Here is a 144,179-nt window from a genome sequence, read left to right as displayed (position 1 = left end):
AGACTACACATACATGACTTCCTCTATCATCTTACTCCTTCCCCACCAACCCCCAACAGGCTTACCATTGATAGAGCAGCCTTGTTTCTGTTCCTTGATATCATCAAGATCCTTCCAAACACAGTATTTTTGTTCTTGCCAGAACACTTAGCCTGGAATGTTCTGTTTCCAAATTTTCATGTAGCTAGCTTGTCCCCATTGTTCAAGTCTGCACTTTGATCTCCCCCTTTAAGAGGATCCTATCTGATCCACTCTTCTAAAATAACACCTACACACACATACACTCTCTCTAGCCTATTATCCTCTCTTACCTTCCCCATAGTACTTATAATTCTCTAATTTTATTCTGAGTACTTCTTTGTCCATTGCCTGTCTCTCTCTGATCACACTAGAAGGGAAACATCATTTGAACAGAGATATTGTCCAATTTGTTTACTGCCTTATCTTTAGGGTCTAGAATATTGTAAAATCTGTCTCACCATTGAGTTCTCATATTGCCTTGTGTTCAGTTGCTCAAAATACCTAGATCAAAAAATGTATTATTAGAAGCATTAGAAATGATCCATGCCCCTGGTTTGCTTATAGTTAAGTTGTGAACACTTGCATTAAATATACAGAAAACTTGATAGTAAAAGTTTTAATACGATTTCAAGAAAAACAAAAACAGAGACCCATCACAATGCCTAATGAGGGAGCAGAGTAACAAATAGGTATTTTTTTTATGCCCCCTAGGACAAAAGACCCCTAGAGAATTTTGTTCCTTTGATCTATTTTTATAGACAAATGGGAAATATATTCTTAAAGCTCTTTTTCTGAAAATGGATTTCTTCACATGTTTTAAAACTTTTCCTTCTGCTCCTGTGATGGCCCCTTAGCTTATTATTTCCATTAAAGTGAAAGCACTAATGGTTGACATTCTCAATGCCGTTTTAAAGATACTTGGAATTACAGGATTCAGATTTGTCTGCTTCCTTCCCCTTGCCACATGAAGCATTTATTTAGTTGAGCCTATTCTTCACTGGCCTGAGAAATCAACATTTGGCACCTTACATGAAGTAGCCCAGGGCTCATTCAGAAAATTGCCTTTTGTTAAGAAACTGGAAATAATCTTGGGGTAATATCATTTCCTCTGATATGGTTTCCAACCATACATTGGACATATTATGGATATATTGCACATATATACCCCCAGTTTCCATCTGAGAGAAACACTCAGCATGTCTACCACTGCAGAAGTGCTAGGAGATTTCTTATTCATGTTCTGTCACACAAGATAGTGCCCCCTTTCCCACAGCTGATTAGATGGTACCAGTGGCCCTAGGGTTCATAAAGTAGCTGACCTCATCTAAACTTTCTGATCCTCATAGTTGTATTCTCTAATGTAAAATTATGATCCTGGCCTTTTTTTCACCAGGCTGCCATGTCTCTGTGTCATATTCACATGTGAGTCTGAGAGATCAGAAGAGTTCTACTCCAAGATTTCAAAACTTTTGGTGGATCCAAAACAAGAAAAATGACTATTTTAAAATATAGCAATTTTGTCTAGTTCTGCTAACAAGAGAAACAGTTCACTTGTGGGGAGGGGTAATTATTCTCTTACTTGAGGATCCAGGTTATTTGGTTACCCAGAGGTAAGGTCTAGAGCCTGGACTAGAAGAGAGAGGCCTGATTAATGCTGCATAAAACATAACATGTTGCCTTTACTTGGGAGAGGGTAAGCCATTAATTACCTTTCTTCAGTGGGACCTAGAGAAAGGAGATTTTGTTTTTCCACTTTCTTTTTCCTTTTTTTTAAATTTATTTTTTTATCATTTTTTTTCTTTTCTCTCACTTTATATCCAAAGGTGAAAGAAGATATAAAAGCAGAGACTAAAGAGAAATTAGATAGATAATATGCTACAAGGGCCTTAGCAGAAAAACTAGTCCTTAGGAAGTCCCTGTGAGGATAGATTTTTTTTTTGTCTAATGAACTCTAGTAGCAATTCAGCCCAGTACTGTGGCTTGAGTTAATTTTTTTTCATTCTTTCTCCATTAGTAAATGCATCTGTTCTGCCAAGACTTCAGTAAAATTTATAAGACACTAGAAGTTTGTATCAGTAGTGCTACCTTAGTGGCAAATATTTATGGAGAGACTTCAGCAGCATGGAGAGGACTTGAGTCAGTAGGAGACTAGAACCTTGCAGGGTTTCCACCAGCATAGACGCGTGCACATTCGCTGAGTCTGGGAGGCTTATACCCAGAGAGGAAACTGAACATCCTGAATTCACAACATGGAGTTAAGGCAAAGGGTATTCTCAGGAGGTGGGGCAATTTAGAGAAACTCAGTTGACATATGTGAAAGTGCTTCAAAGTCTTCATTACAGGAGTGTTTTAAAGATTGTCAGTCCTTTAAGGGTAGATTTAAGGGCTCCAAGCAATGTATCCACATGGTCATACACTTGGGTAAAACTTGTATGAGATTTTAACTGGTTTGGCTAAGGCCCCTGTCCTCCCACTTTGATTTCACACCCCCATTCTACTCACTGTCTTGTACAGTAAAATGGGAGCAGAATGGAATCTTTAGGATATTGTTAAGAGAAACTTCGGAATATTACTGCATCATGAAAATGCATTATGAAAAACATTATGAAATGTTTTAACAAAACAATAAATTAGAAACATTTTAAAGATATTGTAGCAGATGCTGTGGGACCCCACCCATGTACCCCCGGATCTTCATATTGTAGTGCCTAAAGCTGATGTCCAACTGCCATTATTTGCTTTTTTTCCCCTGGAATCTTTTATTGGTAGCCAAAGAATATCAATATTAGTCTGGGGTAACTAATCTCAAAATGACTGAGGATGCTGACATATCAGTCCTTCAGCTCCCACACACTTAATCACTCAGATTGGATACATCTGAAGCACCTACTTATACTGGCTCCCCAGGTTTCCAAACTGGTTTAAGCTCAGTAACCCACAATGGTTACTTGCTTGATAGCATTACCTTTCATTCTCTTTCTTTTCTTCCCTATGGCTTTTCTCCACTTCTTACTGATACTTCCAGGAATCAGTGCCCAAATTAAACTACTTACACTGAAATCCTTATTTCAGATATGCTTCTAGGAGACACCAAACTAAGATGAGTACTCTCTTTTGTCATCTTTCCATCAATTTTTTTAACTGAGAAAAAATCAGGTAAAAATAATGGAATATGTATGAAACAGAAGTTGTAAATAAGATTGATAAAGTCAATATAAATCATTCTGACAAAAAATGAATTGTAACAAACATATTCTTCAGAGCATACTGGAGCAGTATTTCTTTAAGAGGTATTCTATTTTGAATAGAAATAATAATACGCTGTTGGATTTTTGTTTTCTAATTGATGAAGAATTTTTAATCATAGGAACACATTAGAAAAATATGAATTTTCTGCTGATTTGACACACTCACAGAACATGAGACTAAGAATAAACCACCATAATGAGGACATGGGTGACACATGGGTTAATGAGCATTATCAATTAAAGGAGTGTTTAAGATGAGCCATTGCACATGAAAATCTGAAATGCCCAGAAATTATGCAGTCTCTTGTGGGGAGAAGCAATCTTCCAGGAGCCCTGAGCATCTTTGCATGTTCACACTGGGTACAGTAAGAATGCAAACCTTGGCAACTCTTTATCTGGGCCATTTCTCAGGGTTGTGTTTAGAGTGAGGAAACTTGAAGGATGAGGTAATGTCTCCCCTTGGACAAATAGCGGGCTTACTTTCATGTACTATAAACGTGGTGAATCCCTCAAGCTTTCCTGCAACACAGCTCACGGCAGGTGCATGCATCCATAAGATCTTTGTGTGACCCCCATAGAAGGTATAGTGAAGCTGCCCAAACCTGTACAAACCTACATTAATCTCTAGCTACTGCTTTTGCTGTGACTAATAAAATCCTTTGTCCTTTGCCTCTGACCCACCATAAGGTCTCTGTTGCAACTCCTAATCTCTGCCACTGAAGCACAGAGACAGCTACATGCAATACACAAATGAATGGACGTGGCTGTGTTCCTATAAAACTAATCATGGACACTGAAATTTTAATTTCATGTAATTTGGTTGTGCCATAAAATATTTTTCTTTAGATTTTTTCCCCAACCATTTAAAAGGCAAAAATCATTCTAAGCTTGCAGGCTATTATTAGTAGGTTCCTGATTTAGACCTAAAAAAGAAGTAGATAAACTAGATTAAATATAGCCATTGAGTAGGCCAATCTGAAAAATTAAAATGATGCCAGGCATGAATGTGAATGCTATAAAGAAAGAGAACAAAAGGAAGGTGTTTTATTCTATAAATGCATATTTTCAAGACTGCATGCTTGAGTATGTCTATGTTCTGAGCATATCTATCATTTCTCCTATTCTCGGGGATACTGCAATGAAAATAAGTCAGATTCATATTGCCTCATCTTCTCCACCTTTGGGATTCACTACTGGACTGAGAGGCAGGGAGATGCACCCTTTTATAGTATTGTGCTCAACAGATGAGTATTGTAGTTGCTGGGGTGACATGTTGTCTCAACTGTTCCTAATTATTGCCAAAGTGATTTAGGTTGTCTTGAGTAAGGAGTCAAAAGAGGCTTCTCTACATTCTATCGAAGGTTCTCATGATACACCAAGAAATAATGTAATATAGAGGAAAACATGATGCTGGATCTGGGTGAACATTCCAGTTCTACAGATTATTGTATGATTGTGTACAAGGTAATTATCCTTTCTGACCTCCATTATCCAATCTGAAAGATGGAAATAGTAGTACTATCTACTTCACTAGACTTGTGGGGAGATTAATGATATGACCTATATAAACTACCTAGCTAACCTCTATCCCCTAAACAAGTAGTTAATGTGTTAAAATTATCTATCACTCCTTCCCGCCCTCCCCCACAACCCACATCAAGTCCTTGCCCCTAATGAAGAACTTTCACAGTTTGCTTCAGGTCTGGTCCTCATTCATGTTTTCATTTTTCTATTCGGGCAAGTGTAAATCATGCACTATGCCAGGTGCTGGAATTACACAGATGGAAAGCACCATCCCTACTCTCAAAATTTCACTGTTTGCCTGATGGCTGGGTGGCTCAGTGGGTTAAGCATCTGATTCTTGATTCGGCTCAGGTCATTCTCCAGACTCAGGAGATTGAGTCCCGTGTCAGGCTCTGTGCTGAGCATGGAGCCTGCTTGGGATTCTCTCTCTCCCTCTCTCTCTCTGTTCTTCCCCTACTCATGTTCTCTCTCTCTCTCTCTCTCTCTCTCAAAAATAAATAAATAAACATTAAAAAAAGTTCATTATTTGCAGTTGGGAGTAGGAGAGGATGGGGGAAGAAAGGCAAACAGATGCATCCACCATAACCTACTGTCAATGAAGCAATGATACAGTAAATATATCTGGGAACAAAGAGTATTGGGGGGGGGGAGTGGGGCATGAAAAGGGAAAGGAGGAAATAAAGAAACCAACATGTCCTAATGTCCTACTATGTGCCAAGTGCTCTATCAAGAGCTTTGTATCTGTTAGCTCACCTAAGTAGATTAGGCTCTGAAAGACCTTGATTTTTTTTTTTTTGTTGAAGAATATTGATTGAACTTTGAAAGAGTGCTGGAAATATGCCTCATGGAGAACAGGAGTGGTCAGACTTTAGGAAAACTCCAGAACATCACAGGGAGCCAGAATCATCATTGGGGGAAAGGGGAGAAGGCTTTATAAAATATGCAATATTTAAAACATGCAAAAATTCTTTAGGAATAATACAAGGAATATCTGTATCCACCATCCAATTTAAGAAATGAAAATTTGCCAACAAAGTGAAATCCCTGTCGGTTGCATAGCAGTTCTGAAGCTATCTCTGAACCCCTTATAGGCAAGCTATCAGCAAGTGCTGGCTTCAGTGGTAGGAGGGGGTTCTACACAATACGGGTCAAGATGCCTCACCTTAATTTCAGCTCTGGCTTTACAGACATGTTTTCAAATTCTGCAGCATTAAAACTTGGGGCTTTTAATGTATCATTTTAGCCAAATGCTGTGCAAAGCTATTTTAAAAAGGTGACAAAGTCTCCTTCTCTAGAGGTTATTAAAGATAATACAGAAATACTCATTTCCTGGGATGGTTTATATGTGGAGCTGCCTGCAGACAGGGCTTTGGTCTGAATGATCTTTGTATTCATTTCTCCTTATTTTAATCTTATTACTAAATCCCTAGGAGTTAATGCTCTTCTGTTTGCTATAAAAGCAGGCAAACTAAAGTGGCAGATAAAAATTGAAATTCCTAGTCTGATGCTTTTTATTAAAAGAGAAAAAAGTTAAATAGGATTCCATTTATTATGGTCAGTAAACTTATATAGTGGAATCATGTCTACATGAGAAAAGAGAAATGGAAAATTGAAGTTGTTAACTAGATCATTCAAGTACCTTTCAAATACTTTCTTGGCTCTCAATTATCTAGTTATTTTAAGTCAACATAATATTTGGCCATATTTAGCTGACTTCAATCCTTTGTTTTGATGAGAATAGACCTATTTTATTTATTTTTTTAATTTAGCTGCAAGACAAATGTACCTAACTTTGGTATTAAACCAGAGGGCATAGACATAATCATTGTAGAAATTATGTATCTTTACTATTTGCAATCAGCATTTCTGCTGTGTTATAAGTGATGGAATGCTTACTTGCAACAAGGTTCACCTGTTAGAAGCTCACACTCATCATGAGTCTCTTTTTTCCCAGGCCAGGAGTGTAGGAGTTCACAAGGGAGGAACTGTCTGTCGGCAGGAAATAGCTGTGAAATCTATTTTAAGTTATTAATTAGAAGTGACATTTGGCCTTCTAGCGAACTCTGCACCCCATTTCTACAAAACCAGCCCAGTGAAGAAATGCTTAGCAAACATGACCAAAATAGGTCCTGAATATGCCAACAGGATCCTCAGTTTTTCACAGGTTTATGTGAATTATTTCAGGTCATTTGTCCTGATTTTTATTCCAGAATATATGTTATCCGAGTACCTGTGTCCACAATAAGTCAATATTAAGGATGGCTGATGCATTTCCCAGCAGCTTTTTTGGGTCTGTTGAGATGTGGTTAAGTACTGGTTTTAGAGCCAGGACAAACAAGTCCTGACCTTATGCTAATTGGTGACATTAAGTGATTTACTTAATTGCACTCATCCATGGTACCTCATTTACAAAAGGGAGTTTAACATCCTTTTCTTAAGCCTGTTGTGATAATCAAATGAGATAAGATATGAACTAAGCCCAGCTCTGATTAAAACCTTGAGCAAGTTAGTTCTCTGTGACCAGTTTCTGCACTTATAAAATGAGGATAATATTAATGTTGAGCTGACAAAGTTATTGTAAAAACTAAACTAGTATACACTTACACATATATTTACATAAATTTTACTTCTATATTTATATATGTGCATATACTAATTTGATATATATATTCCCCATATATGTATAAAATATATGTATCATATACAGAAATAGCTCAAATGAATTGATCATACTGTAGAGAGTCAATATAAGTAGCTATTGTTTGGTGGTAATAATGTTGACATTCCAAAAAAAAGTAATTATTTTATTATTATTAATAGCCTCGGTCTAAGAAAAAGAAGACTACTTCTAGGTCAGCCACCAATTAGTTTTTTGATCTGCGACAATTCACTCCTTGGTAAATATTGCTTTGTACATAGGTAGGTGATAGTAAGCCCCGAGTTCCCTATTGCCCTTGATTTAGCATACAATATGGTTTTAACTGTGGTAGATACCAACAGTGTGAAGAAAAATACCCCCTTCTCTAGTGGAGAATATAATCTAGCAAACACCCAGACATGCCTATTTCACAAGCTGACATGGGCAGCCTTGTGTGCTTGTGTGTGTGTGTGTGTGTGTGTGTGTGTGTGTGTGTGTGTGTATGTGAGTGAAGTGCTCCTGAAGGACATCTGCAGAAGCAATTCATTCTGACAGCAGCAAGATACAGTTGTGACTATGTCAAAAGAACATTTAAAAAAATGTGAAAACTATATGCAAGGAGATAAACTCCCATAAAAATTTAATGCAGAAATGGATCAGTTCCTTTTCCAATGGAACATCCACTGTCAAAGATAAAGAAGTACTGTTACCACAATTTTACCACCACAGGCTCCAGTGAACCTCTTTAAAACTGGAAGTAATGAACAATTCAGAGGATTTAAATACTAATCTCCTAAAGAGAAATGAACCCTCTAAGTGTTTTGATGGTCATAAAATGTTAATCAAATTTAGTCTCTTTAGATCCACCATGTTTGACAGGAAAAATAAATGTATTCAAAGGCAAACAATGGTTTCCCTCAGTGAACCCTCAAGAAGTCCATAAACAAGTTCTTACGTAAATTTTGAAGCAGGTAAAAGCCTGCCAGCCTGCCATCTCTGCCTTCCAAATATTTTGCATCTCAGACCTTACTTCTGCTTTTCTATCTACTATGGTCAACTCTAGGGCCTTCTGATTACCTGGGAACCAGTCTCTACACATCACTTCCAATTACACCTGCCTTCCCCAACTTCTGGCCCTGCCTGGGTCCTTTCAGACTTAAATTCAGAACATTTTTCCAGTCTGCTTTACTTGAATGCAATTTCTCCTTGTCTCTATGATCTACTAATTAACCTGAACAGCTCTCCCACCTAGATGTCAAAGATAGATTTGATTTTCACACTACTTACACAGTGTCTACTGTCCATAAAGATCTGCTGTAAGCACTAGCAGGATGGACTGATACTGAGATTATGATAGGAAAAGATAGGATAAAATAGGAAGAGAGGGAAAGGTTAGGACCTGACTTACCTAGGTGGGGAAAAACAAGTATTTTGTTTTTGTTTTTGTTTTTGTTTTTGTTTTTTCCATTTCTGGGAATTTGTCCTTTAATTCTTTCAACCGATTATATATATAAACAATGTATACAAGGATATACATCAAACTTAACAACAAATCCCTCTGGGTAAAGGGTTGAGAGATGGGGTAGGAGGAGGAGCCTTTGACTTTTTACTTCAAAAATAAGTGTTTTGGAACAATGCTGGCAGTGTCTGACTGCAGCAAATACCCTCAGGCTTTGGGTTCCTCTTAGGAATGTAACGGATCCCACTTACTCCCCCTCAGGATTCCCTCAGGAATTTGTCAAGAGACCTGACTAAAAATAAGTAGACAGTAAAATGTATGACCCACAAGGAATGATATGGCCATAGACCACCCTTCATACAATGAAAACGAGCCAACCAGGAATGGACAACCCAGCACCTAGTTATCCATCTAATAAGGGTAGAACCTGAAAAGGAGCAAGGGGGAACGTAAGGGGAAGTGGCCAGAACTGTATAAAAACAAGGACCCTTGCCAATTATTGGGGGAATTCACTTCCAAATGCCCCCTCTCTATAAAGAGAGCTCTCATACTATTCTTCCTTTCTGATCTTATACTCTAATAAACTTTTGCCTGCTGCTCATTTTGTGCCCACCTCTTCATTCTTCAAAGCAGTGAGATGAGACAAGGAATCACAGGTATTGTGGTAAAAAATCCTACAACAGGATGACTTTCCAACCCTGTGTTTGAGGAGCTTAAAATTTAGCTGAGGAAGTAAGACACAAGTTAAACAATTTAGAGAATTAAATAGAATTGAAAAAGATGGAATTTTTTAAAAGAACAGAAACATGTTAAACTGTTGTGTCTCCAACATTCTTATGAGACATTTATTTGATGTCTAGGAGGCTTCTCCCAATAAAAACCAAACAATTTATGTTATTAATGACAATTATCAATTCAGTCCAAAAAATATTCAAATATGAAATGTCTATAATATAACACCTCTGTATTATTTTAACCACACCTAATTGTCATAAAGAAATTGTTGCTAAGGAAAATATATTAGGAATGTTAAATTGAAATTTCTCACAACTATAAGCTTTATTAAAGGTTTATAGTGTGTTAGCACTTCCCTGGAAAATAGGAGGAAAGAGGGCTTCTCCTCAGAGTAGGGAGAGTGTGTTATAAACTGCTGGAATCCAGGGACATATTCACTTCCTATCTGCATAAGAATAAGAGGAAGCTTTTTTCCATTTGCATAAAGAATGACACCTCTAAGGTCAATCACTCCCCTGGTGCTCAGAACTAGAGAAAAAAGAAAAAAAGGATTGTCCCTTTGAGGGAGCAGGGATTCAGTTCCTAAGAACAAGTCATTCATAAGTCAAGATCTCCCCAAATATGGAACTGCAGGTGAAAGTAATAAATAGCAGTGTCCTCCACTGTACAATGAGGGTTTTGAACTAGATCATTTCTAATTTTCCATTTAGCTCTACTACACTAGGCCTCCTTGCAAGGCATTATGAGCCTGAAATGGTTGATATGGATCCTCCATGCTGTATGAGTGGGGAAAAGGGAGCCATCCTATTTAAGTACAAGTATCCCTGGCTTTTAAAAAGTTCACATGATGCCACTTCATTTTTACAGAAGACTTGCGTTATTACCTGTTTTCTGTATAGAGGTAATGCACACCCTGAGCAGCAAGATTCGTACCACCAAGTCCCTTGGGCTGGTTCTACACTCAGCATCTTAGCATCAAACTGCCATAGCTTTGAACTGAGTCTGTGAGCATCTGTGCTTTATTTCAATTTATTTTGTGCATATGTTAGCAAGATGTGTCCTGGGGCACCTGGGTGGCTTAGTCAGTTGAGCCTCGACTCACTTTTGGGTCAAATCATGATCTCATGGTTCCTGAATTTGAACCCCATGTGGGGCTCTGCTCTGACAGTGCAGAACCTGCTTGAGATTCTTCTCTCACTCTCTCTCTCTGCCCCTCCCCAGCTCATGCTCTCTGTGTCTCAAAATAAATGAACAAACTTAAACAAGAAAAGAGTGTAAATTTTTCAAAAAAAAAAAAAAAGATGTGTCCTAAGTTACTATCAGAAAAGCCTAAGAGAGGTTATTTTGGGGGTCTGGAAATGCTGAAAAATTTTTCTATATAAATTAATGGTAATTGCTTCTTCACTTTATGCTATTTTGGCTTCCAAAAGCTTCCAAAAGCTCTACCTTTGGATAGTAGAGGAAATGTGTATTATGTCAAAAGTTTTCATGGGTGGGATGCTTGGGTGGCTCAGTCCACTGAGCATCTGACTTCAGCTCAGGTCATGATTTCGAGGTCCATGAGTTTGAGCCCTGCATCAGGCTCTGTGCTGACAGCTCAGAGCCTGGAGCCTGCTTTGGATTCTGTGTCTCCCTTTCTCTCTGCCTCTCCCCTGCTCATGCTTGTCTCTATCTCTCAAAAAATTTTTTTGTAAAAGTTTTCATGGGTAAGATGGAGCATGAGCTGAGATTTGAGGCAGTCAATAGCACTTGTCTTTGTGGAGAGGAAGTAGCCAGGAATTCATGAGGGGGCAAACATAGGAACCAAGACTTTGGGGTGCTCTCAAGGAAAATTAAAACTCATACAGAAGATCCAAGGGAAGTAACAAAGTCTAGGGAGGAGTCTGGAGAGGAAAGAAGCTGTGTTTATAGAAGGGCTGCTGACCCTACAATGCACTATTGAGTTTATATGACCATCATAGATAGCTTTACACCAAAGGAACTAGTAATGTGAGAATGTCAACTAGAGGCAATTCAGATACTTTTTATCCCTCCAATTATAAAAGATTTTATATAACTTATTGTTAATATTGCAAGATCTTGAAACCAGTTCAACAGACATATTTATATAAGATCCACAACATTAAAATGAGTACAAATGGAGGCAAACTGGCTTCTTCCACAGTGAAGGAAAGAAGTCAATTGACTGAATCTATATATCTGTAGACAGAATTATTTTGTATTGTTATCAGCTGCAATACACAGAGTCATAAAATAACTCAATGACAATGAAAGACTAAATTCAGAGAGCCTGGAAGGGTATGTTTTTACCAATGCATAGTTTCCTCTGAAGCATGATTTTTTCTCTATGCAGCTTTGATGATTTTTAATGGCAGCTATATTTATAAGCTGGGACCTTCTCTGAAAAGCTTTGATTTCAATTCTCCATCCATAGACCTAGGTCTCTTGTAGCATTTGTAATGTCAAGACAAGAATTGTTAACGGTTTGCAATTACTTAATAAGCCCTCTCTGTTTAGGTAAAAATAAATTCACAGTCTTTCAGGGAATTGTTCTGACAGTAAAAGAACAGAAAGAAGTATAGTGGATGATAGAGTCCATCAGAAATGGAGAAATAAGGCAACATATGGAGAGGCAGGAGATGAAGAGAAGGGCAACCATGATAAATTTATGAGGACGTGATTTTTAACCTGGGACTAGAAAGATGAGTAGATAGGTGGGAATTTAGGAAGGTGAGTAGGCTCTAGGGAGATGGAAGCAAGTATTTTTTTTAAATATTTTTTAAATGTTTGTTTATTTTTGATAGAGCGTGAAAGGAGGAAGGGCAGAGAGAGAGGGAGACAGAATCTGAAGCAGGTTCCAGGCTCTGAGCTGTCAGCACAGAGCTTGATGCCTGCTCTTCTCACAAACCTTCTCACAAATCATGGCTTGAGCCAAGATCAATTGCTTAACTGACTGAGCCACCCAGGCGCCCAGAAGCAAGGTTTTTAAAGCCCCAAAGTGACTGAGAGTATGGACTGATGGGGGAACTTGTATAATGTAACTAAGAAATGGAAAGATATAACAAGGAAATAACAGCCCCCCACCCCCAAGAAAAACACCCATATTCAGTACAGTCAATTCTAACTCAATTGGTATTCTCTCTAATATACAGGGCTGATTTTTTTCTTTTCATTTTTAGTTTTTAAGACTACTTTTTTTAGAGCACCTTTGGGTTTACAGCAAAACTGAGGAGGTACAGAAATTTCTCACATACTCCATACCCCTGCATTTGCATAGCCTCCCCCATTATCAATGTATCACTCACCAGAGTGGTACATTTTTTACCAAGGATGAATCTACATTGACATGTCAAAATTACCCAAACCCTGTATGATTCACTCTTGGTATTATAGATTCTGTGGGTTTGAAAAATACGTACAATGATATATATCCATCATTTTAATAACATACAGAGTATTTTCACCTCCTAAAAATCCTCTGTGCACTGCCTGTTTGTCTCTCCCTGCCCAACCCCAACAGCCATTGATCTTTTATTGTCTCCATACTTTTGCCTTTTCCAGAATGTTATATAGTTGTAATCATATATTATGTAGCATTTTAAGATTAGAATATTTTGTTTAAAATGCATTTAGGATTCCTCTATGTCTTCTCATGACTTGTTAGTTCATTTTGTTTTAGTGCTGCATAACATCCCATTATCTGGATATACTGCATTTTTTTTTATCCACTCACCATAAACATCCAAACAGGTTTTTGTGTGGACATAAGTTTTCAACTCCATTAGGTAAATGCCCAGGAGTATGATTGCTGGATCCTGCGATAAGAATATGTTTAATTTTGTAAGAAACTTCCCAATTGTCTTCCAAAATGGCTATACCAATTTTGCATTTCCAACAGCAATGTGTGAGAGTTCCTGTTTCTCCACATCCTTTCCAGCATTTGGTGTTCCAAATTTGGGCCATTCTAACAGGTGTAGTGGTATCTCATTATTGTTTTAATTTCCATTTTTCTGATGACCTATGATATAGAACATCTTCCCATATGCTATTTATCTTCTATATATCTTCTGTCTATGGTGATGTGTCTGCTAAAGTCTTTGGCTCATTGTTAAATTGGGTTATTTTCTTACTGTTGAATTTTAAGTCTCTCTCCCTCTCTCTTTTTTTTTTTTTTTTTGTTTTTTTGGATAGCAGTCTTGTATCAGCTATTTCTTTTGTGAATGTTTTCTCCAAGTCTGTGGCTTATCTTCTAATTCCCTTGACTTTGTCTTTCACAGAGCAGAAGATTTTCATTTTAATGGAGTCTAGCTTATAAATTATTTCTTTCATGGATTGTATCTTTGATGTTATTTCTACAAATGTATGTATCATCATACCCAAGGTCATCTAGATTAGAGTTGATATTAAGAGACTTCTTCCTGGGGAAAGAGTTATGGAAGAGCTGAAGGGAAACACTGTCATTGAGCATCTAAGTGATTCAAAAATAAGCAGTTAACGTTGCAATTCAATAACACCATTAGACAACTGAAAAGGAAAAAAAAATATTTAACACAACTTGGCTTGCTATGTTTGTTAATACAATGAAATCCTTAATCATTTCCCTGGAGTTTTTAAGTAAAGACTTTAAAAAATAATGTTTAGGTTTATATCGCCCAGACTTAATGTTTTTCTGAAGCCAAAAAATGCTAGAATATTTTATAAAAAAGAAAACTGAAGCCCCATGTGGAAATAATTTGTGCAGTCATATACCTGGATGGTAGGATAGTAGGTACTGGCTAGACTTATAGTCTCATACACCCATTCCAAGCCATCTCTGCTTCCTGAGAAAACAATGCACCAAAAAGTTTAATGTTTTTTTTTTTTTTTAGGGGATCTCAAAGTCTTTGTTATGTTCCTGTGGCTGTATATTTCTAAGTCAAGAAATACTATGAAACATTTCCTAAGTGCTCTATTGATGAATAGAGCATCCAACACTCTTGAATACACACGGGAAAATGTTTTGTGCTATGCTGTCTTCCTTATGCAATCATATTTGTCCTTAATTTCTTTCCTAGTGTACATTTAATACAAGTTTTCTTCTACAAAGATCATAATAAGTACTAATTAATAAAAAAGTAGTAGTAGCAGTAGACTAGTATTCCAACAAATCTAGAAAATAGTGTACAAAAGTAGCATGACTAATTTAATCAAGAGGTTTTTGTTTGTTTGTTTGTTTGTTTGTTTGTTTTTTCCTGAGTTACATCCAGACTAATCAAACAGCCCTGAGTCCTGACCAGTGGCTGATTAAAGATAATGAACAGAGGGGCGCCTAGGTGGCTCAGTTGAGCTTCTGACTTTGGCTCAGGTCATGATCTCACGGTCTGTGAGTTTGAGCACTGTGCTGACAGCTCAGAGCCTGGAGCCTGCTTCCCATTCTGTGTCTCCCTCTCTCTCTGCCCCTCCCCTGCTCATGTTCTGTCTCTCTCTGTCAAAAATAAAACATTAAAAAAATTTTTATAAAAAAAAAGATAAAGAACAGAGATTATGGCAAAGGAACATAAGACACCTGTCATCAATTTGTAAAATCAAAACATGCCCACCCACCCCATCCCAAAAATAAATAAACGTTTTTTTTCATCTAAAAAAAGTGGGGGGGGTGCCTGGGTGGCTTGGTCAGGTAAGTGTCCGACTCTTGATTTCAATTCAGATCTTGATCTCATGGTTCAAGGGTTCAAGCCCTGAATGGAGCTCTGCATCAACAGTGTGGAGCCTGCTTGAGATTATCTCTCTTTCTCTTTCTGCCCCTTCCTCACTCACTCTCTGAAAAATAAATACATAAACATTTTAAAAATCTAAAAAAGAGTCCAACACATCTCCATTCTGATTGCTTTTTGCTCTTTAACAATAAGAATATTGAACATAACTGAAATTATGAAGAATTTATTATATGCCAGGAAAATTTAAAGCACTTTCCATGCAAATAAGCATTTATTCCACAGAACAACTTTATGAATTAAATGTAAACATTGTTATCTCTATTATGTAGATGAGGAACCTGAGGTTGAAGTAAATTTCCAGCTGTGGGCCCAAGATTTAAAAACTAAGCCTTTTCCTTACGTCTAATATTCTTGTTCCCACACATGTTCCCATCTCCACATATGTTTTTCCTATCAAACCTCCAGAAAAGCAAGCTAAATCTCATTCACATTGAAGCTTATGGGATCAACAATGACATGAGATTGGAGGTCAGAACCTTAAACCCATGACAGGATGAGAAGGCAAAATCAATCCACGGAAACACAAGACGAAGGGTTTTCTTATTGTGGAGAGGTCTGGTGGTGGACACACAGTACAAAGATGTAAGGATGGAGAGAAGGGGTCAGAGAGGAACTTTGCCCTTTAAGTAAAATTTTAAAGAAGATAAAGGCCCCTTAACCCTTAAATAAAGTAATAAAAATTAAAAAAAAATAAAAAGCCCTGCTCTCTTTAACATCAATAAGAAAACTGAAGAACTCAATTTCCCTTTTTTTTTTTTTTTTTTTTAACGACAGGGAAGCCTAGGCACTGCCCTCCTCCCAAAGGCAGCAAGCAGGAAATAAGAGCTCAGCATTTCCACTTTCCACACCTAATCACAGTGCTGAAGCTGAGGGCATAAACGCCAGGTTCTGTCAGTTGTGATCATAGTCATCAGAACTGGAGGAGGGAGCTGAGACCCCTGACACTCCCCAAACTTGAGACAGCAGCTGCCTCACGTCTTTACCACGTGGACATGGTTGCCAAGCAGTGCCAGGGAATGAAAGGCAGTCATGCTCCTCTGGTTCATCTCCAGTCCTGTGTTGTCCAATTTGAACCCCTGTCCCTTCCCATTTATCACACCAGTCTTGACAAAGCTGAATGTTGTTTTCCTCTTGCTTTAACCTGTTTCAGAAATGCTGACCTTGTTAAAGCAAGTCCTTCTCACATCTTTTTTTGACATTTAATTTTTTTATTCCAGTTGACAGAGCAAAGTGTTAGGTACAGACTTAATAGATACGCAAATTAGTCATTCCTGAAATAATTTCTTGCTAATTGGGCAATTACTTTATTTTATATTGATGGAGGAGAAAGGATAAATGCACTTCAGTTACAGGGTGAAAGAAGGAAAAAGGTCAGGTCAATTAATACTTGACTTCACTACTCACTTATGAAATAGCCAGGGCTGAGTGTCCCTTCATCCCTCATCGATACCTACTGGGGAATGGAAATAGGTGAAAGGGGAGTTTGTGATCAAACTCTGTTAAGGATGCACAACTGGGGGCTAGAATGGGAAATCAATGGTCTTGGAAAGAGTGTATCTATGATGGATAGAATGGGCAAACTCTCATTTGGTTAATGTGTATCTTTCCCTTAGATTTCAAACATACTTTTTCTTTGCCTTTGATTTCTAAGATTTTTAAAATAACTTTTATATTATTACTAAAGGTACCGTTTTCCTATTGTTGCTACCACACAGTGTGTGGCTTTAAAACAACACAAATTCTTAAATGGGTCTTATGAGCTAAAACCAAGGTGTCAGCAGAGCTACATTCCTTCAAGAGATTCTAGGGAAAAATATGCTTCCTTGTTTTTTTCTAGTTTCTACATCCCTTTGACTGGCTCTTTCCTCGGTCTTTAAACCCTATCACTCCAATCTTTGCATCCTCAAATCTCCTCTCTGACTCAAATCTCCTGCCTTCCTCTTACAAGGGTACTTGTGATTCCATTGAGCCCACCTGAATGATCCAGGATAATCTCTCCATCTCAAGATCCTTAACTTAATCACATCTGCAAAGTATCTTTTGCCATTTAAGGTGACAAGTTTACAGGTTCTGGGGAAGAGGACATAGACATCTTTGGGGGACCATTATTTTGTTTTCCACAGTGGCCTTCTCTCAATTTCCACCAAGAAATTGCTCACTTATTTTATACATTGTGCCAATATGCTCTTCTTTTTATCCCTCCCTTCACCTGCTCAGGTCTGTGTTACAAGAAATTATATTTCCCGAGCCCCCTTACACTTCTAGTTTCTCGGTAGATTTAATTATGTAATGGAAGGCAATGATGTGAGATTAAAGGGCTTGGGAAAGGGAGAAGCCAGGGTATTTATCCTCACCCTCTGTTTTGTGTGATTTGTTTTGGTATTGACTACATCTCCATCTCCCCTGCCTATAGTCAGATTACCTTCAGACTTCGATTATCAGATAACCTTATTGTCTCTCGCTCTAGGGTAAGTGGCAACTTCTTGACAATTGATAATCTATAGTTTTATCCCATCCTCAGTATGGTTTATTAGGTCTGTTGTATTTATAGTAACCTTGAGTTAAATTCCCTCTCTCTAAAAGACCTAGACTGGTTTCTGTATTACTAACCAAACCCTGACTTATATGCCACCCCATGGAGAGGCTAAATTGGTGAATTTACTGAGGGAGTAATCAGCCCTGAGAATGGGGGATCATGGAGCCTCTGCAGTCCAAGCTGGGAAATAGCACCCTGCTGTGCATAGAAGCAGCATATGGCAAGACTCACACTCCATTGCATTTATATTTGATTCTTCCTTTCATATCTCTACAGTGATGCTTATGAACAGCCCATGAAATGAACATGCTATATTTTGATCTTTTATTCCACAGTCTCTGAATTCTGAAAGGTGGCCCTGAATAAGCTGGTTTGACAGTGTTTAAATGAGAGCATTGAGTCTGGTGGCCATATGGAAGGTACTGGTTTCCTTGTTCATATCCTTAAGATCTGAATGGGTCCATCTGCTTTCCCAGCTCTGCTTCAGTTGTAAAGGACACTGGGATTATTTTGTAGGGGAAAAGAAAGGCCCATTGAAATCTGAACCCAGCAAGGTGCTCTGAATGGGTCAAGGTTACCTAATATATACTGCAGAGTTTTGAGAGAGCTAGGACTCATGCTGCACTCAACTGAGTCCTCTTGCTGTAGCCCCTTCACTATACAAGGCTTCACACTACAATCCTATGTACAGATTTCAACTTTCATACACGAAGAGTAGAAAAATTTTGTTGTAGCAGTCCCAGGTAAAATAGACAACCTAGATGGGATTGAGAGGCACAAAAGAAAACCGAGTTACCTGTGAATTTGTGACAGATTAAACTTCATTTCTTCTAGTCACAGTAATGAGTCCTCCAACTTAACTTTACACTTGGGCAATTACCCACAAGCATCACAATATCGAACAGAATAGTGTTAAGGAAACTTGAGCAGAGAATATTACCCTTGTTGATTGATTTAACATGGAGCCATACAACTGGAGCTGAAAGGAATGAATGGTCCCTCTGCTGCCAGAACACTGTAAACCATTCTCAGCGGGTATTTTCAAAACCTTACTCAAGCATGTAGAAACTGGAGGAATATTGATCTTATATTTAAGAATAAGAAGCTAGAGAGTTAACTATGTGTCTAGAACATAGCAGACACTCAAAAATTATGTTGACTTAATTTACAAAACAGTTTATAATCTTATAATAATTTATTAGAACTTTTCATTGCTATAGAAATAATTTTATTTCATTGGTCTATTTTTTTTTAATTTTTATAGTTTGTACTAAATAAAATATTTTAATTGCAGAAATACTGCAAAAAAAAAAAACCTCAATAAAAGAAAAAGAAATGACTCATAAACCTACTATCCAGAAATAACCATTGTTACCATTTTGTTACATCTCCTTTCTAGGTTCTGTTCTCTTTTGGTACCAAACTATTTTTTTTAGTTGTAAATGTATATTATATCTGAAGGTCCCATGGGAAATCAATTAGAAAATCAAGGCAAATCCTTGCACATTGTTTCTATTCTTCAAAAATTCCTAATTATTCTTATTTGTTTAATTTTTCAGGCAAGTTTGTAATAATTTTTCCAAGTTACAAAATAACAATATTAGGATGTAGTTGAGAATTGTGCTTAATTTATAAATTAATTTGAAGAATAAATGAAGTTTTATAATATGGCACATTCCTTGAGGGAATGTTTTATGGAAACAAAAGATGTAGCTTTTTGTTTGTCCACATTCTAATGTTTTTCTTGGAAAAAAAGCAAAGATGTCATGTATTTTGGATGCCATTCATACACTGATTTATTCATACACTTGATTTATACTAATTCATATAGATATAAAACTCTATATACTCATAAATATTCATACATATTTTATACATATCTAAAACTGTGCTTCTAAGCAAACCTGTCATGTAATGACCAAGAACGCACCCTGGTTGGCATATTCTGACAGACAGACCAACAGAAAAATTGTCCATGTTGGACTTGCTGCCGCCCACATAACATGGGCCATGATAATATTCCACTTAATACTCAGCTCTTTTTTTTTTTTTTTTTGCCACCACATTGATTAAGAAGCACCAAGTCATTCATTAAAGATACATGCTAGCTTTAGGTGACCCAAAACTCCTATCACCACAAACGTGATGGGAGACTCCGTATCTTCTGGTTTCTCAGTCTATAGTGTTTACCAATGCATCTATTGGAAGGTAAACAATTAGAAGGTCAGTAGTAAAAGAAGGCAGAAGCAACATCAAAAGTTATCAATAAGATAATGAAAAACTGTGAACATGTGTGCTTTGGGACATGGGAATGTAAATCCTGTTTACTTTATAAATGAAACTTCCAGTTATTTTACCAGCAAAAATGGGTTTATTCAGGAGTAGCAAAGAATGGCAGTCTTGGACAAGCAAGCTGCACCAAAGCCATAGGCAACTCCACAGAACAAAGGAGAGGAATGCTCTTTTATAGAGGGAAGGGGGACATTGAGAAGGCAGTTAAAAATAAAAAGGTTATTGGAGTAAACTAGGAGTTTGAAGTATAGTGGATTTTCATTGGCCAAATTGTGACTGTCTTGGCTAGGCTGTTGCCAGGGTAGGAAGCTTCTTTCCTCCTGCTGGGGTATTATCCACATACAAGATCTCTCTTCCTCTTGGGAGTGCATTTGATAAGGAGTGGTAGGGGGTGAGAGCTCCCCCTGCTGGCCTCTCAACTCCATTCTAAAAGAGATTTCCTTTTATTGTCACAATCCCATATCCAGGCTTTCATCACAATAGCATGGTCAGTCTACATCTGTCCTTGTCAGAGCCTGACTGACTACTAGGGAAACAGTCCAAATTAAGTATTTTATCAATTCTTTTTCTTCAAATCCTATTTTTATTCTTGCTAGTATATGTTTTTGAAAGGAAAAATAATCCAAAGCCCACATACATAACTAAATAAGAATTGTATTATTCATAACCAAAAAAAGTTTGCTATTCCCAAAGTGTGACAGCTTTTGACTATCCACCCTTATAGCACCCTCTTCTTGCCACTTGCCCAATATTTGCAGATAAATCTTGCATCTGGCTGAGAATGTACTCAAGAGCGTGTTATTTCTTAACTCATGTTGTGATAAGGACAAAAAATACTTGAATCTATGGTCACCGACTCAGATGACTAACAGTGTCTTTGTCTAGGTCAGCAATAATTGAAACTAGTAGAATGCCACTTGAAAAGAAATCTGGCTAGGGGCGCCTGGGTGGTGCAGTCGGTTAAGCGTCCGACTTCAGCCAGGTCACGATCTCGCGGTCCGTGAGTTCGAGCCCCGCGTCAGGCTCTGGGCTGATGGCTCAGAGCCTGGAGCCTGCTTCCGATTCTGTGTCTCCCTCTCTCTCTGCCCCTCCCCCGTTCATGCTCTGTCTCTCTCTGTCCCAAAAATAAATAAACGTTGAAAAAAAAAAAAATTTAAAAAAAAAAAGAAAAGAAATCTGGCTAGATGTTTTTTGTTTGTTTGTTTTTTGGTTTTTGTTTTTCCAACTAAGTAGTGGAATTCCTCCTCTAATTACTTGAAAACAAGATGAGGTCAAGTCTATTGGTTGCATTTCAAGCTTCAGGAAAATTCTAGAATTGGCTGTTGGCTTTTCAACAATGATGGGCATCCAAAGTGAGCATCTCAGTCTACAAGTTAAGATCATCAAACAATGTGGAAATTTTAGGATAAAAATGGATCTAGTTTATTCTTGCTAAGCCATTTGACCTACATATCTTTAAACTAGAGACCAACCAAGACATTTTTCTAATTGCAAAAGCAGGGTGGAAGTAAGGAGAAAGCCTTTTTTTTTTTTGCCTTCCAGTTTCCATACGTGATCTTCCAAATATATCTCTGTTCACTAGCATTGCCACTGAAGAGGTGGAAAATATTTCTGATTGGTAAATTTGGTGAATATAATTAGACATTCTTGAGTCAGTTCAACCCTTCACATTGGGAGAAGTTATCCTCAGAAAGGGACTATTTTGGATGCTTCTCCAGGAGCAAGCTCTTCTGTAGGCTTTGGGTGCCTACGTCTCCTTTGATAAATCTGCCTACCCTGGGGTTCAGGCTCAAGTAAATGGCCCATTTGGCTTCCACACCAAGAGTTTTCTTTCTTAGCATTTATACAAGAATAAAACATTTAAAAATAAAAAAAAAATAATGTTTGTTTACTTTCAGGAGAGACAGAGACAGTGTGAGCAGGGGAGGGTCAGAGAGAGAGAGGGAGACACAGAATCCAAAGCAGGCTCCAGGCTCTGAGCTGTCTGCACAGAACCTGACACAGGGCTCAAACCCACGAACTGTGAGATCATGACCTGAGCTGAAGTCAGAGGTTTAACTGACTGAGCCACCGAGGCGCCCCAAAACCAATTTTAATCTCTTAACTGTTTTACTCCTCAACATGTTCAGACCCAGGAAAGAAAGAGGTAAAAGGAACTCCGGTTACTTAATTTTTTTTTTTTTAATGTTCATTTATTTTTGAGAGAGACAGACAGAGAACGAGCAGGGAAGGGGCACAGAAAGAGACACACACAGAATCTGAAGTGAGCTCCAGGCTCCAAGATGACAGCACAGAGCCTGACACAGGGCTCAAACTCGCAAACTGCAAGATCATGACCTGAGCTAAAGTCGGATGGTTAACCAAGTGAGCCACCCAGGCATCCCTAGGAACTCAGGTTATTTTTTAACTCAAGACTAGATGTGCTATACCAGTCATTTAAAAAGCTAATATCAAGGATTACTATGAAGAGGGCATTAAGTCTTGTGCCCCTGAGCAAGTGAGCATGCATATACTGAGCATATGGAATAAGTATTGCCAAGAGCTAAATCCACAAACACCATAATTTCCCCTGGTGGTTGTTTAGTCTCATTTCTCAACATCTCAGCAGTTAGGAATTTTCTTTGTCACCCTCCATGCAGCATTACATCAAGGGAGAACAAAGACTTTAGAGTAATTATTTTCTAACCAGTTTATTTATCAGCTAATGACCAGATCAGTGCTTGAGAATGTCAGGAAACTGTTTAGAACCATTGCCATATATTAGAATTTAGCTCTAATTTGAGATAAGCAGATTATATAAATCATCATTTTATTTAGAATTGTTTCTACTTTGTATGCCGTTCATGATCAACTAGTGTTAATGAAAGCTTAAAAAAACAACAGAAATCCTCAAACATGTTCTGTTTTTAAGGATTCACAGTTGTACAAGTCCAATGTCCATTATGATCAACCGTCTCTTGATTGTTTTCTTTTTAATGATCTTAATTTGACTTTATACATGAATTTTTCAGAAATGGCCTTTTTATTATACACGAATCTTTCTGTATAAGTGAGTTCCTACCCATAGAAAATAACCTATTGGTTAAGTGGCTGGCCAATAAGGTTAAAAAGGAAACCATGAAAACAAGATCTAGGTTAAAAATAAACTCCAAGTAATCTAAGAAATAGTGATAGAAACAATAACTCCTACTATGATAATTGTTAGTACAAATATTTACACAATCCTTTCACAGGCAGGCTTATAATTAATTTATAGTTGATAAAACATTTATGCAAAATCCAAATGACGCTTATATTATTAAAATTTTGCTGTTTAGTAGATCATATAAATTTCATTACTTGACATACTATGTTCTTGGATACAAAGACTCAACATTCCAAATATGTCCAACATCACTAAGTTCTAGAAATCTATGTAATCCAAATAAAAATACTAATACATTTTTTTTGTAACTGGGAAGTGATCCTGAAGTTCATATGAAAATATGCAAACATAACTTAGAAAATCAATATGTGAAAACATAACTCAGATATAAATAATTAAGAAAATGAAATAGTGGTGCAAAAATAGACCTGCTAATCAATTCAACTAGAAAATATAGAAATAGTGCCTCCAAATATCTTAGATTTTAGTGAAGAAGATGTGGATAATTTACTATTTCCTATTGAGATAATTTGATAACCATCTGGAAAAGATGACTTATTACGTCCCATCAAAAACCAAAATAAATTCTAGGTAAAATTTTGAGTTTAATGAATAAAAGCAACAATAACAAAACAACCCAGAACGCAATAGTAAAGGAAACAAAGAAGATGTATATGTAGTCTATGGCAAATAAGGTATAAATGAAAGATGTTCAATCTCTTAATAAAAGCAATAAGAAACTATCATGAGATTTTTTTATACCTATTACATTGACAAAATTCAAAATGATTATCATGGTGAAGGAGTAAAAACACTCATAAAATGAAGATGGAGATACGAGAATATAACCCGGTCCATGCTAGTCCATCATTTTAATGGAGAACAATTCAGCAATATATTGATATTTAAAATACACATCTTCTTTGGTCTATAATTATTCTATGCTACATCCTGCAGATAGGGAATATAATTAACAACATTTGAATCAGATCATTTATTATGATCTTGTTTGTAATATCAAAAGACAATATATGCTAAAGGTTGGGCTCTGTGGTACTTTTATCGTATGACTAAGTTCTATAAACCCGGTTTGCCTAAGAATAAATATGTTTTTGCGAATTAGCAAAGGAATAGTATGCTTTAATATTTTAAACTTTTACCTTGGTTCAGAAACATACTATTTCTTAATGTCTTGTTACTGTTAATATACTCAGAACTTCCTGACCCTTCTCAAACTAATATTTACCTTACAGACTGCTCTTTCACATGAGAAGTCATCAGTATCTAAAGTACAGTAACTTTCTAAAGAAAGTTAGCTTCTGTTTAATTATGTGTTTTTGAAAGTTGAATACACTGAGCTATTTACATGCTAGTAACCCTTTAGGTTACCATTGTTCAAAGTATATTCTATGGAGCTTTAGTACTATAGGATACTATGAGAAAAGAGGTTTCAGAGTAAAATAAAATGTGAATTCTACTGCATAAACCTCCTCTTGAAGTTTAATGGAACACATTTACACGTAAAAGTCTCAGTACTTCTATAATAAAGAGACTACTGCAATCCTGTTTTATTTAGTTCTGGCTAAAGTTACCTGGTGACAGAACCCTGTGTTCTTGGTAAAAACAAATTTAACAATCTGCATGACATACTCTTTGGAAAACCTGATTAATCTATCAGATTAGTTTTCTGGGTCCTAAGGGAATAATAAATGAAATAAATCTGTAGATGCAGAGGCATTTGTATTTGGACCATCCAAAAGCAGGAGAGGGAAGCATCTGAGGTAAAACATAGGAGTCAGTGACCTTGGAGAGAGGATAGGGTGGCAAAAGGAAGACCCACAGCATGAAAAGGATAGCAGACAAGCATGGGATATTCAGAAAGGAGAGAGAGAAAGTGCAAAGAAAAAGGAACAAAAATTATTTTTTCCTACCTTCACATTTTATCTACATAGCTAGTTTAATACCTGTAAACAGATGGGGACAAGAGCCACACAGGAACAGTAGGCAACATTCTTTAAGGTAGTCAAAGGGTCTCCAAACTGATCTTTAGGAAAACCTTGGACTGTCTCTTACCACTGTGGAGGTGCTAACCCACAGTGAGTTTGTGCTGAGTTTGTGCTGCACGCAGTGCTTACCTGGCCTTGACCCCAGTTGTGGTTGGAGCACTGCATTCCTTTTATCTGCTTAAGGATCACATAATTACAGACTTTCAGGGCTGGAAGGAGCAATACAAATCATCAAATTCACTGCCTCATTTTTATAAAAGCAGGGAAACCAAAAAGGGAAAATAAGGAAACATTTGTCCAAGGGTACCCAGTGAGTTAATATTGGAGCCAAACTGGTTAAGAATGCAAAGTTTGAAATCAGAAAACTATAGATTCAAATATAAGTTTTGCCTTTTATTAGCCATATAAGCTTAGGCAAGTTATTATTTACCCAGCTTCAGTTTTTTCCCTCAAAAATTTTTCAAAAACAACGAATGAGATAAAATGGGTAAAATGGATAGTACACTGTTTGCAGATAGTGAACAATAAATGACAGCATGTAGTAGTGGTAATTATTATAACAGTGGTGTCAAAGAAGAAAGGAAGCATACAAGTTGCAAATTCAACTTGAAAACCCAGGAGGTCCTTGCTTCATTTGAGTCACTGTATGTATGTATTAGAGTTCTGTAGAGAAACAGAGCTGATAGATATGTGTAAAGTAAAATGTGTACAGGTATATATATATATACACACACACATACATACACAGGCATATATATGGAGAGAGACAGAGAGAGACAGAGGCAGAGAAAGAGAGAGTGAGAGAGACATAGATTGTAAAGAATTGTCTTACGAGATTATGGAAGCTAATAAATCCCAAGGTCTGCAGAGTGAATTGGCAAGATGGAGACCCAGGAGAGTCAATGGTGTAGTTCCAGTCTGACTGTGAAAGCCTGAGAAACAGTCAACCAGTAGTGTAGTTACCATCTGAAGGCCAGCCGCCTTGACACACAGGAAAGCTAATATTTCAGTTCAAGTCCCAACGATGGAAAAAGCCAATGTCCCAGTTCAAAAGCAGTCAGGCAGAAGGAATTCTTTCTTACTTGGGGAAGTTTTGGCATTTTGTTCTATTCAGGTCTTCAACTGATTGGATGAGGCCCATCCGCATTAGGGAAGGCAATCTGCTTTACGCATTCTAGTGATTTAAATCTTAATCTCATCCAAAAACACCTTCACAGAAAGTATCAGAGTAATGTTTAATTAAATATCTGGGCACCCTATCTGTGGCCCAGTCGAGCTGATACATAAGATTAACTATTGCCTAATTTTTTCATTTATGAGTGAAAAACAGTTCTCATATATTTCACGAAGAATCATGAAAAATACTTTATACTTATTCATTCTTTCATCCCCTTCATCCTTCTATCCATCCACCCGTTCACGCATTCATTCGCACATCACTTAACAAAATTGACTGACCATCTTTCACTTTTAGATATTGTTCTGTCCTCTTGATTCAGAAACAAAACAAACAAACAAAATAATGAAATGTGTCTTTCAAGGATTTGATAATGACTTGAAGTAACCAGGGGAAGGAATTACTTGGGAGAATTTCTGGTATGCCATAGGTATAGAAAACAATTCCTGGGCTGGATGAAAGCCTAAAAAGTCACTTGATCTCTACTCCTCTGTCTAAGGCAGCTTATACTACAAAGGCAAAGAAATTCAATATAACACTATGTGTGAAAACAAATCTATGCAGAACGTCTTTGAAATGAACCCTGACTTCCGTATCACAGTCATTTTCAGGATGTTAATCCAACATACTCTCTATCAGGTATTTTACTCTGAACATTTATACGATGGAAAAAAATTAAGAAATGCAATTTTAGTGTTGCAGGAAGTACTATGAGCTATGCAAATTTTAATCTTTTGTGCATATGGATGGCTATTTCTTGAGTTCACATTGAATCTCAGGTTCTGTGAATAATATTTTATTTTGAAAAATGAATGTGATTATGGAAACCTGGTTGTAACAATCTAAAAACCTATGCCTTAATTAGAATCCTATCATTTTTATATCCTGCTATGCATTTGCATCAGGTATTGGTCAGTTGAACTGTGGGAAAGGAGGAAGATCTGGTATCAGTTCCCATCACAGCAATGATCTCAATTTCAGGGTTTTTTAAAACTTTTTTTCATTTATTTATATATTTTTTAATAAAACTAGTATATTCTTAACTTGTACAAAATGATGATTTGATACACAAATATAATCAAATACATAGTGAAATAATTACTATAGTGAAGCTTATTAACATATCATCACCTTATATAGATAATGCTTTTTGTGTGATAAGTGTACCTGAAATCTACTCTTTATATGTTACCGTTGTTCAGTATAAGTAGAGTCATCAAGCTGGTAAACCCTAAACAGTTGATGTACAAACAGGCTGCACTAATGTTTAGGGAGAGAAGGTGAGAGGATATGAATGGATTACTGCAAATCCTCTTCTACTACAAGAAATAAAAAGTCATATCACATAAGCCTCTTCAAAGCAGACCATACATCTTTTGCTACTTTATATACTGACTTCCTAAGTGCCTTCCTCATTCATAGAAGATAGCATTTATTCAATGATTGGTAGTAATGAACACTTACTGGCAATGGATTATCAGCATTATTCCCTCATTTCCCATTTTAAAAAGTCAGATTATTTTTAATACCACCTCTTGGAGCCTTCTGTTTGTGTTATTTACCTCTCACCTAAATAATTCTTATCCTTTAAGGATCAACTCAAATTCCACAACCTCAAGGAAGTATCTTGGTGAGAACTCAAACTTATTTAGTACTTTGGAAAATAAGGTTTATTATTTTTATTATTTTTATTTTTATTTTTAATAGTTCAATGTTTGTTTATTTTTGAGAGAGAGAGAGAGCATCTTCTCGGGAGAGAGCCAGAAAGAGGGAGACAGAGGATCGAAGCAGGCTCTGAGCAGTGAGTGCAGAGCCCAGCATGGGGCTTGAACTCACAAACCATGAGATGATGACCTGAGCCAAAATCAAGAGTCAGACACTTAAATGATTAAGCCACTCAGGCACCCCAAAATGCAATTTAAAAGCAATTTTAATTCAAGCTAGAAAATGAGAACATCCCCAGTGGTACAAATAAAATGGTAAACAGTGGATGGTGAGTTCAGATGAGAGAATCTGAGAAGGCTTGAAAAGTAATGTGTCTTTGAGGTGCTTTCCTAGAATGATAGGTAGAATAGATTTGTGGTAAACATTGGAATGTGAGGTACAATCACTCTATGAGAAGAAAACAGTAAGTACAAAACACAGAGGCAAGGAAAACTCAAAATGTTTTAGTCTAAAGGTGAGAAATAAAACCATTACTTTCATGAGTTTATGTGCCAAGCTCTACACATATAGAATTCGGTTATTTCTTAAAACAGACCTCAGTGGTAGGTATTAGTAACATATTTTATATATTCTTGTGATTAGAATACTAATGCTTACAAGGAACAAACAATGTATATATTATAAAAAGTAAGAACTTTTTAAAAATCTGGTCAACTAGGTATTTTATGCTTCTTGGTGCAATTGTGAATGGGATCATTTTCTTTATTTGTCTTTCTGTTGCTTCATTGTTAGTGTATAAGAATGCAACTGATTTCTGGACATTGATTTTGTATCCTGCAACTTTGCTGAATTCATGTATCAGTTCTAGCAGACTTTTGGTGGAGTCTATCGGATTTTCCATGTATAATATCATGTCATCTGCAAAAAGAGTGTAATGCTAAGTGAAATAAGCCATACAGAGAAAGACAGATACCATATGGTTTCACTCTTATGTGGATCCTGAGAAACTTAACAGGAACCCATGGGGGAGGGGAAGGAAAAAAAAAAAAAAAAGAGGTTAGAGTGGGAGAGAGCCAAAGCATAAGAGACTGTTAAAAACTGAGAACAAACTGAGGGTTGATGGGGGGTGGGAGGGAGGGGAGGGTGGGTGATGGGTATTGAGGAGGGCACCTTTTGGGATGAGCACTGGGTGTTGTATGGAAACCAATTTGTCAATAAATTTCATAAAAAAAAAAAAATAAAATAAAAAATAAAAATCTGGTCAACTAAAATTTTGATAAATGTCCATTTTACGCATTATTTTGTGTATCCTGAATCTTTAAAGCTTCTCATCATGGAATTGGGAGGATCTTTTCTGGCCTATGTACTCTGCTGGTTAACACTAGTCTCAATAACCCCAAACCATTCTACAAAGGTTTAATTTCCTTCTGGGCAAAAAGGATTGGAATGGAATACTGACCAACAACCTCTTAAAATGTTTGCAGTGATCATTACTAAAAAGATAGTTATCCACAAAAATTCATCCTCAATTTTTTCTTGGCTCACAGATGAACTTCATTTTTTTGCCCCCTTGACGTTTTCCCTGACTTTATGGGGATAAGTTCTAGCCCAAGTAATGATAATTGAAGTAATGTTTGCCTGTTTGGGGGCAAAATGTTTTTTTCTAAATCCATTTTGGACTAGCCAAGGAGCAATAAAGTGGCAAATTGTGATGCTTTCCTGTATAGTCATATCTACATTATTTCTAGGTTGAGTGTTGGGTAGATATAAATTATCCACCTATAGGTTTCAATTTCTTCCTACTTTAATCTGGGATATTGACATTTTCTTACCTACAAAGTGAGACCTTCAGTAAAGATAAAATGACATACAATAATTTTATAGAAACAGATTGAGAATATTCAAAGGGGCTTTAAAGTTGTTTTAATCTTATCATGCATTTAATTTGGCATCATCTCTTTAAGTAGTCCTGGATGAAAAAAATTTCAGCTACTGTTTACTGTCCCCTGGAGAGAATGAGATAGTTCTTCAGTGATCACCAAAGACTAATCATTAAAAATTATTTATATAACATGTGTTCCCTTGTCTCTTGGTGAATTGTCTTCTGGAAAGCTACATCACATGCTTTTAGAGACATCATTTTAAGAAATGTTCTTAGGTATATTTAAGGAGAAGTTTTTTTTTTTCCTTGAAATATACAATCATCACCCTCCCTCCCAGCAGGTGTAAGATTTTCATTAATGAATCTACTCTGAGAATCACCTCAGAAATAACTATTCTAATTTCCTACCATTTCAGCTTACATTACAATAAGTGATATCGCCTTTTCTTTATACCTTTCAAATTTGCTGAGGTGGAGTAGTCTCTTCTTTTTATTTTTAAATACTGTTTCACTTGAAAAAAATAGCTTGAATTTATTTTTTAGAAATCAAAATGTATCTCTAATTATTCTGATCTATTTTCCTGTCTCTTCTATCATTAGGGTTGATCCCTAATGGAACAGTGACAAAGTTGGTCAACAGAGCTCTGCCTCCTCTCTAGTTTTTTGTTATTCCCCTTTATAGCTTTCTGGAGTATTTTTGAACCTGACCCTTATAGTGGGGATGAAAGATGATTTGAGAATTTAAAGAATACCATATTTGAGTTATTCAGGATCAGTGATGCCTTTATGTCAGGTAAGATCTAGATCAGACAAAGATATATATTTAGAGGAAAGTTTTAAAAGGTACTCTTTAGAAAAGTATGGGCAAGATTTAAAATGACAATAAAATCAAGAAGACATAGCATAGTATTCCAACTGAGGCTTTTGGTAGAAACACACAGTCAAGTCATTATAACCTGTCAAGAAAGGAGCTGAGGAAAAATATCCTGACTTCATATTCATCCCAACCTTCAGTCTCCTACCAGAGACTCCCATTGGACAAACTCAACATATAGTGATAGGGAAAAATGACTCATTAATGAATACCCCAGGGCACACAAAGTAGATTGGAGATTTTAGCCATTGGTCTGGAGAAGCAAATGGAAGACAATTAGGAGAAGGCAAAAGAAGCCCACCAGCAGAAACACAAAGGTGGTATATGTAATATACAAAGAGATCCAAGACAAGAAACCAGAGAAGTAGCACCTAGAGGGGCTACTCTGTGTCAGCAGATGGCATCTTTATTTAAATAAACCTTCAAAAAAGCAGTATGAGATATTACTGTCCTATTTTATACCATTTCAATAACATATATGTAAGTTCAATAGCTATTATATGTTATTGAAATAAATTTATCCAAGTTTATAATGGCCATGCCACAATTTGAACCAAGGTTTATCAAACTTTGAAGTCATCCTGTCTTTCAAATTGAAGGAAGTTAGCCAGGCTCACAGAGAGCCAAGAAACTGGTGGTTAAGACAGGACTGGAAAACAGATATCCACAGAACGGCTTAGACGCATGGGACACGCAGACTCTGGATGAAAAACAAAAGTAGATTAGACAACAGAAATTATAGAGCATCATCCTCCTGTAGGAAAACAACCAGCAACATTGAAACGAAACCTTATTCACAAGAGTTCTCATTCTCAGGAGTAGAGAGGTTGTATCACTATTTAGAAGACATTGTTATGCCAATAGGATATTTCCCTGTTCTTCCAAATCCCCATATGTGAGCATGGCCAACTATCTTTTCTATGCCTGATAAAAATAACTTGGGCTTCAGGTTTCTAGAGTGTTCCACACTTTATAAGGTAAAATCTGTACTTTCTACTGACAGTGTGTAAGCTGCAGGGATATTAGCTAAGAAATCTATTAAAATCTGCATTTGTAATGCTAATTATACTAAAGCATGTTAGAAGCATAACTATCAAAAATGAAGAGCATTGCTCCTTCCTAAGAGGGTTTCTTAGACACATCAGCATTAGAATTAAAATGTAGCATTCCTGGGGCGCCTGGGTGGCGCAGTCGGTTAAGCGTCCGACTTCAGCCAGGTCACGATCTCGCGGTCCGTGAGTTCGAGCCCCGCGTCGGGCTCTGGGCTGATGGCTCAGAGCCTGGAGCCTGTTTCCGATTCTGTGTCTCCTTCTCTCTCTGCCCCTCCCCGTTCATGCTCTGTCTCTCTCTGTCCCAAAAATAAATAAACGTTGGAAAAAACTTAAAAAAAAAAAAATGTAGCATTCCTAAAAGTGTAGGTGGCGAATACAAGACCAGAAAGAAATGCTGGAGTGTTTTGACTGCACCATGATTTAGAGGCCTTTGATTTTAAATTTAACTGCTTACAGACATAGAGTCTGGAATTTCAAGGCAAAATCACAGCTCTAGCTCCCCACTCATATTGTATACTAGGGAAGTTACTTCACCTCTCCATGACTCACCTTCCTCACTTGTAAAATAAATTATTTAGATTGTATAATCCCTCGTAATAGTTCCTTAGTTGTGGCTAGGTTGTCCATAGTTATGGTTAAGTGCAAAGAAAGGAGTTTAATTACATTAAGATTATCCCTGAGAACTCTCTACATCACCTGCACATATTCCCTATTAAATAATATCAAGCTCTCAAATTAAACACATAAATTTGTTAAGTTTGAATTCAAATTCTACCACTTCCATGGAGGCATTTTTTTCTTCAGAGTTTTTCCATACACATCCATAGTTGTTGTTTTTAACAGGTATAATTTAATGTAGTAATATTCACCCTTTTTAGTGCACAATTCTACAAGTTTGACAAGTGAAACAGTCATGCAGTCATCACCATAATCAAAACCCATACCAGTTCCATCGCCCACAAAAATTCCCCAGTACCCTTCTCTAGTTAACACCATTACATCTGGAAACCACTGATATGTTTTCTGTACTTATAGTAGTTGCGTAGATTTGAAAATGCCATATAAATAGAATTACACAGTATGTAGCCATTTGAGTCTGGCTCCTTTCACTTGGAATAATGCATTTGAAACTCATCCAAATTACAGAATGCATTCATAGTTCATTCTTATTTTCTCTGACTTCATCTTTTATTTTCATCAATTTGAATATTATGTGCCTGATGTGAGTTTTTCTGGGTTTTATTCAGTTTTGTATCCTTAGATCTTCTTGGATCTATGGTTTAGAGTCTTTGTTTAGTTTTGGAAAATCCATTGCCATTATTTTTTACATGTTTATTCTGCCCCTCTCCTTTTTTCTTTCTCTTAAGGGAGTCAAATTGCATATATCTTAGGTGGTTTTATATTGTTTCATGGTTCTTGAATGCTTTGATCTTTCCCCAATTTTTTGTTCTCTTCAAGTTTTAGTTTTGCATAATTTCTATTTACATATTTTCAAGTTCATTAATGCCTTCATCTGTGTCAAGTCTACTGATGGGTCTTGAAAATAATTTTTCTGTTTTTGTTTTCAATTGAGGTATAATTGACACATAGTATTTTATTGGTTTCAGATGTACAACACAGTGATTTGATATTTGTATATACTGCAAAATGATCACTGCAATAAGTCTAGTGTTCCCATACAAAGTTATGCAATTTGCAATACACTATCATTGACTATAGTCACCAATACTATTATATCCCCATGACCTATTTGTTTTTTAACTGGAAGTTTGTACTTCTTGGCTCCCTTCTCCCGTTTCACCAACCCCTAAATGTCCCTCCCATCTGACAACAACCAATCTGTTCTCTGTGTCTATGAGTTTTGTTTTGTTTGTTATGTTTTTTACAGTTGTAAATGAAATCATGTGGTATTTGTATTTTTTCTGCTGGATTTATTTTACCTTCAAGGTTTACCTATGTTGTTGAAAGGGCATTTTTAAATCACATTTCCTTTATTCATTTATCAATGGTTCTTAGGTTGTTTCTATATCTAGGCTATTGTAAATAATGCTGCAATTAACATGAGGGTGCATGTATCTTTTTGAATTAGTGTTTTCATTTTCTTATGTTACCAAGTGGAATTGCTGGATCATATAGGTAGTTCTATTTTTAATTTTTTGACAAACCTCCGTACTCTTTTCCATAGTGATCATACCAATTTACATTCCCACTAGCAGTACCTAATCCTTCCATTTTCTCTACGTCATCACAGACATTTGTTATTTTGTCCTTTTTATAATAGCCATTCTGACAGATGATATCTCATTGTGGTTTTGATTTTTATTTTCCTAATGACTGGTGATGTTGAGCACGTTTTATTTGCCTGTTGCCCATCTGTATGTCTTCTTCTTCAAAAAAATGGCTGTTCAGGGGTGTCTGGGTGGCTCAGTTGGTTAAGCCTCAGACTCTTGATTTTGGTTCAGGACATGATCTCATGATTCATGTGTTTGAGCTCTGCATTGGACTCTGCGCTGACAGCATGGGCACTGCTTGGGATTCAGCGTCTCCCTCTCTCTCTGTCATTCTCCTGCTCATGCTCTCTCTCTCTCTCTCTCAAAAATAAATAAACAAACATTTATTTTTTTTTAATTTTTTTTAACATTTATTTTATTTTTGAGACAGAGAGAGACAGAGCATGAACAGGGGAGGGGCAGAGAGAGAGGGAGACACAGAATCGGAAGCAGGCTCCAGGCTCTGAGCCATCAGCCCAGAGCCCGACGTGGGGCTCGAACTCACGGACCGTGAGATCGTGACCTGAGCTGAAGTTGGATGCTCAACCGACTGAGCCACCCAGGCGCCCCCAAACATTTTTTTTTAAATGTATGTTCAGATAATCTGTCCATTTTTAAATTGGATTGCTTGTTTTTTTGTTCTTAAGTTGTTAATATTCACCTTATGGAATATACAGTTTGCAAATATATTTTCCTATTCAGTAGGTTGTCTTTTCATTCTTTTGACCATTTCCTTTGTTGTGCAGAGCCATTTTAATCTGATGTAGTCACATCTGTTTATTTTTTCTTTTTGCCTTGTCTTTGGGGTCAGATCCAAAAATATTGCCAAAAGCAATGTCAAGGAACTTACTGCCTATGTTTTCTTCTAGGTAGTTTATGGTTTATGGTTTTATATTCAAGTATTACCTCTCTAGAAACTCTTATTCTAGGTAATTGCCTTCATTAATTCTAATTTTATTCAGTGCTAACCCAGGTCATCCATAAACAAGAACCAAACATATGTATTTTTTCCTGACATTGCCCTTCATCATGGGAAAGAGAAATGCCCACTTTTGCTTAACATTATGTTCCTGAATTAGCTCACAAGGCAATCTTATTGTTCATAGACTCTATTGGACCAAAATAAGGGGCTTGAATTTTTTTCTTTGGCACTCTATTACATCAATGGATAAAGATGTAGAGGAAGGAAAGGAAGCTTCTAATGTGAAGTCAAAGAAACAGTGAATATGAAGGAAAAGAAACAATCTCTAAAAAGTGGAACATTTTCATGCTGAAGAAAAATTATAGAATTTTCACATATATGTTAATAAAAGCTTTAGAACAGTGCTTCCTTAGGTCACTAAGGAAATACTTAAGGGAGACAATTAATGAGAAAGTAACTGTTTAGTGCACTAAATGTTGCCCTGCTGACCTGAAAGAGTTAATACTAACTTTACAATCTTAAATTATTCGCAAGGAAATTATTTTAAGTAGATATTCTCTGAAAATGCAATGTCATATACTCTCCACCTTCATGTCTCACACAGTTTATGTAGAATTATTTTATAATGAATTCCAGAAGACGATCAAATTGTTTGGTTGCATCATAATTTTGTGATAATGTATTTGCTACTAGACATTACATTTTCATTGTGCTAGAACTATAGATAAAACCCAGCAAATGCAAGTACTTCTGTAGTGAATATTCAAGCAAAAGGAAATGTTTAAAGAGAAACAGAAATGCAGTATGCACAAGCCACTGTCATCCATCAATTGTCTATATTTCTCAGGTTCTTTGACTTAGTTACTTTATTCAAAGTTTTATTCAGTTTGATGACTATGCTGCTGGAAGTTATAACAGAGAAAGAGGTTTAATACTAAGTGCAACCTGGTGCCAGGAAAAAACGGCAAAGGAACTCCTCTCCTCCCTTCTCACATTGCAGTCCACACAGTTAAGCAATATCATTTATAGTGCTATGACTATTACATAGGCAAGGACCAAAGAAAGTACTTACATTATGGGGACTTCACCATATGCAAGGCATTGTAACCAGATATCATTACTATATATTGCCATTTGAAAATTGTCTAACAGAATCTGCCTATAAAATGAAAGCATAGTGGCTATAACTGATGTTCTAAAGAGCAAAAGCATCCTAATGCAGATTAAAGGGAGCTGTCATTAAGACTCTTATGGGACTGGTGAAACAAATATATTTTAACTGCAATTGCTGCCATGAGTTTAGTTTTAGATAGATGTTGATCTCCTAATCACCTCTGATTGTAAACACTCCCATATCCCCCACCCCCACCCCTTCCACACTCTATGTGGTAAATTGCTTCCTTCATCTTCCTATTTTACTGTATTTATATATATTGATATGGCTACTATTGCATTTGTCCAATTCTATTATTATTTTATGTATGTGTACCCAAGTGTTTTTTTTATATGAAATTTATTGTCAAATTGGTTTCCATACAACACCCAGTGCTCATCCCAACAGGTGCCCTCCTCAATGCCCATCACCCACTCCCCCCTCCCTCCAACCCCCCATCAACCCTCAGTTTATTCTCAGTTTTTAAGAGTCTCTTATGGTTTGGCTTCTCCCTCTATAATTTTTTTATGAGCAAATGAACTACAAATATTAGTTTTATTAATTATTGTATTTCCCATTAGCCTAAATGATGTCAAAGGTTGAACCAAACTCTGAGCGGCCTCAAGGAACTTATAGCCTATTGAAAGAGAAACATAAGGAATATAAAAATACATGCTAAAAAAATACATGCTAAAGGAAATGAAAAAGATAACTGGGTATTATGGGATGAGCAGCATCACCTTGTTTTAGAGAGTCAAAGGTTTCCTGGAGAAGAGAATTATTTGACTGTTTTATAAAAGAGTAGATAAGTCTAACTAGATTACTAGTTAGTGAGATGAAGAGGTGGAGAAAATTATTCTGGGCAGAAGGGAAATCACCATAATGTGAATATATTATAAAATTTAAATAATTCTAGATTATACTGAAGACTAAATGACAAGAAATAAAACCAAACATCATCAAATAGGAAGCATATCAGATTGGAGTTGCTGTAGAAGTTGTTAAAAGAGCTTAAACTATTCTTTTTTGATGGGCAGTCACGGAGTGATTTATTTTTTAAGTAGAGAAAGGTTGTGTATCTATATCTACTGTGCATCTGTGGAAAGGATGAATTTGAAATGAATAATATTGGAAACCAGATGCTAACTGGTTTTAATGGTTTTAATAATCCATGTGAGAAATTGTGGTGGCCTCAAGTAAGGCGATAATGAAAGTGAGGAGACATATGGGGCAGTGTTTGTTCCTCCACTTTCGCTTCACATTAGAATACCTAAGGATATTTTAAAAATCCTGATGACTCATACCCCCCCTGCCCCCCCCCAAACCATTTAAATCAAAATTTAAACTGAAGCATCAGTATTTTTTAAAGTTGTCTATGTGATCCCAATCTGCACCCAAGGTTGTGAACTCCTGGACTAGAGACATTTTTAGGAGGTATAATTAGCAGGTCTTGGTGATGAATTGATATAAGAAGGTAGAGAGAGATAGGCATTAAATATAAAGTCCAGATTTCTAGCTTGAGAAACTGGGTAGATGCTGGTACTAGAGAGAGAATACAGAAAAAAAGAGAACAGTTCTGTGGGACTACAGTGAAATCAGCTGACACATGATATCGCTGAAGTAGGAATACAGGTGCTGTCCAGCCAGCAGTTGGTGGTATAGCAGAACAGCAAAGAGTCCAGGGTACAAGTTTACAGAATAGCAGAAAAGGCCCTCTCTGAATAGGGCACTATGTTGTTCAGAAAATCAGGAATAGCCTTAGCTTGTTGAAAATGTTCCAGAGGTATATGGTAACACATGAGAAAAACTACAGTTGAGTGTCTAAAAAGGCTGTATTTATAACAGTCTCTTTGAGCAAACCAGAGAATATTTCTCTAGGATTTTTCAAGCACTGAGTTCAGGGATTGTACCAATCACAGAGATGCAAGTGTTTCATGATTGTTTAGTCATTTAGCTGTGGAGCTGTGGTTATCAGAGTGTCTGTTGCTGGTGGCCTGGCTTTCAGAAGCATGGCTAGTGAAACAGCTGTCATTTGTTGACTGAATGGTTTTCAAGAGAGTTCTGGTAGTAACATGTTACTGAGGCTACTGAATAATTAGTCTTTCCAAAAAGTCAACTTTTATCTCCTTGTTGGCACTTGTTACTGGATAATTGTTTTCCATTGTATTAATTTAAGCACTTACTGTATTATTTCTCTTTTCTATCCTCTTTAGACTTTTTGCTTCATTTTATTTGTTATTGTTTAAAGTTGATGTTTTAGATCTCTTCAGCCTTTATTTTTTTTTAAACTAGAAGCCTTAAAGCACAAATGTCTAATAATTACTTTGTGCTCCACAGTACTCTTTTTTTTAATGATCTTTGTAGATGGTATTTCTTTTATAAAGTCAGGTTTTAGTTCCAATCTACAAGCTAGTATTCACTCTCATAGATGTATAATTCCACAAGTTTTTGACAAACATATTCAGTCATGTATCTTCACCAAATTGAGAAAAAGAATATTTCCATCAAGCAACTCTTTGATTTCTTGATACATATTATGTATTCTTATTTGAGAGTCTCCATCAGATACAATAAATAAATGATATATTTGTGTGGCTAATTGTAATGTTTTTTATTTCCCCTCTGATTTTACTCATGGTTCTGTTTCTGTATTGTAATTAAATTTTTTTAATGTTTATTTATTTTTGAAAGAGAAAAACAGAGAGAGAGAGAGAGAGAGAGAGAGAGAGAGCGCAAGCAGGGGAGGGGCAGAGAGAGAGACAGACAGAGAATTCAACCCAGGCTCCATGCAGGCTCTGAGCTGTCAGCACAGAGCCTGATGTGGGGCTTGAACTCATGAGCATTGAAATGATGACTTGAGCAGAAGATGATGCTTAATCAACTGAGCCACCCAGGTTCCCTCTGTATTGTAATTTTTTTTTTTAACTCTGACTTCATGTTCCTTGAAAATTGTGGAATTTTTTTGATACCTCTTTTGGATGGTGTTCCTTCTGAGAGGAATTTAATTTGCTTCTATTGGTTATCTGTCACTTCCAGCCCATATCACTTTCAAATAAATTATTTTCTTGGGCTTTTTGGGGACCACATTCATTAATATCATATTGTAAAATGTAAATTTATAATAAGGGAAATTCCTATTACCCCCTGCCCTACAACTCTTCAAGTTCAAGAAAAGATAATTTCCTTGTACTCCACTTAATATTTAGTATTTTATTAATCTTTCTCCTTATAATGAGCTTTTGCAATGATTTTCTACTAGATTTCTGTCATTATTAGTTACCTCTTGGTTCTTGTACCTCATAGCTATCAAATGGAAGTTCAGGGTACAAGGTAAAAACTAGCTTTGGAACTCATTTCTCCAAGTCGTTCCTTTAACTTCATCATGGCATCCTCAAATGATTTACTATTTTTCTCTGATCAGTAATGAATTTAAAATATAAAATTCTCATTTTAATACTTTATCAACTTACACAGTTTGTTTTAACCAAGAGTAACATTCAGAGTATACATTATGTTATATTGTGGAAAATAAAAACCAGCTTGTACATTTTGCAAACAATCCCAGGAAAGTCTATATGTATAATAAAATTTAAAAACCACTGTACTAAGCCTCATAAAGTTTGTTACTAAATGCCTGTATGTTGAGTAGCAAGAATCTAAGCAAAAAGATAAAAAAAAAAACACCTATAAAACATTTTTAAATGTTATAGTAAGGCTAAATGAAAAGCAAGTGGTCACTTAGATATATTCAACCCAATTTAGCAAGAGTGTGTAGCCTAGATGCATAGAACCTCCTCTGTGCTAAGGAGGTTCAAAAAAAGTGCCAATCATAATACCCTGCAAGCTAAGAGTAATAATAATAAAACCATTAGACCTAAATACGCTAATAATCATATATCAAATGAGTTAATGAGCAATCATGACTCTAAATGCAAAACTAGATGTAGTTGCTGGCAAATAATTAACCTCCCTAGTCCTCTCCATATCTTCCCTACCCCACCCTCAAGGTTGATGAGAAAAAGTGAACTTGAACTAAATCTAAGAAGTTGAGAGAAGTTGAATATGTGGAAGTAGAGAAGGGGTGATAGGATTCTAGGCAAGGGCAAAAGTGTAATCAAAACCCCAGAGATGAGAAGGGACATAGAAAATCTAGGCTGAATTGAAGCAATCAACCTGGCTAATAGAGTGGTATGGTGACACCCCATATGGTATATGGGTATGGGATGAGTTGGTGTGAGCTCAGGTCCTCCTGCCTTAACTAACTTTATTATGCACAGAAGAGGAGATATATACTTCTTGACTTGTAATAACCTTGAACAGTTGGCTAAATTGTTCAATCTTTATCCTTAAATAATAAATATAATTTCTTAAGCAGGGGATACAAGATAGACAATAACAAAAGCAAGACCAACTCAGAGAGAAGGAAGCTATTCTGAGATAGCGTGGGCTCAACTAAGTATTATGGAAGTAACTTTCATGTTACTTTTCATTCCAGAATATCCACACATTTCATAATAATTGAGGGATCCTATTCAGAAATATGTTACAGATGAAATTTAACTGCTATTTCTTGTCTAACCCAAACAGAACTCATATAGTATAGATGCTAAAAAATGTTTTGCCTTACCTATAATGTTCCCTTGTGTGTGTGGTAAATGAGATCCATTTCAGTTTTGATAAGGAAGAGGCATAAAATCATATATTTTTGTAAATTATCTGCACAGTATTATTTGTTGACGCCAATGCTATAAAAAATCTGCTAGTAAACTGGCAAATATCTATGATTCTCATGAAATACAAACAAATCATAGATTTTATGTTGATCACCTTTATATATTTGATTGTTATTTTTTTCTTTTTTCATTGTATGTGTTACCTAAATGCTAGGACAAAATACGTGGATATGCATTCTGCCAAAAACACATAGTTTTCTTGATGTTCCCTATTATAGCAGCCATTTCTTTAATCAACAATACAGGCTAGCAGTTTATTGAACAATTGCCACATATCATGCCTTTTGTATACATGGATTAGCATTAGCACTCACAGAAACCCTACTATGTGAATATATGTGCCCTCCTGTTTCCGGAACCGATTCACGGAATTCAAATGACTTGCTTAACTACACAGTGGAACAGAAAACAGTTTGGGGAAAATGTCAAATTCTTGAGTCTCCTCCACCCCAACTAACCATGGCAATTTTATAGTGATTGGATCTCTGGCTCAGGAGTACAATGGGAATATTGTTTATGAACAATAAATACAATTGGCTATGAACACAAGTATGTGAAGACTGAAAAGCAGGAATTCATTTGTGTGTGTGCAAGTGTATACACACATATAAACACATACATACATATACACAGGAGGTTGGGAGTCTGAGCAGACATTTAGAGATCTTAGAAATCTTATTTGTACCACTAAATAAAATGTTGTGTTAATATTGACAGGCAAAGTGCAGAGAATCTAAGAGAAGTGAATCCATGATGCAAATAAGGTAAAGAAGTAATGCTTACCACCTTGGCAGAGGTTCTGATGGGTGGTAAGGGCAGTCCAATCCTCTGTTTTTTCTAGCCTAAGTCATGGCCACATATTAAGTGGATATAAAAGTTGGGCACCCCATGTGGCGCCTGGGTGGCTTGGTCAGTTGAGCATCCGACTTTGTCTCAGGTCTGATCTCACCGTTTGTGAGTTCGAGGCCCATGTCAGGCTCTGTGCTGACAGCTCAGAGCCTGGAGCCTACTTCAGACTCTGTGTCTTCCTCTCTGTCTGACCCTCCCCCACACTCACTCTATGTTTCTCTCTCTCTTTCTCTCTCTCTCTCTCAAAAATAAATAAACATTAAATTTTTTTTTAAAGTTAGGCACCCCAAGATAGGAACAGTCTCATGAAAAACCTCCAGAGTTCTAGAAACTTGTCCCTATTGACTACTGCTCAGCCAAAAAACTATATAACCCCAAACTACCATGGCCTATCTTGCTACCCATAGGAGAATCCTTATGTCACCAACACCAAATGCCTATTTATCTTTATCTTTACTTCTTTTTCCTCCTTGAAACAAAACTTTCAAACTGTATTCAGTGAGATAAAGGTCGGTGGGCTGCTGAGAGTGGTGTTTGAATAGGGGAGTTTGAGCAGATGGACTGATGGTCCTCTGCCATGCTTCTGTCACTTAAGCAAAACAGCTTTAGTTTATTTACATAGATATTAAGATGCTGTACAATATTTTATTTTAAAGAAAAGGTAGGCTAAAATTAGTTTGAAAACATCTGTGCTAGTAGATGGTGAGTGGGAACGGATTAATCAGATACAGTAAATGTGATTGATTTTAGCGCTTTCAAGTTTAAGGGGATTATTAAAATGATTTTCAAATTGCCAAGGAAGGCTGAGTCACACCCTGGAGACAGCCATATATGTTGCCTAAAATAAGGCTGGCTGATGCTGGAGCAGACAGTTGGTATTTTTTGATTTAGCTCTTCAACTTCCTTTTTGATCAGTTTTCTGGCTCTACTCCTGATTGGTAGTTACCTAAGCTAGATACCCTGTTTCTCTAGACTTCAAATCTGGTTCTTTCCCTTGGCATCTTACTTCCATGAGAGATTGACTGACTGATGAGCCTCCTCCTATTTTTTTGAAACACTTAAAATAAAAATAAGTCCTATTTTTTCTTTGAATAGATATATTATAGAAAAAGATACAAGAAGGTATAAAATAAAAAGTAAATCTTTCCTCAGATGGAACTTCCAGTAAATGAGTTTTGTTCTCCCAAAGCCAGTAGATTCTTCTGTCCATGTTCAGTCATTCTTTGCATGACAAGTGGAATCTCTCCATGTTCAGAGTCATTCTCTGCATGACAAGTGGACATGTGTGTTTTATTTTTTTCCTTTTAACAAATAAACAACATACTCCTCAGCATATATTCTGGGGATTATTCTATATCCATATACAATGATCTTCATTTTTTAAAGCAAATTCTTCTGTTATGAAGATATATAATGATTGAGTTAATCAGATGTAGTACTTAGCATGTTTTTTATATTGAGCTCTTATAGACAATGTTGCAGTAAATATATGCACATGCTTATACAAGCATGCCTATGGAACAGATTCCTGGAAGTGGAATTGCTGCTTCTGCATCAAATTTCCATAGATATTGTCAAATAATTTCCATAAATAGAGCACCATTTTACATTCCCTGAAAAATACACAAAAGTGCCTATTTTCCATACCACCCCTCAACAGTGTGTTTGCAAACATTTTAATCTTTCCTAATTGAAAAAATTATCTTATAATTTTTAACTTTTATTTATCTTATTATGAATAAGTTTGAGTTTGAGCATATTTTCACTTGCCCATTTATGTTTGCTTTTCTCTGACCTATTTAAATCTTTTGCTCATTTTAACTTGAGTTGCTGTTATTTGTTCTCAGAGATTTATAGAAAATTTTTACCAAGAAAGGCAATCAACTTGCTTTTGTACGAATTGAAAATTTTTATTTTATTTCTTACTTTTTTTTAATGTTTTTTGATATATAGGATTTTTAGAATTATATAGTCAACATCATTTTTTTTCTTTTATGACCTCTTTTATTCCATAATTAAAAGGAACTTTCCCATTCCAACATAAAACAAAGTTTTTCCAAAATTTCTTTTTTTGTTTTAAGTTTCATTTTTCACATTTAAATTCTTATTGCACACGGAATTTATTTTTGTATAAATTGGTAAGAAAGGATACTTCTACTTAGTTAACCAGTTGTTCCAATTAAATTTATTAATAATCTATTTTTTTACCTATGATTTAAAATATTAACTTTACCCTATACAAATTTTACCATATTCTATATATATTTTTTTCTACTTCTAAACTTTTGGGAGTATTCCATTGATCTGTCTATTAATGTGCTAATAAATCACTGTTTCATTTAGAAGATATAGTTAAGCATCTAATAGGACTATCCCTCATTATACTTCTTTTTGAAAATTTTCCTAGACTTAATTTTATTTTGCTTTTTAAAATATAATGTTTAAAATTATCTTGTCTAAATGCCACTAGTATGTTTATTGAAATCATAATAATTTTATAGGTTTATGTCATGATATCTAATATTCCTAATTGACAACAAGATATACTTTTAAGTCTCCTTTTGAAGTTTTTCTTCATCTAGAACCTGTCCACTTCTTAACAAGTAAATTCTTTGGTAGTCTGTTCATTTTTTCAAAATTACTTTGGTAAATGGGGTCTTTTCTTCTATTACACATTGTCTGGGTATTTCTATCTCTCATATGGTTAATTGATAATTTTCCTTTAGTATGTGCAAGTAGTGATGCACTCGTGGTGTGTGTATTTGGTGTATGTTAATTTTCATCTCTACCCTATGAGAGGTTTATACCTTTTGTAATACACTCATTGCAAATATATACTCAAAGTTATTCCTTGATCACTTCAAATATTGTTATGGAAATGGCCAAAAAGTTTATTGATTCATAAAAGAGATATCAGAAATATATATTACCTAGTTAAATAAATGGTGTTTAAGATATGTGATAAGGCAGAAAAGCTTTCAGGAACCCTAGTGCCTTAGCATGAATGAGGTAAGAGAATCCCAAGAAAAGCAAGCCCAGCTTTGCCAGCAGCACATGAGATGTAGAGCCTTGTTCACCTTGTATTCCTTTATTTGATGGAGATCTCTGTGGAATGACCCAATGACTGGCCCTTCCACCAAAATGCCATTGTGTACTTTAGAGTGGGCCTTTTGTTCAAATATTGTTAGACATTGTTCAGAATGTATCTTGCTTTGAGATACAAAACCAGTTACATGACAATTCTTCGAGGGATTGTTGGTAATTGCTTGTATCTTTGTCAGAGCTTCTTCTGAGACATAATTTCACTGTTATATACCATGAGGCAACAGAAACTGATCCAGGCTGGTGCCCTGATGATTTTGCATAAATCAACAGAGGCCACATGAGGAAGGTTTAACCACAACAAATCTTCGCAGAATGCCCTGTGATCCTCCTGGAAAACAAGAGCATATGAATCTTCTGAGTTGTTGCTACAAGGCCATTTCTTACTTATCTTACAGAAACAATCTTTGAGATAGCTTCTCATCCTCTCCCAGGTTCTGACAAGGCATGAGGATTTTGGCCTTGCTTTCACCCTTACATTACAGCTGCAAACTGTACAATGTGTTAGCTATAGCATGCAACCAGTTTTTCAGCAACAAGTTGCCCTACCACTCATGTCTCATTGTCATCTGTTCCCTTCTGTTTTGGTGCTGTCCTGTGGAAGAAGAGATGTAGTGAGCTGTGACCTGTGTTATTCTTGTTTTGATTCTCCAAGTAAGTAATACAATATCTGAATCTGAAAAGGACTTATTGTTTCCTTACCATCCAAATATGTTAGATTTGTTGGACAGCTTTCAGGGGTATAAAGGTCTAACCTCCAAACACCTTTAATGATTGGAGGCTGCTGCTATTTCCTGAAATAATCTAACAATGTTGAATTGATAAAATAGTTTTAGATAATAATATTTATATATATGAAGAGTATTATTCTTATACATTAATTTTTTATCCAACCTTTTTACTGAATTATCTTAACATTAATAATAGATTTAAGTTTTTCTCTTGGGTTTTCTAGTCTCTCTTGCTCTGAGATGACAATGGACTCCCTGATAAAAATTGTGTTTAACTAGTTTTGATTGGATGAATCAACCTCTATACAGTTGATTCTCATCATTTGCAGTAGTCACATTCTCTAAAGTCACTGTGAACAATGAATTAGTGAATATTATACCATTATTCACCAAGGGAATCTCTGTCATCTATCTATCTACCCACCCACCTACCTATCTACCTACCTAGCATAAATTATAATATCAAATCATAACAATAACTTATTCTGCTAGATTCCATTTTCTTTATTCTACAAAAGAGAAAAGATTCTGAAGCATTATGTGGCCTGAGGCCACCCTCCAACAGGAACTAGAATTGGGATTCAAACCCCATCCAACTGGCCCTGAGCTAGAATCACTACACTGCACTGCTCCTTGCCGTCTCCACAATTGGTCATCTCTGTATGAGGACTGAAATGAAAGTCAGTGTTGTCTTGTTCAGCCTCAGTTGGGATTGAAAGTGTGTGTCAGGCAATTTATTTTTGCTATTTTGTGTATGTTTGCAAGTGACGAAGAAAGTGCTGGTCATATTCATTTTGAGATTATGAATAAATTTTAGTGAGTAGGCCAGTTCACAAATATACATATGGGTTCAAATTAAGTAATGTGTTAGTCTTCACATTTGGGGAGGAGATTAAGGGCTAAAGGCTATCAGAAGGAGAGACCCAATTCTGAATTTGGTCAGATGTACTTGGATATAGGGGCTGCTAAAACTTTAGCTCCAGAATTTTAGTAACTGTTTGCTGAACTGATAAGATGAAAGTCTGGAACAAAAGAAAAATGTTTTGCATAACACTAAATAGTGTTATGGCTTATAGGAAGAAGGAGACCAGGGAGAAGAAAAGGGAGAATTCTATAGGACAGAGATCAGATATGATGTGATAATGTGATTCATACTAGAAAAATATCTAAATTAATATGAACATGAGGAACACCTGGGTGGCTCAGTCAGTTAAACGACTGACTCTTAATTTTGGTTCAGGTCATAATCTCACAGTTGGTGAATTTGTGCCTTGCATTGGGCTCTGTGCAGTGTGGAGCCTACTTGGGATTCTCTCTCTCTCTCTCTCTCTCTCTCTCTCCCCCCCTTCTCTCTCTGTCTCTCTCTTCCCCTCCCTGCTCATGCTGTCTCTTTCTCTCAACAATAAATAAATAAATAAATTTTTAAAAATATGGACATGAAAATAATGTTAAAATTCAAAGGGAGACAATAAAGTGATAAATATATATATTGTCAATAAAAAAAATTTAAGGACTCAAACGTACATTTTTAGTCAGCGTTTCAAATGAACAAAAGTAACCTAGTAGTAAATTGTAATCAATGACTTTCAACAAAGATTTCCAGTGGCCCAATTACCCAAACCAAAGGTGGCAGGATCATTCGGTCTGCCATCCACAGGCAGACATAATCTCCCATGAATTATCAAGTATATAGTTACAGGCCTCCTGTGGGGCATTTAGAAGATATTTTTAATGGTTTAAACCTTATACTTCCTAGGAGGGGTAATTCCTTAGCAAGCAGTAGTATAAGTTTATTTAACTAACTTATTCAGTCTTAATTTTATGTAACAGAAAGTATAATATTATGTTGTTGGAATATAATGTGAGTGCATATCAATTAATGCAACCAAGAAGATAATATTTGGTGATAGTCAACTACATGGTTGAAGCTTTAGTAGCCAAAAATGCGACATGAAAATACTTTGGCAATATTTTGACAAATTCAAGAAATTTTATTTTCCCTTACTTCATAATATTCTTTAGGACTAAATTATAGGAAATGGTATCAGCACATGCTTTAGTTCCTAGTTTCCCAGATGGTTCACCTTTAGCAATTATTCTCTATTCAGTGCCTAAAGGAAACCCTGCCTCTCCGCATTTTAGGATTTTAAAATTGTGATGAAGACACATAAAAATTATAAGATGACCCATGATATGCTTTAAGGCCTAGTAAGAGATACAGGTATAGTGCTTTGAAATTGAAGACCAGGGGCGCCTGGGTGGCTCAGTCGGTTAAGCGTCCGACTTCAGCTCAGGTCACGATCTCGCGGTCCGTGAGTTCGAGCCCCACGTTGGGCTCTGGGCTGATGGCTCGGAGCCTGGAGCCTGCTGGAGCCTGCTGGAGCCTGCTGGAGCCTGCTTCCAATTCTGTGTCTCCCTCTTTCTCTGCCCCTCCCCTGTTCATGCTCTGTTTCTCTGTCTCAAAAATAAATAAACATTAAAAAAAATTGAAATTGAAGACCAAATCTTGCACTGAATTGTTATAGAGTTGTCATGGGAGTTATTTCCTAGAAAAACAAAAAGTTTGGTTTTAAGATGGACCTTAAAGGATTCAGTTTTGGCCTAAGAACCACCTATTGCTAATAGACAAATCTGCAGTCATAGGTAAATTCAGGCTTCCTTTAAGATCTTCCCATTGTCCTCTCTTCCCCAGAGTCACCTTCTTAGAGTCCACTTTTATAGCCAGAAAATGCTCCTTTTTGGATAAACAAATAAAAACAAGATCTACTCTGATTGCAGAAGGCACTTCATCATTACTGGGGCACATTTTTCTATATAAACAGAAAATACAAATTAGCACTTCCTTACAAGAACTCTAGATCAGATGAACTGGATTGTTCTGAATACGTGGTACAAAGCAACAAGAAATCACAGGTAGCATAACTCCAAAACAGAAGTACTGATTAATCTGTCAGATGTTGGGAGATCAGCATTGGTGCTTCTTTGGTTCACCTAAGGGCCCAAAAGAATCAGATGAGTTAGAGAAAGTTCTAAGTAACAAGCTATCCTGGCTTCCAAGGAAGCAAAAAATAATCTTTATTAAAAATTAAAGACTAAAGAAACACTAAACATAATATCCATGTCTATTGTCAACAAAATATTTTGAGTCCCTGAAATTGCTTCCCAGCTTGAAGGAATGACAACCCAGATGTTTCAATAAAGGTCAGACAAATTTAATGAGGAAACACTGCCTAAGTTAAAATTTGCAATATTATACAAGCAAAAGAAAACATTTTAGCATAAACTAAAATAGAGAATAAAGTTTGTATCTTGAACACAATCTTGAACTCTCCTTCTCCCTCCCACCCCAATCCCCCTCTCTTGTCTAGTTGTTTTCTCCAAAAAGCAATGTGGAATTCACTGCATTTGGGCAAACTAGAAATCCTCTGTGACTGTAATAATTTTTTTCTCATAAAAATATTTCTAAAAATAGAGAATTCTGAGAAGGAAAGCTGGTGTATTCTTAAATAGATTTTAAGAAAAAGTATATAAAACTTGGAAATAGGCAAAAAATAATATTAGATGTTCTTTCGGTGCAGTGGTGGTTGGCTTGCATTTGGTTGACCCTCTCTTGACTGCACTTTTATACAACTCTGTAAGGCCAAGATGAAATTGCAATTTTTATCTCAGTAAAGTGGCAGAAAATTTCTGTCTTGTGGAAAACAAAACCTCCAGTGTTGCAATTTATTATTTTCAAGGATGTTAAACTATGTTGTATCAAGTCCAATTGTCTTTCCTCACATTTCTTTATTAAACTGCTTATGAATATCAAATTCCTCAAATTCTCATTTAACTGGTCCCAATAGCCTACTGATTATCTCCCTCCTTTCATGTGTTTACTTTATATTTACATGAGGGTCATAATTTTACATTTTTGAAAGTTATATTTTAACAAAGTACTTATAGGCATTTATTAATTTGGTGAAACCACTTTGCTCAGGGATTATGTCGTTAGTTTGAAAACAGTACCCAGAAGTGACCAAGCTCTTGAGGACTGATTCATGCTAACCAATCTATTTATTGATCAATATATTTATTGACAACAGGAGAGAGATTGTATTTGCGACCAAAAGACTTGGATTGGCTCAATAGACTCCTTACCTCTGGCTACCAAAAAAACCAGAAAGCCATGCTAATTTATTCACATATTGCTTAGAGAGAAAAAAAATCAATAACAGTAGGAATTGAGAGATCTTGAATGAAATATCTTTTTCCCCCCCTTTGGAAAAGTCAGCTGATATTTTTTTCTTCTCAGTCTGCTGTGCTTTCTAGTCTCCATTTGCCATTGACCCTATCCCTTCTCTGATTTGTTCTGTGCCCCAGGAGTCTGATCCTTATGGGAGATCAGCCCTTCCAAATATATTCAAGTTACATTCAGCCAATGAGAGTTACCAACAGAAGAGTGGAGTATGGGAGGAGAGAAAGATTGGGGCATTTTCCCCCCTGTTCCCTCATTGCTTCGGTGCCATATCTCACCACCACCACAGCAGCTACCATGAGTCCTTCCCCTTTTGTCTTCATCTCTTATTAGGGTCCTATAAGTATTATTTTTTTCTCTTTCCTCTTCCTGTGTTCAGTAAAGGATAATCTTTAGGTGCCTTAATATCTCCTGTCCATTCTTTTAATGTGGGAATGGTTCTAAACAGTATGTAAAATTTTTCTGGATTAAAGTCTCTTTATTTGAACCATCTCTTCCCCTTAACCAGCCTATCACAGAGATGCCAGAATCAGTTCTTCATTCACCATATAGTTATATTAGTTCTCCTTTTATAACATTTACAACCCACCTTAATTCTATTTTTGCCGCATGCATTGTCTTCTGCCATCCCAAAGTACTAAGCAGTATTTCAAATCACGTACTTAATTGAAATAGGTATTTCCAAAAACATTCCATATTGTTTCTTGCACATTTCTTCTGTGTTCCTTAAATACCCCTTTCCCTCTTTTTCCCACCTATAAAAAAGACTAAGCATAGTTTCATATCAATCTGCCAAACCCTGATTTTCAAAGACCGTCATGGTCTATAATGCAGTAAATTTGGAGGGGAGGAATATTAATATCTTGTATACCTCTGTGGACCACAGGAACCCCTAGAATTCATGAAATTCAACAGTAAATTATAAAGCTCTCAGCACAGGTCCATGGATATCTCTTACCCCTTTCCAAACATTGAATGTACCCCTCCATCAATGGTACTTCTAGTACACCTGCTACATTTCATTTACATTATGCAAAAATAACACCTTTATATTCAAAATAAGCCTGTTTTGCCATGCCACCTTCTTTTTGTAGTTCTTTAACCTTAATATTATGCCACAGTTTATCCAAGTATTTCTCAGACCCTAATCAGAACTCACTTTTCTGTGGTCACTTTTGATTATGTGTACTTTTCCTACTTAATCAACACCTCTGGGGCCTCTTGCCTGCTTGGACAACACTACCTGCTCTTAATTACCATTATCTTGTTAAAAGTGAGTGATGTCTAGAAATTTAGTGTTATAAGTTATGTTCAGTATCCCTGACCACTATGATGGGACTACAGCTAGAGATCCTGGCAACATTAAGTCTTGAAGAACTGGCTCATACTGAACCTCCTCTGTGAGTCCCTTCTTGACCACCTTGGGTTCTAGACAGTGTTTGTTTCCTTCTCTGTGTTACACACACTTTTAAAATGCCTGTCTTATAACACTTCTCACATGGCACTGTCACTATATATTGATATATTTTGTATCTCTCACTGTGTTGTGAATCCTTAAAGCCTAGACCATTTCTGAATTGTCTGTGTATCTCCAACCCCTAATGTTGCAATGTCTGTTGCTTAAAATGTGATCAATAAAAAATTTGAATAAATGAAGGAATGAAAGGCTTGAATGGTATTGATTAGGTTAGCACTTTCTTCAGTGGTATTCAGCTTGAATATATATCCTGGTAACATTAATTGGACTTGGATATGTTCTTTGTCTCCTAGCCACAGGGGTACTTCCATCTGATTGATTTTTTGCCCATTTTGAGCTTATACTTGGTTGTTTGACTCTTAGAGAGTAACTTTATCATTTTCTTTGAGGGCATATATTTGTATCCACTAAGACTTAGCTTGTCAGTGGGGCTGACAGGGAGCTGAGCATGTTGATAGCTTAACTTTGTGAAGTGGGAATCCTCAGTGAATCAAACATCCTATTACAATCATTTGTCACCAGAGGCCAACTCAGTTCACAGTTGAGGGACACAGCTGATAACTCTTATTTATCTCTACCAAACTAAATTCCCCCAGTCCCTGCCTGGTAGACTAGATACCTGTACTGACAAAGACACAGAAGTATTTCCTTATGAAGACCATTAGTAGCATCTATAGTGCTTTTAAAATTATGTACTACATCAAGACAAAAATCAATATTATCATTCCAAATGATACATATGTCACTTGAATTATTTAAAAACGCCATCTAAAAATGTACATTAGTGTGACACTCTTCAGGATAAGGTTGCATGCCTTCTGGGCTGCATGTGTCCCTCTTTGTTTACATGGATCATCTCATTGGTATATTATGGACAACTGTTAATACAATTGTCTTGCCTTCCAGGGAAGATGTGAAAAAATAACTAATTAAGGAAGAATATAGAGAAATGTGAAGAGCAACAACATTATTACTTCTGGACATTGTTGAAACATCAAAAATAATGGAATCTTAATAGTTTCCAATTCTCCCCCTGGAAGGAGCCAAACTTGCTTCTGTATATTAGGTTCTAGCATTTTATCTCTTGTTGCATAGATGCTATAGAGATAGAGATAGAGATAGAGATAGAGGTAGAGATAGAGATAGAGATAGAGATAGAGATAGAGATGATAGAGATAGCTTTAGACGTATACATGTCCTATTTTGCTCACCCTGGACTTGAGTTCTGGAATTCAACTCTTCCTCCTTTCTGATGTGTTGAGAAAACTTGAAATTTCTCTAACCAGAAACCCTGGTACTGAACTAGGTTATGCCAACATACTGTTGAATATGACATGAAGTCTGTTTTTAGTCAGTATACAGTCTAGTATGAAATTACAAGATTTTTTTAAGGAATAGTAATAATGTTAGGCCTATATAAATATTTGAGGGGGAAAATCCATAATTATTCTTTATTATGTAACCAAGAACTGGGCTTGCCTTGCCTGCCTTTCTCCCTTCCTTCCTTCCTCCCTCCCTTCCTTCCTTCCTACTTTCTTTTGGTCACCCCTCCCTCCGTTCCTCCCTCCTCCTGTCTCTCTTTTTCTTTCTCCAGACTTTCTACTTCAACTAATGTAATCAGTTTACTGCACTCACTAAATGATCACCAGTTCCAACGTGGAACAATTGGTCAGGTCTGATGCTAGATGTGATTCTTGTAAGAAATGAGTGTCATGAACTCTCAGGATAAGAGGTATTCATAAGATTTATTTGACCATCCTTCTCACACAGTATAATTTAAAGCAGGTATTGATTGAACAACCTGACTCATTCGAGAAGCAGTAGCCTTCTTATCAGTTAGATTTCTAAGAAAGTAAATAAAATTTAAAAAATAAAACAATGCAAAGGCAGATGTAGCTTCAGACAACTTTTTTCCATCTTTCAAATCTTGGCTCAACATTTGCTCAGTACAGAGTCCATTCTCAGGCAGTTATAAAATTGAGGATATAGCCCTGCATTCCAAGAATGTTTCCTGAAATTCACTCCAGTCAAATGTTCTAGCTCACCTGATCTCTGAGCCATGGAGACACAGACTGGGTTTTTCAATATTATATACCCATAACTACAGATGGGAAAATTAATAGGGGAAAGGAAGCTGCTAAGACAACAAAAATACAGAGACACAAAGTGCCTGATTGTAGTGCTACTTATGAGGCCTCAATGGATCCAGTCATTCTTGTATTTACACATAAGGGACTCCCCTCTAAATTTCAAGGGCTTTTTTTTTTGACAATATAGCTGGCTTTTATATTCTTAATGCTGCATTATTTTGCCATTTTGCCTTTCTGGTTAAGTTGCCCCCATTCATTCAGCAAGATTTTGAGTTCCATAGCAGAATATGTTTCTTTGTATTTCTCCTTAAATGCACTGTAAGGGGCCAGGCATCCAGTAAATAGGTGGTAAAAAGATGGTGAATTGGTATAAATTACTATCCAGCAGATTATTTTCCTCTATCAGGAGGCAGTGTATCTTTTTCAGGTTTTTCTTCCTGTACTAAGCAGAGATATCCAAGATCTGTGATGATTTAGGGCCTGTTCCAACTACTTGACTTTGAATTTATCATTTAGTTTTGGATTTTGCTTTTTTAAGGGAAAAGAATCACACTTGGAACACATTCTTTGTCCTGCATGCATAATTAAAATTTAAGTAGTAGTCATTTTCATTTGGACTTTGTCATCTCAATTAAAATATTAATTTGGGTGATTCTGTTTTTGTAGGCTTAATACAGATTGAATTTGCAGCTAACATCATAGATTCCATTGATGTAGAAACTATAAGAGTAATAACATTAGGAATTATAGATGCTCAGGAAGGGAAAAGGAACTTGTTTTAGAAAAATAAGTTCCTGAATCTCTATCTTTGAAATTTTTTTCTTCCCTTCCTGCCCACACACACCTGTCGGTAGCTGTGGGAACATACTTAACAAAAAGGAAGAAACTGCAGAAACTCTTTGAGCATTTATATATTGCCAACAACATTAAGCCACACCATAATATTGTTGCACAGATACAAACTTTGAGTGAACTTTCAATATTTGGATGAAACAGGGAATATTAACACAATAATGGCAACACTGCCCAGCCTGACTCTCCAGGATCACCTGTAGGCCATACTCGCTGGACCCATATGCTCCAGCCACACTGAACTTTCAGCACTTGGAATACATTTCAGGGTTATACCATGTGCTATTGCCTCTGTCTGGAATGTTCTTTCCTTTTCTTTTTACATGGCTACCTGCAACCCAGACTTCAGCTCCCAACACAAATATCACTTGCTTAGATGCTTTTCTTGACCCATCATACTAAGTTAAACCATTGTGCCTTACTTAGCACACTGTAGTTTTCCTTCATAGTTCTTTCCCAAGTTTATAATCAAATGCTTACCTGCATATTTATTTAGTTGATATCTGGCTTTTACACCACCACAAGTCATAAAACAACATCTATTTTGTTCACAACTGTATAACTACAGCATAGAACAGTTCATCTATAACAGCTGCCTAATAATTATTTGTGTTGAAAAACATGAAACTTTCAGTTTCTTAATAAATATTCACAATAGCCATTAAAGGCTGACTGTGGTATAATTTCCAAAGGTGAGTACCATTAATATCTTCCCTTCCTGTATGTGCCTCCTACTCTACCCATCAAGAGATGGATTCAGTTTTCCCTTCCTTTACATCTGGGCTCACCTGGAGACTTGGCTTGGCCAATACAATGTATAGGAAGTTATGTGTGCCAGTTTCTGGCCTGGCTTTTAAAAGTCTGATATCTTCCTCTTCCCCTCCCCTGGAAATTAGCCACATAATGAAAGGGACATCAGGAAAGACTATTGGATTATGAGACACTATGCAGAAAAAAGACAAAGAGACAGAGAGAGACAGAAACAGAGACCACATGAAGGAGTATTGAGGTGCCAGACATGTTCAGGAAGCTGTCTTAGACCTTCCAGTCCAACCCAGCTGCTAACTCAATGCAGCCAAGATAATGTCCACAGCCAATGCTAAGTGTGACAGAAAAACCTCCCTGCTGAACTCTACTTGAATCCCTAACAGCAGAATCATAAGAAATAATAAATTGTTCTTTTAAATTTAAAGTGCTATTATACCACAATAGAAAAGTAAAACTGTGGTCTACCAGGAATCTTCAGCATCTCTTTGAAGAAAAGAAAAGCACATTTTAGAGAGGTTTAGACAACCTTCCCAGGGTAATGTAGTTAGTAGAAGGTAGAACACAGATAGTATTGCATGTTAAAAAAAAAAAAATTCCTAGTAGAACTTTGTCTTTAATATCACATGCAGTTTGTGGCCAATCAAATATATTCTCCATGTTCCTAAACAACTGCAATGTTAGAAATATGTATAGTATTTTGTAGCATACAGACCATAAGAGCAGGATGATCGAGTGATTTGTGAAATGAAAAAATCAATAAGCTAGGAGTCAAAAGCCCTGGGTTGGGTTAAGGGTCAAAGTTACTGTCCTTAACTTCAAGCACAGTTACTTCATCTATAAATTAAAGATGCTAGCCCTCATCTCCAAGGACTGTGATAAACTTTAAATAGGATCATGACTTTAAAGCCCTTTGTATTATAAAGAGCCATAGATGTGTTAGTAAATAATTATCCTGAAATTTTAGAATCTGGTTTAGAAGCATTGAGTTGTTTAAAGGTTTACCCATTTTGCAATTACCATTAACCTTTGGGGTGTGATGTTTATGCTGATTCATTAGAATGAGAATAACACCATTTCAATTATGATTCTGGAGGGAACTTACAGTCTGAAGAAACAAATTATTTGTCTGAATTTTAGTAATAATTAAACAAAATTAGCCTGAATTTTGATAAGGCACAATCCAACTGACACAATTTTGACAGTTTCGCAGCACAAGGACAGTCCTCTGTTCTCTATATGCCATAGGCTCAGGGATAAAATTAATAGACAGTTATTAAACACTCATATCTAAAAATTATATTCCACTAACTGATTGATTTTAAGGTATAGGTTCATCCATTTATCAACTGACTGATAATGCAGATTTTTTTTCTTACAACTGAAATAAAAAGAATTGGTTCAAAGTACTAGATATTAAAAAAAAAAAAAAAAGGACCAATCCCTCAGTGCTTGGTTGTGAAGTGGAAACAAGAAGGTAAAGATGGGTGGAAGAAAAAACTTTTTCTGTTCTTACCAATTATATGTTGTAACCAGGCATCAGAGTATCTCAGATGTTAATTGTGTGAAGATAATCAGTGTTATATTTTCACTAGTCATTGACTTCACCTAACTTAGTTTGACTCCTCAAATACCTCTGTATAACCATTCAATTATCTCTGCTTCCCTTAAATATACCACACAAGGTGGAAGGCAGTACTAATCAATTTTGCTGATAAAAAAACCCAGAGAATTCAAAAATAGTTGTAGCTGACCTTGACACTTTTCCTGTAGATTTGTAGACTGAAAAATAATGGCGGCAGCCATGATAGACTAACTAGTCTTCCAGGATATGAATCTCTGTTGATTTTATACCCTGCAGCCATATATCATTTCTGAAACTAAACTAATCCTACTACTCTTCACCTGTCAGCTCAATGAGTAGTTCATCTTCCTCCATAGCATTAAGGGAGAGAAATCTTCTAGATGGGCAGAAAACAATTTAAACTCAGTGACACCTAAGAGAAGAAAAACAAATTGACTCTAAGCCATCTAGACTGCAGCCCAGAGATGAGGATGGAGTAGAAATTAAAACAAACCTCTAGCCATCATTTATTGTACTAATATGAAGTTTCAAAGAAAGTGTCCAGAAAGGAATGGAATCTTTGAAGACACAGAATCAAACCCAAGCCCAAATTTTGTTGATTCTACTCTGCTGTGGATTGAAGCATAACTGAATACTGTCCTCTCATCAATGAGGCCATTCAAGTACCTGAAATGTAAGACCAAACTCAGTGCTTTCCAAAACCTTCTATTCATCAAAAGCACCAAAGAGCTTTTTGAAAAACACAGATTCATGGTCTCTACCCTAGGTATTTTAATTTGTAGGCGGGTAAAACATTAGACTAAAAGATTTTGATTCCTTTAGTGTTCCCAAGGCCTATAAGTTATATTGATTGTCTACACAGAGCCTATTATCCTCCACAGAAAACCAAAATTTTATAAAATAGGGGGTAAAGTCAAAGGGAAAAAAATTTCAACACCTTCTTCTTTTATACCCTACATTTATCTGGAAGAAAGGTAGTAATTAAGAGTCACAGTGTATTTGTAAAATTCAGTATTTATTATTGTATTATTTTACTGTCTTTTCATAATATGGTTTATACTCAAAAAGCACTATCAGCAAATTGTGAATCCAAGATCTTCTAGGTCCATATTCCTTCCCATGGAAGGACTGCCTTGCCTTGAAGCAAGTCTACAAAACTAAATTTCTTAAGATGTAAGAGAACATGGATTAGAAATTTTCTGCTTCCAAATATACCTCTTACTTCAACGTCATTTTCCCATATCCCATTGCCCTGACAAACCTTCAAAAGATCAGTGCTATTGCTATTTCTATGGCTACTGCTCTTTATAGCTAAGATGTCTGCTTGGGGAAATGCTGTGAAAGAATAATTTCCATGTTTCTACTCAGAACTATGGCAGAGAGTAAGCAAAGCTGGAAGGAAGACAGCAGCCCTACTACAGTACAATAATTGGTCTTGGGAGTGTTTGTTGTTTTTGTTCATGTGTTTGTGTCTTATACTCTGGCACCTGCATATTTGGATATTGCTATTCTTCCTCATACCCACTTCACTTCTGCCTGCATCCTCTCCCACCCATGAAGCCCCACTACTTTTAGGTTCTCTTGAGAGACTAAAGCATTATAGAGTTAAAGTCTTAGCCAAATTCCTGAAGTAACTTCTATTGAAAAAATAATTCAGTGTGTAAAATGCTTAACCCAAAGGAAGAGTCTCAACTGATACATTTTAGGCCTCAGTAGATGAGATATTTGGGGAAGGGTTGTCACACCATATGGGGAAAATATGTTATTGCTTTTCCCCCTTTGTACCAGGCAAGGAAAGTCTTCCATGGTTTATCTGAGATAATATATACAGCACAATTGTAAATTTTTAATCTCATACACAAACAATGTCAATTTCATTCACAGATGTCTTGTAGAACACCCTTCCAAACCCACCTCTTAGAAATTGCTTGAAATGGTCAAGGGAAAAAACATAGGGGAAAACAAACAAACAAAAAAATAAACCTTTGTGAGTCATGAAGTTAGATAATAATTAACTACTTATTGCAAAATACGAATTTATACAAGCCACAGAACAAGTGAATGTATTGAGGGAGAAGTCACAAAGGACCAACTTAAAAGATTATACTAATAGCTATACTAGATGGCAAACGAATCAGAAAACACGATTTCTATTTTTTTTTCAACTGGGATCCTTGATTTTTCCTATTACCTTACCTTTCTCTGTCCCTTGGTAATACCATATGCAAATCTCATTTCTGACGGATCACTCTCAGTGTTAAAACAAATTAAAGTACAATAAGGTTTAAACAGCTAACTCTTATAAAGATAAAAATTTCTTTTCAATCCCAGGTACATAACTGACTCAGGGCTAAGGGTGTTACTGCGGAGAAGAAAGTCATGATCTGTCTATTTGCCTTTCCTCCATCTTGTCCTGCAGCTGGATCTTCCAGGGTCAAATTGGTAGAAAGACTTTTCATAAGAAAAGAGAGAAGTCCTGTATTACTGGTCCTGTAATACTGTGATTTACAATTAGAAATATATATTGGTCTTGGCCCCACTTCTGACACAGAGCTCCTTAAATCCTTAGAATTTCCTAAATGATGAAAGCAGTAAAGGTGTCTTTTGCTACATTAATGGGTGAGTTTTGGAAGCACCTAAGGATGGGAGCTGGTTGACAGAAGAACCAACCTCTTGGGAGGGAAGAGGATAGAGTAGCTGGAGACTGAGATCAGTTGCCAGTGGCTAATGATTTAATGAACCAACTCTACCTATGCTTTGACCCTCCATAAAAACCCAAGAGGACAGGATTTGGAGAGCTTCTGGGTTATATAATAACACGTGCAGGTGCTGGGAGAGTGGCACTCCTGGCGAAGGCATGACAGCTCTGCATCCTTCCCCCATACCTGGTCCTATGCTCTCTTCCACCTGGATGTTCTTGAGTTCTATCCTTTCATAATAAACCAGTCATCTTATGTGTGAATGGATTTCCTGAGTTCTGTGAGTCACTCTAAAAAATTAATTGAACCCAAGGAGGGGGTTGTTGGAATCTCTTATTTATAGCCATTTAGTCAGAAGTACAGGTAACAAAGTGGACTTGCCACTGGTGTCTGAAACCCAAGGAAGAAGATATTGAAATCCTCAATACATAACCAGTCTATCAGAAGCACAGATAATCTAGGCATTTATAGTAGGCAGAGGGGTCAGCCTTATAGGATTGAACCTTTAATCTGTGAAATGTGATGCTATCTCCAGATAAATAGTGTCAGAATTGAGTTGAATTGTAGGACACCTCGCTGATACCCAGAGAAGTGCTTCTTGGTGTTTGGGGGGGGACCCCTCCCCACATCGTAATTGGGTCCAAGAACCCAAAAGAAATATTGATGTAATGTTGTCAGTGTCCTCTGTGGCAGCCACTCAATTCCCGAGTGGCTGAGGTTCTTTGGTTATGCATTTGTGGGTTTATTTGGAAGCACCATATGGATTTCTATACTGTAGAGTTTCCAAACTTAGGGGATAAGTTTTCTGAGTGACCCTTCACAATCTTCATATTAGTCCATTCCTAATAGTATAACCTACAACCTTTTGCTATTCAGTATCTTTCATCCTGGTCCACCAACATCTTGGGATGGGTAATCTTTAAGATGACTAATAATGGATAGCCTCTGTGGAAAACTTAGAGATTCTGGCCTTGCCAACTGGTTGGAAAGCAGTGTGGTGCTACGGATTCCTCTTTCAAACCCCTTCTTCCTGAGCTATTATAGCCAAAACCCAGACCTTTATAAGCAAGGGCAAGAACAGTCTCTTCATTCTTATCCTTTCCAAATTCCAGGAACACATGAAAGGCTATTCTAAAAAGTCTCTAAACTCAGTGTGTGTCAATGAGTTTCAGCTCTTCGGCAGGTGTGTAGATAAGAGATGCCAGTATTCCATTCTTCCAGAAATCCTCAATATCTATAAGTAATTTTCTTGGAGCTCTTATCACTTGATTTGGTTGGGGTTGGGACAATTCTTCTCTCTTCCACCATAAAAAGGGGGGAAGATAAAACCCAAAATTTACTCCCACTAACTAGGGTTATATCATACTATCTCAATACTTCTCTATAGTTTCTGGTGTCTTCTTTAAATGAATGATTGGGTAACTGACATAGAACTATTGATAGCTATATCATTTTTCTATTACTTAACAACAAATCACCTCAATTGTAGCAACATTTAAAAATACATTTTTGTTGGTTCACAATTTCCTATGGATCAGGTGTCCAGTTATGGCTTAATAAGGTCCTTGGCTTATGGTTTTACAAGGCTATTGGGTCAGGTTGTGTTCTAATCTTGAAGTTCAATTAGAAAAGATCCTTCCTCCATGTTGATGCAGACAGTTGGCATAATTCATTTCCTTGTAGCTTTAGGATCCAGGGCCCCAGCTTCTTACTGGCTGTAGATTAGAGTCTGTTATAAGGCATTAGTGACTACACATAGTCCCCTGCCATGTGGTCCTCAACATAGCATTTTACCTCTTTAGTACCAACAGAAGACTATCTCTGCAGTCAGCTAAGATGGAGCCTTAGAAATAGAGTCTTATGGACTTATATATAAGTGACATTCAGTCACTTTGACATATGGCATAAACTAATCAATGGAGTGACATCTCCTCACCTTTGCCATATTGTACAGATAAGAAGCAAGTCACAGGTCAGTTAAAGGCAGGGAAATATACAGATGTAACACATTGAGGATCACCTTAAGGTATGTCTGCCAAAATAGTTAAACCAACCCTGTAGATATGTATCTAGAAACCCCATTTAGAATGTGCTAGTGCTTATCTATTTAAGGCAGCTTGAAGTTATAGCTATAATTCAAAGCAAAAGGAAACTTTTCAGCCAACACTCTGTTAAAAAAAAAAGAGGAAGAATCAAAACTTAAGATTCTATGAAAGGAAAGAAAGATTTAAACAAGGCATGAAAGAGATATGGGAATTGCATATGTTTGAAAAAGATTTAGTCCATGTATCAGAAGTACATTTTAGACATACATTTATTTGTGATCTTAGGGAAATTAAAATACAGCTAATGTTAAGCAAGAAAAATGGGAGATAAGAGAGCATACTACAATAACAAATAAAAATGACCTAGTTAAAGACTTTAAGGACAGAAAAAAATGCCACAGCAAAAGTTCAATATTATTCGTAATAAAAAGGAAATCAACTTTGTAAAAAATATAACAAGTAGAGGACAATCTTATTAATGACAATCAAAAGGTATGTTCATATATGTTCATCATTTCCATATAATCAGATGATAATTTCATTCTGAAGGTTGACAAGTTGATAAATACAGATTTAAATGTTTTGTAAAGAATTGAATATAACCATAAGTAGAATGAAAACCCATCTATAATATATCACTTTACCAGAGGAACAGTATTCCCTGGTTTATACAATGCATAGGAAGGAAGTGGAAATAAAAAAATAGAAAATAAAATCATATCACTACAATAAGAGTAATAAGCCTACTGTGATACTAAGTTGAATGTGATTAACTTTCCTAATTAAAGAAAAGAATATTTCATATATATAGTGGTAAATATAATCACAACCAAAACATAGATCCAGAAAGTTTAATTATATTAATAAGGCTGACCTGTTTCAAGGCTAGGTAAATTGGATGCCATTTTTTTGGTAGGAGGAAGGTGAAACAATTTGCAGGTATGTTTTAAAACTGGAACAACTTTCTCATGTTCCTAGTGTTGTTTCTTCCAGGATTATATCACAAAGGAGATGAATTAGAATAAATAGTCATAACCTGGCTATTGATAATTTCTGCCATAGCAGGCATCCATCTTTCATGAGGCACCCATTTATCATGAGTGCATTTGTTTATCTTGGAAAATTCTTCTGTAAATTTCTTTTGAGGCCACATTCCACATTGCCCTAGTTCCCTGAAGAAGTATTGCAGTTTTTGGCTAAACTCTTGTAAGCTTCCTTTCCAAGTTCTGACTATATTTGTACCACCGCCTACAGGCTCTTACTATAAATCTCTACCCATATAGGCAAACCACTATGTTGGTAGGCATACTAGTGCTCTGTAGTAGTTACTTCCCCATTGGTAACAAATGCCTCTCTGTCTGGCAAATGATAGAAGTGATGCTTGCCCAACACTATCTGCTCTTTCCTTGGCCTGCCATCCCAGGAAATTCTTGCCCTTATTATTCTCTGTGTGTGAAGTGGGTGCTCATTTCTTTGTTCAGGTATACCCTCAAAACTCAAGGGACATATATGCATTTTCCAGATCTTTTTCACCATGCTTTACTCACCCTCTTGTATATGGTTGGGGTAGGAGACAGGAGGGAAGCCAAATATATCTATACTTGCACAAATTCCTTTCAAACAATCTAAGTTTTTTAGTGCTTAACATAGTTTGGAGGTTTAAGGTCATGATGGAGCAAAGCAGAAAATTTCTGATACCTTTTCACATTCTTCATAGATGTATCTAGCACTTATTTTTAAAATACATAGAAAATGTTTGGCTCATAAAACTAATCCTGAGTTTTGTGGATTTAGCCAAAGTTCTGAGTATTGAGAAGATCCCTTTTAAACATGTTATAAAATAATGACTAACATTTATTAAGCATTTATGTTATAAACACTATATCTAAAACTTCACTGTATATTTACAACAGCATTAAGAGGTGTTAGTATGCCAATTTTACTGTTTCTTTTGGTGGGGGCAGGCCAGGGGAGTAAGCCAGGAAACATATTCTTTTTTTTTTTTTTTGGTATTATTATTATTATTTTTTTTTTATGAAATTTATTGACAAATTGGTTTCCATACAACACCCAGTGCTCATCCCAAAAGGTGCCCTCCTCAATGTTCATAGCAGCACTCTCAACAATAGCCAAATTATGGAAAGAGCCTAAATGTCCATCAACTGATGAAAGGAAACATATTCTGAGAAGAGGATTTGCCCGCAAGAAGTTTGCTGGGGTGTGCTCTTAGGAACAATGCCTGTGAGATAGTGAAGGTCACAAGACTGGTCAGAGGGAGAGGCTGAATTTAAAGGCATTTGCAACATAAGCCTCAGTTGATCCTGGAGGATGCTCCTGAGCTGGAGTTACTCTTCAGATTTGTCCTGACTTAAGTTAAAGATGCCTGGACTTTGTATCTGTACCCTGATTACTCTAGGTCAGGGAATTCCCTGAGTTGAAAGCAATTCCTTCAAGGGACTCAGCTCAGTCATCATCAAATGGAGGAAAGGAATGCCTAAGTCCAGAAAGCCTGGTCTGGATGCTAACCCACTAATGACAATAATGACAAAACTTGAGATAGATTATACTTTCCATTTTTACACAGACCAGTTTGGAGACAGATAATTATGCCCATCCTAAAATCTAGTAATGATGGAAGAAGAATGAGAAAGCATGAAGACCCATATAATAAAGGGGTATAGGACATGAAAAAAGAAGGAAAAAACGGAACAGAACAAGAAATTTTACCCGAGACGAAGCAGAAAAATTAAATAGACTATTGCCACTGAGTAAAATTGGAAAGGGACTAAAGATTTCTTACAGAAAAAAGCACAATGACCAGATGGGTTTTTAGATGAAGTTTACATAACCTTTAAAGATAAGATAATTTCAAAATTATTTAAAATCTACCAGAATGTTGAAAAGTTTAAGAGCTTAGTTCATATTTTGAAGCCAGAATAATTTTATACCAAAACCTGACAAAGCAACAGTACAAAAAAGAAAACTATACATAAGTTGCATTGATAAACATATATGTAATTGAGCCAAATTATATTTTCAAAAATATAATCTAATAATTCATAAAGAGTAAAATACATTTTAGACAAATGTAGCTTATTTCACAGATTCAAGAAGAGTTAAAATATCAGGAAATTATTATTATTATTGAGAATTGAGACCATTCATGTCAGAATGACTTAGATTAAACCAGACCAACTATGCCAATGTCACTTGGCTATTTGATCCAGGAAGAAAGTTTGCCCAGTAAAAATAAAACTATAAACCGATAAATTATTTAATTGCTTGCCTCAGAAAATTTCCTCAAAAATATTTAGTAAAGATGGGGTCTGCTGACCTGGGCAGTTTACTTATTAAATATTTTACTTATCAAACTTGCCTCAAGGCCCTTATTTTTCTGTCTATTAATCCAAAATGATTATATCTTAAAATGTGCCTGATCCCAGTCAGCACTCTACCTTGAAAGATCTACCTTAAATTACTTAGGCCCAGACACCAACACCTTATAATTATCCCACTTGTGACTTCCTCCTTCTGAGGCATTGCTAAACCTCTATTAAGTGGTTTTCTCCCTTACTGTAGTGAGCTTAAATAAATAGTTTTGCTTTACTAACAGGTTGTTTGTGATACTTTTGCAACTTAAACAATGTAAACAAATATTATAAGTCACAACAATATACATGAAAATATAACATCTTTTGCCATTCAGGGGATTCAGATTTAAAATCATAATGATATATCACCATACACCTAGTAAAACAGGTAAAATAGAAAATATTGATAGTATCAAGTGCTTGTGAAGATGTAGAGAGAGTTGGTTTTTAATATATTCTTTATGGGAATGCAAAAGGGTACTGCTACTCTGGAAAATTATTTAGAAATTTCTTATAAAACAAAACATATATTTCTCATATACCTCAGCAATCACACTCCTGGGGCATTTATTACAGGGTAATGAAAATGTATGCCCACACAAAGTCTTGTAAACATAGCAACTTATTTTTAAAGCCTTATATGTAAAATTGTCAAAACTTGGAAATAATACAAATGCCCTTAGTAGGGAACTATTTAAACAAACCATTGCAAATCTATATAAGAGAATGCTACTCAACATAATAAACTACTGATATAATTACTTAGATGGAGCTCAAGGGCATTATTTTGCACGAGAAAGAGCCAGTCTCAAAAGTTTACATACTATATGATTCCATGTATATAATATTCTTGAAATGACAGAATTATAGAAATGGAGAACAGGTTAGTAATCACTAAGGATACAGGAGCAGGGATGGGTGCAACAAAAAGGAGTAGCACGAGAGAGATAGAACAGTTCTGTATCTTGATTGTGACGAAGATTTCATGAATCTGAGTCAACATATGTGATAAAATTATGTAAAACACACACACACACACACTTTCAACTGATAGACACTAAAGGGCATCTGATAAATTCAAAAGTAATTCCTAAGAAACATTGAACAAGTATAATGTAAAGAAAGTACCTAACTCTATTCACACTATCCAATAGTGAAAAACAATAATAAATCTTACTTAACATGACAACACAGACTATTTCCATTAAAATAATTTTTGCAAAAAGTTTAGTAGTAATTAGACAACATATTCTGTTAAAATTGTTTTTATTACAATGATATATTTTGTTACACACCGGCATGTTGATTTAATGAAAATGATGGATTAGTGGTTAAAAATAAAACAACTGATAAATTGAAAAGTTAACAAAAATAATAATGAAGATAATTACTGGTCCACTATGCTCTAAATCAAAATGGTCAGATAAGCCTCAAGTGAAACACAGGATATGCAAATACATTTCTATTAGTAAATTTAAGATTACCAGTTTAGTTTTAGGAAAATAATTTCATCCATCATACTAATAAAGTTTATTTAAATGTTAATGCATTTGTGATTTTATTTTGAGTTTTTTCATTTGCTTTGACTTTATGATCATGGAGATGCATGCTTAAGGCTTTTATGGAATTACATATTTAAGTGAAATTATTATGAATAATATTTGTGTCCATGAAGCTTTTCTAGAAGTTCCCTTCTCTATACAAGCTTGATGAATATTATTTTTCTGGCTTATACTCCTGGGAACTTTCCATCACACAACCAGAAAGGATTGAAACTTTCATGTAGGATTATGGTGTAATAAATCATTATAAGTCCAATTTTGCATCATAAAACTATAACAAATATTTAAATGCTAATTTGGTAAGCATGCTATAAACATACCAGAAAATAATTTTATATCAAATGATTGCAGCCGAGAAATAAAATTTGTTACCAGTAGATTTGCAAAAGAAAGGAGACACATAATAAGCATAATTTATTGTAGGACTGTGAAACTCCATGGTTATAAAAGCTCTAAAGTGGGAAGCAGTATACTGAATGAAATTTTTTGTAACTATGCCATTAAAATACAAGCTTTTGTAAATTGAGCCCTTTTCTGTTTTTTTATGAGATTACTAACACTAAGAATTAAATTATATAGCTTTTATTTTAAAGCTATATCGAAAAGAGTAAATTTAAAATAAACATTGCCTTTGGTGGGCAAGAGGGATTCAAGGTACATGATAAGCGATGAAATAGAAAGGAAGTGTTACCATTTTCATTTAATTTACATTTCCAAGGCAGAAAAGTTATGTTTGATTACTGAAGTAATTGCCAAGCCTAAAATCACTATAATCTTTAAGATATCATAGATATTGGGAAAGGTAAAATAAAAATTATTTTAATGTGAAGAATTTGTATCCCAATTAAAATTCTTTCTGATGTTTATTTATTTTTGAGAGACAGAGAGAGAGAGAAAGAGAGAGAAAGCAGGGGGGAAGGGTAGAAAGAGGAGACACAGAATCTGAAGCAGGCTCCAGGCTCTGAGCTGTCAGCACAGAGCCTGACATGGGGCTTAAACCCAAAAACCATGAGATTATGACCTAAGCTGAAGTCAGATACTTAACTAGCTGAGCCACCCAGGCACCCCTGTATCCAGATTTTGGAATATAGTAAATTTAGTTTCTGGACACCACAATTCAATGAACTTGACATTTGTTAACAGCAAAATTATGAATTGCCATTTTTGAAGAAAGAAATTGATAATATCAAAAATATCAATTAAGTACACACACACACACACACACACACACACACATCTGTATTATATTCCTAGAACCCCTTAATAAATTACCACAAACTTGGCAGCTTAAAATAACATAAAGTTATTCTTTCTCAGTTCTGACACCCACAGTCTGCGGTCAAAGCATTGGCAGGGTTCTTCCTTCTGGGGTCTCTGGGGGAGTATTTATTCCATGACTTTCTTTTAGCTTTTGGTAGTTGTCAGCAGTCCTAGGTATTCTTTGCCTTGTAGACTCATGACTCCAAACTTTGATGGAGATGGGTTTCTTCTCTCTGTATCTCTGTCTCAAAGCTCCTCTCCTTTTTCTTATAAGGACACCAAACACAGGATTTGGGGCCTACCCTAAGTCCAGGATGATTTCATCTCAAGATCTTTAACTTAATTACATCTGAAAAGACCATATTTCCAAATAAGGTCACATTTACTAGTACAGTGAGTTAAGATTTGGATTTATCATTTTCATGGACACAATTAAACCCACTACAATTTCCATTAAGAATCTTGATGATTTGGGGTCACTACATGAAATAAAAACTTGAGGAAACCAAGAATATCAATCTGAAGAAGGAAATGCTAGATCAAGATCACACATTAATATTTGAAGCACATTTGTTCTTCCAGTCAGCTGAACTTTGGATGTATCTGTTTTTGTTGAGATAACTGTACATAAATATTTGTAGTGTCCAGTTTAAGTTTAAGGTTTCCTAATACAGTAAGAGCCAGTGCCAGGTTTATATGAACTTTCACTCACTCCTCAGTCCTGCATATCAGAATTGTAAGTTAAAGTAGGCAAAAACCTTTTAGGGATCAATTTTTTTTTTAACTTCCACAGTTCCTGAGGGGTTTTGCAAAGGGATGGAAAGGGATAGAAAGGATCCTGTGACTATTATCTTAAAATGGTTTTCCAGATCACCCAAGTTAAAACACTGTCATTCTATATGATAGACTGTTGGAGAGTTGAAGTCATATAAAACCATGCAGGAGAATGAGGAACGTCATGTGAATGAATTCCCTGGTCATTTGTCAAGATTGGGGGCATAATTATCTCCAGTGGAAAATATTAGATGTTACAGGGCTAAAGTTGGTCTGGATGCAATTCCAGGGAGGTAGTGTGGGAGAACAGAGTGTGACCAGTACTATGTAAGGGACTTTGGAGGAAATACCAAAGAGAGTGAACTTACGCTTCAATTCCTAAGAATATTTCATTCTCATTGGAATAAGGAAATCAAGGAACACATAATTTTTAATGATTTATTTTATACCTTATGCCCACAATATAGCACTTGGTGTTTTACACATCATATAAAGCCAACAAATTATTCTGAAGACTCAAGACAGAGTTCAAAATTAACTTGCCAACAATACAAAATAATAGAATGTTTTTTCAGCCTAATATACCCAACCAGGTACCTCCCCTTTATTTCTTTCCTTTCATAGTCAACATTCTGGAGAGTTAGATACAGTTTCTGTTTTAATTTCTTTATATTCTATAAACTCTTCAACTAACTTTTACCTGAATTCTGTACTATCATTCTAAAACAGCTGTTGCCATCCTGATCATTAATGACCTTTAAATGATTAAATCCAACAGGTAATTTTCATTTTTATATTTGCTTACCAATATTTGACATTGTAAACCATGTCATCTTTCTAGAAAAATTCTCCTCCCTCCCGTTCTGACACCCACTACTCCTGATTTTCTTCCTACCCATATAAATACATATTTAATCCAGTTAGCTAGTTTCCCTCTTCCACTCTATCTCACTGAAGCCCTATCTTAGGAATTCTATAATATTCCACTCATCTCATCTCTCTCCTGGCCTCAATTACCATCTATTTGCTGAGGACTGAAAACTTTCAGATGGACATATTCCAGACATCTGTCCTGTGAACCAAACCCACATAATGCCAACTATCTATGTGACATCTCAGATGCATACATAGCAGGCATCTTAAATATGTTCATTCTGAACTTATCATCTCCCCACTCCCAAAATGTATTTCCTCTAGTGATTTATAATTTGGTAAATAGTGCAAACAACTCTCAGGTTGCTTAAGCTAGAAACTTGAAACTCATACCTGATTTCTCTTCCTTATTCTTCCTACCCTCCATGTAGTTCCTCAACTTGCATTGCCTGAATATATTGTACATACACACACACACACACACACACACACACAGTGAATAAATGAAACTTCGATTATCTCAAGAGATAGTAGATACAGTTTCAGAAGTTCAGTAATCTTTCATGTTTAGATAAAACCAGATTAGCCAACATGAGGATGTAGACTCTTTTCTATATGAGTATAGGCTGCACAAATGTGCCCAGGTCAATTTGTTTAACCCTTAAATTATGTTCTAATATATTTGTAAAGAGCAATGGCTGAATAGGTGAATTGTTTTTTCTATGATGCTGAGCCATTTGCTTAAACACAGCAACATAAATGATTTCCAATTTTGTGAAACTACATCATCTGCTCCCTTGACAAACAGTTCACGGTTCCATTTATTCATTTTATATATATACTCATATATATACACACATATATAGGTATGTATGTATGTGTACAAAAATGTATATATAAATATATATGTTACTTTGCTCAGGCATTGAGATTTGAATACATTGTGGGCAGTAAGGATGAGGAAGGGGTTAAGTACAATTCCCAAGTTCCTGATTAAGCAACATGGAGATAATTTTCATTGCTTATTGAATTAGTTTTTAATATGTCTCAAAGTCTAGGGTTGATGAGCTTATCAGGAGGATTCTCACTTGGTGTCCCTCATATGTTTGTATCCAGATGGTGGCTGAGACTGGAGTCACCTGAAATATTCTTCAATTATATGTGTGGCATCTGGGCTAGTATGGCTGCAACAGCTGGAATCTCATGTGGCATTTCTATACATGGGCTTGGTTGAGCTTCTTCACAACATGAAAATCTCAAGGAATTCAGTTTCCTTACTGGGAAACTGACTTCTTCCGTATCAAGCATTCCAAAAGACAAAGTGAAAACTGCTAGTCACCTAAGTTCTAGACCTAGCACTTGACACAGGACCATGTCTATAATATTCTATAGGTCTGATCATCATAGAGATCACCAGATTCAAGAGGAGAAGCTATGGATCCCATATCTCAGTGGGAAGAGAGTTAAAAAATTTGTGGCCATCTTGATTTTACCAGTTTCCTACAAGACAAACCATTTATAAAGTATATAAATTTTAAATTTATATATTTTAAATTTTCTATTGTCCTTAGTATTTTAAATTTTCTATTGTCCTTAGGCATGCAAATATCCATACATAAATCTCTAACAATTTTTCAGAAAATTCTAACCCTTAACCAAAATTTTTGATTTTGTTCTATGACCCAGCATCTATTTCTAAAAGTACATTTCCTCTAGTATAAACCACCAACCTGAGATAACTCTTTAAAAGCTCCAGCAAGACAATCCAGAGTGGAAGTTGGAACTCCATGTTCTATAGAAGAAGATCATTTCAGAATGTCCTTACCATCATGACCTGCTGGTTATTCAAGAAAGATTCTTTTAGCTCAGTTACCCATACCCCCCCCACATATATACTTCCCATAACCCAAGAGAAAACATTAGTTTTCAAAAGTAGTAAAATCAAAGCTTTGATTGATAAATTCAGTGACATTAAAGTGTCAGGAACTAAATATAAAGGATTATGATAGCCCAATCTAAGAAACAGAAAATGTATGTTGTAGAAAATAAGACACTTCATTTTTCCTCTGAAAGCAGATCTTTGATAGGATCAATTGTGGCATGGAGAAATACAGGACTAGCATCATCAAAGATTCCATGTTGTTAAGAATACAAGATTGTCTTTAACGGAAGCATGTACTCTTTCTCTTACATAAAATATAGGCCCCAGTATTAGCTTATTTTCCCAAGTAAACATTTTTTTCCATTATTTTCATCCATGTATCTCTTTTTTTAATTTTTTAATGTTTATTTGTTTTTGAGAGAGAGACAGAATGTGAGTTGAAGAGGGGCAGAGAGAGAGAGAGAGACCACAGAATCTGAGCTGTCAGCACAGAGCCTGACACAGGGCTTGAACCTGAGAACTGTAACTTCATGACCTGAGCCAAAGTTGGACACTTAACCAACTAAGCCACCCAGGCACCCCTCATCCATGTCACCTTTAGTTTATATACTCAGGGTGATAAAGTGTGTTTAAAAACTATTATAGACATGGATGAAAATATCTACTGTCTATGAAAATATCTATATGCCAGTGTCTATAATGATTAATTTATTAATATAGTTATGTATACTACTTAAAAACACACATTACATACAATAATATACTAATTTAGAAAGTTTTTTCACATTTCATGAAAAATATTCTATTTCTTACACATGTATCTTCAATATTAGTATAATTATACAGTCAATTTTTGAGTCATCTAACTCAGATTTTTAGGTTATAACATGTTCTCTGCTAAGTTGTCTGAGATATACATTTCTTTTATAATCTGAGCTGGGTTTATTTTCCATTAAAAAATACTCGAAGTGAGAAGTAACTGTTTATTTAATGAAATAAAATTAATGCTCCTAATCTCCTTGATTTTGTGGGTATATCTCCTTAATTTTTGCAAAACCATCAATAATATATTGCTGTTTGTGGTAGTCTTTAAAATCTTCCAAAATACAAGTTTACAATGATAAGTAACATTTGAAATAGTGACTTCACATCCCTAGAAACAATTACTAAGTTTATGTTAACTTTATGTGGCATCTTTTAAATCAATTCCTTGAAGAGAACCCAAAGGAGATCCAAAATTAGCTTTGTTTGATTAAATGTGTATATATATATATATACACACATACACATATAATTATATATTATATTATATATTAATATGTTATATTAATATATTATTATGTGATATATTATATGTATTATAATTATATATAAATATATATTTATAATTTTAATTTATTTTATTTATAATTTAATTTATAATTTAATATAATTTAATTTATAATTAAATATAAATATAAAATTTTACTAAGTAGTAGCTGTTCTTTCAAATCTTGAGAAACTTAATAGAAGACCATGGGGGAGGGGAAGGGGGAAAAAGTTACAATCAGGGAGGGAAGCAAACCATAAGAGACTCTTAAATATAGAGAACAAATTGAGGGTTGATGGGGATTGGGGGAGAGGGGAAAATGGGTGATGGGCATTGAGAAGGGCACTTGTTAGGATGAGCACTGGGTATTGTATGGAAGCCAATTTGACAATAAATTATATTTAAAAAAACAAATTAAGTATTTCGAACAGCACTCTGTAAATGAGAACATTGATAAGCACTTGTATATAAAGTAATTTGTATCAGTCAATTTTTGCTAGGTTTTGTTGCAGTGACAAACAACATTATAATCCCAATGGTTTACCACAACAGGGTTTATATCTTATTCAAGTTACATGTCAGTTTGATGCCATTCTGTTCCCTGTATCTTTTCTTTATTCTGAGATTTAGGCAGGAGGAATAGTCCCTACCAATGACACACATTCCCATGGATGATTTGTTCATAGCCTTAGAACTTTTGCTTAGATGTTGCATAATCACATTATTTATATTCTGTAGATCAAAGGTCACACTGCCATGCTCAACTTCACTGGGGTGGGATGTGTACTCATCACATACTGAACCACTGCAAATCACACAGCAGCTGGTGGGCATACAGAATTCTCTCCCTGCAAGGGAACCAGGTAACTGGGATAAAAAATCTAACACGAGCTTTTCTGAGAAATAATTTTGAGGGGCAACCTTGACTTGTATTTGTGCATTTATGGATTCTCTTAATGTCTGCTTTTAGCTACATAAAAATCCAGTTGAAACACTGACCTCAGCAGGCTTAAGGATTACTTAAATTCTGAGTCAAAGTACTATCCTTTACCCGAACCTGGCTGGAGGTGGCAGAGTATGTTGACGGTACAGCAGTTTATTATTCCCAGATATAACCACAAAGAATACTATGCTGTCATTTCTATGGCTATAAACTTATTTTTCCACTCCCAAACTTGCCATTCTCAATTGAATCCTATGCTTACCGATGTTAGAAATTAATTACATTTATTATCTTTGGGGAGTTTAGTTGCAATTTTGCCAGAGTACAAGATTGCAAAATCTGCTCCTGGGAAATGTTTTTACTATTTTCTTATGATTAATTCTATGTGGATCCCATAACATTTATTATTTAACCATAACAATCATAGAAAACAATATAATTGCTTAGGTGATGCTCATCAATCTTTTATGGAAATTTAAATGAGAAAACATAAAAAGGCACAGAATTTAAGTGGTGTTTCACACCACTTTTTCCGCATTAACACAACTTTTAAGTTTAGCTCTAGTACGGTGATTCAAAAGACTTGTTTTACACTGTCTGGACTGGGATCACCAATCAGGTGAAATCGAGACACCCGTTTAACTTTTTTTTTTTTTTACATTTATTTATTTTTGAGAGACAGAGTGAGACAAGGTGAGAGTGGGGGAGGGGCAGAGAGAGAGGGAGACACAGGATCTGAAGCAGGCTCCAGGCTCTGAGCTGTCAGCACAGAGCCCGACACGGGGCTCGAACTCACAGACTGTGAGATCATGACCTGAGCTGAAGTTGGACGCTCAACCAACTGAGCCACCCAGGCACCCCTGAGACACCCATTTAACTTTTATGCCTCAGTATCATCATGGCAAAAATAGTTTATTTCATTCATTTATTATTAGGATTAAAAGAAGCACTGTCTATAGAAAGCCTAGCCTATCAGAAAATAAATATCTAATAATTGATATTAATTTCTACAGATGCAAATGTTACTAATACTATCTGAATAACTTTGAAGATTAAAGGAGTTAATATATCTGTGTGAATCACTTAGAACAGTGTCTTGTACATAAAATAAATACTATTAAAGTATTAACTATATCATTACATATTATTACCATCAAGATGTACATTCCTTTCTCCTGGAATTTTCCACCTCATTGGTTACAAAAGATAGTTTGGAAAAGATCCAATCACTATCACATTTTACCTCTAACATATTAAGATATACAATATTTATATACTCAGTCTTTGCTTTCTAAAACTCATCTTACCATTTTCTTTTTGTCCTTTTCCAGTACTTCTTAGTCTAGGTATAGTGGGAATGAGATTGTTCATGTATTTATTTTAGTATTAGATAATATTTGGCCAAATCACAACCCTACCATTTAGTACTCATAACACCTTGAAAAGTAACTTAACTTTTTGTATCCCCAACTTGCTCCTATGCAAAATACAGTTTTTTATTACACAGGGGATGTTGTATGATTCTGAGGAAATTATGAATTAAAGGAACTAACATCTCTTGAACACATACTATTTGGGAAGCAGTTCCGATACATACTCATAAATGTTATGCAATTAAAAACAGTAATATGGCCTACAAACATTCACTCAATGATAAATACTCCTACTTCCCAAACTTTTATAAACTGAAAGGGCCTTTTCCGTTTTACATGAGGGAAAAGACTGAAGAGCCAGGCAGAAAGCATCTATTGATATACAAAGAAGCCCTCGGAGCTTTAGGAAAAGTCACAAGGCTGAGGAGCATATACTGGAGTTGAAGCTTACTAAGGGAGGCAGGACTGAGGGACACAGGTCCCAGAAGGAGGGAGACACAAAGGAATGAGACTGACACTAGGCACAGGTTTTCCCCTCAAGGTAACCCCTCTGCTTGTGGAATTGTGCAGAGTAAGAGGATATGAATCTAAGAAGAAAGTGGCTGAATATCAGAGCAGAGATTTTATTTTATTTTATTTTTTTAAGCCCTAGGTAGATAAAAAACGAAGTTCAGGACCCACAGAGAAGGAATACCCTAGATAACAATGTAGGCTTTTAGTTGGCATCTTTGCAGTTCTGTCCCTGAGGAATGTCATTGAACCAAGTCTACAAATACTGAAAAGCTGCCTCAAGTTCCTGATTACACTGAGGTAGTCTGTCCTTCAGCTGTCTGCCAGAGAATGGGATGAATTCCTTGTGGAGAAACATATGATTTTGAAGTGCTTCAATTTTTCATATACATAATTCAACATTCCGTAAAATTCATTACCAAAAATAGGACCAAAATAGGAAAACAAAATAAACATTAGAAAAAGAATCATAGATGACCCAGATGTTAATGTTACTAGACATGGACTTTAAATTGTGATTAATGTGTTGAAAATAATAGATGGCCAGAATGGAGGCTTTCTTCTAAGAACTATAATCTGTAAAAAATAATGGGATAGAAATTGATTTCATAATTGAAAACCACAATAATTTTAAGAACTCAATAGATGGGATCAGGGGCGCCTGGGTGGCTCGGTCAGTTAAGTGACCAACTTCAGCTCAGGTCATGATCTCACGGTTCATGAGTTGGAGCCCCACATCGGGCTCTGTGCTGACAGATCAGAGCCTGGAGCTGCTTCAGATTCTGTGTCCCTCTCTCCCTCTGCCCCTCCCCCACTCATGCTCTGTCTCTCTCTCTCTCTCTCTCTCTCTCTCTCTCAAAAATAAATAAATATTAAAAAAAATTAAAAAAGAACTCAATAGATGGGCCTAATAACAGTTGGATACAGCTCAAGAGAGCATTAGTGAGCCAGAAGATAAGCCTGTTGAAAATATTCCTCTGAAACACTGAGAAAGAGTCCCGTGAGGTAAGATTTACCCAAAAGAGAAACTCAAATCCTTGGGCCTGATTGAACAGAATGATATAGAAGATGGGTTATGCTACAAGTCTTTCAATGCAGCTTGGGAGCATTTACTTTCCAGAGTGCACCCCATTGTGTCATATTGTTGTTACACATGTGTGTTTGTTTCTACCTTCACCTATTATTGTTCCTTCTTTTGGAATTGCAAGTAGTTTGGAGTTGAAAAAGGAGCCCCTTCCCAAAGCACTGAAAATTGCCTAGTCACCCATTATAATAAGAAGATAAGAGAAACATGTTCAGACAAAGATGGCTCACAACTAGTTGTAGATATGCTGTATCATTACTGCTTAACACTAGAAAACAATTACTGGGAAGTAAGGATAACTTATGTATTGTATTTCTTAATGTTCTTTATTTCATTCTAGGCATGAAGAAAATAAGATTTACACTCTTGCTTTTTCAAAGTTATCCTTGACTTAAGTAAATGAACCTCTGTTATAATATCCCCCTTGAGGTCAGGAGGAGTTATTCCCAATTGTTAACTTTCCTCCTACAGTTGAAATATTATAAACCCAATGGCATTATATATACCCTCCTCTATGTCTCCACCTAAGTTTTTCATCCTTTTCACTCTATCTTCTAATGGGGCAAAGTGAGTAAATAATATGACTTAGTATAGTCCTCATATCCCTGGAAAACTACTGTTTAAAACATTCTAGGAATCATACTCTCTTTCTTTACAAGCAGTTAAAATTATTGTATAGAGTTGGATTGTAGAGTGTAATTTAGTAGAAGTGAGGAGAGACAAGACCAAGAGATTTGGTAAGGTGTTCATCAAAAGAAACATTAAATTACTTAATTACCTAATTCCGAAGTAGAGACAGGTAATATTCTTTCATTGGAGAAAAAGCTGCCCTGGTATTAATTACTGGGATTTTGGATATAAGATAAATTGATAGGTAAAGGATTCCAGTAGGATATTGGAATCAAAGAAGTAATACTCAAGAGGAGTGGGGTATATAGGACTTCCATATTGTGAACTGAAACAGTAACCCCATGTATCGTTTTTTTAACCTGTAACTCTGTGCCTTGAGATTGGCACAGATTGTGTCCTGGAAACCTCACTTGGCCAAGCAACTGGGAAATAGGATAAAGTAACTAGAGGAAACTGCAGTGGAGCCTGGAGGCAAAAACTCCAAATGGCAGTAAGCAGTGATGTCCCCAGAAAGTGACTGGACATTTACTCATCCAGTGAACTGAAAAGAACAAAAATTATTCTTCTTATGGTGATGGAACCAGGGCATGAGAAAATCTGATTAAATAGTTCATAATCAACAGAGTGCAGTTGGCCAATTCAACAGAAATCATTGGAAGTAAAAAGAAACACATCTTTTTAAGACTCATGACTCAGAATAGAACTGAAATAGTCAAAATACATAAGGTCTCTTTTGATTCCTGTGATATGAGTTCAAGACAAAGTCTCATCAGTGTATCAGGGTTAATCAGACAATCCCTAGAGATATATTCACTCAGCTACAGGAAAACCATTGGAGAAATTAGTTATCTGTGTTCAGGGTATTCTAGGGGTTAGAATAAAGTTTATTCCTTACTCTACATATTTTCCCCCAAGAATTTCAAGCACTTTATGGGCTCTAGAGTAGGAGTTGAGTAGCTCCTAGTCCTTAGAGGCTGTCATTTCCAGTTGCTGTTTAATGAGCTTCTGTGGCCTTGTGGGCACTGCTAAAGGGCAGGTTCACAGGTTTGTCCATTGGGTTCTTCACCAATATTGAATTTCCCAAAGAAACTCTCACCACTGCTATTAAGATGCAAGGGTCTTGCCATAAATCCTTATCTGGAAGGCAGACTATATTTAAGAAGGATTTTTACCTTGCCTTGTACAGATATCCCATTTCAGCATTATAAAAATACAAGGCAATCCTCCTCACTCAGTTGAAACAACTGTTCCTCTCTAGAGATGGGGTATGTAGACGGTCAGGGCTTCTCAGGTGGGAGCAGAACTTAAAAGTGCTGCAAACTCCTATTGTTGTGTTGTGAATGTTGGTTTGTTTCTTCCTCAGCCCATTGTTCCTTCCTTTGGAGTTGTAAGTGGTTTGGGGTTGAAGTTTGCATGTTTGCAGATCAGTTTGACTGGAAAAATCATGGAACAGGGCCAATGGAAAATGGGGAAGCTGTGAATGAAGCTTAAGAACTTAGCAGTGTATCACCAGAACTCTAGGGGAAAAGCTTAGCCTGCTTCGGCAATCTTGGGGTCAACTTAGAGTACACAGGGTTGGGAAGGCAATTCAGGTGTCCGTTGCTAACAGATTACTCTCAATGCCTTTGAGGCAGGGCAAAGTTCCAAACAAATCCATATTGTCAGGCAGAGGAACACGAACATTCTCAAGAAATCTGTCTCAGTCCTGGAGATTTCCATTTGAAAATGCTGCCTTTTCTAACCACAGACAGGAACAACAGCTTTCTCCCATCAAAGATTAGCTTTTTGGGGCGCCTGGGTGGCGCAGTCGGTTAAGCGTCCGACTTCAGCCAGGTCACGATCTCGCAGTCCGGGAGTTCGAGCCCCGCGTCAGGCTCTGGGCTGATGGCTCGGAGCCTGGAGCCTGTTTCCAATTCTGTATCTCCCTCTCTCTCTGCCCCTCCCCCGTTCATGCTCTGTCTCTCTCTGTCGCAAAAATAAATAAACGTTGAAAAAAAAAAAAAAAAAGATTAGCTTTTTCTCCTATTGGAATCCTTCCCTCAAGCCTTGTGTTAGCCAATTATTCTTCTCATCCTTTCGCTACAGACCAGCACCCAAACAATCCCACACAGCTGGGAGCACAACCAAATGCACTTTGAAAAGAGGAGAATACACAAGGGAGGAAGAAATGGTTGCAAGGAAACCTTGTTTAAAATATTTCAACTACTGCTGGAAAGCTAACAGGGATCATTAGGGTATGGGGAGAAGGCTTTAGCCTCTTCCATTTGCAAGGGGAGGGGTTATTACATTTATCAAATGAATTATCAAATTTATCACATTGAATTACTTAGGATTCCTTTGAGTGCCAGCGGCAAAATCCCAGTTCAAAAGAGAAATATATTGGCTCATGTAACTAAAATAGGGGATCCAGAATCTGAAACATCTCTTGAAGAAGATAGCATAGTATACTGGTTACCACAAGGGGTTTAAAGCCAGACACTCTGGGATTAAATCCCAGTACTGATAGGTGCCCCCTGATCGTGTAACTTGGAGAAAGTTATTACCCCTTTCAGTGAATGATTCCACTTCCTTTCCTCTAAAGTGGAGATATTAGTAACTTTCTCCTAGAATTTTTGAAAGGATTAAGTAAAGTTGATATCCAGAGCACTTAGAACAGTTCCTGGCACAACTAGGAGAAAAGACAGCTGCTTTTCCCCAATAGTTATAAGACATTTGACTTCTCTGATTGCACTGATTGTCAAGTTACATTCCAGTCTCAGGGGTGGGGAGTAGCATGCGGGAATGGTCAGGAGGATGGACAGTTCTCACTTGTTATGTCCAGATCAACTGCCATCCCTGCTGCCAAGAGTTAGTTTCAACTCCACACAAACTCTGCATTCGCAGTAGAGTAGGATGCTTCCTCTAAGGATAACTGAAGTGCAGTTGCTAGAAAAAGAGGAGATGGACTTTTGGTGGATGAAAAATAACAGATGTATACTCTCGCTTAGAGGACATCCTGACATGATTCCACACTGGTTGGGAAGCACTGGGTGAAGAACAGGAAGAGATTTTAATAATTTCTCAACTAAGCCACAGTTCCTCTTTTATCAGCACAAAAGTTGTCAGAATTGTCAAGCTGCTACAGTTCCTCTGTGATGTTCCCATATTTTTCTCTAAATTAATAACTATTACCATTTATTCAGTGCCTGCTGGAGCCAGGCATTGAGCCAGAAGTTTTATTTACATGCTCTGATTCTCTAACATAAATTTTGCCATCTTTATTTGAAAGCTGAGCACTTGCCCATCTCCAAAAGTTGGCAATTTCAATGTTTATTTTTGAGAGAGAGAGGGCACGAGCAAGAGAGAGGCAGAGAGAGAGAGAGAGAGAGAGAGAGAGAGAGAGGAAAGAGAATCCCAAGCAGGCTCTGCACTGTGAGCATAGATCCTGACGTGGGGCTTGAAATCATGAACTGTGATATCATGACCTGAGTCAAAATCAAGAGTCGGTTGCTTAACCAACTGAGCCACCCAGGCCCCCCCAATAGTTGGCAGTTTAAAGTCAATATTTAAACTCAGGTATATCTGAACCTCATAACCTTGCTCTTTGTACCATATTGTGAGCCCTCTATGTGTGTACCATTTCTTACAGGACACTGCCTCCACCTTAAAAATGTGTCACATCTTCTGTCATTTCCAGGCATTCATACTCTATCTCTACTCACCAAACTGTCTTCTCAGAAAAGCCTTGGCCATCAGTCACTTACCATTCCATGACTATCTGTCTATATGTACCGTCTTTCAAGGTCCTTGACATTTGAAATTTCATTCCCCACATCAGAGGGGAAGACTTTGTTTCTAGCCAAATGACCTCAGAGGTCATCAGGCAGATCAGGGGATAGATCTGGGCCAAGTGTTCTACTCAGCTGGTTTCCTACTTCAGTCAGGCAGTAAGCCCTATTTCCTATAGCCAAGAAAGGGATGTTACCTATGTTGGTAAGTCAGGATGAAGACCTTCAGAAAGCCTGTAGCAGCTGTGTCTTTGCATGACTGGCATTTGTGACTATCTGCCACCAACATTTTAACAGAGACCTTCTGCTGTAGGCTGATAGGTCTCCCGAGTGCCCCTTCCATTGTTCCTGCCCATCTACATCATCCCAGCCTCATTTCCTGAGACCCCACCCCTTCTCTACTTCTCTCCATACTCTGAGATCTTCTCTGCATATCTATCTTGTGCAAGAAACTTTCCCAGATTCCTCTAACCCATGCTGGCCTTTCCCTTCTTCACAGTCCTATAATCCAGTTGAGCCACATAATCAAGTCCTTGATTCTAAACATCCTTCCTATTTTCCAAACTAAATAACATATAATACAGAATGAGCCTTTTGTTCTGTTTTATTGTCATTTTTATTTAGTGTCCCAAAACACCTAACCCAGGGATAGGCACATGGCAGACTCTGAGTGGATAAAACTCCTGTTGATTTTTCCAACAAATAAAATGCTAGTTTCCTTCCTCTTTTGTTTTCAGACTGTAACTAAGTTGGTTGGTGGCTGTAATACCATCACTCCATTTCTCCTCTCTGCTTTGCTATTGCTCTCCACCAGCAGAAAATCAATTAAGTCTCAGTACTGAGTCTTATCTAAAATATTCTGGTGTCACAAAGCAAGGACCTCTTTTATTGCCCTGTCATTTTTCTATACGGAACAAACTAAGCCTACTATTAGAAAGAAAATGCAATCTATTGTAGAAGTTTTCCTAGTATATATATATTTAAAAAATCACAAATTCTCAGTTTTCAGATCACAGTACAATTGCAGGAGTCCTAAATTTATGCCTCTGAGCATAAGTACAATTCCCATCCTCACTGTCGCCTGCCTTCTCTGTTGCCCTACTTAATTTACAGTTTTTCAATAACAATTTAAAAAAATACTCTTATCCTGGTCAGTTGCAGCTGGAAATCATTAGAAGCTGACAGCTTGTGGGTGATGATGTTGGGAGGCAGAGTAGCTATAGAAGAGAAGAGGCCAGCATAAGGAATTTGGTACAGGGGTGGGGGAGAAGTAACAGATCTGAATGGCCATCACCATCCATGCCACTTCTCTTCAATGGAGTTGAAACAGTCATTGATTTTTGGAGCAGTCTTTCTAAGTTTGCTCCAAACATTCTAAAGCCTGTCTGAGATTGCTTCGTTGTCTCACTCACCTGGTAAAAGGAAAAGGCAGCAGGAGCGGTGGGAGAGGTGTCCAGTGACTAGAGCAATAGACTAGACTCATGCACTCTTCTGGAAATAACATTCTGAATAACCCAAGAGAGTTGTTTGGGACTTGACTCACTCTGCATGATTACACTGACAGATGCTTACAGCCCTAATATGAATGTGCTGCACTAAAGGAAAGGAATTTCTGGATTGGTTCTGCCTCTGTTCCTGTTTAGCAGTGAAACAGAGGTAAATCCCTTAACCTCTCATCCTCAGTTTCCCCATCTATAAAACTAGGAGATGTGCAGGAGTTGGAAACTTGAATGCTTTCAGAGACAGGAGAGAATTTCTGGAAACTCAGTGGCTCAAGAATACAAGCAGTGCTTAGAACAAGGGCAAGTGGGGCATGCATACCTGGTCTAGAGGCTTTAGTATTCAAATTCAAGTTTCAGCATTCAAATTCAAAGTTTTAGAAACAAACAGTGCATATCTCAGACCTCCAGTTTTTGCCTCTAGACTAAATAATTTTTTAATCCTTTCTCACCAAGGTATTCCTTGAACTTGAGTTCCTGGGGGAGCAGGATATCATGGTCTGACCAAATCACCATTTTCATCCCATCACCTGACCAAGTGCCTGGGTCACAGTGGTCTCAAGGTTGCAGTTTGCTGTTGAATGGCTGACCATTCTCTTTACCTTTACAGAATGAAGTCTTGCCTTATTATTTTTAGGCAGTTTCTTCATTTGACAGTTCTTGGCTTTCATCTGCTTAATTACTTTACCATCATTCTAGCTGGCCCTCAGCTAAACCTTTCCAGAGCTGTGAGGAACACAATTCTTAAGGTTTTATGTGGAATGCCTGAGACAATCTCAATGACTGCAGTCCTTCTGGAAGCAAAAACAGCACAGCAAAGGAGCCTGCAGGCACACAGCAGCCCTGGCAGAAGTATCTTTAACCTGCTGCAAGATGTCCTGTTCTCTCTTTTAAGAAGCATCTCTTCCTGTCTTGTCCCCATCTCTTTCTGAATTCTTCTTCAATAATCCTTTCTGCACAATGGCTGCTTCTCTTTCTATCTGCCCTCCCTACAGAGCTGACCCAAACTCTGAGTGCTTCCCAGTCATTTTGAGATCGCTCTCTAGATCAGCTCCTTGGAGATGCTGCACAACAGAGCAGAAGCTCTCTTAAAAACGGGCCAGAGTTCCATCCAAACAGCTCCAGGGAAATTTCCCTTATTTACACTTCAACCACACAAAAAGACTCACTCTCCCCTTTGGCCTCTAATGCTTGTGACTCAATTTGCAATATCCTTTTTCCATAAAGCCACAAATGTCTTCTGTAGAATCCATCTCCATGGAAAATCTGAAACTCAATCCCACAAATGTATAGGTGACTCTCTTACACTATAGGTGAAGAATGGAGGTGAGCTCTCATAAATTTTTCTGTTATTGAAAATACAGAATACATTTTAAATTGGGGTCCCCGAAGGAATTAGTTTAGCACTTTCCTTCACTTAAGACCCAGAGCAAGGAACAGAGTTGGTTAATCTGCCAGGTAAAGAAATAAAGTCTCAGAATTATAGCAGATTGCTCCTCCACTCTAGAGCTTCTCCTCTTTGCTTTGCCTACAAATAACGGAGATGTGTTTTGTGCAATCCCATAGTGTGTAGGGTGCTGCTAAGGACATAGGAAACGTGTTGTCTTCCCTACATTTATTGAAAACCAATACAGATGGGAGACATTTTAGGAAAATAAGATGATTCTGAGGGTGGGAGCAGTGGGAAGCGTGGTGCAGAGCAAAAGGAATGTCAGCTAGACCATCAAGTGTGGGCGGGATTTGAATGAGGGAGATAGGCATTGGTTGAGCAAAAAGAAGGGAGTTCATTTTGGTAGTAAGAAAACTTGTCTGACTCTAGGAGGGGTGTGTATTGAGACCCAGTGGCAATAAAGTAAGTTCTAAGAGGTAGAAGGGAATATGTCTAGGATAATTTGAAAGGCCAGGCAAAGCAGTTAAGATCTGATGCAGTAGACAGGATGTGATAAAATACCCTGAAGACAACAGTAATGTTTTTATTTACTTATTTACTTATTTTTAATGTTTATTTATTTTTGAGACAGAGGGAGACAGAGCGCGAGTGGGGGAGGGGCAGAGAGAGAGAGGGAGACACAGAATCTGAAACAGGCTCCAGGCTCTGAGCTGTCAGCACAGAGCCTGATGCGGGGCTCGAACCCACAAACTGTGAAATCGTGACCGGAGCCAAAGTCGTATGCTTAACTGACTGAGCCACCCTGGCACCCCTAGACAGCGGTAATGTTATGAGAGAATAGTTTTTACAGTTGGAAATGGGCCTACTTTTGATACTTGAAACATGGCCAATTAGATCCACATTAAGGTCCTCCTCTCCATCTTTTCCACAACCCTTGCTTTTTAAAATGGAGGAGAAAAAAAAGATAAATTAAAAACTTTTTAAAAATTAAGAGATCACCACTCATTGTGATCACCACTCTATTGAACATCAGGAAAAAAAATTGATAATTTATTTCTTAAGACAGGATGATATAATAGTGATTATTCTAATGAAAATAAGGTGTCCCCTAGGATTTTCAGTTTCTGAGTAAGCACATGACACGTCACACTGAGTGAGCACACACACTTCTTCACTTTAAAGTCAGAAGAACTCTTACTGACATGGCTTTTTATAGTCCTTTAATCCAGGTCTCAATATTTCAATCTGTAAACCGGATTAAATAGGCTGACTTTTCAAAGCATTGTGAAGAATCAATAAGTATATGAACATATTCTGCCTAAAGCAAAAGATCATACCATTAAGTAATTTCTAACCTTGCTTTAGAAAACCAAAGAGGTCTCCCCCTCTATGCACATCTATGTCTTGTACAGTGAGAAATGCAAGAAGACAAGTAAACAGCAGCTGAATCATAGTCCAGTGCTCTCCTGGATGACATTCAGCACTAGAGTGTTAGAGAGTTCACAGAATCCGGTGAGCAGAGAGTGTTCCCCTTCCCCCATGGCTATCCTGATGAAATGACTGCCGTGCAATGTGGTTTTTTTGTGATATCGTAGGAAGCACATGTAAGAGAGTGGGGAAAGTGAATCAAGAGAGAAAGAAAATCAATATAAAGCTATGCTAATGAGCAAGTCTCCATTGTGGACAATTAAGACTTTCCTCCTGGGCCCTTCCCAAGGTGTCTGTAAATGCGTTTTGGTATTATCCTACGATGGATGAGTACCTAGGGCATTTATTTACCAACTGTAGTCCCTCATCTGTTGACAATTACTCTTGGGGGTGTTGAATCTCCAGTTATCCTGGGCAGCCAAGATTACTGACCTCTGATTCACAGCTCTAGAGCAAAGCCCTCAAAAAGGCACAGGCCTTGTAGGGGAGGCTGTCCGCATGTATAGACTCTGTTAGCTCAGGTGTAGGTGAAATTCAGAGATGGGATGAGGGAACATGAGCCATCAATAGCTTCTGCTAAAGGAATTATGTTTTGTTTAAACATAGGAGGCAGCATTATCATAGAAAACAAAAAAAAAAGTTAATTAAATTAATTCTCAAGTTAGTTAAAGGAAGCTTCTCTCAAATGATGGGAATGGATGGTGAGATTATGAAATAATATTTTGGCTATGGAACCTGGGAAATGCTGACATACTGACTTCAGCTTGTTCAGGGTCCTGCTGGGAACAAGGACAGGATAAAGAATGTTTTAATGTCTAAAGTTTAAGTCTCTGGCAAAAACATAACAGACTAACTCTGAAAATTACACCTTAGCAGTTCCTATCAGATAAAATTTATAATCTCACACAGTAAGAGATTTATACATATTCCAAATTGTATTAAAACCTTAAACAGACTCCTTATAGATGACTAGCAACAAGATGGGGGGGGGGAGCCAGAATGGTTGCCAAATACTTCGCATATGTTTTTCAAAGAACTGGAAAGTATTTACATTTTCAAGGGAATGAAAATCAAAAGTGCTTCAAATCTAGAGGAAAAATCAGAAGAATTCTTTCACAAAGTCATAGGACCCAAGTCTAAAGTAGCTCATCAAAATGTGGACTCCTTTACGTAATAACCAAAGTCAAGGTGTGAGCCTTAATTATATCCTAGATTATAAATTATACAGGACCCTTGTAAGAAAGGAAGGAAGGAAGGAAGGAAGGAAGGAAGGAAGGAAGGAAGGAAGGAAGGAAGCCAAATAGGTAATAAGAGAAAACAGTGAGCATATTTTACGATGATGCCATCCTTAAGAGCATCTACACTTCACATATTTAAGTGCCAAGTTAATTAAATAAATAAAAGAGTGATTGAATGTGTAATTAATTAATTACTTGACCTAACCATCCATTCAGACAAAATAATCATGACAACAGTTCTGCCTAAACTGCCTGATTTTGTCAAGGTCATTGTCTAGAAGTCATTTCAGAACAAATTCCCAGTGCACATCACAGAGTTCACAGTGACCCTGAAGACAAAACAACTAGTTGGACTCTTCTCACTTGGCATTCTTTCCCGGCTGATACTGGGCTCAATTCTTGGCCAATTTCCAAAGTCAGGCTGAACTTATAACATTGGGAAGGAACTTTCCAATTAATGATTTGCTAATGCATCTGGAACTGACTCTAATATGCACATGTCCCCATGCATCCACACCTTTGCTGGGGGCATAACAAAAATGTCAAAGTCTGCCTTCAAGGCAGGACATGAAGAAGTACATGCTTACAGATTATATACTGATTTCAAAGTCCACTGTACTTTGGGTCTGCTCTCCTGCCACTCTTCTATTTAGAACCATTTGTGAATCTAGGAAGCCCTGCTTTTGTCACATCTTTGGACTGCTAGAACTAAAGTTATAAGAAGATGTGCTACGGTGTAAATATTCTTTATAGAAAACTCTTTTTTAAATGAAGTAAAATATACTAAAATTTTCTATTGTTTCCTTAATATCATGACTTCATTAATATTTTAAGTACCCTAAATTATCTATGTATCAGTGAATTTCTTTACTTTTGTAAACTTTTAATCTATTTGATATTCAACAAAAAGAGGTACAGCTGACAGAATTGCATTGACAATTGAAAGGATACTCTTTAGGACAAATTTAATGAAATGCAAAACCTGTCTTTCATCATAGCATTACAGTGACAAAAATTGCTTCAATTCTTTTAGCTCATGGGTTGGCAAATGACAGCTGACCAGACAAATCTGTTTTGCTGACTGATAGATAAATAAATAAGTAAATACATACATAAATAAATAAATAAGTTTTATTGGAAGATAGCCACACCCCTTTGTTTACAGATTGTCTATGGCTGCTTCTTGGCTACAACAGAGTTGAGCAGTTGCAGCAGAAATCATATGAACTAGAAAGCCCAAAACATTTACTATCTGACCTTTTATGGAAAAAGTTTGCCAACACTTGTTTGAGACCATTATGGTAAATACTAACCACCTGTGACTACTGAGTACTTAAAATGTATCTGGTGCAACTAAGAAACTAAAGAGTTAATCCATTGACAAGACACTTGGGTGGCTCAGTTGCTTAAGCCTCCAACTCTTGGTTTTGACTTAGGTCATGATTCCATGGTCTGGTGCATGAGATCAAGCCCTGAGTTAGGCTCAGCGCTGGGCATGGAGCCTACTTGGGATTTTTTCTCTCCCTCTCCCTCTCTGTCTGTCCCTCCCCAACTATCTCTTGTGTGTGCGCATGCACGCACTCTTTTTTGAATAAACTATTCAAAAAAATAGTTTATTGAATTGAGATGTTTCGAAGGTATAAAATATAAAGGTTCTCCAGAAAACAGAATCAATTATCTATCTATATACTATTGATTCTGTTTCTCTGGAGAATCTTTATATTTAAGGTTCATTTTATATTGAACTTATATAGCTATAGATGGATCTATCTATAGATGTATGTATGTGTATATACCTATAAGTATATATGCATATATATCTGCTACCTATCTATCTATCTAGAGAGACAGAGAGATTGAAAACAAGATTATGAGGAATTAGCTCACATGGTTATTAAGGCTACCATGTGGCTGGCAGGCTAAACACCAGGAGAGCTAAAGTAGTACCAGTGTGAAGGCTGGTGACCTGAATATACAGGAGAACTTATGGTGTAGGTGAAGTTAGAAGGCAGTCTGCTAGAGAATTCCCTCTTGGTAAGCTTACTTTTATCTTCTATATAAGCCTTTCACTAATGGAATGAGGCCCACCCACATTAGGGAAGGCAACTGCTTTACCCAAAGTCTATGAGCTTAAATGTTAATCTCATTCAAAACACCTTCCAAATCAACACATAAAGTTAATCATCATGCTTACTATTTTAAAGACATAGAATTGCAAAGACGTATTTTTTAATGTACAATACATTGATTACATGTTGAAATTATAATATTTTGGATATATTGGTTAAATAAAATATATTAAAATTAATTTCCATCTGTTTTTCTTAACTTTATAATGTGGCTACTCCAGTGTTCAAAATCATTTATATAACTTACATTTATACGGAACAGCACGGCTCTAGAAACGATTCTCATCCTGTGAAAATTCTTGCTCCCCCCTCACCTATTTTGTAGAGCACTCATCTAGCCAGTTTGAATGGCATCTATATTTATTTATATAAACTTATGGAGAACTGGCATAAGTTACTCAAGCAGGATGTGAGATACAGTTTATCTCTAATTTGGCTATTCTTGTTGCTTCTGTGTTTTGGGTTGGTTTTTTTGTTTTCCTCTCAAATCAGGTAAAAATTTTCTGAGCAAAGTCATCTGAGAAACAACTGAATTAGTGTGTTAATCAGTTAATTGAATGTAAATATGTGTGTGCCCATGTGTGTCTATCAAATGCTAAATGCACTACACTTTATTAAGGATATTATATGAATATGGTCTTCCATTTCTTCTAAAGCGTAGCACATGCCTTTCTTTATATTTCCACTCACCACAATAAATATTCTGTAGATTTTTTTTTACATTTTAAATCAAATTTACTAAAGCCTGTTATATAAAATGAAATTAATCCTTTTAAGTGAAAAACCTGAGGCACACTGGAAAATGAATACACCTGTGTAACCACAACCCCAATCTGTAACCACAACCCCAATCAAGAAGTGTGTTAGGCAGAATTCTAAAGAGTCCCTCTGCCTCAAGATTCCACCTCCTGGTTATTCAGCCAAATGCCAAGGAGATACTTCAGTGAAGGTACTTTGCAGATGTTAAGGTTACTAGTCAGTTGAGGGAGATTATCCCAGATTATCAGATGGCTCCAATTACAAGTCACACAAACCCTTAAAAGCAGAAGAGGAAGGCAGAAGAGATGAGAGGAGGGGAATGCGGGAAGGTCAGAGGGGCCCTGTGTGAGTAGCAGGACTCAACTTGCCTTTGTTTTGAGGTTGAGTTTAGGGGTTGTTGTTGAGGAAAGGGGTTTTGAGGCAAATAACACATTTAGAAGCTAAGAATGACCTTTCCTTACAGCCAGAAAGGAAATGGGACTTCATTTCTATAGATGCATGGGAGTGGATTTTTCCGAAAGTTGAAATGAGCTTGGAAGTGAATTAATTCATCCTCAGAGTCTTCAGAAAAGAATACATCACTGCTGAAAACTTGATTTCAACCTTGTGAAACATGGAGTGGAAAAACAACAAGCCATTTTGTACCTGGACCTGAGACCTACAGAATGGCAAGATCACAAGTAAGTGTTGCTTTATCCTGCTACATTTGTGGTAGTGTGTTGTCAGCAATTGGGACAAACTAATACAACATAGAGAGCTGCTCATTCCCTCTTGCCAGGTGTTGAGGATTACAGTTAACCCCTCCCTGAGGCAACCACTGTTTTGCTTTTTGTCACTATAGGTTAGTTTTCACTTTAACAGAATTTTATATCAGTGAAGTTAAACAGTATGTATCCTTTAGTGTTATATTCTATCACTCAGCATTTTACAAAACCCATTTATCACATGGCAGTAAATAATTTCTTTTATTGCTGAGTAATTTGTATACCTGTTGCACCTGCTGATGAGTATCGGGGTTGTTTTCAGTTTTTTATTCTTTTGAACAAAGTTACCAAAAGCATTCACATTATAAGTCTTCCTGTGGACATAAGGTATCTATTTCTTGGGCGAAATTACTAGGGTAGAAGTGCTATGTCATACACTTAACTTTTAAGTGCCAAACTGATTTCCACAGGGTTGTTTCATTTTACACTCCCACCAGCAATGTATTGAGAGTGGCATTTGTTCTATATCCTTGCCAACACCTGGTATATTTGATCTTATTTTTAGTTTTAGCTGTCTAGTGGGAATTATAAAAATATAAATGATTTTAATTTACATTTTCCTGATGATTAATAATGTTAAGTAGCTCTTTTGTGCACATTGGCCTCTGTTATATGTTCCTTTGTAAAATGTCTGTTCAAATCTTTTGCCACTTGGCAATGGTTTGTCTCTCATTGAGGTTAGGAGTTGCTGATATATTCAGAACAGAATTTTTTGCTGGTTATATCTGTTGCAATATTTTGAAGGATGTTCTTGCTGAGCAGACTTCTTAGAAAATATGGGTGCCACTTGTTTCTTTATTGCTAATGCTTTTTGTGTTGTAAGAAATGTTTGTCCTAAAAGTGCCTATGTTGCCAAGATTTTTGACTACATTTATAGACATTGGATAGCTTTAGGTTTTACATTTAACTCTATGATCTATTTCCATCTTAAGTTTGTGATTGGGGTGAGATAAATGTCAAGGTTCATTGCGACCCCCCCCCCCGCCACTGTGGGACCACTTGTTCCTTCACCTCTTGTTGAAAAGACTATCTTTTCCCCATTTAAGTAACTTGGCCAATTTGTTAAAAATCATATAAGTGTGATTATACTACTGGATTCTCTGTTCCATTGATTTACATGTCTATGCTTACAACAATATAACACTCCTTTGATTACCATAGCATTATAGTAAGTTCTACTTTTTTTCACTTTTGCAAGTTTACTTTGCCTGCTTTAGATTCCTTTTTCCATATGCATTTTATACTCGTATTTCCAATTTGTACAGAAAACCTGCTGGGATTTTGATGGGGATTGTGCTGAATCTCTACATTAGTTGGGAGGAAGGTTTAGTCTTTTTACAACCTTGAATCTAATCCATGGATGTGTCTGTTTATGTAGAACTTTAATTTTCAATATTTTGAAGGATTTTTTTGCACAGGTATTGCAGATATTCTAATTCATCCTTAAAAGTATATTTTTGGACTTTTTAATCTAGTTTTCCAAACAATCATTTATAGCACATAGAGACTTGTTTTTGTCTGTAAGCCAAATATCCTTTTAATTTATTAAATTTACTTATTGTATCTAGTACCTTTTTGGAGGTTGTTTAGAATTTGCTATAAACATAATCATGTTAACTGTAAATAGAGAGCATTTTATTACTTCCATTCAAAAATGATTGTGTCTGTATTTTTTTTTTTTTTTTGGCACTGACCAGGACATCTAGTATATGTTAAATAAAAGTGATGAAATTGGAATCCTTGCATTTTCCCCCAATTTTAGAGAAAGCATTTAGTTTTTGCCATCAACTATATGACGGTTAGCTGTAAATTCTTGTGAATAAGCTTTATCAGAGGAATATCTTCTGTTCCTGGTTTTCAGAAAGATTGTGTCATGAACAGATACTCATTTTTGTCAAATGTCTCTCAATCACATGGGGTTTTTCCTCATTTGTTGTGTTTTATGGCGAATTGCATTAATGGAGTTTCCAACTATTAACCAAACTTTGAATTCCCAAGATAAACCCTGGCTTATGATGTATCTTCCTTTCTTAGATATTGCTAGATTTGATGGTTATTTTCCTAAAGATTTTTGGGTCCATGTTGAAGAGGATATTGATCTGCAGGTTTTTTTTTTTTTAATGTCATTTATAGTTTTCATTACCAATGTGATATTGGCCTCCTAAAATGATTTAGAAAACACTCTCTTCTATTAAAGAATTTGCATAGGATTGGTAATATTTCATCCTTATCATTTTAATACTTGTGGGAACTGTAATAATGCCCTTCTTTTGTTATAGTCATTGGTAGTTTTTCTATTAGATTTAGATGTCTAGCTACAGTATAATATTGTATTTCTATATACAATATATATAGTATTTCTATATATAAATTTGCACAGTTTGAACAGCATCACACAAAATCGTATATTTATCTAACACTCAGTATTTCCTTGTAATTTCTTCTATAGCCCATAAGTTATTTGGAAGTGTGTTGTTTAATTTCCAAATATTTGTTAGTTTTCCAGATAGCTTCCTGTTATTCATTTTTAGTTTAATTTTCATGTGATAAGTAATCACACTTTGTGTGACTTCCTTTAACTTTACAGAGTTTTTTTAATAACTCAAAATATGTTCTAATTTGGTGAATACTCCATGTGCACCTGAATGAAAGTTCAATAGATTTTTAGAGGAATATTCCATAACTGTCAATTAAGTCAAATTGATTGGTAGTATTGTTCAGTATTTCTATATCCTTACTGATTGTTCCATTTATTTTTTTTTCTACCAATTACTAAAGTGTTGAATTATCTACCTATAATGGTGGGTTTCTCAATCTCTTCTTTTAGTTCTATCAATTTTTTGTTTCATGTACTTGAAAGCTCTCTAAGACAATATACATTTAGTTTTTTTCTCTTCTTGCTGAATTAAACCTTTTGTCATTACTAAATGTTCTTTTCTAATCTCTGGTAACATTCTTTATACTGAAGTCTACTGTTTTCTCATGTTAATATAGCCTGTCTAGCTCCCTTTTTACTAGGGTTAAGATAATAAATACATGAAATGCATGCATGAAATATAAAAAATACTTAAAAATACATATCTTAATCCTTTTACTTTTCACCAATGAGCAAATTTATATCTAAAAATTGATTTTTTTTTCCAGTCTATTTTGATCACTGACTTAGAATATGTAGACTACATTTAATGTAATTGAAGCTTTTGTTTGGGCCTAACATCTTTATATTTGTATTCTGTCTTATCTTTTTTTTGTTATATTCTGTCTTACCTTTTCTTTAATTGAGCATTTTTATATTCCACTTTGTCTCATTTTTAAAAACTTCCAGTGATTGTTCTGGGTTTACAAAATAAACCTTTAATTTGTTAGTCTTCTATGACTATTACTCCACTTTGGACATACTCTGAGAAACATAAGAAGTATACTTCTACTTTTCACTACTTAGTCTTGTTGTTACACATATTTCTATATATATTATAAACTTAATGCATTTTCCCTTCACAGTCAGTTATATTTTATTATTTAAATAATAGAAAAAATCCTTCTATAATTACTCACACTTCTATCCTTTAAGGTGTTCTTCCTTCCTCTGTGAGGATCTGAGTTTCTTTTGTCTAACATTGCCTTCAATGTGGGTAAACATTTATTTTTAGCATTGTTTATAGTCCAGAATTACTGGGAAGATTCTCTCAGATTTTTTTGTATATTATTCACAAAGATGCAATGCAAACTATACAGCTATTTCCAGAATTCTTTATCTATGCCGTCCTATTTTCCAATCCTATACCCTGTGAAGTCTAGTTATTTCAGTCTCTCCAAACTAGGATCGTTTTCTCTTCAGTTCAACAAAATCACCATACTCTAATTGGCTCACCCCTCCCTGCACTAAAATTGAGGAAGTCCCTACAGGCATAAAGCTAGAGCTAATCTTGTTTGTTTTCCTTTACTCAAGGATTAAGATACTGAGGACTGCCTGGGTGGCTCAGGGGGTTGAGCATCTGACTCTTGATCTCAACCTAGGTCTTGATCTCAGGGTTGTGGGTTTAGGCTCTGTGTTGGGCTCCATGCTGGGTGTAAAGCTTCCTTACCAAAAAAAAAAAAAAAAAAAAAAAAAAAGACTGAGCTGCCTGTTTGTCCATTGTCTGCTTTGTTTGATTTTTTTTTTCCAGTTTTATACTTGTTTTCCATAGGTGGGGAAGTTCTGTACAAGTAACTCTACCACAGCCAGAAATGGAAATTTCTATAGATCACTTTCAATATTCATTTCCAAATGTCATCTTATCCTTATGTTTCAGTGTTAATATTTAATAATCTTTGTGAGAGAACTATTTTTTGCATCTATTTGTAGAACAGAACTTTGAATAAGTATTTCTGAAAACTCAGATTTTTTTTTTTAAAAACTCCAGTATATTTCTTAGTGAAAAGATCTGTACAGTCTTAGATGTGATGGGATTAAGTGACAGGAATGAGATTAAATGAGAAAGAAGAGTAGGTGAGGTCAGAATGACTTTACACCTACAGCTACAAAATTCTTATCCCTTATAGAATATTTAATGTATTCTGTGCTTGTTGATTTATTTGGCCAGTACTTAAGAGGCATAACAAAACAGCCAAGAAAACTATTTATCATTGTGTTATCTATTTTGTGAAGACCCACGGCTGCAGAACTTGTGACAAAGTAGACACATTACACTAGAAACCTACTCTCTCAATTATCTTATAGTTGCTCCAGTGTATGCAGAGGTTGTGTGCTCCTATATAAAGTTCAACTATATTGTAGGATTTTCAACATATCTGCCTATTACAATTAATTAAAATATCCCCTCATAAAGTTGCAAAACTAACTGCCTAGGTAGAAGTTGGGAGAAAATGAAGTTTAATAGAGATACATATTTAAGACTTGTTTAAGGGGCACCTGGGTGGGTCAACGTGTTAAGTGTCTGACTACTGATTTTGGCTCAGGGCATGGTCTCCTGGTCTGTGAGATCGAGCCCCACACTGGGCTATGAGTGTACTGACTGTGCAGAGCCTGTTCAGGATGCTCTTTCTCTTCTCTCTGCCCCTCCCTCTGCTTGCTTGCATGCTCTCTCTCCTCTCTATCTCAAAATAAATAAATAAACTTAAAAAAAGAGTTGTTTTAAGAATAGATTTCACAGTGAACTAGATGGAAAAAAAGACGGGTTGTGTGTAGATGTCACCATTAAAAAAAAAAAAAACAACTATGACTGAATCTATAAAAATAGCTCCCATAGGGGAGAGATTTTTGTTCTGTTTTTGACTTGTCAAGACCCAGTGAATTCTATTTTTGGTATTTGCATTTTAATTAATAGAGATATATTGAAATTGGGGATTTTTTTCAGGTGAGAGGTCAAGTGGTGAGGAATGTCGATACCATATCTTATCTAGGCTACATTGGTTCATGAGGATTAACTATACTAGGTAATAATTTTCTGGTCCATTGAAGGGAATTGTATTAAATAATATTTTTAACTCACAACATGAGTATTACAGGGTAGAAAAGTTAAGAATCAGGATGTCTAGTGACAGTTTTCTACCCAGATAACATTTTCTCAAGCAACTAAGCACTGGCCCCAAGTTTGTATACACCACTCAAAGTAATATGACTAACCTTACAGACCCAAATCCCTTAGAAGACAATATAGGAATAACTTACTTTTACTTTGCCCAAAGGGTTTTTCTTCGGAGAATGTCTCACACCCTCACACCCTCACACCATATTGTTACTTCATCCTAAGAAGCCTACCAAAGCACTCTATTCAACCAGATAGAGCACTATCCATGAGAGGGTGTCTGGCAAATAAGTTTCCTTTGCTCATTGTATACTAGTCTTTTCAGTATTTTCTATATATTAGGGCCATGAGTTGGTGTCCAGTATGTTACTCAGTTAAGCCTATTCCTTATGGAGAATAGTTTGGAAAAAAAGCTTTTAGTTGAAAATAATCTTATCAGAAAATGCATTATAATTTTCTTCAACTATAGGTATCCTTTGGAGATACTGCAGGTTCCATTCCAGACCACCACAATAAAGTGACTATGTAATAGAGCAAGTCAAATAAACTGGTTTTGGTTTCCGAGTGCTTACAAAAGCTATGTTGACATTATACTGTAGTCTATAACGTGTGTAATGTCATTATGTCTAAACATACCTTAATTAAACATTGCTAAATACGGCTGACCATCTGAGCTTTCAGCAAGTGATGATCACTGATCACCAATCATCATAATATAACAACCTGGGGCACCTGGGTGACTCAGTCAGTTGAACAGCTGACTCTTGATTGTGGCTCAGATCATGATCCTGAGGTCCTAGGATCAAACCCCACATCTGGCTCTGCGCCGAGTGTGGAAGTGCTTAAGATTGCACCTCCCTTCGCCCCTCTCTCTCACTTGTGTGCTCTCTCTTTAAAAAAAAATAAATGAATAAAACCCAATCATAATGAAAAAGGTGAAAATATTGTGCGAATTAGCAGAAAATGATACATAGATGTGAAGTGAGCAAATGCTGTTGGAAAAATGGCTAGATGTACATAGGGTTGCTCTAAACCTTCGATTTGTAAGAAAGACAATATCTGTCAAGCACAATAAAATAAGGTATACCTGTACTTCAAGTTACTTTGAGAAGACTAGGAGATAATTTTACATGAAAATCCATGGTCTAAAAGTAGGATGAGTATGTAGGAAATTCAAGAGCTAAGTGTACAACTTTCCAGTTGTAAGAAACAAGGCTTTAGAGAACTATAATATATTTTCAAATTTATCCAACCTATGGAACTAGCTATCACTCTGATCCACGTCCCTCAGAAATCTTGACCTCCAGTGTCTTATTTAGTATATTTTGCTAGCTGTTTTAACAGAAAGACTGCACATCTCAGTTACTTAACACAATCTTGGTTTGTGACATATGAAAATTCTAAAATAAGTGATTGTGATTGGCTAGGCAGATGAGGGGAAACAGTACTATGTTCCATGGATTTTTTTTCAGGGACCAGGTCATCAGTATTTCCATTGCAAAAAGAGGACACTACTCTTGGGTGGATAGGTAGACCTCTTCATCATGCCCAATTTGTCCAGTTTATTGCCCTTCCATCTCTTGATTCTTTTCAAAGACACTTGTTAATATCCTAAAACTCCCCAATTCCTATAATTTCATTTTCTTGTAATCTCTCTGGACTTTTCCTACCTAGCTTGGATACAGTGTTTAACCATTTAAACTTCTCTCACAAGCCTGATTATCCTTGCACATCTGTCCTCATTCCCCAGTGAACTATATAAAGTTTGGATTAAACACAAGACCTATCTTAACTAAGTGCCATGGGATACACAAAATAATACATAATAGACTAAACAAATTAATTGTCTCCAACCTCCCAGTCACTGCACTTGATGGAACTCACTTAAGCTTCATCTCCATTTCCATTACTGACTTCCCTAAAATGTCACTACTCACTTTAACCTCCTACATATCCATAATTCTCTTCATCTCCAGAAAATACCTTACATGAAATTTGATTCAGAAGTGGTAACTACCTGTGATGATCTTCCTCCATTCCATGCATCTCCATTTACTAATTTATACACAATTTCATACTGACTCTTATCTCTCATTTACATTGGAAGTTGACCGGGGTTCTAACTATTCAAAGTCGATATTCTGGCATGGAAAATTCTAAAACCTTATATTTCCTTTAGGATTATCATACATTCTTTCTTTACCTCAGTCATAATCCTTGGACTTCTTATCTACTAACTATAAATTATGTCCAAGTTTTTCCTTCATAAAAGCCTTCCTTCCATTGACCAATTTTGTATTTCTTCCTCTCTGACTCTGAAGACTCAGAAAAGTTGTCCATACTTATTTCTCTATTTACTCCCATCCTATTCATGCTTCAACCCTCTGTTGCCTGACTTTCATGTTCACCAATCTAACATATAATGCTACTGGAATGTTAGTATGATGAAAAGAATAGAGGTCTAAGAACTATACAAAACATAGTTCCAAGGTGGTACAATTTCTAAAGTGATTACTAGCTTTGAAAACCAGAGGATAATTAATAATTATGTGTCACATTCTTAAAACTAAAAACATTCTCAATTTAAATTGGGAATTAATTCCATTAACTTTTGAAGTTATTGAGGTCATAATGGAAGCTGTTTCATAAACCTATTGGGTTGTCTACTTCTGAGAATATGGAGTGGATCTATTCTCTATTCTTCCCACTAAGTACAAATGAAAACTCTGGTCATTAAATGTAAAATTTATAAAACAACACTACAAGAGAAGAAGGCAGACTAAGACCTGGGACCAGAAGGATGAGGAGACAAATTCCCTGGGTTTTCCTTTTGCCTTATATATCTCACATTTGGAGCTGAAGTAAGTGGCAAACTATAAATGCCAATAAGTGCCGACAAAATAAAACCAACAAAAGCTTTATTCCATTGCACATCAACAAAGGTCAAGAAGGAAGCCTAGTTTTCTAACCTGGAGAGACTATAACAGTGTACCCCAACATCCCTACTGGAGTGGTATAAGAGAAGTGTGAGGAGGGAACCAAGACCTTCATTCAACATAGCTACTTACAAGCACCACTTTTCTACCAGCAGTGTCAGTGGAATCATGTGAGAAGCCTGGACTTCCAACTCCACTTGATAGTAGAGAATCTCTTCTATTACTACAACAGTGGTATAAGAAGAGGTCTACTAGACAGATAGGACTTTCACCATCACTGGGTGGTAATGAAGCTATCCTCATAGTAGTGCCATTAGAGACTAAGTGCAGAGACCTAAGTCCCATCCCTCTTAGCATTAATGAGGAGCCCCCTTCTTCAAGCGTCAACAAAGGCCAAGTGTGAAGACTTAAATCTACAAATGGCCGTAACAGAGCAACAGAGCAATGCCCTGCGTTCTTTATTCTGCCAGGATGATAGAGAAAGATGGCTTAAAAAATAACATCTAGAGTTATATATAATATAAAAATGTCCAATTTTTAATAAAAAATCATTTGCCATGCCAATTACCACAGATCTCAAACTTAAGGGTGAAAAGGGAGGAAAGCACAAATAATATATGACAGCATCCAAAGGAAAACATAGCAGAACTATGTGACAACAGTTTTAAAGTTGCCATGATAAATACTTCAATGAGTAGTTAAAAATGGGCTTAACAAATAGAAAAGTAGAAAATCTCAAAGAAACAAAGTCTCAGAAAACAGGACATACCAAAATGAAATTTTAGAGCTAAAAAATATAATCAAAATTAAAAGCTCAGAAAATGGGCTCAACAGCAGGACAAAGGGGAAGGACAGAATTAGTGAGAGATAAGAAAAAATGATAGAAATGACACACTGAAGAACAGGAAAAAAGGGATGAATTAAAATTAACATCAGGTATCTCTGGAACTATAACATAATATCTAATATTCATGTCATTAGAGTACTGAAAGGTGAGGAGGAAAATGGGAGACTAAATATATAAAGAGAGAAATAATTGCCAAAATTTTCCTAACTTGGAAAGAAGACCTAAAAACCTAGAGATTCAAGGACCTAAGCACTTGCTTACTTATTACCAAATAAGATCAAAGCAAATGTATAGTGTCAAGATACCTCATAATCAAACTTACAAAAATTAAGACAATGGAAAAGACTAAAAAGCAGTGAGAGAAAAAAAATGATACCTTAAGTTCAGGGGAAAACTATTCATGACAATGGATCAGAAACCTTGGAGTCCTGAAGAAAGTAAATTAATGTTGGCCAAATGTTGAAAACACATGAACTATCAACCTAGAATCCGGTATCTAGTCAAAACATCATTCAAGAATGAAAGGGAAATCAACACATTCTCATGTGAAGGAAACTAAGAAAATTTCTCATCAGCAGACCTACTCTAAAAAAAAAAAAAAAAAAAAAAAAAAGCCAAAGAAATTTCTCCATATGGAAAGAAAACAAAAGAATGAAACTTGGAAAGTCAAAAAAATAAAGAACACAGTAAAAGTAAACAAACAACCAACAACAACAACAAAAACACATTTTCCCACTGATTTTTCTAAATGGTTGAAAAAAATGTCTGTTGGGATTCTAAATATTTAAAAGAAACATTTTAGACCATTATAAATATAAGAGGATAAGAGATTGTAAAAAGAGGCAAGGTATTTCTACTTTACTCAACTGGTAAATGATGCTACCAGTAGTCTGAAAACTAATATATAATGTAATACTGATATCAAACATTAAAACAGTATTCAAAGCAATAGATTGTAAAATGTTATAGGTAAGTACTGTGAAGTACTGTGAAGTACTCAAGTAATGGGGAAGTAGGAATAGAAAAACAAAACAAGCATGAAGCTAAATAACAGGTGCATGCCTTAATGAATAATTATAATAAAAATAAATGGTTTAGGGGCACATGGGTGGCGCAATCAGTTGAGTGTCTGACTTCAGCTTAGGTCAGGATCTCACTGCTCATGAGTTTAAGCCCTCTGTCGGGTTCTGTGCTGACAGTTCAGAGCCTGGAGCCCGCTTTGGATTCTGTGTCTCCCTCTCTCTCTCTGCCCCTCCCCCACTCATGCTCTGTCTCTCAAAAATAAACATTTAAAAAATTAAAACTAAATGGTTTAAATATAAAATTAAAAGGCAGAGTGGATCTAAAACCATAAACCAACTATATTCTGTCTGAAAAACTCATAAATATAGGTAATTTGAAAATCAAAGGATGAAAAAAAATTATGCAGGGATAGCTATATTATCAGATAAAGTAGACCTCAGAGCAAAGAAAATTATGAGAGACAGAGAAGAATATTCTACAATGATAAAAGGTCAATCCCCCAAGAAGACACAAGAAACCTAAATTAGTATGCACCTAACAATAGGTCTGCAAAATGTGGGAAGCAGTGACTGGCTGAACTGACAGCAGATACAAATTCACAACCATGGCTTGAGATTGTAATATCACTCTGAACAGTTGACAGAAGAGCTAAAAATAGAAATAGGAAATCTATGTAACTCAATAATATCATCAACCAACAGGATAGAATAGACATTTATAGAACATTCTACCTTCACACTGAAACATGAATATACATTGTTTTCAAGTGACCACAGGACATATACTAACTTAGACCATATTTTAGTCATAAAATTCAAGTATATAATAGTTGAAATTGTACAGGATGTTCTGTAATCACAATGAAAGCAAACTAGAAATAATAAGATAACAAAATAAATGAGACACTAAATCCATAGATCAAAAAAAAACTCAAGGGAAATTAAAAAATTAATATGTGTGGCAAAACTAAAAGCTGTGTTCAGAGGGACATTTACAGCATTAAGTGCACACATTAGAAAAGTGTAAAGATTTTAAACCAGTGATCTAGGACCCTGTATCAAAAACCTAGACAAAATCAAAATAACTCCAAGGCAAACAGAGTAAATAATAAAGATAAAAAGAGAAATTAATGAAATGAGGAAAAAAAAAAAAAAGAATCAGATCTGACCATCTGCAAATCACTGAGGAGCCTGAACCTTGACTGGATTATATTAGACTATTATGACTGGGTGGGATCATATTAAACCTTGAGCCCTCTGTGCCCTGCAGAAATTCAGGCTGGACAAATGTGCATTTGATAAAGAAACTCAGATGCTGCTGACTGTGGTGGAAGAGAAATTTTTTCCCCTGATGATTTTACATCAACCTTGGTTTGGCAGTCCATACAAGAGCAAGGGTTTGCTCATCTGCTGGGGAACACCCTGAAGCAATCTTCTCACAAAGGCTTTTCCTTGGTCACTATGGGAACCTCTCCTTCTGGCACACCCTGTCTTGTAAATTGTACATCATAGCAATGGCAGCTCTGATTTTAGAGCTACTCCTTCACAGTATTTTAGCAATATGATTGTGGAATGTGATTTAGTGTGTTTGTGCTTCAGTTGTCTATCCCCATTTTTCAAATTGCCATCCTATCTTACAATATTTAGAACAAATTTGTTAAATGGATAAACACTTGGCAAAAAAGTAGGGAGTAGAGAACATCAATGACACAAATGCTGCTTTGAGAAGATCAATAATTTCAAAATCTTGTAGGATGACTGACAATAAATATGAAAACTGCCAATATTATCAATGAAATATTACCATAGACCCTGCATACATCAAATGGATGATAAGAAAATCCAACAAAAGATTCCCCACAGATATATTTGACAACTTAAGGCAACTAACTAGAAAACCAAAATATAACACAAGTCATTCAATGTGCAGTAAATCATTTGCATAGTTACATAACTATTTAGGCAATCAAATTAATAATTTAGAAACCTTCAAAAAAGATATTTCCAGGCCCAGTTAGAATCACTGGAGAAAACTACTAAATATTTAAAGAAGTATTTAAACACCAATTTTAAACACTTTTCAGAAAATAGAAGAAATACTTCCCAATTCATTTGATATAGCCTTGATACCAAAACACAAAAGACAGTACCACAACAAAACAAACCCTGCGTAAGTAAATAACAATATCACTCGTAAATGAGGCAAACATTTAAAAAATATACTAGCAAGTAGAATCCAGCAATATATAAAAATAATTTTAAACTATGATCAAGTTGTATCTGTTGCAGAGTGCAAGCCTGGCTAAATGTTCAAAAGTCAATATGTACAAACTACTATATTAATGAGGTTAAGAGTGATCTCACATATTCACACAAATTGCTGCAAAATAATAATTTACTAGTATTCACTACCCATTCATTATAAAGACTGGAAAAAATAGAAATAGAGGGAAATTTAACTTGATAAAGGTCATCTACAAATAACCTACAGCTAACGTTATATTTAATTTTGAATGACTGAATGCTTTTCCCTAAGATAGTGAATGAGATAAAGATATCTACTCTCACCACTCTTATTCAACATAGTGCTAAGAGTTTTAATACAATGAGCAAGAAAAGGAAATAAAAGACATCCAGGTCAGAAAGGAAGAAATATAGCTGTCCTCCTATGCAGCTGGCATACTTGTCCTCATAGAAAATCCCAAGCGATCTATGACAGTATTTCTGGAGCTAATAAGTTCGTTTAGCAGGTTGCTGGATAAAGAATAAAAAGATAAATGGAACAGATAAAAAAAATCATATGTCTACATACTAGGCAAAAAACATGGACAATAAAATTCAAAATATACCATTTGTAGTATCCCCTAAAATGAAATTCGTTGGCATAAATCTAAAAGCAAAACAAAAACACTTCAAAAGGATTTATGTGCTGAAAGTTACTTAAAGCTGATGAAAAAAAATCAAAGAAAGTGTAAAAGAAAATGGGCAGACATGCCATGTTCACAGACTGGGAAAATCAACCTAGTAAATACGTGAATTATCCCCAAATACTGATTTGACACGGTGTCTATCACAATTCTAGAAAGTTTTCTTTTCCCTTTTTTTTTTTTTTTTTTTGGAGACATAGAGTACATTATCCCATTATCCTAAAATTTATGTGGAAAGGCCACAAAACTAACGGCTAAAATAATTTTGAAAAAGAACAGTCTACTCAACTTCAAAATTTGCTTTACAGCTATTATAATCAAGAACACATGGAATTGGCAGAGAGACACATGGATCAATGGAAAAGAATAGAGAATTCAGAAAACCCATACAAATACGTCCACTGACATTTGACAAAAGTGCAAAACCTAAAAAAAAAGTGTAAAATCTAGTCATGGTCTTCTCAACAAATGGTACTAGAACAAGTGGACATCACAGACTAAAAAAATAATAAAATATGACCCAAACCTATAAAACTTAATTAAAAAATTGTGGACTTCAATATAAAAGTTAAAGCTATAAAGCTTTTAGAGGGACAACAGGAGAAAATCTTTGAGATATTGGGTTAGAGTTTATAGACTTGACACCATATAAGCATGAGGAAAAATTGATAAATTGGACTTCATTAAAATCAATAATCTTTTCTGTGAAAGATTCTATTAAAGGATTAAAAAGATGACTAAAGTAGGAGGAAATATTTGCAAACCACATAGCTAGCAAAGAAGGAATATCACAAATATACAACTCAAATCTCATCAGTAAAACATGGGATTATAAAAGAGGGCAAAAGGCATGAAGATAAATTCTACCCAACAGGATCTATAGATGGCAACTAAACACATGAAAATATACTCGACATCATTAGGTGTAAGGGAAATGCAAATGATAACCTCAACAAGGTGTTGTTACTCTATGTCTATCAGAATGGCTAAAATGAAAATGGTGACAACACCAAATGTCAGCAAAGATTCACACTGGAACGTACACGCACTGCCAAGGGGAATGTAAAATTGTCCACTCTCAAAAACACTGAAGCAGTCAAAAAAACTAATTATGTAACTACCATAGGACTCTGCAGATGCACTCCTAATCATTTATCCCTCAAAATTAAAACTGATGTTCACACAAAAAGCTGTATACCTGTGTTTATAGGAGCTTCACTTCTAACAATAAAGGGGAAAAATGCTCCTCAAAAGGTGACTAGTTAAACCAGCCAAAATGCACCCATACCATGGAGTACTACTCTGCAATAAAAAGAAATGAAGTATTGATATCATAGCAACCTGCCTGAATCTCCAGAAAATTTCATTGCATGAAATAAGCCAACACCAAAAGGTTATGTATTGTATAATTCTATTTACATAGCATTCTTGAAATTATAAAATTGTAAGGAGAACATGTTGGTGCTTGCCAGCAGTTGAGAAGGGGCTGAAGGCTGAGGGTAAGAGGATTTGGCTGCAAAAGAACATGGAGAATCTTTGTAGTAAAGAAAATGTTCCATATCTTGACTGTATCAATGTCAATATCCCATCTATTATATAGTTGGCAAGATTTTACCAATAAGGGTAACTTGGTAAAGAGCACACATGTATTATTTCATTCACTAGCAAGTGAATCTATAATTATCTCTAAGTGAAAAGTATAATTAAAAAAATGGAAAGGGTATTGGGAGGAAGACGCCAGTTTGCAGTAGGTTATAGAGTTAAGAGTTGGTAGAGATTCGAATATGGGGAAATATTACGTTGTCACCTAGGACAAGTCTGATCTTTATTGGTAAAATTGATGGGCTTTTCTTTCTCTTACACTACTTAAATATAGTTATTCACCCTGATTCAGTGCTCAGTTCTATGTTCTCAGACATTCTCCCTGAGCAAGCTCATACATTCTCACGGTTTTAACTACCCCTATGTTAATAATTTTCAAATTGACACTGTCAGCTCTTTCTCCTCAAACTGCAAATTCATGCACACGTATTCATGTGGATGTTCTACGAACACCTTACTCAGAGCAGAATTCCTCACTTTCCCTCTCTTGGAGTCTCTTTTTCAATTAGCGTCACCACCATCCAACTGTTCAGCCTAATTAGAAACCTGGGAATTATTGACTTTCACCCTTTGCCGTTCAAACACCATGTTTAGACACTTCATTTTCACATCTATTTTTGCCTTGTTCTGGTTCTCCTATTTCTCTCCTCTAGATTACTGCTATATTTTTCTAACTGGTTTCCCTGCCTGAAGAGTTGCCTATCACAACTAATCATTTGCACATCTTCCAGAGTTTTCTAAAATTGTGAATTGCCTATTTCCTTCCATGCTGCCCACAGAATACTTAGGATCCTTATCAGAGGATAAAGCTCTGTGTGATCTGTTCCCTTCTACCTCTCCAGCCCCATTCAGGTCTTCCTCTGTCTGGAAATTTATGTTCCAGTAACACTTCAGTTGCAAGTATTTGTCCTCCATCAGACTTCTTGACTTTTATTATAACTCTTTGTTCGAAAGGCTCTATATCTTTCCATACCTACTTCTCCCATTCCTTTTCATTTGCCTACTTCTCAATATTTAAAGATCACATTAGATATCCCTTCCTTTTCTTCACTCTAACACATTGCATAGTTGTTCCCCCATCTTCCTACAGATCTGTATAAATCTTTACCAGCCTCTCATAGGTACTGTATACATATCTATTTTCCCCACTAGACTGGAAGATATTGAAGGGCAAGAAACATGTCCACAACTCTAGGATAATGATGCAAAGTGGACATAAAACTTTGAAAAGCTATTCCAGCTTTCATTTTATAAAGACCACTTCTTATAAACTCTCAGTTTAAAATAGAAAGCAGATATAATCTTGTCATTCTTTGAACCAATATGTACTGACTACTAACTGCTGTGTCAAGGGCTGGGAATACAATGATGAGAAATCATGTTTTATGTTTTCAAGCTTTATAGCTAAGTGTAATCTTAGTCTGCAATATGTGGTGTGATGGAAAAGATAATTCTAGAAAAAGTTTCACAAGATCCATACAATGATTGGGGAAGAAGGCATCAGTGATGCAATAGAAAGCCAAAGACTCAAAAATAATAGTTAAGCCAGGAGGAGTCAGAACTAACAAGAGAAGGATCCTGATGCAGGTATAGTAATTAAGTTTAGAAATAAGTATCTGGGACTAGTGTGATGGTGTGAATTGGAAAAAGTCGAGTTCAGATCAAGACACAGGGTGAATAGCTAAAAACTAAGTTTGACATACATGGTTTGTTTTATGGATGGACTACATTGTGGGACATAGGTGGTAGTAATTCCAAGAACCAGCAAATGACCTGCCACTGTGTCCTTAGACAATCTTACCCGCACCCAACATCAGTTAAATTTTGTGCCACTGAATATAGGAGAGTCTGGTCCCTGGTTTTTGATGTATTCTTCTTCTGGGATGAAGCTTTCTTCCCCAAACCAGATGATTCTCTAGACACTGACAATCATGAATCTCTACATTGTTAAAAAATGAAATAAAATTTTGGTCATTTCATTCCAGTACTGATCCACCAGCAGGTTATATAGATTCTTCTATAGAATATCAGGAACCTTCTCTTTTCTAGGCTGAGTTACTATTTATTGAGTCCATTGGTTAAAGGTGGGATCAGTTGCACTAAGAGGGTAGAGTGGAGGAGTCAGGTTCAAGGTACCTGGGTCTCCTCAAGAAACATATACACTCACTCTCTCAGGTCCTTTGATCTACATTGATCTGTATCAATGTAGTCAGGAATTCTTATAGTGACTCCTGTCTCACCCTATGCCCCAGGTAAATCTAGTCTTCCTTAGAAGACTTTTTACATTCTCTTATTATTTTACTGTTTTTTGGAGAAGCCATACTCTCCCAGAATTCATAATGTTTCCCTGCATCTGTTGGGTCTAGAAAGTTTGAGCTTCATGAGGTATATACATTTACTATATAATACAATGAAAGTGATAAGAAAAAGAATCAGGAACTAAAAAAGAAACAAATAATGAATCATAAACTCTGACCCCACTCCTATGTTTAGAGAGTCTGGGAAATCTACAACTGACAGTCGCTGACAATTGAATTCACTAACAGTAAAATTAATTAATCAATTCATTCATTTTTATTCCAAAATTATTCATTAAGCCAGCCCCTACTCTGTGGGAGACCTTGTTAGGTACTTGGTTCCTGTCTTTGAGACCTTTTAGTCTGATGGGTTCTAACTATCTGGTACAAATTGCCTCTTATTCCCAATTCATTCGCACTGGAGGGCCACAGAGTAACCTACTACTATCTAAGGAATGAGTGTACTTCTGAGTTTATTGCTTCTAACCCTTTTGCCTTGATGCCCCAAGTTTATGCTTCTCCTATTAAGACCCTCAACACCTGCCTCAATTTCCAGCAGAGGAAATTACCCTCAATCCAAATTTTCTACCCCCTGCATTCAGTTTATGAGATAATTCAAATTGAGACAAACCATATAGTAGTGGCATTATCTACCAATATACTATCTGCCTAAGTAGGGTTGACAATTGCACTGCTATGAACCCACTATCTGATATGTTTCACAGTGAAATAGAACACCCAGATATCCAAAAGGTCTTAGTTCTTCCCCAACTCCTGTCTTATTGGTCTAGCACATTTCCCTTTGGTTTTCTGCCTTATACTTCAGTTCTTTCTTAAAGCAGGAGTCCTTTCCTGAATTCCAGCCCATTTGCTTGGGGCTCTAATACTCTTTCAAGCTCTTGTAAACTTCATCCCCAAGAGAGCTATTGACCTTTCCTCACTTCTCTCACTCACTTGCTAGAGTTCTCCTTTCAATAGACCAATCCCCTGAAACACCACTATTCTGCTCACCACCTGCTTCCACCCAGTTGATTTCAGGTACTCCCACCATCTGTAGCCCTGCTGTTATGCCCAGCCATGAGCTTTGCATTTTGCCAAGGCCCGGCATACCTCCAATAACAATTATGATGCACAGATGGTTCAAGGGTGGGTTGAGACTGCCATTTTGTTTGTGATATTTCTTTCCATAGGACAGCAGAAAAATTCACAATCAAGCAGTGGTACAATGAATTGAAATAATTTACAGATATTTTTAATGCTGGAGAAAAAAATGATCCGATTAAATCTTCCCCCAAGAAATCATTATTCTATTGAGTTCATCCAAATAGCAGGGTGTGATTTTAATTATTATAATGGAACATAATTGTCACTAAACTGAGGAGTTAATTATTCTGAAAATAATTGTGCCATTCTTCTACAAATAAAATGATACAAAAAATGTATTTTGTGGCTCTGAGTGTTGAATAATACCAACATAGCCAATATATTTACTCATGTGAAACTTAAGCAATACTCACTTGTGATTCACCCAATTTTCTCCCAAGAGTTGGATTTGCAATTTTAAACTTGCAAATTAGATGGAGGCTGCATTATTTCTCTAATGGGAAACACAAAATCCTTACGGAAGGGCCTCAGAACTGGCATTTTCCATCTATCTTAAATACCACCATCCGGTTAGATCATTGTTATGGGTCTCATTGAAGCTGTCTAGTTGTTTGTCTTTTCTATTTCATAACTCTTGATCCATGGGATGATTTTGAGACAATTCAGCAGAGACCTAAAGATATGAAATTATCAGATAATCAATTACCCTCAAATGAAGGCCGAATTTGTATCCCTGGAGAAAAACGATGAATATTTTCTAGGGTTAAGATTGAATTATTGGCTCTCAAAATAATCTAAGACTCTGGGCAAAAATAATGGAGTATAAAAATTTGGTAGCTTAACTCTTCCTTTTTTTTCTTGGGCTTATCTCAATTAAGCATCATTTTATAGGTTGTTTCTAGTTTTCCTTCCATTGGTGTATTTTACCTGGCCCAACCAACACCATGAACACACCCCTCCCACAGCCCATATTCTGGATACCTTGGATCCCTTTGCCTCCCATATTAATAGTTTAATAAGAGTTCTATTCTCTCATTGGACCTGTTCTCTGAGCACTTGAAGCCATTGGTATGACTTGCTATCATGAAAGTCTTTGACTTAAAATTATTCTTCAATTGTCAGTTAAAGTCATGGTAAGGTGAGGGAGCTACATAGTGTGGAATTGATCCCAATAAATATGTCAGAAATCAGAGGGACAGATGAACTGAGTGAGATTTAAGCTTTAGGTAAAGGAAGAGTCCGGTAAATATTAAGTGAATGTAAATTTCCCTTTGGGAGCCACTGATATCAGCATTTGCTACTATTGACAAAAGACAGACTCAGAATGTAAAAAAAAAAAAAAAAAAAAAAAAAAAAAAAAAAAAAACAAGATGCTACTGTTTTTAAGAAAGGCAGTGCAGGAAGAAATAAGGGACTTGGGACTACTACATATCATTTCTTTAACATATTATAGTTAGACTTGTCTTTTATACCTGAATATATTCTAAGATTTACCTGGTGATTATCATGAGGTAGGAACCTCATGACACTGAGGTGTAAAGCTGACAAAATGCAGCACTCAGCAGGACAGTGTGAGTGGCCAGAGAGAAGAGGTAATGCAGGGAGAGGTTTGTCATGGAAACCTAGAGAGTAGAGTATTTTAAGCAAAAGGGAGAGGTGAACTTTAACACATGTTGGTCATGGGAACTGAGAGGAAAAATGTTCATTGAATCCAATAACCAATATGTCACTGATGACTTTAACAAGACTTGATTTAGTAGAAAGATGAGGCTAGAAACCAGATTAGAAAGGCTGAGGGGAAAGTGGCATGAAATGGAGACAACTTGTATAGACAGTGAAGAGGAAATAAAAGATACGGAAAAAAGACAGAAGTGAAAGATTTGCTTGTTTTGTTTTTTTTATTACTTGGGAGAGATTTAATTGTGTTTAAAAATAACAATGCACCTGACGGGAAGCGGTTGGATATATAAGAGAGAGAAGAAGGATTAAGCAATAGGGCATGTTCTCTGAACAGGCTAGAATTCATGGAACTAAAGCAGAGATGTAAGGACTGGCCCTGGATTAGAGGAGGGACACTTCTTGACTCTGTTATTAACTCTTAAGAAGAAGCCCAGAGGTCAGTAATTCCATTCTTTCAGTTAAGACTTCCTTCTCTTTCCCGAATTACCAACAGCATATTCAAGGTTTATTCCTGGGAGCCTTTTTCCAATTTTAGATGGGGATTACATTATTTTTACTGTGATGAGAAACCCAAGACTCCACCTGCTGCCAGATTGAAAAGCAAACTTGAGACAACCCTGCCTGTGTGCAGCACACTCCCTATGGGGTGTCCCTAACCACCAGTGACAGCTTGTGGTTATGTTACTTACATATCTTCATCCTGGGAGCAGAAGCCCAGCTGATTAATGGAGAATGGACAAAAACAAGGTTGAGATACATCATAAATGTTGGTCCTGAGATTCCTGGAAAAAAAAAAGATAAAAAGTGGAAATTAAATTTTCTTTTTTTCCAATTTATGGTCCATGTCACACCTTTGGCAAAATTACTGGCCCTGGGTGAGTTACACTTGGGATTGTTGAAGTCCCACGGGAGTTAAGCTAAAAGAAGAAGAGCTTGTCAGGGACCTAGAATATGGGTCCAGAAATAGAACTAAGAACATAAGCAAATCCTGCATAATCCTGTTTTGGTAAATCAAGTATTATTGGAACACAACCAAATCCATACATGTAGGTATTCCTCATGACTGCATTTGTGATACAATGGCAGAGTTGAGCAGTTATGACAGAGACCATATGATTCTCACAGACTGAAATAGTTATCCATCCCTTTTCATAAAAGGATGGGAGACTTTAGCCTTGAGGGAAGAGAAAACTATGCAATGTCAAGGCTACTGATGAGAAGTAGAGACAAGTCCAAAGTGTTCAAATAGGTCATGTCTTTCTCTTCTATTGGAGGACTCAGTTTCTGAGAAGGAACTGCCTAATGGGAACAAGGCAAAATCTAAGAATTAATAAAGAAATGCAAGGCTAAATTAGAAGCAGCATAAGGCTGGACTGGAGTCATTTAGAGATAAGAGTCTAGTGGTACCGAACCTAAGGCAGAAGAAGCTGGACGTAGGGATATGGTCACGGTGTTAAACCAGAGGCAGGCATCTAAAATCTATAGGAACTGTAAGTTCTTCACAAATGAAAATGATAAAATAAGGTCTTGAGTTGATTAATGTTAGTGATAATAATAGTTAATGCTTGTTAACATGGGTATATAAATACTTATTCAGGATTATGGTTTCATTTCCTTTAGATATTTACTGAGAAGTGAAATTGCTGTATCATATAATAGTTCAATTTTTATTTTCTTGAGGAGACTTTATACTGTCTTCCATAGTGGCTGTACCAGTTTACATAACCATTAACAGTATAGTAGAATTCCCTCTTCTTCACATCCTCCCCAGCACTTGTTCTCTCTTTACTTTTTGATAAGAGGCATTTGAACAAATGTGTGATGATACTTCATTGTGATATTCTTGCATTATAGTACTATACCTCATTGCATTTTCCTGCTGATGAGTGATATTGAGCACCTTACAAGTACTTGCTGGCCATGTGTACATCTTCTTTGGAAAAACGTTTATTCAGGTCTTGTGCTCATATTTTAACTGGTTTGTTGGGTTTGTTGTTGTTGTTGTTGCTGTTGAGCTATATGAGTTACTTTGAATTTCTATTGTATATCTTGAATCTTTACTGCTTTTAAGATATGTAGTTTCACTAATATTTTCTCCCATTACCTAGGTTGCCTTTTCATTTTGTTGATTTCCTTTGCTGTGCAGAAGTTTTTTTTTTTGGTTTAATATAGCCTACCTGTTGCTTTTGCTTTTGTTGGTCTTACATTTGGTGTCAAATCCAGAAAATCATCCCCAAATGAAAGTCAAAGTGATTACTCTGTATGTTTTCTTACAGGAAATTTATGAATTTAGGTCCTACATTCAAGTCTTTAATCTATTTTCTGTCGATTTTTATGAATGGTATCACAACACTATTTATTGAAAAGATTATTTTTCATTGCATATTTGTGTCTCCTTCAAGAATTAGTGAACTCTTATTCCATTGGGCTGTGTGTCTTTTTTTTTTTTTAATGTCAGCAGCACACTATTTTGATTACTGCAGGTTTGTAATATAGCTTGAAATTAGGAAGCATCATGTCTCCAATTTTGTTCTACTTTCTAGGGTCTTTTGGGAATACACATGAATTTTAGGATTTTTTTATCTGAAAATGCAATTATAATTTTGATAGAGTTTGCATTGAATCTGTAGATTGCTTTGGGTAATGTGAAAAATGTTAACTGTACTAGTTCTTCCAATCTATGACTGTGGAATATCTTTACATTTATTTGTATTTTCTTCAAGTTCTTTAATCAGTCTTCCATAGTTTTTGGTGTTCAGATCTCTCACCTTCTTGGTTAAATATAGTCTGAAATATTTTATTCTTTTTGATGCTATTATAATCAGGATTGTTTTCTTAAATTCTCTTTCCAATACTTGCTGTTAGAGTGTATAAAAATAACTAACTCTTACATGTTGGTTTTATATCCTGCAATTTTACTTAATTTGTTTATTCTAACACTGTTTTAGTAGAGTCTTTAGTGTTTTCTATATATAAAATCATGTCATCAGCAAATGGAGATAATTTTACTTTCAATTTAGATTACATTTATTTTTTCTTCTTGACTAATTCCTCTGGCTAGGACTTGGAGTATTATTTTGAATAAAAATGGAGAAAGTAGGCATCTTTGTCTTGTACCTGATCTTATAGGAAAAGCTTCCTGCTTTCCACCACTGAGTCTTGTCATATACACCCTTTATTATGTTGAAGAATTACGTCGAGCTATTCCTTTTATGCCCAATTTGTTGAGGGTTTCTATTATGAAAGGTTGTTGAATTTTGTCATTATTTTTTTGTATTTATTGAGATTATTGCATGATTTTTATCCTTCATTTTATTAAGGTTTGTTTTGTGGACTAATGTATGATCTATCCCAGATAATGTTCAATGTCTGCTTGTGAAAAATGTATATTCTGCTGCTGTTGAATGGAATGTTCTGTAAGTGTCTATGAGATCCATCTGATCTAATGTGTAATGTAAGTCAAGTATTTCCATATTTATTTTATGAGAAGATGTTCTGTTGTTGATGGGAGGGGAAGTATTGTATCGCTATTTGTCCCTTAAAATCTGTTAATATTTGCTTTATACATTTAGATGCTCAATGTTGGGTGCCTAAATATTTCCAAGGGTTATAACTTCTTGTTAAATTGATCCCTTTGTTATTATATTATGACTTTTGTTGTCTCTTGTTAGAGTTTTGGGTTTATGTCTATTTTATCTGATATAAGTATAGTTACTCTTGCCTTTTTGGCTTCCATCTTTTCCCATCTCTCTACTTTCAGTCTATGTGTGTTCTTAACGCTTAAGTAAGTCTCTTGTAGGCTGCATACACTTGGATCTTGTTTTGTTTTGTTTTAATCCTTTTGGGATTTCTCTCTCTCTTTTGCAAACTTCACTTATGCCTTCCCATGATACCAAATATGTCACATACCTATAATCCCAATTCCATCCAAATTTGTAGTCCACTGCTTTAACTTAGTTTTAGAATATAGTTTCCTATGCTTCTAAATGATGATCATAGTTACTTTTTTGAAAAGTTGAATTTTTCTATTAAGTTAATGTAACATAATTTACCTTTATGTTATGAAAGTTATGCCTGCTTCTGTCTTTTTTCCATAATGTACAATACTTCAGTGAATATTTGGTATGTCTAGCTTTATCCTATTTTTAAGTTATTTCTGTGAAGTCAAATATCAGTGGTAAAACATTTAAGACAAACATATGGACATTTATATATCTCAATTATTATCATTATATTCTGTTATATATACTCTCCAAAATTCTTTAGCAATTATAATTTAAACAATGTTTAAATTGAAATATAATTGACATACAATGCTATTAACTTCAGGTGTACAATATAGTAATTAGATAATTCTATATATTACTCAGTGCTTACCACAATAAGTGTAGTTATCATCCCTAAACATACATTATTACAACATTATTAACTATATTCCCTGTGCTGTACTTTTCATCTATGTGACTTATTTTATTACTGAAATCTCATGCCTCTTAATCCCTTTCACTTATTTTTCCCATCCCTCCATCTCCCTCCCCTCTGGCAACAACCAGTTCTCTGTATATATGACTCTGTTCCTGTTTTTGTTTTTAGATTCCATATGTAAGTGAAATCGTGTGGTGTTTGTCTTTCTCCATCTGATTTATTCCATCTCTAGGTACATCCATGTAGTTGCAAATAGCATGATCTCATCTTTTTATCCATTCATTTGTCAATGGACACTTAGGTTGATTCCATATTTTGGCTATTGTAATAATGCTACAGTGAGCATGGGGTGCACATATGTTTTCGAATCAGTTTTGTTTTCTTTGTGTAAATATCCAGAAGTGAACTTACTGGATCATTTGATAATTATATTTTTAACTTTTTGAGGAAACTCCATACTGTATTATACAGTTACACCATTTTATATTTTTACCAACAGCGTACAAGAGTCCCCTTTTCTCCACATCGTTGCCAACACTTGTTATTTATTATATTTTTTATACTAACCATTCTGCCTGCTGTGAGATGATATCTCATTTGGTTTTGATTTGAATTTTGATTTGTATTTCATTTGGAGCCTTTTTATCAGAGAGTTTAGGCCATTTACATTTAAATTAATTATTGATAAGTATGGATATACTATTGCCATTTTGTTAATTGTTTTCTGGCCATCTTATGATTCCCCTATTCCTTTTTTGCTCTCCTCTTGTGTGATTTGATGATTTTCTGTTGTGGTATGCTTTGAGTCCCTTCTGTTTATCTTTTGTGTATCTACTATAGGTTTTGGTTTATGGTTACCATGTGGCTTACATAAAACATCTTATATAAAGCAATAGTCTATTTTATGCCAATAACAACACCAAATACAAACAAAAACTCTATATTTTTACATTGTCCACATTTTGTTTTTGATGTCACAATTTGTATCTTTATATATAGTGTATCCATTAACAAATTATTGTACTTAGAGATATTTTTTATATTCTGTTAATTTTTATATTAGAGTCAGTCATAAATGATTTACCTACCACCAATATATATTAAAGTATTCTCTAAATTCAACAAAGATATTTACCATTCCCAGTGAGTTGTATATATTTTGATACATTTGCTCTGCTACTAATTAACATTCTTTTGTTTCAGCTTGAAGATTTTTTTTTAATGTTTCTTCTAAAACCATTCTAGTGGTGATTAAATCCTTCAGCTTTTGCTATCTGGAAAACTATCCTTCAATTCTGCTTAATATAGTTGCCAGATAGAGTATTCTTGCTTGGCATTTTTCTTTCAGCACTTTGAATATGGTATTCCCCTCCTTTTGCCTCAAAGTATCTGCTGAAAAATCTAGTCTAGTCTCATTGGGGGTTCCCTTGTATATAATAAGTTGCTTTTATCTTGCTGCTTTTAACATTCTCTTCTTGTCTTTAATTTTTGACAATAACAGTCTATCTTCTCACGGGCCTCTTTGGATTCATCTTCTTTGGAACTCTCTGGGCTTTCTGAATCTGGATGTTTCTTTCTCAGGTTGGTGAAGTTTTCAGTCGTCATTTCTTTGAATTAACATCCTGTCCTTTTATTTTTCTCTCTTCTCCTTCTGGGACCATTATAATGTATACATTGGTCTTCTTGATGGTATCCCATAAATTTCTTAAATTCTCTTAATTCCTTTTCATTCTTTGTTTTGTTGTTGTTACTTCTTTTTGTTTTGTTTTGCTGATTGAACACCCTTCTCTTCAGGTTCACTGATCTTTTTTTCTAACTGACCTAGTCTTTTGTTGACCCCCTCTATTAAGCTTTTCAGTTCAGTTGTTATATTCTGGTTTCTGCTTGGTACATTTGTTGTTTTCTCTGTTAAAATTATCACTTTCTTCATTCATTGACTGTGGTGGTGAACATCTTTATGACAATTTTGAATTCTCTATTGGGTAAATAACTTTTTTTTTTTTTTACACTGAGATCAGTTTGTGGAGATTTGTTCTTTTTCTTGGAACATATTTCCCTGTTCCTTCACTTTCTTTGTAGTTGAAAGTGTTCAAAGATAAACCCATCAGTGTCCCAAACTGGAGGATTATAAATCATGCAGGCTGATTAGAAGCTATACTCTCAGGCAGCAGTTGGAAAAGTGTGTAGCTAAACCCCCTCCAGGAAAAATCTGGGAGATGACCATTTTTGCCTATTCCCTCTGTGCTAAGCCTAAGTGTATAGCCACTGGAGGGGAATCTTGAACCTATTTAAAAAGTGGTTCTTTGTTTTGCAAAGTCTTATGGGACTTGTGAATGCAAACCTTATTGGAATCAGAGCCAGGAAATTCAGGTGCAGTCACAAAAGCTGTGGTGCCATACAATGTATACAAGCTTGTTCCAGAGAGATGCTTCAGTGGAGGGAGAAGACAGTGGAAGTACTCATCATCTCCCACTGGTTCTGGAAGGAATTGCAGCCAGTCCCTAGATATGTGCTAAATTAGAAGCCAGACTCTCAGGATACGTGTATCAAATATGCATCAAACCCATTTCAGGGAAAGATTGTAAGATCTGTATTTTTGCCTGCTTTCTCAGTGCTTAGCCCTGGGAGTAGAGCCACAATAAGTGATCATTCACATGCTTGTTAAGTTTGCTATAATCCTGTGGGTATCATGGAAACAAGCCCTTTTGACTTTCAAAACTAGGTGTTTTGGAGGCCCATCCTTTGGGTGAGAGACTTAAAAGTTGAGGCACTATATGAGTGATCCAAACTCTTCACCCCTCGGGGGGAAGCCTGGAGTTGGAGATTGCCTCTCAATTGTATGGAACTGTGTCAGAGTTTGTGGAGAGGATGTCAGACTTTTCTCTCATTTCAGTCTGGGTTTTTTTCTTATCCAGTGTATAGGAGTCACTCAGCTAGTTGCTGGATTTCGTTCAGAGAGAATTGCTCTATGTGTAGCTGTATGTTTGGTGGATCTGTGGGAGGAGGAAAGTTGAGGAGCCTCCTCTGTTGATATCTTGGCCTCTCCCTCCTGAAGACGTTTTAAAATATACTTGGACAATCATCCATGCACTCACTTCCAAATACTCTCCTAAAAAATACAAATTCCTCTCCTGGCTTTCAATATGATATTCTGATAGATCCTACCCATATCTCATTTTTTTAAACCAGCTGCATTATTTATGCTTAATTTCTTATGATCCAAACATAAATTTCCCCCTTTCTGTGTTTTTTTTTCTCCCCTGGACATTTTTCTCTATGTAGGTATATTATGCCCAATGGAATTCTCCATGAAAGCCTTCCTGACCCCCTTTTTCTTATACTTCACCACAAAACTACTAAAGTATGCATTATTATTGGACAAGTACATTTTTCCCTAAATTATAATGTTGTGTCTTAAAAAAAAAACATAAGTACTGTTTTATTAATCAGATTATGTCCACAAGATTAGAATTTTTTTCCCCATATTTTGCCCCTAGCCACATTGTAACAGGCTTATTACTGACTTTACATCAAATTATCATGAGTTTGAATTATTGCACATTGAAATTGAGCTATGTGAGCCTTGGATTAGGTTTTTAACTGTTATAAGCCTCAGTCATCATCTTAGTAGAATGGTGAACATACTTTTTGTTCAAAGGGTTGTTATAGGCACCTTCAAAGTAAGAACATTATCCATCTAGCTTACTACTGCATACCAGCATGCACTGAGAATAGTAATTTGTAAACAGTCAGATATCAGTACATATTTAAATAAAGGTCAAGTTAGTATAAAATAATGTTTATCATATTTATTATAGCTGGTACATAGTAGAAACTTAATAAATGCCCAAATCTTAGAACTATTCATCATTTATTCATTTTAAATGAATAAAGCTATTCATTTATCATTAGTTTAGCTGACATTCAGTGATTTAGCTCTCTTTCACTGCAAAAGGAATAACAACAGCTTCCTCACCGAGCATCACAAGGCAAATGGAAGCTGAGCACAATGATGAGACTCACAAGAAAGGTGCTAGATTGAGCATAGAGTCATTCTACAAAAAGAGGTGTTACTCTTTTCTTATCTGTAAATATAATGTTAATGCCAATTACAATGTCAAGTGTCACTTCACCCCCTGAAACTCGTGATTTAGGGAGTTCTCACATTTAAGAAGGATATCTAACAACTTATTTTTAAATCAGTAGAGTTTTTTCCTGAGTTTTTCTTTTTGAGTTTAAAAGTTTTACAATGTTCTCATTGGCCTCGGTGCCTTGGTGGGATCCCAACAAGCCCTGTGGAGGGCAGAAAGAAACATAACCAGACTTCCTGGACTTTGTCCAAGGGAGGTAATTATTAAGTTTAGGGAAATATTTTTTCTTAGCCCTCCTATAATCCTTTAATCCTTAAATGCCTTACTGACACCACAGGCTATAAGTGGTCCCCCAGAAGCTTCATGTTCATCGTAGGTTGAGAAAGAGATTGTTGGAATTGTGATAACATTTAGAGGTTCTGGTACATGATTTAAAAAAAAAAATGGCGACATATTGTAAAAAGCCTGAGCTTTGGCACTAGACCAGATTATATTTGAATACTGGTCTTTCATTCATTAGCTGTGTGATTTTGAAAAAACCACTTAACTTTTTGATCCTCCTTGTCTTCTTCTGTAGAGTAAGGATAAACAGTAACTGCATTATAGGTTTGTTGTCAAAATTACATGGAATGAGAGTGATTGCAATATTTCAATGTTTTGTATTTCAAGGCCCCTCTCAATTGAGGTCAAGTGGCTCCAACTATGAAAAGAAGAGGCTTATGGAAGAGGGAACAATGAAATAATACAAAGCATCATGGAGAGTAATGGGTAATAGCATTAAAGTGGTATATAAATTATGGTAATGCCATCTGCTTTAACAGATAAATCCCTAGAAATCTTAACAAATCATAAATAAAATTGAGTTTCTTTCTCTTTGCTCTGCCAGTGTCTGCAAGGGTTGAGCCAACTCAGAGTAGCACGTTCACAAAAATGAACCTTGCATGTGGTGATATAGGGACCCAAGTTACTTCCATATCATTGTCCCACCATCTTTCCGGCATCTGAGTCCTTAACTTCTAGCCAGTGGGCAGGAAAGAATAAGGATGATATGGGAGGTCTTCATAGGCCATGTTTGAAAGGGAAACCCACCATTCTCATGACACTTCATTGGCTTCTGTCATATAGTTGCACTAAACAGGGAGAATGACTAGGAAATACAATCTACCTCTATACCCAGGAAGAAAGAGAAATAAGTGTGGTCAGCAGTTAACTTCCACCAAAAGTGATAAATGCTGATGCACAAAGGAATTTGGTGTATGGAAAAAGGGTTCCAACATAAATAAAATACTTAAATTGTTAAATTTAGGAAAAATTGTGCTAGCAATTGGGATCTTAAGACAAAGACCTTGTGAGGAAGGAAACAAAGTGGGGATTGACAATACACAGAACTTGAAATGTTCATTCTTTGAACCACAACAGTGGAAGTAACCAAGAATTTAGGAGAAATTTTATCAACAAGAATTTAAGTTTTTATTCAAAGCTTTAATTTATATAAAACGTCACTCCTCATCAGGGAAATACAAATCAAAACCACACTGAGATACCACCTCATGCCAGTCAGAGTGGCTAAAATGAACAAATCAGGAGACTATAGATGCTGGCGAGGATGTGGAGAAACTGGAACCCTCTTGCACTGTTGGTGGGAATGCAAACTGGTGCAGCTACTCTGGAAAACGATGTGGAAGTTCATCAAAAAATTAAAAATATATCTACCCTATGACCCAGCAATAGCACTGCTAGGAGTTTACTCAAGGGATACAGGAGTGTTGATGCATAGGGGCACTTGCACCCCAATGTTTATAGCAGCATTTTCAACAATAGCCAAATTATGGAAAGAGCCTAAATGTCCATCAACTGGCGAATGGATAAAGAAGATGCGGTTTGTATATACAATGGAATACTGTTTGACAATGAGAAAGAATGAAATCCGGCCATGTGTAGCAACGTGGATGGAACTGGAGAGTATTATGCTAAGTGAAATAAGGCATAAAAAGACAGATACCATATGTTTTCACTCTTATGTGGATCCTGAGAAACTTAATAGAAGACCAGGGAGAGAGGGGAAGGGGGGGGGAAGTTACAGAGGGGGAAGGAGGCAAGCCATGAGAGACTCTTAAATACTGAGAACAAACTGAGGGTTGATAGGGGTTGGGGGAGAGGGGAAAGTGGGTGATGGGTATTGAGTAGAGTACCTATTGGGATGAGCACTGGGTATTATATGGAAAACAACTTGACAATAAATTATATATATATATGATATATACATATCATATATATATATAAATATATATCATATATATTATAATTTTTTATATTTAATTTTTTAAAAATCCACACATGCCAAGTACAAATTAACTAGTTGCTAAGGCCTAATATTTCCCAGTTAGCTCCACCTGGAAGGAATTCTGAATAGAAAGATAGGAATTTAGTATGAGTTTATTCCACAAATTAAAAAAGAAAAGATTGTCATAGTGAGCAAAATTAGAAGACCATGAGGGAGAAGAAGGGGAAAAAAAAGTTACAGAGAGGGAGGGAGGCAAACCATAATAGACCCTTAAGGACTGAGAACCAACTAAGGGCTGATGGGGGATTGGGGAGAGGGGAAAGTGGGTGATAGGCAATGGAGGAGGGCACTTGTTGGGATGAGCACTGGGTGTTATATGGAAACCAATTTAACAATACATTAAATAAAATTAATAATAAAATGCAAGGTTTAAAGGTTATTAAATGTTAAATGGGTATCAGATGCTTGCTTCATGGAAGTTTTGGTACTGCTGACTTTGAGCTTGGTAAGTGTTCACTGATGAGACATACAGTCTGCATAGCAACCTTGTTTTGCCTGGTCTATTCTGGCATAGCTCTTGGGAAGAAAATCCCTTACAACAGGAATTTTGACCCAGAAGACTTAGATTCAGTCTCCTTGTGATTCTGAGCAGTCTAGGCAGTCTTCTCTTCTTCCTGCATTGCTTGTTCTACCTTACTGGTGTCCCTGAAGGTCGAAACAACTCAGAGCACCAAGTTCACAAAAATGAGAAGGGAGTTACAAGTTAGGACCTCTTTCTCAGCTGACTTGCTTGTTGTTCAGATTTACTTTTCTCCTGATACTGGAAGTTCAGGAGACATTGAACTGGCTCTTTTGCTTATTTCTTTTTATGTCAGTTATTTTGTCCATAGTGAATAAGAAAGTTGCCTTGTGTTAGAAAGCACCTGGGTTTGACCCAAGTCTCCCTGCATCCCAAAGAAAGAATTAGAGGAAGATTTTATTTGGTAGGTGGAGCCCCCTTCCTAACTATTCCAATTCTCTTGTCATTATGCCCTGAATCAAACATCCCATTTTTGTCATCATTTTTCATCTTCAATCCCTCCTGCCTCTTTCAGTTTTAGTATCAAAGAAATGACACCACTGCCAATGGAATGAAAGATCAATGAGGAACTTAAGTAAGATAGAGACAAATATGGAAGAATTACTGGATGGAGAAAGCTTTGGAGTCTGCAAATAATGTAGATCAGCAAAGAGCCAATTCTAGCCTGTGTTGTGTTTTATACAGCTGTGAGTACAGTCACACCCATCCATCTATGTAGTGCCTATGGCTGCTTTCCCACTACAATGACAGAGTTGAGTAATTTTGACAGAGATAATATGTGGCTTCCTGGGCTAAAATACTTAGTATCTAGCCCTTTGGAGAAAAATGTTGCTGACCCTTGACCTAGATTGTCATAGATGGAATTGGATAATAATCCATGTATAAAGGAATAGAAGCTCTACAGCAGAAAGGCAAACAGGAACATGTTATAAACAATGAACAGCACGCAGACTACAAACTATAGTAAGGAATAAAAATTTGCATATATATATGTATATGTTGGTGTTTTCCTCCACTTATTTCCAGTATATATGCCTAAATAATATACATATTTTAATATATATTAATATATTTAAATATATTCATACATATTTTTATTTTATATATAAACATAAATGTGTGTGTGTGTGTGTGTGTATATATATATATATATATATATATTCTTTTAGAATTGTAATCGTATGTTATACATTTTGTAACCCTTTCCATTATTTAAGGCGGATCTAAGAACATAGGAAGTAACTTTTTCTGCCTAACCAAATGCATTTAACTTCAAAAAACTTCATGACTCCCATGTCTCTATCTTTAGGCACTTATCTCTTTTCAGTTTCGGCAAATATTGACTGTTTTAAAATGGAAATTCCTAGAGGAACTAGCATTAATCCCTGCTCAGTTAATGAATAGAAGACGTTCTCTATTCTTCTTCAGGGTCACTAAACTGGAACTTGTCTTGAGAATTAAATGTACTTTAATTAAAGCTTAAATATAACAAGAATATTTGCCACTTTTCATATTTTTCTTCTAGCCAGGCTTCAGTGATAATGAGACTAAGGTCATGGACTTGATCCCCATGTGGGCCACTTAACTCTGGTCTATTCCAAGTTAAAGAAACTTAAAGATGCTCCTGAAGCATCTACAATGTGCCAGGCACTGTGCAAGTCATTAAGACTATAAAATTGAATAAGGCACAGCTATTTTCTTCGAGGACCCTAGAGCCTGGTGGGAAAGATTGGGTAATCTGGTGCATAAGTGACTGCCATTGCAAGTAATATTATGAGAGATAAATTGCTACAAATATTCAAAAAAGAGAGAGTAGGAAGGATAATGAAAATTTTTGTGAAAGAGCCTGTATTTGCAGTGTGCTCAAAGGTGTATATTACTTTTTTTTTTTTTTAAAGACAGGAAGATGGAGGCAGGGAGCTTTGTAGATGGAGAGAGAAGCAAAGACACAGAATGGGAAAAAAATATGTGATGTAGTTAATAACACCACCAGATTCCAATTTTCTCAGAACACAGGGTACACATATGGGAGTAATGAGATTAAATGTTTATGGAAGGCCTGGAAAGTCAAATTGAAAATGTGAGTTTCACTTGGTAAACCAAGAAGAGCCCTGGTGGATTTTAAGCAGTGAATAATTGGAGAGTGGCTAAGAAGAGCTCTCTGTAGGTTTTCATGGACTCATTTGGAGTTTGAAAAAGCAAGAGGCAGAGAGAAAAGTTAAATATCTGTTACAGAAGTCCTAGGAGAGAAGTACATGTGTCCTAACTTTGATGCTGCTGATGAAAGTGGAAGCGAGCGATGAGAACAATGCAGAGATGAAGTCTAGACTTGTATTATAACTCGCATGTTAATAAGTAGAGAGAAAAGTTCACCAAAGAAAGCTGTCCTATTATTTGGAAAATAAGTCAAGGGAAAGCTTTGTGGGGATGTTTGGGAAACTGGGGGGTATTCCATATTTGGCATGTTGATTTTAAGATGCGGGTAAAATCTCCAATAAAGTAACCTGGCAGGGGTGGAATTGGGGGAGAGATAAACGATGGACAAATAAACCTGAAAGACTTTTACACAAAAGTTGTTAACACAGATGTTACTGTGATGGGTGAAATTTCTGAAAATGCATGTATGAATAGAGAAGTGACAAAAACCTTAGAATAGAATGCTGGGTCATGAACATGTCTGAGAAAAAGTGAAGCCATCCATGGGAAAAAAGTGAAGGGGCCCAAGAAAACATGTGGATTACTAGGGTAGATCAGTATCCAGGCTGGAAAGCCACATTTTAGGCAACCGTAAGGCAAGCAAATAAAGAAACCTGGGGGAATGCATAAAAACTTGTATTATACAACATGCATTCAAGATAACATGGTAAATGATAGTAAAATTAGAGTTTAAATGTGCTTAACAAAAATTGTGGAAATGTCACCCTAAGGACTAGCCAGAGATCAAACTGGGGGATTTTAGGAGCATACAGAGCCATACCGGTGTTCTTGGTTTTGTTTCGAGAGAACGTATTTGGATCAATCATTCTAATCCAGTCATACATAGCAAATGGGAAGTCACCCAATCATAATTAATTATTGAACACCCTGTCTGGAAAGAGCCTGTTAACTAAAGGTAGAGGGCAGTATAAAGCCTTTTGAGAAAGAGATCAGATGGCTTGACTTTTTTAAATGCATATCCAGCACTGTGCGGAAACAGAGAAAGTTTTCATACAAGTTGATATGCATATTCTCCCCCTCCTTATCAGACTTATCCTATTTAGGAGCCTCAGATTATCCTGGTTTTGTGATTCCTGCCTTTAAGAGCGTAGGGCTACCTCCTTCTGTTGGGTTCTATGCTCACCATGTAATGTTTTGATCATAAATTGGCCATTCATGTAGCTTGTGGGAACAGATGATGAATGTGATGGCTAGAATATTCCAGTTTACTTGGTATAATATATTAGTAAATGGGCATTCTGATTTATGCAGACTATTAATCTCTGGATATATTGATGAATTTGGGTGTCTGGATCTGCCTTCATAAGAACCAGATGTGAAATCTAATATGAACACCCTTCTGTTGTCCATAGATTTCATCTCATCTCCCCTCCTAGCTGTAATGTAGTCTTCACACTTAATTAGGCAGTTTTAGGCACCTGAAGGGTTAGCCATATAGGACTGCCTCTTCATTCACATGTTGGGGCTGGTTAGAACCACTAGGAACTGGATGAGCATCTCTCTCTTCCTCGTATAGCTTCTCTACGTGTCTGCTTTGGGCTTTCTCAGAGTACATTGAGTCTCAGCTTAGCTGAACATTCTTAGGTGGAAACTGGCTCCCAAAAGAGAGGAAGCAGAAGCTGGCAGTTACTGTAAAGGCTAAGAGAAATTGGCACAATATTTCTGATGCATTTTATTTGTGAAAGCATTTCAGTCAGATTCAAAGAGAGGGAACATAGACTCCAGTTCTTGATGTGAGGAGTGACATGCACATATAGGGAGAGAATCAATTGATGGCTGTCATCTCATAGTACAGAACAACGGGCATGTAACAGGCAATCAATGTTGAATAAATACGAATAAATGAGTAAATAGTTTACAACAAAAGAACTCTTCTGAGGAAATTTTAATATTATCTCCTTCAATTTGTACTTCAAAGAGCCCTATATTGGTATTAGAGTTAAAAATCTATTTTTTTTCTGGATGCCAGTATATGCTTTGGCCATCTATTAGAAAAAATCAAGACCAAGATCATCAGAATAATGCTGAAAATAAAATATTAATAACAATAGATAATATATCTAGGGTTTTCCATATGCCAGGGGTTATTACAACTCTTTTACATTTAAGAGTCATAAAATGTTACTTGATGGATGAGGAAAATAATTCACAGAACAGTTAAGTATTCTGTCAAAAACACAGTGTTGGGGGATGCCTGGGTGGCTCAGTTGGTTGAGCTTCCAACTCTTGATTTTGTCTCAGGCCATGATCCCAGGGTCAAAGGATCAAGCCCCATGTGGAGCTCCATGCTGAGCTGAGTATGTAAGCCTGCTTGGGATTCTCGCTCTCTCTCCTTTTGCCCCTCTTCCCCACTCATGTACATGTGCTCTCTCTCTCTCTCTCTCTCTGGAAACAAAAACATATTGCTGGTAAGTTGCTGAGCCTACCTTCAAACTTAGGTCTTAACCAGTACACTTCACCACCTCTTCTGCCTAAGAGAAATAATAGGTTTTATGTTGGAATAGTTTTCCTTTCCATTCATCCTCATTATCTTTATATCCTTGCCTTCTATCTTCTCTGTCCCCAGTAAAAGTAGAATTTAATTACTATAGTGAGAATAGTGATAATTCTTTTTCACATGGTAATTTCAAATACATGAGTAAATGCTTACTAATTATATCTCTGTATATACCTGAGAGTATTTAATTAGGGAATGAGGCCTGATTGGTTGATTAACATATGCCAGCCCTCAACATACCCACCTTGGGGAGAAAGAAGGAAGACTGGAACATTTTAATAAGAAACAGGAATTAGGTAGTAAAATATGTTTACAGTGAGATTGATGTTAATACATTTCATTTAGATCTTCTTATGTTCATTTCATCAAGCAACACACAAGAAATCTAAAGAGAATTATGCCCAGAAAACCCCTGGGAGCCTTTTAATTTGTTAAAGATTTTTTCATTGATTTTGAACTCCATTCATAATTATACATGCATTTATTTTAACTAACATGTCCAGTCAAATCAAGCAGCAATATTATTAAGTTTCTTGTTTGTACATATAAGAATTTTTTAGGAAACAAATGTTCAGATTTGATTAAGAAACATGGATATTAACTTTATAATGTAGCTTTGAATCCTAACTTCTCTCTAACTGGTTAAGTGAATTTGAGAGTACTAGTTAATATCTCAGAATTTTTCCCCATTTATAAAATAAATGAGCAAAACTGTATTTACCTCATGATATACTTCTTACAGAATATTAAGAGAATTCATTTAAATATGTATGTCTATGCCAGGCATATAGTGTCAGTATTTTATAAATTTCTGGAAATTTTTACAACATACATTTAAAAAGCAATAATTGGTATCCTGATTTTCAAATGTCAAATATAGAAGCCAGCAAGATTTAGTTATTTTCCCAGATTTCAGATCTTTCTCAGGGCACAACCATGTATAACGTGCACATAGTCTTTAAGAATGCTTTGAATGGAGGGACACATGGATAGCTCAGTTGTGTCTAACTCTTGATTTTGGCTCAGGTCATGATCTCAGCTTCTTGAAATGGAGCCTGGCTGACAGCTTGGAGCCTGCTTGGGAGTCTCCATCTCTCTCTGCCCCTCCCCTACTTGCACATGTATACTCTCTCTCTCTCTCTCAATAAATACATAAACATTTTTTTTAAGAATGCCTTGAAAATAAAATGTTTTTTTTAGTCTTCAAAATAGTCTTTTTTACTACATTTTATGTATGAAAAAACCACAAGGTAAATGCACCACAGTGTAGAGAAAGACATATAATGTTAAACTTCCATTGAATAGTCAATGGTACAAATATCACATGTACAGAATGTAAAATTTAGATGAACTGAAACTGAGATAAAATCCAATTTCAGAAAACAAAACTCAAAATATTGAGGATCCCTGAAATGTTCTTAATCCTAATGAGATTTCATTGTACTCAGTTATTTTGTAGTGAGGGATTCATAGTATGACCCCATTAACCCAGCTTGGGAATTCTTGGGAGCCATGAGTGCCTGCCTCAGATACTCTAACAATGAAGGGTAACCAATTTTTGGATGGTAGAGCTTCTCCTAATTTGGTGCTAAACTCATCAGACTTTTGAAATGTATACTCCTCCTTGCCCCTACCTTGTAAATAAACTTGTTTACAGTACAGTTTGCATTGATAGATCAAACAAAGATCTCCGTTTTTCTGGCACCAAAGCAAATTTGGGTTTGGTTTATGTATGAAGAGATAACCTAGGAGGAGGGCCCCAGAGGAACCCTCCATTTTTGCCTAAGGAGATGCCAAAGTAGAAGAAATGGGGTCTGTGCTTGGGGCACAGTAGGGGTTTCAGAGGGTCCTTGTGAAAGAATAGCTAAAAGACAGCAAGTGGGGAGTAGTGCAAGGAAAGAAGGAAGTTAGTCTGACTGGCTTTTGGTCCATTGATTCAATGAAGACTGGTGGGGAGGAACTGGAAGACTAGGGTTGAGGGTTGGATGTGGGGCAAAGGAAGGAAAGAGAAAGGCAGACAACTAATGCATTATATTTATAACAAGTAATAGAAATCAAAGACCAAAAGAGATTAAGGATCACTCAGAATAACTTGGCAACTTTAATTCTTAGGAAGATCAAAGCTGCCCCCCCCAAAAAAAAAAAAAAAAAAAACTAATTTGGTGTTTTATTACTTAGAGCAAAGACCAGTAGGCATAGTACTACTCCAGAGGAATTAAAAGAAGAACCTTATGGCTGCTTCACCCACATGCATTTCATGAATGGATGCTTCCCTACCTCAAAATGCTTTAAGGAGGTACTGTGCCCATTACATAGTTCCTTACTGAAAGGAAAACCTTTTATGACGAGTGTGTTATTGAGAAATTTTACCAAAGACATAGTATGAATCCCAGACCAGCTTCAAGCTACTGTCCCCTCTGTTTCCTTTTTGCAAACACTAAAATTCTTAAGAGTTCTCTTCTCAGCTTCCTCCACTGCTTCCTTCTCATTCCCTCCTCCATTCACTTTATGTGAATCTGATCCTATCCCCACCTCAGTAACAAACTTCTGATATAAGATTTAATTTCCAATTTTTCCAGTTTAGCAGAAATTTCCTCAGTCTCAATCTTCCTTGATTTTTCTATTGTATTTAACACAAATGATTACCCATCTTTTAAAACCTTCTCCCTATGCTTTCTTTCCTTCAGACTGCTCTTTCCCCTGCCTTAATTTTCCTTTCTGTTGAAAGACATTCCTTTCTGTTGAAAGAGATAGCTTTTTCTCCTCTTACTATATTCTCTTCTTGATTGAACTCTTTCATGTATTGCTTTTATTCTGACTCTTATATTAATAAATCTACAACTTTAGTCCAAACCTTTTTATGTACCTTTACTTCCTTAGTTCCAAGTGTGTCTTGCCAAATTCTACCAGGATGGCCAACTGAGAAGTTTAAAACCTATTCAGGGGGTTTCTGGGTGGCTCAGCCAGTTAAGCATCTGACTCTTAGGTTTGGATCATTTCACAACTCATGGATTTGAGCCTCACATCGGGCTCTGTGCTGATAGTGCGGAGCCAGCTTGGGATTCTCTGTCTCCCTCTCTCTCTCTGTCCTCCTCCCACCCCCTCTCAAAAATAAACAAAAATTAAAACAAAACAAAAAAACCTATTCAGAAACTTTTAGATATTCTGCAAGGACTGTACTTGAGGCCTAAGGAGATGTGAGCATGTGTGAAAGGCACAGAAATGAATGACCTATTTTGTATGGAGAATAAATGTGATGAAGGCACGAAGTTGTAGATAAACTTGCCAGGGTAGCCAGAGTGAGATTATGATGCCAACATAAAGACTTTGTACTCATTTCTGCAGGAAACTGATAGAATTGTGCCTTTCCCCTTTCTGTCCTACTTTCTAATCTGGATCCCTGCATTTAAATTAATCAAATTAGCTATATTTCTGGTGGCAACACCCAATAAGAATGAGTCAGTAACACCTTAGTTTTGTTCTTTAATTGTGTTCCAAAATTTAGAATCCTTCTGCATTATACCATATTTACCAAGTATTGGGATCTCTTGTCTCTTTTCCTGCCTTTGGTCTATTTCAGAAATGCAATACTTCTCCTCTAGCATTGGCCTCAGACCAGACGTGCTCAGGCGCAAATTGTTATTAGGCCATTAGATCTCAATTTGTTGACCTCTGTGTAAATGAAAACTAAATAATCATTAGACTATGTTTCCCCTAATTCCTGTGAGCAAATGCCTTTGGGTCATAGGAATCTGACAAACCAAAGCATTTTGCTGAACTAAAAAGGTTCTGTTTCCTACATAAGTGAGCACAATATCTCATGAAAATCACTTCTTGAATAAGGCCAAAGAATATTTCACTTGCAAATCTACCAGGTCTCTAGTCAAAACTGTGTGTTGTGCGTATTCTGGAATCAGCCTCTGTGATTCTGAGTTTGCCCAGACTTCAGATTCATCTCATTCAGATGCAAACAAAAAAATATGTAATGAGAAAACTCATTTGCAAGGAGCTCTGTGATCCAGAGGTGTCAGGGCAAGGGGATAGCTGAATGTTATTACTGATTCTAAATCCCGTCCTTTCTCCCTCCCAATCCTTGAAACCAGTGCTAATCTACAGCAGCAAACTGAGAACTTTAAGCCTCATTATCTATGCAGGCAAACTTTTCACCTGGCTATCATCTATTTGAAGGCCTGACATGCCTTTATTGAATGAGATATTTTGCTTTGGGCAAATAAAAATACCTGAAAGATTTAAATAGAACATTAAATTAGTTTCACCTGCTTTCTTCAATGCCACTGGCGTCTTAGAGAAAACAGAGTGAAACGACAGATCTATTTCTGCCGTTGCAAAATGCATCTGTGTATACAGACCATTCTGATTATCATCCTGATGAATTAACCATCTAGGTTACTAAGCTTCCTTGTTTTAAAGCTGAACAAGAACAGTTCTTGCCTCTTATTGCCCTCCTATCAACTCTCTTTATTGATAGAAGAAGATACTACTTTAACAAGTATTTGCCAAACAGTAGTTATCAGGAAATGGACCACTACTGAGTTCCTACCATATAGCTATTGCTCTGCGAGGCTTGGGGAAAGATGATCTGCTGAAAAAGCTAGTTTTGACCAGAGAAATCCTAAATATTGTGGAGACAAGTAATACATAGAAACCATCAGCTTAAATCCAAGGCCAAAAGAGGTTGGTGTCAAAAGAGGTACAGCTGGGTATTGTGTTAAGTACTTAGGAAGGAGTATTCAGTTCTGCATAGGGACCATGGAAAACCTTTATGGAGGAAGAACATTTGAGCTTGTCTATGAAGGCCAAATGGAATCTCAAAGGCAGAAAGATGAGGTAAGTGTCCTGATTGGAGAAAGAAAAGTCTAGAAGCATGAATTAAAAAAAAAATCAGGAGTTTCCCCCACTGTGGTCAGAAAATCACTCACTGAGGGAAGCAGTGAGGAATGGAAGTGCAAAGATAGATTCTCAGACTGATAGTTTTTAGTGAGTGGTAGCTAGATGTAGATCAGGGACTTAAAAATGGCATCCCATTCCCAAAGGGAGTGTGTATTAATTGGGAGACAAAATATTGGCCTGAATTAAAGCGTATTAAAGCCTGCCCATATTACATTGAAGAGGGCATCTTTTGGGATGAGCACTGAGTGTTGTATGGAAACCAATTTGACAATACATTTCATATATTAAAAAAAAAAAAAAAGCCTGCCCATATTTGTTAGTCTCACTTCTGGTTTGAAATCAGAAATTGAGAAATTATAATAATTGCTATTTGTGGTGCTTTCTATATGTATTTTTAGAAAGGACTTCCAAAGTAGTAATCATAATAGTATCATTTATTGAAGTGTTACTGTGTACCAGGCACTTTATATTGTTCTCATTTGAATACTAACAATTACCCTGCAAATTAAATGTCATTATCCCAATGAACAGGAAAGAAAACTGAGTAAGTATTTAAAAGGTTAAGTATATTGCTCAGGACACCCAGCTATTTTGTGATGGAGCTGTGGTTTCAACCAGAATGCCTGTTAAAACCAAAGCCTTTCTGTTACAACATGCTGCTTGAGGGGATGAGCCATGCTGAATAGTTCAGATGTTTAGGTTGCTAAGTTGTAAGTCTGTAAATGTCAGAACTTTCTAAATTTTTAATTTTTTCAAGGAAATTGTTTGAAAATATGTTATCTGTGATTTTTGCCTTCTAAATTTTTTTTAATGTTTATTCTTGAGAGACAGAGACAGAGCATGAGTGGGGGAAGCGGCAGAGAGAGAGGGAGACACAGAATCCAAAGCAGGCTCCATGCTCTGACCTGTCAGCACAGAGCCTGACATGGGTTCGAGCCCATGAACCGCGAGATCATGAACTGAACCGAAGTTGGACGCTTAACCAGCTGAGCTACCCAGGTGCCCCTGTGATTTTTGCCTTCTTTGGCAGATTTTTGAAATTAATTCTTTTTTTCATGAACTCTCAGGAAATTTAATAGACAAATTAGTCAAACAAAAGAAGCTACTCTTTTTTGACGTCTTTAAAGAACCACACTCATGTCTACATTTCTTTCTCAAAAACTCTCCTTCTTTGACCTTGGTTATGCCTTGGTTTGACCTTCTAGTTATGCCCTGACCTCATGGTTCCCTCCAACTTTCCTTAGTCCTCTTTCTCCGAATTCTCTAGTTAAGGCCTTTTTTCTTCTGTTGCTCATTCAAGATCAATGTTTCTCAAGTCATCGTCTCCTTCATCTGTTATTATTTGTCTACACACACTTGTTGTACAGTATTAAAGTTCTATAGTTTCAATTTCCCCCTGTGGGAAGGAATAATGGCCTTCTATAGATGGCCACATCCTAATCCGCAGAACCCGTTCATATGTTACCTTATGGAGCAAAAGGAATTTTCAGATATGAGTGGAGGATCTTGAAATGGGGACAATATCCTACATTATCTGATATCTGCAATATCAGGCCCAATGTAATCACAAGAGCCTCGTGGGAGGCAGGAGGGTCAGAGAGAAGAAAAATATAAGGACAGAATCAGTGATTGGAAAGGAGAGTAGAAGCCATGCTTCTGGTCTTGAAGATGATGAAAGGGGCCACAAGCTGAGGAATGTAGGCAGCCACTAGAAGCTGGAAAAGGGAAGAAAATTGGTTATCCTACAGAGCCACCAGGAAGGATGCAGGCCTGCTAATAACTTGATGTTAGCCCAGTGAAATGATCTCAAACTTCTGACTTCTAGAACTATAAGATGTAAATTCATATTGTTTTAATTCACAAATAAAGTTTTTGGTGATTTGTTACAGTAGCAATAGGATATGAATATGTTTCTTATATACTGAAATCTTTCAAGTCTACAAATCTAGTTCACATATCTCCTGAATTTTGGAATTATAATCTCAATCAAAATATCTCACAATATATAGTTACATTACACTGAGATCAGCTATCACTATCACCCACCCACTGAATTAGCAAGAAACCTTAGGAATCATCTTTGACATCTACTTTGCCAACACTCAGAGACAAGCTTTGACTCAAAAGATGGTCTGGATCTACCTCAACATGAAGAAATGACAGACTAAGCCACAACTTTGCATTATAGAATAAATCATAATTTTAGCACGACATTCATTCAAAGCTTGTCTTGCCATTTACCCACCAAAATGTTAAAATGTCTCAATAAGGCACAGATAGTCTCTAGCTGTAAGACATGTAACTTATTGGTGAACTTTGAAATATGAGCTGGCTCCAATGGGAAAAACTTAGAGGTACAGACCAAATGTAGAGAAAGGGAAAATAAAAAGTGGCAAATGTGATTTTCTAAAAGAGTTCTAACACATGGTGATTAAAGGAATTTAGATTTAAGAAATGTCAGTCAAATCCACACATCACTGTTCATCTCATACCTAGGGAATTCAGTTCTTGATGACACATTTTTTTTTTCAAGTGGTATTAACTAGGACTGATTCAGAGTGGAATGGCCAGAAAGGATGATCAAAAAAATGAAAAAAAAAAAAGTTTTATATGAAGAAGGATAGAAAGAATAAAAAGTTCAGTGGGCCTGAATCCATATTAAAGTACTGATGACCTAGTGTGAACTCAGAGATTCAAGCTAAAACCAAAACTTGAAGATCTATTTTAACTCACCAGTAGATGAGGAAAGAAGAATCACTAATAGTAACTTAATACTGAATTAGTAACCATCCACATGGAATGACCTATCTGAAAACAAAACAACAACAACAACAAAAAAAACAGGAAACCAGTCATTTTTGTTGGCAATTAAGAATAAGCTGAGTAAACATTTGGTACTAAAGCAGTAGGGAAAAAAAATACCATGCAGTAGGAACAATGGGCTGTGAAAATTAAAAAAAATACATTAATTTTCATTCTATTTTTGCATTTGCTTCCTTGGCATGTAAACATGTACAAATCATTCTACCTCTCAGAGCCTCATTTTTCTTCTCCATGAATATTAAATTTTTAAAAAATCATTGAGTTTTTTATAATAGTAAGTGAAATAATGCATGAAAACACTTAGCAAACTGCCTGGAGCACACCCAATTTCAATAAATGATGCTATTACCAGGAGTAAGAGAATTCAAACACTATAATATATTGGTCCAATTGACCTTTAAGACATTTCTAAAAAGCAGTTTCCAACAAAAAAGATCATTAGAAAAAAATTTTGGTCTAAAAATACCTGCAAAAGGCTGAAGAAATATAACTTGCATACTTTAAAATGTGGATATGAAGAAATTGGAAAACTAGGGAAATCGCCAAGGGTCAGCATTTAAAGGAGAATGGAAACCAGGGTAGTTAAGGTAAGGCTTTGGCTGCCCTAAAAGCATATGCCCATCTCATTAATCAAGAGGGTTAGTTTAAATGGCTGATCAAAGATAAATATTGGGCTTGTGTAGAATGGGGAGATAGAAATAGGATTCTGAAAGAAAGCCAGAATCCTTGGGGCGCCTGGGTGGCGCAGTCGGTTAAGCGGCCGACTTCAGCCAGGTCACGATCTCGCGGTCCGTGAGTTCGAGCCCCGCGTCAGGCTCTGGGCTGATGGCTCAGAGCCTGGAGCCTGTTTCCGATGCTGTGTCTCCCTCTCTCTCTGCCCCTCCCCCGTTCATGCTCTGTCTCTCTCTGTCCCAAAAATAAATAAACGTTGAAAAAAAAAATTAAAAAAAAAAAAAAAAAGAAAGCCAGAATCCTTGATGCTTAGAATGAAAAATATGATCTCAACATACAGAAGGAAAAGGAAGCTTGAAAAATAAAATAAAGTAAATAAAGTCATTTTCTCCAGAAAATTTATAAACTCAGGCCTGACCTCACTGAGGCAACTTTGTGATTCAGGATCCACCATGCTGAGTAGTCACATAAAAAGATGCCAAAGCAATCTAGGCTGAAACAAAGATAAACAGCAAGTCACATTTATTCCAGAATACTTAAGATTCTCCAAGGTAAATACCACCTAACATGAGTTTGAAGGACATAATTAAAAACCTATAAATAAATCACCATAAATGAATAAGCAGCAACTGTATTGAGTCAACTTATATAATCAGTGTTTTTTTTTCAAATTTATCAGATACAAAATATAAGATAATTAGGTTTACAATGATTTAATAAATGAAAGAAAGAAGTAAAATATGTGGGGGAAAAGCTGCTATTGGATGGGTAAGAATACTTGAAAAAAACACTTAATAGAATTTCTAGAATTAAATACTAAAGTCTTTGAAATTTTAAAATATCAATGGATTCTGTAAATATTGCATCAGCACAGCTACAGATAGATGTAGAAAACTGGATATTAAATTTAAAGCACATACCCAGAATAAGTCACAGAAAGATAGAGTGATGAAAGTAAACAATATTAAAAGATACAGAGAAATTAATGAAAGGTATAAAAAGGCTAATTTTCAAAAGGAAAATATAAGGAGAAGTTCATAGAGGAAAGAATAAGAATGAATTCATCTTATAATTTTATATAGGACAATAGCTGAGACTTTTTCAGAATTTATGGAAAATAAAAATCAATACAACACATGTAGGCATGTGGTAACGAAACTGCAGAACATCATTTAAAAAGATGTTTTTCAGAGGTGGAAGAAAGAAAACATATTTGTTTTTTATTGCTGTGTAACAAATGACCACGAGCTTAATGGCTTAAGACAATATCTCACAGTTCCCAATTTCCAGACAGAGAATAACTGGATCCTTTGGTCAGATCCCAGAAGAATGCAATTAAGACGTTAGGGAGACACTTTTCTCGTGGAAATCTTGGGGTGGCCCTCTTTCAAGCTCATTCATGTTTTTGGCCGAATTCAGTTCCATGCAATTGTAGGACAGAAGCCCTCAGCTCCTACAGGACTGTCCTCACCATAGACAGTTCATAAGTGGTTGTTTGCCTCTTTTAATGCTAACAAAAGAGTATCTGTCTCTTCAGAAAGGTCTCAGTACATCTTTTATGAGTTTTCACCTCATTAGATCTATCTCACACAGGATATTATCCCTTTAATTTACCTTAAAATCAACACACTTCATACCTTAATCATACTTGTAAAATCCCTTCAACTTTGCCACATAGTATAACCTAATCATCAGGATATTACCCCATCATATGCACAGAACCTGCCCAACTGAAGGGAAGGGGGACTATATGGGATTCATACATCACAGTTGGAAATCTTGGAAGATATCTTAGAAGTCTGTCTACTGCATACAGAATTGTCTGGAATGCAGTTACAATTACACTGATAGTAGGTCACCAAACCACAGAAGCCATAAGATGATGAAATACTATTTAAAAATACTGAGAGAAATAACTCTCAGATTTAACAGGGGAGAACTAGCCTAATAGTTTTCATTAAAGTAAGTTATAAAAATTGTGTTTTGAGAAAGAAATTAAACACTGAAAGAAGAACTGAAATACCAAAATTGGAGGAGCAATGGAATTATAACAATGTATGGGTAAACCAAAAAAAAAAAAACTATTGACTAGACAATGACACATGAAACAGGATGGAGATGATTGAAATCCAAATTTCTTAGTTTAGTGCAAAAGATGTGGTACTGATTAACTTTCATATCCTTAAAATGACATGCATATTAAAACTATAAAATTCACTGTAACTATTCTATTCAGTAAAATAATAGACTTTGAATGCAATACTTGGAAGTAAGTAGAAGAAAAATAGTGAGAGAACATAAATAATCCTAAAGATGGCATTAAATTGAGGGGGTAGAAAAGATGTCCTAGAAAGAGGGGGTAGAAATGTCCTAGAAAATGTAAAGAGAACCTACGACATAATATCCAAGACCTACAACCAGCTTACTAACTGACACACAGGAGCTCTATAAAAAACAAAGGTAAGCAGATATGGATTCTTAGCCAGGTGCAGGTCTAAATGTTTTGCTAAAGATCTGTCCTGTAAGAATAGTCATCAGATGCCTGAGAAAAAAACAGTAACTTCTTAAAGAGCAAAGTGAGTTTGGAATCCTCTGAGAACATGAGACCTTGATAATACCCTAGGGAATTTTCCTCCAGTGGGCCCACCCACAGGATCCTAAAATCAAATATGTTTGGGGAATTGGTTTTTCTACTGCAGGATTTGTCAGAACTTTTAGTGATATATAATATGTAATTATCTCAGATATGTAATATGCAATGCTTCCTGCTATTACTAGCGCATGTATTCTATTTTGGGTGGGGTTTTTTGTGTGTGTTTATTTCTGTCAAGTATGCCATGAGTTTATTACAACATTAAACGCTTGTCTAGATAAATTCAAGGACCAGTTAGAAACCCCAATGAGTTATCTTTGGAAACGTACTGACACCATTATGAGATGAAACCAGGGACAGAATTCATGTTATTTAAAGCCTCGGGAAAACATAATCCTGAAGAAGCCCCTCATAAGCAAAGAACTTTTTAGGCTCTATATAGTTTCCATTCATCAGTAACGGCCTTCTATGAATATATACACTGAACAACTAATTGAATATTTGTGACTATTTATTGATTTTTTAAAAATGAGCAATCACATCTGTTAATTTTATAATACTTTCTTCTTCATCTTGGAATGATTGTATCTTAGTTTATTTCTCCTTCAAACAAACATCTATGTCTCATATGGCTCTCCCCACTGGTGAGCATTTTGGTAAACTGATCACTGTTAATGATGTATTTGCAAGGATGTCTTTCTGATGAATAAAATACATTCATTTCCATGTGGGCCTTCAGACAACAATGCTTTAATTTATCATCCCTCACATAGTTGATAATATGAAGAAGTTAGCATCAGGTCTAGCATATAGTTAGCCTTTACAAAGTATTTGCTCTCACTTGTATTCATCTTACCATTTGAATTAATGTGGAAACTCTTTGGACCTTCACACCTACATCTATAAAAGGGAGTTAATAATAAATCCCTGATTTGGTTGCTGTGATGATTAAATAAGACATGTAAAAGCTCCTAGTGTGGTATCTGCACAGAGGTTATTCCTTCTTCCCTGTGCAGAGGCTTAGCTCAACTTTAGCTGCACTTGATAAATTGTCTTGGGATCAGCCTGTGATCACAGAATCTGTTTGAAAGGAAATACAGAAAAGCAAAGGCATGGACCTGGAAATTAACAGACTTGGGTTCAAATGCTGGTTCTAATATTCTTAGAGTGACCCTGTACACATCACTAATCCTCAGGATCTTTGCCTGTAAAATCAGATAATTCGACTCACTATTCAAGGTTTTTCTGAAGATTAAAAGTACACACACACACACACACACAGATATGTATACATATATATAAAGTGATTATAATGATCATTACTGTTACTATGAGTGTATCCTCAGGAATTATTCCATTTGGATGTCATTCTATGTCATCTGTGCCCAGGACTCCTTTCAATGACCATATTTACTGGAATTTAACTCTTGTGAACCACTTTATAAAAACGACAAATGAGGGGCGCCTGGGTGGCGCAGTCGGTTAAGCGTCCGACTTCAGCCCGGTCACGATCTCGCGGTCCGTGAGTTCCAGCCCCGCGTCGGGCTCTGGGCTTATGGCTCAGAGCCTGGAGCCTGTTTCCAATTCTGTGTCTCCCTCTCTCTCTGCCCCTCCCCCGTTCATGCTCTGTCTCTCTCTGTCCCCAAAATAAATAAACGTTGAAAAAAAAATTAAAAAAAAAAAAAAACGACAAATGGGACAGAATACCCTTTCCTATGTAGTCAGTTCTAAACCACATCACCTTTAAGATACGGGTCATTCCTCCTGTTTCTCTATTTTGCCCAAGAACTAACATGGTGTGGAGCAGAGTGCAGAATTGTAGGGGAGGTGCAGACAGAGAGCAGCTCCATATCCTTAGTCTCAGGCTGTCCTCTTGTACCGCGTGACTGTGGACAAGCTACCTTTTTACCTCAGTGAGGGGAGCTCATGTGCAGGGGCCACTCCCTTCTCCTACTTGTTTTGTTCTCCTGAGCACTCCCTCCAGCACTGGTTTTCTTCTTCCTTGCTACCACTTTTTAGAGAAGAAGAAAGAGACAAGACCAGCTCTTGGTGCAGACAGAGAATGTGCTATAATCATGTTGCAATGGAGAGGGCTCTAAAGGTCCACCAGTCATATGTACCACTCTTGCTCCCTACCATGAAGTGGATACGAAGGCAGATAGGTTTAGGCATTGCTTTTATAAGGTACTTGAGGAAGGTAAATTAACATGGTACATGTCATCAAAAGCGGTGTGATTTACAAAGTTCCTAAAAATCTCTTGCCTGAAAATATATCTTTTACCAGCATTGAATGTTACCTAAAATTCCATCCTTAAAGGGTCAATCCTTTGGCTTAAAATAAGAAGTATGCAAGTTCCCAGAAGGGGTGCAGATAAGGGAGAGAAAACATATTACAATTAGCATTCATTAATGTTCTAAGCACATTAGTTATTAAACCTTCTTTGAGATTACAGATACACTTCAAAATCAGAACACTGATTTTGAAATAACAGATTTGAGAGAGAAAGGGAGTGTGCTGAAAGAATCATGACCATGAGACCTTGGATATGGCAGTCAGATGAGAGAATGCTATAAGGAAAGATTCTATGAATCAATCAGTTATATTTATAAAAACTGGCTCAGAAGGAGAGGAAAATGAAGAAGAGCTTCAAGATTTTGTGATCACTGGGAAATTGGAGGTGAGGAAAACCATGAAAAACAAAGCCAGGAGAAGATGAACTAGAGCCTTCTGGCCAGGAGGGTATGATTGTCGTACCCTCCCTCACAGCTGTGACCTTCCCAGAACACTGTATTTTAACAACTGTAATATGTTTTTATAACTTCTCCCAAGCTACAGACTCTAAACCAAATTCCAGGAAGAAGGGAGTGATAGCAGGAAGGAAGAAAGACATTCTAGATGTTGAGAAGTGCTCCCCTGGGCATTACTCACTCTGCTCTACTAGGGAAAGCCATGGCAGAAAGATTCACCACTGGTAAGAAGTGGGTGACCTTAACGGGATAAAAGTACTTCTAAAGTCTTTGAAGTTTTTCTAGGTATAGCTTTGTGGTTGACTTTCTTCTACTCTTCCTTGAATAGACAGTTTATGGTAGATTATTGGATTAGTGGTTAGACTACTATGACCATTTCTCAGCTCTGTGGACATTGATTTCTATATCTGTCAGACAATAATCTTTTAAGTCCCTTTCAGCTTCCTTGTTATATAATTTACCTAAGACAACTCACTCTCAAATTTCTTCAAATAAAATACATGCCTTACCCTCAGAACACAGATAAACTTGGCCCAGCCCTACACCTGGTATCTTCTTTCTATATTTATAGACAAATTTATATTTGTATTTATATCTACATACATATTTATACATCCATCTATATTTATATATAGCTATATTCATATTTATATGTGTATATAAATTCTTTCTGTTCCCATTTTTGCACTGAAACCAGAATCATTGATTTGCTTGCAGGGCCCATTTAGCTAAATATCTTTCTCTCTTCCCTGTTTACAACCTTTTGTTCCTTCCTTAAAGGCAGGACAGTCTCTGCCCAAGGCTTAAACTGATAATTTTCTCTTTAGCAGGGGAACCTGGAGAGTCAGTTGTCTCACAATGTGATTAGCTATTAAAGGGTTAGGTGTCCCCTTTTGATCATAGAAGTTGATATCTTGCTACCTGACACCTCCAAGGAACCATTAGATAAGTTTCCTTAGTAATTGCTATAGGGTCTACAGGATTTCATGGGAGATGAAACTATTTACCTGATGATAAATCAATACCCTTCTCAAGAGGGTTTCTTATAAATTCAACAAAGCAAAGGTGACTTTTTCTTTCATCTTTCTATTTTCCTTTTAAATCTTCTCACAGCTTGCTTGATTTTGAAAAAAGACATAGAGGTCTATGTCTGAGCATGTGTGTGTTTGTGTATGTATGACTATGTAAGAATGTATGTGGGTGCATAATTGTGTGTGAATGAGGTATACGGTGTGTGTTGTTGTCTTCCTGAGCATGTAAGTATATTTTCTGGCTCAGAAACTGTGCTGTTTCTCCCTTACTCTCTACACAGCCATGTGAAGTTTTTTTTTTTTCAAATAGTGTTGGCTGTCATCACCCCCCCCCCAGTGTACACATACAAAGGAAATATTTACCTTGCAACAGGTTTTTGGCAAAGGAAGAACATGGGTGGGTGGTGTTGGTTTGTGCACTTTTATGGCATTACAATAAAAGGTCATGTCATGAAGGATCATAGAAGCCTCACTCTGTCTCTAAAATGACCTGCCTGTCCTATAACCTGAAGTTAGAGGACATTATATAATGATGCCCACCTGTCCCAGTTCCACTCCCCCCACCTGTTTTAGAATAAAAGAGGAAAAGATAGTCCACACATTGTTTCCCATTCTTTGTATAAGGTCTTTAACTCTTCCCTTTTGAAGATGTTCACATTCCTATCACCGCACTGATTTAGGCCCACTTGAGTTGTCTCATTCTCTAATAACCTCCCTTTCTTCCAACTTTCCTCTAATCCATCATTCCTGAGTTGACCACATAATAACATAATGTTTGAAAATACCCATAAAACAACATACAGATTCCTTTGCCTATGGTTTAAGGGCCTCCACAACCTAGCCGCAAGACAACTCATCTAGTTTCATCCATACATCATCAGCCCTCAGCTCTGGCTGCTCCTTAGAATCACGGGTGTGTTGGGGCGCCTGGGTGGCGCAGTCGGTTAAGCGTCCGACTTCAGCCAGGTCACGATCTCGCGGTCCGTGAGTTCGAGCCCCGCGTCGGGCTCTGGGCGGATGGCTCAGAGCCTGGAGCCTGTTTCCGATTCTGTGTCTCCCTCTCTCTCTGCCCCTCCCCCGTTCATGCTCTGTCTCTCTCTGTCCCAAAAATAAATAAAAACGTTGAAAAAAAATTAAAAAAAAAAAAAAAAAAAAAAATCACGGGTGTGTGTGGAGGAGTGGGTAGCCCCAAACAAGTAGATCAGAGTATCTTCAGGAGATAAGGGTGACAAACATCCCTCTCTTCAAGGACTGAAGTTCTTCCTGGGTTGTGAGATTTTCAGTGCTAAATTCAGGAAAGCCTTGAGCAAACTGATGAGTTTGACAGACCTATGGCATCCATCAAAATGCTTTCCTGTTACTTCTGAAACTCCTTAAAAGGATGCTAACAGGATCCCTATGTTCAACTAGTCTCTTGTCACCCTTATCAGTTGACTCTACCCTAAAGTACTATTTTCTTGAGTTTCCTGCACATTGTTCATCTTCCCATGACTTGAATAATAGTGTTACTTACCTGTCTACCTGGCTTAAATGCAAGGTTCCCCACAGCTAATAACAGAGCACACAGGCCCTCAACTTCATGCTTGAGGCCTCTGCTTCACTATCAAATTGCCAGCATAGGAATGATAAAAGCCCTGCTTTCCAACACCCATGTAGAGAATCAAAAATCTTTCCCACACATAGAGCCTCAGCATTCATAATTGAGAAATCCTTTATAAAAAGAATAGTTAATAATCCAGTTAAACAATTCATGCTTGTTCTCAATCTACTATGTAGAGGCTTCACTATGAACAATGAGTAAAATATTTGTCCTATACATGAACAATTATATAGTTATTCTGGTGACTATTCCAAACAAAACATAACAAAAGAGATTTCAAAGTGATTTACTTTCTTTGCCCATAGAAACTATTAAAAACATTTAAATTTAGTCATCTTGAAAAGTCTATTTCTAGGTACCTCACTGCAAATACTTGCTGTATATGAATACATATTTCTATTTATACATCCATGTTTTGACATCTCTCTGCAGATAGTGGGGCATAATAGATATTTTATGAGTAGGTGTGTGTGTGTGTGTGTGTTTTCTCCCCATTTTTTCTTACTCTTCCACCTTTCCCCATTTATCTTGCCAGTTTTCCAACTACATGCCTCATCTAAGAGAGAACACAAAGCAAGAGAACAAAATTAATAAATTTTTTAATATCAAAGTTTCAAAATAGATACTTGAAACTCAAAAAAAGAGAAGCATTTGCAATGTCTGTCTAGACTTTTTGAGTTTGAAGAGTCTAACACCTGAAGGGGCACTGAGGTCTTGCATTATGCCATTAGAGCAAAAAGGCAAGGAAATATAAATTAGTACTAATGATGTAACTTCACTGGTATTCATAACATGATGAAACATTTCAGTTCCACAAATATATATTATGTAGAACAAAAGAGTGAGAATAAAGAAATGTATATATTGGACCAAATTTACGGAGTGTTTATTCTTCAGTTTGTGGATAAAATCACAGTGCGTAAACATATATGGTTGACTAACATATGTGGACAGTAAAAGCAATAATGAGACCCATATAGGAAAAAAAAATCTCTGCTGTTTCTAGAATATTAAAAGGGTGAATATTTTTAACTTGCACTGTTTTAAATTATTAAAAAAATATCTCCATGTATTAAAACCTATTAATGCTTGTATTTTGTTTAACCTTCACAACAATCCTGACTTATTATTTATGTATTTTACAGAGAGGTATGTTGAAGCCCACAGTGGTTCTGTAATTTGCCAGTGTCAAAGACTAAGAAAATTGTAGAAATTTGACACTCACATTCTTGGGCTCTGGGACTCAATATTTTTCTACCACACCACACTATCTCTTCCAACCCTTCTTAGACTCCTGTATCTCCAGGTTTATCTTCCCCAGATCCCAGTAAGAGCAGATACCAATATCCCTGATAGGTTGTAAAATGGTTTGTTGGTGAGAAACAGTGTTGTGGGAAATTCCCTAACTGTGAATAGAGCACCTAGTAAATCCACAGGGGGAGCCAATACATAAAGTATGCAAGGAAGTCAAATCCATATTCCTTCATAGTGCAAAATTTAGTATCTCTTCTAGTGAAAATAAATCACTTTCTTGTCCATGAAAAAAGAGGTCTCTTCTCCTATAATTGACCTGCCACGAGTTGTCAGTTAGTGCCTTTGGATATGAGACTACTGTGATGTAACATTAATTTTTGCTGCAAGCAGATAGAGTACTCAGCAATGGCAGTTACCTGATCAGCCTAGTGAGAAATCCATGTTT

The sequence above is a fragment of the Lynx canadensis genome, chromosome A3 (assembly GCF_007474595.2).
Source record: "Lynx canadensis isolate LIC74 chromosome A3, mLynCan4.pri.v2, whole genome shotgun sequence".
Classification (NCBI taxonomy): Eukaryota; Metazoa; Chordata; class Mammalia; order Carnivora; family Felidae; genus Lynx; species Lynx canadensis.
The sequence above is the reverse complement of the archived record's forward strand: the minus strand, read 5'-3'. Positions refer to the sequence as shown.